At 41.3% G+C, this 115,379-nt stretch overlaps 7 protein-coding genes across 13 annotated transcripts; 5 read left to right on the forward strand and 2 right to left on the reverse strand.

The window, feature by feature from the left end:
• The first annotated feature begins 2,935 nt into the window (after positions 1 to 2,935).
• Positions 2,936 to 10,737, forward strand: LOC121615882 (acetylcholine receptor subunit alpha). The gene is made up of 9 exons (XM_041950375.1): positions 2,936 to 3,028; positions 4,227 to 4,369; positions 4,459 to 4,503; positions 5,124 to 5,233; positions 5,677 to 5,872; positions 6,809 to 7,046; positions 9,569 to 9,792; positions 9,997 to 10,233; positions 10,322 to 10,737. Exons 1-9 carry the CDS (start codon positions 2,986 to 2,988, stop codon positions 10,448 to 10,450), a joined length of 1,365 nt encoding a protein of 454 aa, XP_041806309.1. The 5' UTR covers positions 2,936 to 2,985; the 3' UTR covers positions 10,451 to 10,737.
• Positions 10,738 to 12,220: 1,483 nt separating this feature from the next.
• On the forward strand, positions 12,221 to 22,269 carry gpr155a (G protein-coupled receptor 155a). Of its 2 annotated transcripts, XM_041950589.1 has the most exons (17): positions 12,221 to 12,248; positions 12,349 to 12,460; positions 12,677 to 13,192; positions 14,345 to 14,744; positions 15,089 to 15,257; positions 15,368 to 15,523; positions 16,190 to 16,273; positions 16,372 to 16,492; positions 16,618 to 16,702; positions 17,221 to 17,311; positions 17,415 to 17,610; positions 18,466 to 18,555; positions 18,745 to 18,875; positions 19,331 to 19,426; positions 19,513 to 19,577; positions 19,741 to 19,878; positions 20,352 to 22,269. In XM_041950589.1, the coding sequence occupies exons 3-17, from the start codon at positions 12,766 to 12,768 to the stop codon at positions 20,545 to 20,547; spliced, it is 2,445 nt and encodes an 814-aa protein (XP_041806523.1). In that variant the 5' UTR covers positions 12,221 to 12,248; positions 12,349 to 12,460; positions 12,677 to 12,765; the 3' UTR covers positions 20,548 to 22,269. The 2 variants fall into 2 exon arrangements, with proteins under 2 accessions (XP_041806523.1, XP_041806522.1); XM_041950588.1 differs by lacking the exon at positions 12,221 to 12,248 and having other exon boundaries at positions 12,259 to 12,460.
• scrn3 (secernin 3) lies at positions 22,192 to 26,557 on the reverse strand. 2 transcript variants are annotated; one of them, XM_041950591.1, is made up of 8 exons: positions 26,467 to 26,544; positions 26,172 to 26,334; positions 25,864 to 26,045; positions 25,469 to 25,668; positions 23,308 to 23,520; positions 23,049 to 23,211; positions 22,769 to 22,949; positions 22,192 to 22,657 (listed from the first exon to the last, which is right to left on the reverse strand). In XM_041950591.1, the coding sequence occupies exons 2-8, from the start codon at positions 26,325 to 26,327 to the stop codon at positions 22,496 to 22,498; spliced, it is 1,257 nt and encodes a 418-aa protein (XP_041806525.1). In that variant the 5' UTR covers positions 26,328 to 26,334; positions 26,467 to 26,544; the 3' UTR covers positions 22,192 to 22,495. The 2 variants fall into 2 exon arrangements, with proteins under 2 accessions (XP_041806525.1, XP_041806524.1); XM_041950590.1 differs by having other exon boundaries at positions 22,193 to 22,657; positions 26,172 to 26,340; positions 26,467 to 26,557.
• Positions 26,558 to 27,632: 1,075 nt separating this feature from the next.
• cir1 (corepressor interacting with RBPJ, CIR1) lies at positions 27,633 to 33,571 on the forward strand. The gene is made up of 10 exons (XM_041950901.1): positions 27,633 to 27,777; positions 29,035 to 29,129; positions 29,326 to 29,399; positions 29,554 to 29,567; positions 29,676 to 29,728; positions 29,809 to 29,857; positions 30,289 to 30,409; positions 31,558 to 31,664; positions 31,964 to 32,049; positions 32,400 to 33,571. Exons 1-10 carry the CDS (start codon positions 27,706 to 27,708, stop codon positions 33,109 to 33,111), a joined length of 1,383 nt encoding a protein of 460 aa, XP_041806835.1. The 5' UTR covers positions 27,633 to 27,705; the 3' UTR covers positions 33,112 to 33,571.
• Positions 33,572 to 35,838: 2,267 nt separating this feature from the next.
• Positions 35,839 to 37,725, reverse strand: sp9 (sp9 transcription factor). The gene is made up of 2 exons (XM_041950500.1): positions 37,705 to 37,725; positions 35,839 to 37,142 (listed from the first exon to the last, which is right to left on the reverse strand). Exons 1-2 carry the CDS (start codon positions 37,723 to 37,725, stop codon positions 35,844 to 35,846), a joined length of 1,320 nt encoding a protein of 439 aa, XP_041806434.1. The 3' UTR covers positions 35,839 to 35,843.
• A 3,496-nt stretch (positions 37,726 to 41,221) lies between these two features.
• LOC121615956 (obg-like ATPase 1) lies at positions 41,222 to 81,806 on the forward strand. Of its 3 annotated transcripts, none has more exons than XM_041950501.1 (11): positions 41,222 to 41,236; positions 41,346 to 41,437; positions 46,821 to 46,964; positions 48,249 to 48,376; positions 59,771 to 59,946; positions 63,599 to 63,679; positions 64,050 to 64,147; positions 74,486 to 74,626; positions 75,180 to 75,276; positions 79,190 to 79,312; positions 81,466 to 81,806. In XM_041950501.1, exons 1-11 carry the CDS (start codon positions 41,222 to 41,224, stop codon positions 81,565 to 81,567), a joined length of 1,197 nt encoding a protein of 398 aa, XP_041806435.1. In that variant the 3' UTR covers positions 81,568 to 81,806. The 3 variants fall into 3 exon arrangements, with proteins under 3 accessions (XP_041806435.1, XP_041806436.1, XP_041806437.1); XM_041950502.1 differs by having other exon boundaries at positions 41,352 to 41,437; XM_041950503.1 differs by lacking the exon at positions 46,821 to 46,964 and having other exon boundaries at positions 41,352 to 41,437.
• A 5,611-nt stretch (positions 81,807 to 87,417) lies between these two features.
• sp3a (sp3a transcription factor) lies at positions 87,418 to 95,766 on the forward strand. 3 transcript variants are annotated; one of them, XM_041950323.1, is made up of 7 exons: positions 87,418 to 87,574; positions 87,990 to 88,087; positions 88,469 to 88,564; positions 89,870 to 91,118; positions 92,374 to 92,560; positions 92,670 to 92,866; positions 93,994 to 95,766. In XM_041950323.1, exons 1-7 carry the CDS (start codon positions 87,568 to 87,570, stop codon positions 94,284 to 94,286), a joined length of 2,127 nt encoding a protein of 708 aa, XP_041806257.1. In that variant the 5' UTR covers positions 87,418 to 87,567; the 3' UTR covers positions 94,287 to 95,766. The 3 variants fall into 3 exon arrangements, with proteins under 3 accessions (XP_041806257.1, XP_041806258.1, XP_041806259.1); XM_041950324.1 differs by having other exon boundaries at positions 88,478 to 88,564; XM_041950325.1 differs by lacking the exon at positions 88,469 to 88,564.
• Positions 95,767 to 115,379: the final 19,613 nt, after the last annotated feature.

The following is a 115,379-nucleotide window of genomic DNA, read 5'->3' on the forward strand; positions in this document are numbered from 1 at the left end:
AGCAATCACCGCTTGACATTTAATCACTTGGGTTTTGTGACCACATCACGTTGAGTTAATGTAAGCCGAATTCAGACTTGTCTCTGGTGATTGTGTGGCAAAATTGGATTTTCATCCAACCGTTTAGCCTCCCCCGCCATTATCAGCCATTTTAAATATATCATACCTTCATCTACACCAGGCATTGACTGTGAAAGGAGGTAAACCACACCAATAAAGCTATCGAGCTCTCCATCTCTCAGTCAGATGCTGTGATAACACCATGCTGGAGTAATGCCTGCAAATGTATTGTGCGGTGGATGTGCCTCATTCACAGTAATGAGACGAAATTTGAAAGGCTGTGATCCATGAGATCACTGACCTTTCTCTGTTGACTGGATGGTAATGCTTTCCTCCCTGCAAACGCCTGACCTGAATACATTTTCAAATCTTGAAAGAAATATTCGGTTCACCCATGTGAAGTATATAAAATGAAAATGTTCATCCTGCTAACTTGCCCGCTCTTTGATGTAATTGCTACTATTTCGCATTTTGACATAGAAGATGCATTAGAAAACCATATTAAAGGGTCAATCATGAACTTTATTATAATTAAATAGTGCTTTTAAGATTCCAAGGATTATTTGTTATACAATTCTTGTTTGATGTTCCTACACTTATTTATCTAATTTACTGTACACACCAGTCATTCTATCTATTGTACTTGCATCTTAACAACAAAGATACTTAAATATAAGTTAAAAAAAAGATAAGTATAAAAAGTATAAAAAAGTAAAAAAAAGATATTAATGGTGTGAAATAATAAAAAAATGGAATTTTCTCTGCTGTCCAGTGTTAGACATTTCTATATTCATGTTGGAACATCATGCACAGTCAAATATATCGCTCAAACATAATCTCTTTTGTGAAAACTGTAATCCTCTTCATCTTCATCCAGGCATAAACATCCAGTATGTTGTCCAGTTTTTATCCACCCCCTGCTGATATTACATGGACGCATTCATTCAGATTCAGTGAACATTTAATCACTTACAGAGCAGATATAAACACACAGCTCGTTGTGCTCTGGGGACTTCAGAGTGTTGTCATTAACGCTGGACAGAGCACTGAAAGTGTCCGCCTGTAGGACAGCAGGCCGGCTGAGCACAAACAATGCTGGCTGGTCCCGGGTGACATGACAGACTTAGAGAAAGCGGTGCTTACATGGTGTAAATTCAGGTGGCCTGAGTGATTGGAGAGAGAGCTGGGGGTGGGTTGAGACAAATCTCTCTTAATTCAGACATTGCCAAAATGGTCATTTGTCCCTAAGTGAGATGAATGAGGCGAGTGGTTGAGTGACTGGCTGATTGAACGGATTGGGGATGTGAGGAAATTGAGTTGCCCGACCCATCACGGGCCCGACACGGTGGGCTAGTGCAGAGCAAAAAGAGGGAGAGTTGGGTGAAACACCTGGCCTCTAGACTGGTTCAACATCTGAATTAAGATTATTATCTTATTTATTTTGAGGTGGAATTGGACCTGAGAAGCAATGTGAAAATAATTTCAAACTGAATAAAATAAAGCTTTTCAGTAGAACTCATACATAACAGACCGTATTTAAGCATTTAATAAATGGTTACATGTAGTTGCATGTATGTATGAATGACAATACAGTAAAACACAGTCAGAATAATATAAAATATGTCTATGATGGAGAGGTTATAATTGTTGACAAATGCTGGACGTTAAAAGTGTCCTTATAACTGCTTACAACTACATTACAGTGTGTCATAACACATTAATTAAATGTTTATATATTGCGCATAAATGCTACATAGGGGAACTTAGTGGTACCAATTGTCCTTATAGAATAATTTCTTAAGCACTGTAGACTTAGTTTTATATTGTATATTTAAACAAACTCAACAAAGACAAAAACAACAATGAAACAACAGACAGACCATAAATTACACAGCATCATTCAAAAAGAAATACAGCTACACAAAACACACTTTCCTTCCTCTCCCTGATGTTATCTCATACCCATCTAACTGACTATTGACCCGCACTAAAACTCTCACTAAATTTAGTCACATTTATTGGATTTGTCTCATGTCTAATGAATGATTAGATTTCTAATGTATTCAGTTTTGTTCTGGGGACTTTTGCCGTTAATCTTGCAGTGCTAGTTGAGCAGTATCTCAAATCTCAATATTCCAAGAGCCACTGGCATATACCAAACTTTTAATAACATAACAGGTCAAGCTGATGATAAGAGAACAAATGTAAACAGCATAAACAATTTGCACATGCATTGAAAAAAAATCAACAAAAAATGCATAATATAACAGAGCAACTGCAAAATGGACAATATGACCAGATTGTTTTGTCAACAACTGCTCCCAAGATCAGAAAGGACTTGATAAAGTTTTATTTTTGAGTTCTAGTTGACTACATGTCGCCCAACCTAAAAATGGTCCATCACACGCGTAGCTTTTTCCATGGAAGGAACAGGCACAGACATGCACGTCAAATCATTGTTCACTATGGAAACATCTTTTTGTTTTTCAGTGGGCTGCACATGCCCTTTACACGCATGTATAAATATATACACAGAAGTCAAGGCAGCATTAATAGCTAATCACCGATAGAAGAAAAACCGTAGAGCAGAGAGCATGTGTCCTGTCTTTGCACCTCGAGGTTGTGTGTGGCCAAGTTCACGATGGGATATTTCAGTGGTGGATTACTCTGGCACGTTGATCTTATAACAGATGACAAAGAATGTGGCCCTCTCAAATGACAAGCATTGGCAGCCAGTCAGTCACATCCGCTGTCGGACAATAACAGCGAGGCTCTGGGTGGAGAGCTTGGAGCTTGTTCACTGAGTTATTTGCCGGTGCTGAAAGAATGTTTTAGGTGGGTCAAACCTTTTTAGCTCTCAAGTGGCGAACGGGCAACGTGTTGAAGTTGGATCTTGCTTTTGGATGCCTGGGTTTATTGGCAAGAATGAATACTGTGTTTTCCATTTTTCATCTAGTCATTATAGCAGGTAAGAACTTCCTGAAAGCTAAATCAAATGTGTGTTGATCATCTGTGGAAATGAGTGTTTTTCTTACTTGATTGCTTTTAATGTTTCAAGTTTATAATGAAGTTTGAGAAAGTTGGAGTTTAAAAAAGCAATTATCAAACCATCTTTTCATTGCCTGTGTGTAGTCAAACTGCTCTCAGGTCAGTGTAAGCTGATCCTGTTCAAACAGCAAAACTAATGAGCAAATTTCTGTGCAAACAGGCTCTTTGATTGACAAGGCCATGTGCACTGTTTTCATTTTGCTTTTCAACCTTTTATCCGTCTGTCACCGCGTGAAGTCACCTGCGTAATTGCGTTCAGGAGGATTCCTCAGTTTCCTCAGCTGAATTTCTTGAGACTCATTCAACCATTCAAACAACATGTTGCTGTAAAACGACCTTGACTTCAAGGTCAGCTGAAAAAATGAAAGGGGATCCTGCTCTGGCTTGTGACGGATATGTAGAGGAAAGAGCTTAAGAACATCTCTATTAACAACCCCACAGTAGTGCCATCACATGTTTGAATGCAGTTTTGCCAAATTTAGACCCCAAATCCAACACATACAAGCAAATATGACATTATATCTACACTGCAGGCCCACAGGATTGAGAATATTTGCTTTAGTGTAATGTTTTCATGATTATATAGCCTGGGAACGTCAAAAACCTATTAATATATTTAATAGATCATTGATCATTGCTTATCTGCTTTTTAAGCCTTCTTTAAATGTTTTTTCACCTTTTCATCACCTTGCTATGGACTGCATGGCTAAACCTGGCACATTTACACGATAGACACAAGTGTTCATGTTAATTAATGTGCATTGTCCCTTCTTAAATAAAATAAACATGAATAAATAAATGAAAACATAAACTTTTTTTTATGTTTGTATACAATGCCCCCAAAAGCTTTGACACACTGTACACATACCTGCTTTAAAACACATCTTAGACCGAGAATAGGACACCTGTCACATCTATTTTCAACTCATATTAAATGTACTCATGTCAAGTATCGGATGTTCTTAAAGCAATATTCTGCTTTGGCAGAACATAACAGCTTTCCAGCACGCTCGAGGCATCTTGAAGAGTAGAGAACGTCAGATTTTACTGTCTAAAGGCTTTAAATGTAAGTTAGTAAAAATGAGCCTGTCTCCTGTGTGGTGTCTTTTTTATTGCAGGTGCTGTCTGGGCCTCCACTGACGAAACGCGTCTGGTCAAGACCCTCTTCACTGGCTACAATAAAGTTGTGCGTCCTGTCAGTCACTTCAAGGACCCGGTGGTTGTTACTGTGGGCCTTCAGCTCATCCAGCTCATCAGTGTGGTGAGGTCTCATGTCACACGCGATGTCATCCCATCTGTGTTAAGATTCACTGTCATCTACTGTCTAAACACATTTATCTGCATCTGCAGGATGAGGTCAACCAGATTGTCAGCAGCAATGTGAGACTGAAGCAGGTTTGATGCGTTCCTTCATTTTTGCAGTTGTGATATTAAAGAAAAGAAAGACTTTAGACACGGCGTCATGTTGCGGAGAGCCCTGATAATGACAATGAGCAAGAAAAAGATGGGAAAATACATCATCATGCTGCTAGCTACAAATTATAAAAGCACCAAATGTGGAAAAATAAGTTGTGATGCAAAAAAAATCAATAACAAATAGAACAAATATTTGATTTGGGAAATGCTGGACTTGTACTTCACACATATTGTTCACTTATTTCTGTAGTACCAGATGGATTTGTTGTTTGATTCAATGCACATATGCGGCTCTGTATAGGAAGAGTTTTGTTCCAAACACAAATATTTGACCACCCCTTCAAACAGAATTACATTAGGGTTCAGTGAAAAAATCAGGTGTTTCATTCTTCAGTGAGTCTGAAGCATTCTCTGATGAAATTGAGGAAGGACAATCGTGTAACAATTAGGGACAAAACACTTTGTAGAAAAATGTGCTTTGGAAATCACAGTCTGCATGATGCTTTCCGCTCAAAATATTTTTCAGAAAATGATTAAATGCTGGTTGCCATTATTGAAACGCTTCCCATTGTTCTGAGCGTGCTTGTGTATTTTTTCAGCAATGGAAAGATGTGAACTTGCAGTGGAATCCAGACGATTACGGCGGCATCAAAAAGATCAGAGTTCCCTCCACTGACATTTGGCGGCCGGATCTGGTCCTCTACAACAAGTATGTCATCTGGCTATATTTCATCCATGTTGTGTCCCTCGTTTTTTCTCAAACCTTTTTTTTCTCCCCCCTTATAATAGCCTTTATACAACCTTACGAATCCAAAACTCCAGAAACCATCAACACACCTGTCAGTGACGTTTTGAATCTCACTTTCAGACACTCCAGTATACAACGTGTGAAAGCTCAGATTTCATCAGGCTAAATCTGGACCCTGTATTGCGGGTCCTCCCTCCCCCCACCATATGCTGCATCTGACACACTGCTGTTTTTCCCTGACAACCAGCTCCGCCGCCACAACAACTTGTGGCAAGCTGAGCTCTGGTTGGCTGGGCTGTGCGACAGCAGCGCTGACCCATCCTCGGGCACTGATGTCCCCCTGCGTTAATATTTGACTTATTATCCCCCATGATGATGCTGCCAGTGTTTATCTGTGCCCACAGTGCTGACGGTGACTTTGCCATCGTTCACGAGACCAAAGTGCTGCTGGAGTACACAGGAATGATCACGTGGAACCCACCTGCCATCTTCAAGAGCTACTGTGAAATTATTGTGCTGCATTTCCCCTTTGACCTCCAAAACTGCAGTATGAAGCTGGGCACCTGGACCTACGATGGAAACTTGGTTGTCGTCAATCCTGTAATTCCATTCAGATCGTTTCTTTAAAGGAATGGTTTTTCGTTTTGGGAAATGCATTTATTTGCTTTCTTGCCAAGAATATCAATATGAGAATATCAGAAACAGGGGAAACAGCTAGCCTGGCCCTGTCAAAATAAATCTAAACCTCAATAACTAGCATGTTGTATATCGTTTGTTGAAGGAACCAAAAGTATAAAAATATATTAGGGTTTTTATGGGGGTTTTGTGCCAGACTATTTCCTGGCTGGGAGCAGTGATTTCCTGGAGTCCCATTAATCCACAACTTGTTTTTCTGTGAAGTTTGTTGTATATATTAAACAAAAGAGACACAATGTGCTAATTAGTGGGCGTGTGTGGTAATGCTTGGACTGAATCAGACTAGCTGCGTCCCCTTGGTTTCGGGCCTCATGCTACGCTAAGCTAAGCTAACTGGACATGATAGTATCATCATTCTACTCATCTAACTCTCAGCAAGAGAGATATTAAATGCATTTCTCAAGATCAAAGTCAAGAAGTCAAACCATTACTTTAACATTGCAAATGAAATGACTTTCATGATACTTGGCTAACAAAACATCACAGAGCAAACGCCAAAGGTCCTCTTGCACAACACTGCTAACATTTTAACCTCCTTATTATTGCTCAAGAGCTTGGATTCATCCAAAATAAACAATAGGCCTTCATCAGGAGTGCTATCCTCCTTTGTTATAGAGAATAAGCACCAATAAGCAAATGCTGCACTATAACATCAAAACCCTCTCTGACATCACAGCATCACGTAGAACACATAGCCTGAGTTTGAATGTAGGCAAACAACCTATAGAGTAACCATGAACATGAAAAACATGTGGAAAATTGTAAAAGTATAGTAACAGAATAAAGAATTTAATTGAAAAATCAACCTTTAATCACCTGTTTGATGCTTCTCCTCACCAGGACAGTGACCGCCCTGATCTGAGTAACTTTATGGAGAGCGGAGAGTGGGTGATGAAGGACTTCCGCGGCTGGAAGCACTGGGTGTACTACGCCTGCTGCCCGGACACCCCTTACCTGGACATCACCTACCACTTCCTCATGCTGCGGCTCCCACTGTACTTCATCGTGAACGTCATCATCCCCTGCATGCTCTTCTCCTTCCTGACGGGTCTCGTCTTCTACCTTCCTACAGACTCTGGTATGTCGACACAGCTTCCATCTGGTTTGTTTTCACACTAAGTATCGGTCAATAGTATAACGACACAGTTCAGAATCGCCATAATTAATTTTGACCATTGTAACTTGCTGGAGGGCATAAGATGGCATGTTCATATACAGCACTCCACCAGTCAGTTATCCATATCATAACACTCCTTTTTGCAAATCTAACAAGGTGCTGAAATTGCACATGTGTAGAAATAGTTAGACATTTTGGTAAATAAGCTTTCTTGCTGAAAGTTAGATAAGAAGATTGATACCACTCTCACTCTTATCTGTTAGTTAGTTTGCTAGTTTGCTTATTTTAGCACAAAGACTGGAAACAAGGGAAACAGCTAGCCTGTCAGTTAGGGTAACAAAATCTGCCTACCAGCACCTCACTGTGCAAGATAAGAAATAGTCTGCACTGAATCCTCTGTAAAACTGCAAATTGTTGATTTTATTCTCTTTTTTTTCTTTGATGGATTAAGCAAATTAAATATATAATCTTAATTGGTGATCTGAGGTGCTGGTAGGCCAATTTTGTTGTGTTTGGACAGAGCAAGACGCTGTTTCCCCTGTTTCCATTCTTTGTGCTAGGCTAGGCTAAGATAAGCTTGTTGTAATTTAATATTAGCAGTAGTTCACACTGGAGGTATATTGATCTTCTCATCTAACTCTAAGCAAGACAACAAACAAACTTAATTACCAAAATTTCCAACCATTCCTTTAAAATGACAGTAAATGGCAATCACTTCTAAAATGTAGAAATGTAAAAACGGTATATAATGTAAATTAATCCAGGTGTGTACAAAGACACCCTCACCTGAGAAGTACACACACACTGTAAACAGACTCAGAAGTAGCTATGTGCAAGTGTGCTATTTGTCAAAAATGAGTTAACTACAACATTCTTGCTCCATATGAAAACACAGATATGATAACTGATTTCATGTTGGACAAACCCTTGTTTCTAATTTTGCCTGTCAGTCGGAGGTGTCCCTACATCGGCTGCTACACTGCCTGTGTGCACATCTGGCCGTGTTCCCAGTGTGTGGGTCTGCCTCATTACCCAGGGTCCCTCTGTGCTGTCATGTCTGAAAGCAGGCCTTCGCTTTAATGTATAATACATCACTTGATCCCTGTTTCTGATACGGCTGCTGACAGGATAGTGTGGAGGAGAAGCTGGTGCCAAGAAGACGCTCTCCCTGGGATAACTGCTCTTACTGAGCAACAAAAACAACAAGCCTTGCATTTTATTTGTGAAGTGGTGTGCAGGTCTGTTTACTTGTGCTGTTGCTGGGTTTAGAAACTACAACAGAGAAGAAAATGCCTCTCACTCTTTAAATGTGGTTTGCTTGTATGGTTGAACAGTGCATTTATTGTGCTGGTGGACTCCGGTTGGATGGCTCCGAGAGGGAGGAATAGGACTCATTGAAATAGCTCTCCCTTGTGGCAGTGTAATAAGACTACATACTGTGGGTGTCATGACCCAACATACTGTTTCATGTTGCAAATCTGCATTTTTCTGTCTGGTTCCAGGGTTATTTCAATGTGTCTTATAAAGTGAAGTGTGTTTAAATAACGCAGAATGTACTGAAAATGTTTGTCCTGCAACCCCTGTTCCAAAACACCTGGGACGCTATGGAAAACAAACACAGAATGTGATCAGTTTTGAATCCTTTTTGACATATACTGAATTCAAAACAGTACAAAGACAATATATTTAATGTTTAACCTCATCAGCTTCATTCATTTTTGTAAATATGTGTTTATTCTGAATTTGACACGTTTCAAACAAGTTGGGACAGGAGCAACAAAAGACTGGGAAAGTTGTGGAATGCTCCAGAAACACCTGTTTGGAACATTCCACAGGTAAACAGGTAGATCATCTCTTCAGTGTGTGGGACAGAAATTATGGTCTAAAGTTAGGGTTCCCAACCTTTTTACCTTTTGAACAGTTCGTCTCAAGAGTTGATCATTTTGAATGACTTTTAGAGTCACATGGGTTGAGTTTCTAAGTTAATTTGTGACCTTGGAACAGCGCTTATAAAACAGTCTCACCTTAACATCCTTTCAGTAGCTGTTTCGACACTTATGATCATGTCATATGAGAAAAATCCATTTGCTGAAGAAGATCATGTGCAACTAAGTAGACCTTGAGGTAAGACTGCTTAGTCAAATGCCTTTTTTCTCCTTTTCTATCCTGTCACAACCCAGAGAAGGAGAAATGAGTCAAGGGCAACTGGACTCGGTTGTATAAACTTGAAATAGAAGTTCCAGTTGCCTTTGATTCAACCACCCTTTGATAACCATGACCTGGATAACTGAGAATCTTCAGTCATTTCACAACCCTTCAGATTTATTCAAACCTAATCTAATCTATCAGGTCCTGACCTGCAGACGAAAACACAGATCTAATTGTTGACTGATCACAAGTATTTCTTGCACAGCAGATATATAACGCATGGCCTGCCTGTGCCATCGGCAGGAGCAGTAAAGACAGTTTGTTGTGTCCCCCAGGTGAGAAGATGACTCTCAGCATCTCTGTCTTGCTCTCTCTGACTGTGTTCCTGCTGGTCATTGTGGAGCTGATTCCCTCTACCTCTAGCGCTGTACCGCTCATTGGGAAGTACATGCTCTTCACCATGGTCTTCGTCATTGCCTCCATCATCATCACCGTCATTGTCATCAACACCCACCACCGCTCCCCAAGCACTCACACAATGCCAGACTGGGTCCGCAAGGTGAGCTGGCTGCTATCATTTTGAATCAGTCCTTATTCCAAGCTTGCTGAGCTTTAGAGGACAATCCTTCATCTCTTTTTCCTCTGCGTTATATTGCCACCTAGTGGCAGCAGACAGAATATCTTCTTCTTTTTTTTTTAATTGCATCAGCTCTGATGTTGTACACTCCTTGACATAATGCATATCCTGTGTCTTTTATGGCAGGTTTTCATTGAAACCATTCCCAACATCATGTTCTTCTCAACAATGAAACGTCCAGGGAAGGAAAAGCAGAATAAGAGTATCTATGGTGGTGATTTTGACATCTCAGACATCTCTGGCAACCAGACTTCTACAGTTCACTACCAGTCGCCCATCACCAAGAATCCTGATGTCCGCAGTGCCATCGAAGGAGTCAAGTACATCGCAGAGACCATGAAATCAGATGAGGAGTCCAACAATGTAATCACACACAAAGTGTATGTTCTTTAATGAGTCTTTTGTCTTGTGTGTGTGTGTGTGTGACATGCTTTCCCTCCTCTCTCCCCAGGCTGCTGAAGAGTGGAAGTTTGTGGCCATGGTGCTGGATCACATTCTGCTGTGCGTGTTCATGGCTGTGTGTCTGATCGGCACATTAGGCGTGTTCGCAGGCCGTCTCATTGAGCTGAGCATGCTCTGAAGGCCTGTACCTCATGTTTTACCGGTTTGACTTTTCACAAGACCAGTTTGTTGTTCAATGTGAAACATACTACCTTTGTGTTTGAAGCTACTGTGTCCTGTATGGACTGTAACATCTCTATTTGTTTGCTTCTTGGTGTTTGTTTGTTTATGTACGATATCATGTTTTATTCAGTGTCTTCCTCATACTGTATGACAGAGCACTGTTTTGTTTTTGTTTTTTTTTTATGGAATATACTGTACGTGTGCAATTGAAATGTTTAATTATTTCAAAAGAAAACATTTTGCTCGACATATTTATACATACATATTTATAGGGAACAACTAAATAAAGGGTGACTGATTTAGAAGTGCAGTCTTGCTCAGCGTCCGTATGAAGTCTTTCTGATAATTGTGACTTTGGCAAACTGACAAGTTATGTTGCACATTTTCAAATATGCCATAAATCTAAAGGTGGGAAATGTGAAAGCAGGAATGTGAGTAGGTACAATACAGTCAGACATAAACTCTGACATGGTCTTCTGAACTTTGGATGATATTTCCGTGAAGATACTTTTACACTTTCCCCTTATTTGCAAGGACAGAAGCGATGTATTGGACAGGAGAAACATCAGCTTTCTGACACTTCTCCAATTATGCAACTTTCTTTATGGTATGTTTCGCACTGCAGTGTTTAGACAGTGTTGGAATGGAACAGTACATTTTCAAGTGTTCTTTATGGAGTATTTACATGTTATGCAACTTCGTATTTCTACTCCATGTCAGAGGTAAATATTGGACTTTTCACTCCACTACATTTGTCTGTCATCTTTAGTTAGTATAATCACTTTCCAGATTAAAATACTGCATAACCACCCTGCCCAGTGAAAAAACATGCATAATCAATTCAGGTAATTTTCTGGCAGACTCAAGAATAAAGTGTTCTTTTATGGGTTGGGAAAATTATCCCTCTTCTTAAGCTAAATAAACTCTTCAAAACCCCTCTTGGATTAGCTGGAAAATTGACTGCCACAAAGGTGAAAACAGAGCTGTTTTTCTGAGCTCATGAAAAGTTGTGGTTCTCACGGGACAGCGATGCTACAAACATATGATTATCCTATGATGCATTGCTGTAGATTAAACTACCCAACAGTATATAAAGTAGTTCAAATTAGCACAACTGTAAACATGGACAGCAGTAAAATGCAGCATACAAATGAACTCAACAATAACAATAATTCAAAAACACGTATATAACATTGATTACTAAAAGCCTGACTTGGACATAATGAGTACTTTGGATTGCAACATTTTGATGAGAATACTTAAAACTTTTACTGGAGTAAGGTTTTGGATGCAGTGGAGTGTTTTCACAGTGTGGTACTGATAATGTTACGCAATTAAAGATCTGAATATTTCTTCCCCCACTGTCTTTAGATGTGTAACTTTTTCTGTCAACCCTCTACTTAACATTCCAATACACACAGAGTGTCAGTGTCCCTTCATTATTAACTGTAACACATGTTTTCACCTCTGTTTCACAACTTTCGCAGGACTTAGAGCATAATATTGGTTATAACATAAACTCAGTGAGGCTAGTTGCTCTGCCAGCTGTGCTGTAGGGTATTAACTGATCTTGGCTGGTTACAAAATAATTAACATGTTCATGCTGATCACTGAAGAGGGACTCGGGGACAGGTTGGTAGGCTAAGTCCCGCCCCTCCTTCCCTCTTCAAAATGTGATTGGTTGCACTCGTTGTTGACAAAATGTGATTATGAAAGTTGGAGGGTGGGAAGTAGCTACTCTAGCTACACGAAATGTAAGCAGTACGGAGTTATGTCAGCAGTTATGTAACAGCGAACTTCACAAATGTTATGGTTTCGCCGCGCGGATAAATACCTTCTGTTTCTGATTTTCAGCGACACCGTCCTTCACGCCTCACCAGCGAAGCTAACCGGCTAACATTAATGGCTAACAACGCTGACGTTTGACTGACACATGGTGCATAAAAGGGCACAACTACACTCAGAGGTGAGACTAATCTTAAAAACTTTACTTTAAAAAAATGCGACCCTTGGTGGATATTTTAATCAACTTTACAGCCTCTCTTAACTGAGTAATTTCGGTTAAATGATGGTGTTTCGGTTCACTGTCTTAACGTAGTCAGCGCGTGCACCCTTACACGAGCCCCTTCAACGGTTGGGTAACTTCTTGCTCTCCTCCTCTGATCGTATCTCCCTCTGTTAGCGCCTGGCAGCACCGAGCAGCGACGGTAACAACATCAATATGACCGCTGACCAGGCGTGAGAGCTGACACTGTAGGAAGGATCGGCACGATGGAGGCACCCGGCACAACCATTAACTTTTCAAATGAGGAGGAGGACCCCGACTCATCCGCACTCCCGTCCACCATGTCTATTGACAAGCTCTTCCCGGCTCTCTTGGAGTGCTTCGGGATAATACTATGTGGATACATCGCAGGGAGGGCAAACATCATCACCTCCACCCAGGCCAAAGGATTGGGCAATTTCGTGTCAAAGTTTGCCCTCCCAGCGCTGCTCTTCAAGAACATGGTCCTGCTGGACTTTGGTAATGTCATCTGGCCATTTTTGTGGAGCATCCTCATCGCCAAAGTGTCTGTGTTTGTCATCGTGTGCGTCCTCACGCTCATAGTTGCCAGTCCTGACAGCCGCTTTAGCAAAGCCGGGCTCTTCTCAATATTTGCCACCCAAAGCAACGACTTTGCTTTGGGATATCCCATTGGTGAGTAAAATGCCTTTCAGCCTACCACCCACGGTGCTGTTCATTCACTGCGATCATGCTGTGCTAATGTTTGCCCACCCATCAAAACAAAAGCATAATTATCTATTTGTTATACCATTAAGTACCTTAGAAAACACATTTGGATATCACTGCTTTCATTGCCGTCCTTAATCAACATTACGTTCATGTAAAAACTGTTTCCCAATTGTGTGATCATTTTTGAACAAAGTGGGGTTCATTATTTTATACTCCCACACATGGATTTGCAGAAATATAAACACATCTCCGATCATGCGTATGCTCAGCTACCTGTGGTGTACATGAACAGGTCCAATTGCCCACTTTTTTTTAACGAAAAGGAAATATTGCTGTGCAGTAATAGTCTGTTTACATGTTTTCTTTACAGATACTTAGGCTTCTAATAGCATTATCAGGATGTTTCCTTAAATTAATAAACAAGCCCATTTAGACATGAATTAATAATTGACAATTAAGCATTTTCAAATAGAGTGGACATTACTTTCATCAGTTGTTCTTCAGTTTTAGTGAGGCAGGTAGTCCAGCAGTGACATTTCCAAAAAGTCCTTTGTCTGGATTTCACTTTAATTACGAAAGTTAACCTCAGTATTTGTTACGTTTCCGCAAACTTTCAAAGCTGAGCATTGTTCTGCTTCGTCTTGTAAGTCAGAAGAGACTCCAGCTCCTCCAGAGAGGTTTTTAAATGTCAACCTTTATTTGGTGCCAACATGGTACTAGCATTTCTTATGGTGCGGATTATTAGGGCAGATAAATGAACAATTGTGCATCACACAGACATGCTCAAATTTCAGATTTTCCCTTGAATGAGTGATTTTCCAAAGCTGTTAGTGCTCAGGCATGTGCTGTCATGCCTGCTCTCAGACATGACAACACAGAATGGCCCTTGTGTAAATGTTCGTTATACATGAAAAAGAGCATTAACCAAAATATTTCAGGGAGTCTGCATGTCTTTGTGTCTATGCAACATTTTAGTGTGAAATCTAGGTGAAGTTTTTATACACGAGGTCTCGGATATTTTCGTACTTGACTGCATTTGCTCTGCAACCCAACATGTCTTATATGCCAAATATTATAAGTATATTGAGTCATTTGTTGTCACTGCCTAATCCACAGTTGAGGCCCTGTACCAGAGCACATACCCAGAGTACCTCCAGTACATCTACCTGGTTGCACCTGTGTCCCTGATGCTTCTAAATCCCATTGGCTTTGCCTTCTGCGAGATCCAAAAGTGGAAGAATCAGGGAAACCACCAGCAGAGCAAACTCCGGATCATGGGACTCGTGGTTTTACAGGTCCTGAAGAACCCTATAGTGTTCATGGTTGTCATCGGTATCATTGCCCACTTTGCCCTGCACCAGACAGTCCCTGCCTTCATGGCTGAATTTGTGGATGGCTTGGCCAACTCTTTCGGGGGAGCAGCTCTATTCTACCTGGGTCTGTCCATGGTGGGCCAGTTGGGGAAATTAACCAGATCCACAGTCGTGACACTGATATTACTTACTACAGCAAAACTGTGAGTAGAAAAAATGTCATTATTGCACCTGATGTTTATTTTGTATAAGACATGATTTAGTGTTGTTGGACGACTTCTCTTTTAGAATGAGACGTGCACTAGGAGTGTAGAGAGTCAGCAGGTTAGAGCTTTGTAAAGTGCTCCCAACATGTTGTTTTGTGGTGATGGTTTGGGTGACTCAAGCCTTTCTCAGACCAGAAGCCTTTTACCAAACGGATGACTCGTTAAGAGGTCTGAGGAGTGCATGAAAATAACTTGTGCATGTAAATGTTTTAGTTGCACTGCATTTCTCAGCGTAGTGCTAACTAACCCCTCAATTAATGGTCTTCTGATGTGACTTTCAGGTTGCTAATGCCGCTGATTTGTAAGGACATGGTGGATCTGTTGGACAATAGCAACACCAGCGCCTTGAACCACTCAAGCCTGTCCAACTATGCCTTTCTTTATGGAGTGTTCCCCACTGCACCAAGTGTGGCCATCTATGCTGTCTATTACAATGCAGAGCTAGAAGTTGTGAGTTGTTTACATCTACCTTCCAACCTCCTACCTGCCATCCAGGCACTGTACTGTTTTTTTCATCTGTAGCTCACTATACATGATTTTTTTTTTCTGCTTCACAACAGGTAACTTCTGGGATGGTGATCAGCACTTGTCTCTCAGCTCCGATAATGTATGTTTCTGCGTGGCTACTCACAATGCACTGGATGGATCCTCGGCTTCTGATGAATTCGCTGCAGAACGTCAGCTTTAACATAAGCATAGTGAGCTTAGTTGCTCTGGTGAGTCACAACTACCCACTTCAGTGTGACATGTGTAAGCTTGTTGTTGGCTAACCGTTTATGACGGTTTATGACTTTTTATCAGCTGGTTTGGCTTCTTTAGTTTTATCTCGGGGTGTGGAAACCGAGGTCAAAGTGAAGCCAAACGAGCTTCGGAAAACATTTGTTATCACATGTTCCACTTCTTAACCGAAAGCACTTTGGCCTGCTGTGATTTAAGTAATTTATTTAAGTAATTTATTTCCCTGACAAAGCGCAACTCATTTTTGATATTACACATGTCCTATTCATGTGATGTTATTGTGTAGGGAAAATACAAAAATGGCTTCCTCTCAGATGCCTGAACCACTGTGGCAGGTTAACATGAAGAGGCTCAGTCATTTAGAGGATGTGTGAGAAAACAGATGCTTTACCGACTGATAGACTTACTTCCTCATTTATTCTCACTTTCAGCGTTTTTTAAGGAACCATGAACTTGTTTCTATAAACAGTGACAGTGTTTGCATTGATGACACATATTCACATTTGTGTTTGCGTTCTGCTGTGTCTTATACTTTGTTTTTCTACAGTGTTTCTGTTTCATTCTGTTCTTCTGTGCAGCTTCTGTGGAAGGTCTCTTTGTTGGTGAAAGTGAGTTGTTTGAAATCTGTGTATTTTCTCTGGCAGGTGTGGACAATTGGTGTCATGTTTTTAAGTAAGAAATTCAAGAGAATTCCTCACATTTTTACAGTCAACCTATTCTTAGCACAGGTGAGCACACTTGCACATACTCTCTAAATAGATTTTCTCATCTATTACTTAAACTGACTGACAGAGATCCACTGTATTTCTTATGTTGTGGTCTCTAGTTTCTAACATGTATTGGGATGATCGTGTGGAACTTTGTGGTGAAAGGAGACAACTTCATCGGGCAGGTCCTGACCTTCACATTGTTATGTACCTCGCTCTACAGCACTTATGTGTGGCCAGGTATGCTGTGTGGGCACACAACCATCCACGCACATTCACCTCACATTACCCTGCTTTGTTTTGTTTTTTTTGGCAAGCTCTGAAATTTGAAATTTGACAGCAAATTTTGTAATGTTTATTCTTAGGTTTGATAGCACTCTCTCTTGTGCTCATGAAAAGGTTTAAAGATGTGAAAGTTTCGCCAGGCATGTTCATTGTTGCAGGCTGGGGGTAAGTTACTTTATGGAAGAATAAAGAAATGAAACCAAGCCAGTTTGTATGGTGGAGCTTGGCAGAGAAAAAGTTAGAAAGACAACTCAAACACAGAGAACAAAAAGTGATTCAGACTCAAGTCTGGATTTTAAATGTTAAATGTTTGTTTAAATGTTAAATAGAAAGATTTTTAAGATCCAGCCTTTGGTCTGAATCTCTTTTTTCTTCTGTGTGCAAGTCCTCCATTGCTGCACTACCACTAAAATGTGGAGTCATAACCAGAGGAACTGCTCTAAAGTAGAATTCATGTGTTGAACAGTTTAGCTTCGATTTGTATATATGAACTGGTTCCAACCAAAACTAAGAGCAAGAGTACTGAGGTTGACTTTTCAGGAGTAATGATGCCTCACTTGAATATAAATGATTGGACAAAGCTGTTCAGCTCCTGAAAATGTAATTATTGTCACAAAGCTTCTTATTTTACATTTTGATACTGTGAGTGATTTTGTTTGTAAAATTTGTCTTGATATTAACAGGTTTCCAGCCCTAGCAACTGCTATATTGCTCATTTCTGGGGAAAAAATGTCTGACACAATTGACTCATCCTTCTTTTACGGCAAACAACAGGTAACAACATCAGTAAAATAATTTTCTTGCTTTCTGCTGTTTAAGAACTGTTTTTGAACCTGCAGAGATTTACCTAAAAGTCTGCATGTGTGCTTTTTGACAGATTATCTCCACCACAGTTGTAGTTGCCTTCAGTATAGTGCTTGGAGGGGGCGCTCTTGTGTGTCTCAGTAGAGGAAGCTGGGCCCAAAATGACCATGTCCAAGAGGGAAACTCTGCAAATGATCTTGTGACAGAAGTCGAACCAGGAGACCAGAGTCTGTTTGAGCCCATCACCCCATCAGGAAATCTCAACAGAGGTACTCTTTCTTATGGAGACCATTTATCTGAGCTTTTTAACCAATAATTCAGTATTTGTTTGGAGACGTCTGTTTAATGACACTGAATAAGGACTAGGCTGCTAAGTACAATAACAGTTTGGTGATTAAATCACAGCACATGATAGTCACTGGAGCACACAGAGGCCGTTCTTACATAAAAGATGATTTGTCAGTTTCCAAAGCCTAAATCTGAAAGGAAACCAAGAGCACAATCAATAATCCAAAGTCAAGACTACTCTTTATCTACAAATTGTCAACAGCAAACTGCAGCGTAGGCAATGCAACTTCCAGCCAATGTTCATCCCCCCACAGACGATAGTCAGTTACATGAGGGGGAAGTAAGTCTTGTTCCGACTTTTTGGTGTCATTATCTGGAGGAAACATGATAGGCCTTGTTCCCGATAAGCTTATTTGAAGTCTCTGAACACATCCATCACAAATGATACTGTATAAACACATGACTTTGACTAGTAATCAACCCTATTTGGCTGAAACAGAGGGTGGCTGGATTCACTGGTGTTCTATTACCTGCATGTAGCAACTGAATCATGGCTCACTGAAGATTCCGGTTTAAGTTTACTTAAATATTGTGCTCATAGTCATGATGGATGCAAACTGCAGCACTGCAAGTGTTGAAGAGAAACACATAGTGATTATGTTAGTGGGATTTGTCAGATACTGTGTAAACCAATGAAAATGTGAAGCTGCATGTACTAGTATAGCTGTCAGATCCGTCATGGTGTTACACCCTGTAGTGTGTTACTAGCTCTATGCGTGGGAACTGTATAGTAATACAATAAATAATCACCATCACTTTTATCACTTTGTTATCAGCGTGCCTCATATGTGACTGTGCACCGCCGCAGCCCATGCCCGACATGATCATCAGCACAAATATGAACAACACACCAACAACACTCACAGGTATCGTATTGGTCGGCAGAAGACATCCGTTTTCATTCTGCGAGAATTTAAAATGTATGAAATCCCAATCGGTAAAAGCTGTCAGTACAGAGCAGCATTAATGGTGGAACTGTTGTTTGAAGAATGTACAGCTTTTCTCCTAAAGTAATAAGATTCAGTATTTTAAGTCTGTTTTCCTGCCACCCTCAGGTCAGTGTGAGAACAGGTGTGAGTCCACAGACTGCCTGCTTGTCCAGGTGGAGGAGCTCCAGCAGGTTGCAGATAGACAAGTGGCGCGTCATTTGCTCTTATGTCTGCTTCTGATTGTCAGCTTGCTTGCTGTGAGTAAACCACCACCTTTCACTTTCACAGTGACATGAAGTCAGCCTTACTGCCTGCATTATTACATTTAGTGCATCACAAACCAAGTCAGATACACATGGCTGAGCTGTGTAATTTCCAGCTCCTGTGACTGTTGATGGAAGACATATTTAAAAACACCCATTCAAAAAACCCATTAGAAAATTATTATTTATTGGTCATAACAGATAAGACATATATTAAATAAGGCTAAATAATCAATACCAATAGTTGTTGTCTTTCTGTGAACCAAAAAATGTTGAATAAATTGTGAGTAGACACAGTTTCAAAGGCACATGCTTTTCAGTCACTGACATTTAGTGAGTTGTCGTAATGCAGTTAGATTCATTCAGCTTGTTCTACAAGCTGCCACTGTGAATGAGATTTGCTGTTTACATCTCAAACATAAAATCTCTCTTGATTGCTGTTATGACAGAACTTATCCAGCTGCTTGTGGTTGCTCTTCAACCGCGTTCCTGGTAGACTCTACTTGGAGCTGCAGTTCTTCTGTGCTGTGGCCAACTACGGACAGGTTGGTGCCTCAGATACTACAGTAGATTGTGAGTGTTCATTTTTCACACAGTCCCAGTGTCATGACATGTTTTTTTCTGTTACCAGGGTTTTCTCTCCTTTGCTCTGTTTGGGCTGGACAAGCATTTGATTATACTGCCATTTAAGAAAAGGTAAAGAACGGGTGTGTTATGAAACTTACTCCCACTCTAAAGCACATTTGAATTCTTTTATACACACAACATGCTGTATGTACTGTGTAAATAGTATACTATATGTACACAACACTAAACAGCATCCATGAGTTTAAGTTTTGTTTTTGTGAATGGTGTTTAGGTTATACAGTCTGTGGTCTGGAAAGAAGCAAGAAGAGCAGCCGCAGACTGATTTACCTGAGGATATCAGGATGACTTGCATCCAGTTCACCAAATACCACAAAGACCAGTGTTGTCATGACATCGTCAAAATGAGAAGGTGAGAGCACACAGTCTTACTCACTGCTGAGGTTGACAGGAAACGGCTTTGAGTAAACATCTTCTCTGATGTGTAGAGGAACAAATCCTGGTAGCTGTTCACATACCACAGTACTCTGGTGTGTAAACACAACATTCAAAGTTGGCCACTCGTTCCTGACTCAACAACTCCGCTTGGATCCTTTATGATCTGGCTCCTCTTTGCTATGTTTATGTTAGTTCCATAGTCCCATCTTTACAACCTGTATGCTGTTATTGGCTGGGGGCTACACACCCGCTGCCCAAAGGTTGATGGCCAGAAAAGTCCTGAACACAGCAAAATAAAATTGAGGTAGAGGCCAGGGTCTGCAGAAACAGACACTGTCACGCTCTTCTAGTGGGTCATGAGTGATTGAGAAGGAGTCAATCCTACTCATTCTGCTTTTAAAGAGAAGTCAGCACACCTTTGAGTGAAGGCATCTTTTGACTTTTCAGGTGTGGGAAGAGGACTATGGTGGACTGCTTTCTTGGCTGTGAACTTGTGGAGTGGCTCCAGCAGGTGGGCTTGGCTCAGGACCATGGTGAGGCAGTACTCTACGGAACACGGCTACAGCAGGGCGGTGTGCTCCAGCACATCAAGCAGGAATACGACTTCCAAGACAGTCGCCTTTATTACCGATTCATGATATGACATTTCTTTTTTGCCAAAGGTAAATTACATTTTAGTTCAGGAAAAAAATACTGCCAGATACATCTTTAGGTCAGGTAAGAGGAAGGACAATACTGACCTTTAGTTTGCACTACCATGCTGTCCACACGCTGTCCACCCTGCAGCACTGTGGATCTCAGTCGGGTGTTGGAACAGACCTGACTGTGATGTTGGGTGTGTTCAGAAGTGCAAAAGACTTGAAACTTCAAAACTAAAAAGGCCAGTGAATCATACATTATCTTGAGTTAGCGTAAAGGGAATTAGCACTGTATAGGTTAAAGGGTCTTTTTAACCACCTGTGTCTTATTTTGGTAGGGTGACATTTAACATTTCACTCACCAGGTTAATTGCAGAGATCTGGAGTTGCTGCAAGATTACTATAACAATCAGTTGGGACAGGGACATGAGCTGTCAGATGACCAGACATGTACAGTAAACCATTGAAACTATTTATTTTGAGGTAACAGTGACAGTGGGAGTATCTGAAATGGTAGTTATAACCCATTATTGTGTGGAAAGACTGCACGCATAGCTACCACTAAGTTCTGCAGATTAGGGTTCAGGAAGTCAGTCTTTAAATTCCACTTGAGGTCTACAGCAGACAGATCAGGCTATAATCTTAAGATTTTACAGTTTTTCTTGCAAGTGAATATGACACGCTGTTAGTTTATTTACATGTCAGATAGTCTGCGTTCCTTGCCTTGTTTGACTCAGTTGTGCTGCATCCTTAAATCTGCAGTGAAGCTGGTGAGTAAAACATTAACACAGAACTGATCAGACTGATGGACGTAACTGCAAAAAATACGAGCTAAGGTGTTTCCGTTTAACATGCTTTTTCAAGAATAACATAACTAACAGGTATAACTTAATTTAAAGAGTGAAACAAGACTTTGCTGCTTTTTAAGGACTATTTTTGCATAGGTGTTTATGCAGTCAATAATGGACTTTCATTTGTATTATTTTATGCTGAGTCGTTGTGTGAGTGACATTGCACAGAGTGAATGTGTCATTTCCTGCACTGGAACACTTGAGTGTAATATCACTCGTCTACCAAAGCCACTCGCCAAAGTAAAAAAGGGAAGATGTTTTTTACATTTTCATCCATTTTTCAGTTTGTCTGCAGTCACTTTAACTATATGATTAAGTTAGTTTCGCCAGTGAATGTAGCATGAAGCATGAGTAATGTAGCTTTGATAACATGTTGTTTAACATGACATGTTAATTACAACATGTTGGCTATATCTCAGTACAACAACCTGCCAGTTAAAAAACACATTTCCCTTCTGTCCATGGCCATGTTTAAACTTGTTTTTTTATTGCTTTTATAAAGTGGGAAACAAAAGAAAACCGGCACATTTGCATGGACTGGATACCTGACGGGACGAGTTTCAGAACTTAGGGAGTGTTAATGTAATGCATTTACTTGAAAGTGATCTTCACTTTGAAAAACATAACATCATCCTCCATAAAAACTTTGTGAACTTAAAGTTGGAAAAGTGCAAGCTACTGTAATTGAGTTTTTCTCTCAGGTGTATAATAAAAAGAGAATTAACCCTGCTAAATGAATCTTTTATGTGGCTTTAAGTCCAAAGGTTTGTGTTTCTTATTTAAAAAAGCATGTTCAGAAAATGGGTGTGAAAAAAATCTGTCTCAGGCTGCATATTTATGCTATGTTTTAAAATAAATTTTATTGCCCAACCATCATATCATGTATCACATAGTGACTTTGTTCTGTATTTCTGGTTAATGATTTGATGCACAAGTGAACATTTTTGTCCATATTATACAACATGGGATTCACAAATTTTGAGTATCATGGGCTGCTTAATTTAGTTTACTTAAACCTGACTAAAAGCTAATTTGCAGAGACTGCAGAGGCATATACTGTACTGCTGACCTGTTCTGTTGATTCCAACAAGAAGCAGGCCTATCAGCTTTTACTGTAAACAGCCACCTCCTCCTTAACAGAGTTGCAGAACAGATTCACCAAAAAGTCGGGTTCCTCAACGCCGCGCGAAAGGAGCTCCTCCATCTGTGTCATCTTTTCCTTCTCCAGCAACCTCATACTTTCTGTGATCTTCTTTCCTCTCTCCTGCAGACAAAAAAACAAATAAACGCACAATTTGTAAGGACACTTTCAGCACCGTGACCACAGCAAAGGACAACATTGGGTAAACTCCACACTTGAATTAAATAGTTAAACCTTGTGGGATTCAATGATGGCAGCCACCAGTTCGTGTTTGACAAACAGCTCATGTTTGCGGTCGGGCTTGCTCTGGAAGCGGGGCTTCTTCTTCACAGGATCATCTGGACCGTAACTGGGAGACGACGTCTCCTTCAGCAGCTTCAGGTTTTTCACAAAGATGAAAGGTTTGAATACAGACCTGTTGTGCGAAAGAGCAACTTATTAAATCACCAGCCACTGCCTTCAAGTGAATTTGAAGGATGCTCTTTGTCGGCTAAAGTGAGACCGAGCGCTGTACCTTTCAGGGTCTGGAGTTGCCGTAAAATAGTGAACCCCTGGCAGAGAGGGATCCCTGGGGATGACTGACACCATACTTCCTGTTGTCATGAACATGCCCTCCATGTTGATGCCGCTGTCTTTATCCCTCAGGATGTCCATCATCGTCTCAGCAGTTATGCGACCTTCAGTGAATAAAATCATGTGCATAAACAGCGCTGGAAGTCATGTAACTTTTTCCTGCTGTGCCAGCTTTCCACAGCGAAGTGCTCTTTACTAACCGTCGCTCATTTCCAGCAACTTCTTCCCCTCACAGTATCGGCTCCCAGCGGCTTCTATTCTGGCTGTAGTTATGAAGGAGTACACTGTGGCAAAGTTGAACTGAGTCTTTCCGTCCCACCAGCCCTTGCTTCTTGCATACTCCCTCATTTCTGGGTGTTCCTTGTCTATCTTAGTCGTTATGCCGTACTGGTTGGAGATATTGCGATAGCCATCTGGAGAAGTGTAACACATATAATGCTGTTATTCACCATTCATGCTTCATCATCTATGTATCGGCTACTTCAGGTTCATGCAAGGCCGTTTGAAGCTGACCTCGGTGGTCAACAGTAAAGGCGTTCCTTTACTGTAGAAAACTGAAAAAAATTAAAGGACGTGGCTGCAGACAGGACAGCAGACCACAATTACAATCACAGATATGTAACCATACAGTATATACTGTTTATGTCTGTGAACCACAATGGTGATTTCTTTAAAGAAAATTGGTGGCGCTTCACGGTTCTCATTAGACAACGTATGTGTAAGAGGAGGACAAGGAAGAGGAGAGCACTGGAGCTGTCTTCCTCCTGCTATTTAGATATTGCACTTGAAGTAGAAGAAGGAGAAAGAGGAGAAGAGGAAGAATAGGGCTGCACAATTAATCAAAATGTCACAGTATGGCTAAATAGCAGGAGCTGCAGTTTTCTGATGAAGGGTAAGTGTGTCTCCCTGACCACAGCGTGGACAATGAAGCTGCTGTTTGAGACTCAGCAGTCTGTTACACGAGCGTGTTAAACTATGTCACTGTTAGGTTAAAATACTCCACGAAGCTTCCCGCAGACAGAATGTGATGAGAGAGGCCATAAAAGTGTAAATATGTGAATACAGTGATATTATTTTACAGTCAAGAGATGTGAAAAAGAGCCAATTTTGCTTTGATTTTCCTGTTTCGGTGTTCTTAATGTTTCTCAATCATAATCCATGATTTCCTGTTTGTTGCTGAGTACAAAAAATGAACAGGTATTTAATAAGAAAACATTTCAATGAATTGTTACTGAGGTTAATATGACAACTGATCGTGCAGATTTCAGGTGATACTGACCAGGCCTTTCTTCTACAAACAGACCCAATGATCCGTGTGGGAGTAATTACACTAAGTGTTTGGCCTTGTGCTAATAAATGCTTGTGTTTTCAGCTCAAAGCTAAAAAGTCATGCTGGTGGGAGCAGGCTGTTAAAGGAATAAAATAAAAAGTTCAAATAACATGAGGCCTGGAGTGATATCTTTTTCTCACTCCAGAGAGCAGAGAGATAAAACTAGCCAGTGAAACCTTTACGCAGCTCAGCTGAGATAAGCTTTACATTGTGACACACCTTAATAGGAATTTTGATGTAGCTAATAATTTACACGGCTGCTTATTGTATGGTGTCGTCGTGTGACCTGCTGACGAGCAGGTTCAGCAGGAACGCTTGCAAAGATGTTTAATAGTGATCTGACTGCACTACGCTGCCAAAAGTAAGAAGACTCTCGTGTCCACATGCTTCAGTTCTTAAGTATGAGTTGAAAATTCAGGTGTTTTGAGTCTGGTAAACAATATTTTTACTTTTGTAAAACGTTCTGTTCACATTTGCAAACAAATGGAAATAGTAATGTTGAGTGACTTCCTGCGTACAGGTGACCATAGTTGTTGATGTCTACCACCTTGTCTGAAGCTGAATTGTTGGGCTACTCGGGGCTGCCACTATAGCCACACAGATACTGTATCTTTAACCCTGACATTACGTTAATGAGGCTTCCAACCAACATACAGCGTGTACTGTGGGCGCTCTCTTGTGGACAAACTCTATAATGGTGACTGTTTATGGAAGTGCCCCAAACATATCTTTGGCATTTTGTTCTGCAATTTCTTGACATTCCTGTTGACATAAATAAATAATATCCGCGAACGTTATTAATGTGGTGGGCTTTTCCTTATTTCTACAGACATGTGAGTGCCTTCCTAAATAAGTTATTTTCTCCCGTTTCTGCACTGAATGGCCCCTTCTTTTGTCTTTGTCTTTTCTGCGGTTTCCTTTTGGCTTTCACTTCTGACTGCTAATACTGCGGACTAAACAGTAAAGTGCTTTTTGAACTCAGCCCATCACCTTGTATCTCAAGTGGAAACCTGTGTTCTGTCTCTGATTACCTTCCACTCTCTCTGCTGCCCAGTACTTCCCTGCCGTTTCCAGCAGCCATGCCTCCGTCCTGTCTGAGATGAGGAAGCTGTTGTGGTAGGTGAAGCCACTCTCATCCTCCATGCAAGATCCTCCCTGGCCGTACTTCTCCAGCAGCTCAGTAATGACATCCACAGCCTTCTCAGCTGTGTCGGCTCTCTCGAGTGCAAGCCTGGAAAATTGCAGGGTCACAGATTCATGTCTTTCTTCGTCCATGTCTGGACTGACAAAGGTCAGCGGAAGGAGAAGTTACACTGAATTGTTTCTGGCTGCTGCTATGTCATTAAATTTCCATTTTCTCCCCAAGATGAGGCTGGAGGCTCAGAGGCTTAATAAATACAAACAACTGCTCTTTCATGGGCTTCACCTGACAAGATCCATGCCAAGGAGAGCCTCGTCACCATCAGCACTCTCTCTGCCCCACACTGCTTCATTTCCAACACACACTTGGTGCTCATTTGCGCCCATTTCTGCGCCCCACAGCCAGGCCGGTCTGCTCAACACCACCGCATATGTGTGAGCAGCCTGCTCGATCTCTATGTATGTACACTGTTGACAAGAGGAACAAGAGACAGGGGCAGAAGCTGTTAATGGTTATCGAATGGCACATTCACCGAGGAGGACTGTGGGAAATTGAAGGTTGGAGGGCAATAACAAGCTGTCTGTGTCACCTACCTCCACCTTCTCCTCTGCATTATAGTCCCTGGCAGGAAAATACACCACCTCCTGGACTTCATCACAGGGCCTGTCAGAGTTCTTCCCAAAAATGATGCGTTGTCCCTCAGTGGAGGGGGGCAGAGCCACGAAGGTGTCACAGGAGCAGGGCTGCATTTTCAATCTGGAACTTGCAGAGAGTAAAAAGAAAGATTGCAGGTTGCTTAAGTCACATTTATTGAACGGCCGGGCGAGCCCGCGCGCGGTGCCGCGTAATGCTGTGACCGCACTCATCACTGCAACAAGTTAACCTCACCTGTGTCAGTTGTCTCACCGAGCTCCGTCAGTTTCTGGTTTCATTTCTGTTTACAGACCTCTGGGTTCACCTCAGACTCCATGCGCGGAACAGTGCAGTCACGTGACCGACGTCACCGAAGTCAGTTTTATATTCGTAGTCAACCCGGCTGTGAAACGGCCTGCTTCACATTTTTACTTTATTTTTCACCATTATTTGTTTGTTTAAAGTGTATTTCTCATTCTAAGTTATTACGATAGCAGTTGGTGTTCCTCGAGCCTTGCATCATTTGATTTGATTTATTTTTTATTTGAATATTGCTAAAAGAGTTGTCATCAATAATATTTACTGTCTCGTTTCATCTAATTTCATTAGTTTCATTTAATTTAATGCAATCATTGAAATCTATATCTACTTAACGACATGAACAAAACCAATCAAATCATAGCTTTTGATTTTACTTTTTCAAATAAATGCTATATTTTAATTAATGCATATTGATGTGACATGGTGGTTTTTGGCATAATGATCTACGCATATATTCAGTTTAAATCTTAACCTTCGTAGTTCAACAGCGACCCACGCAACACCAATTTGAAACTTACTTCATGCAGACGAATTCGTTTACTGGATGGAAATGAGCTGATAGATAAATATGCAAAAAGAAATAAGCATGGTCGTAAAATACAGCAAGGTTAAGCTGAGGTTAAAGGTGTTATCAAAATAGAAATAAAAAGGAAGTGACAGGAGGAGTGCGACAGAATAGATAAGAGCCGATACAGCATTCAAAGAAAAGTGTGAGAGGAAACAATAGAAATAGAAAGGAGGAGAGTATATGAAGGATGAGGTTTGGTCACACCTGTCTGAACAGCACATTAAACATAATGAGTAAACATGCTACAGGTAGATGTGATCTGGAAGAGAGAGACAGACACTTAAACTTACACTCCAAAAGAATCACATTCACAGAAGAGTTTCATGAGAGTTCAGGTGATGTGGGGTACAGGTACATTTCTGCGATTTTTTAGAAAACACATGAATTAATAGGAGCATTTAATGAAATAATATAGTACCCGTTCTGATTCGCACTCCAGCCCAGAAGATGGCGGTAATGAACCTAAAAGCTGTTTGCCAACCGCCATTAAATTATAAAAGAGGAAGAAGAGCTTGTTTACATGTGACGGGAAGCTACGCTAGCAACTCCATTAGCTAAACTTAGTGCTACGTTCTCAACTCGGTTGGTGTAATAGGTTGTCAGCCATGGGGAAATCATTTGCTAATTTCATGTGCAAGAAGGATTTTCATCCCGCCTCTAAGTCAAACATCAAAAAGGTGAGAGCTGCGCTCAATACCTATTGTTTTACTAGCCCAGCTAGCTAATGTCCAGCAAGAGCTCCCATGATCCATTTTGATAATTAACGTTAGCTAACGTTACTTTAGCTAGCAGAAAATCTTGAACTTAGAGTGGACTGTTTATTCTGTATGATACACGAATGTAGACAAAACATTTAAACCACATAGTTTGTTTGTGCCGTTAAGTTAATTTATGGAGTTTGGCGTTAATTAAAGCTAGTGCTACGGTCAATCTTAGCTAATCTTATCCACGTACCGCTTTAACTGCAGCTTTCTTAAGTTCAGCTTTCTTGGCTCTGGTCTTCATATTGAGAGTCAGCCTTCATATTCTGAGCTATACGTCGGAGTTTTCAGTCACAAGTTGATTGATTGAAATCTCAAATATGTCAAATTAAAAGTTGATCAGCCATGGCCATATGCCGTGCTGTGCACAACTGCTTAATAAGAGTAAGAACATCCCATAATTTAATTTTGATGGGAATAGAAAATGAATGAATTTGCCGTGCGTTTTTATATTTTTGTACTATACATTAACCTTGGTTCGCTGTTAACATTTGCCAGTTGTCTGATTGAATGTAGTGTCGGTGCTTGATATTGATTGTCCTCCTTAGTGTATCTGTTTTAATTGCGTAATTGTGCACTACCAAGGGACTAGCTCCCAGCCACCTTTCGAAGAATATAGTAGCTGTCTTAAGAATCTTAAAAGGTAATGAAATGCATATTTGCACGTCTCGTTCATTAATATGCTTTATTACTGCAATTGACAGTGATCATATTTACTATTACTCTTCTATGAAGTATTAGAAAATACTGAAAATGCCCCTCACAGTTTCGAAGAGCCCAAGCTGATGTCCTCAGATGTTCACTGTACTATCACATTACTCTTACTAACACAAAGTCAAAGAAAAGCAGTGATCTCAAAATTTGAGAGACAGAAACAAACTAATGTTTGGCGTTTTTGCTTGAAAAATTATATAAATAATTGTGTGTGAGTGATTATCTGAATTGTTGCCAATCCATGATCTGTCAATCAACTATTTGATTATTCAACAAATGAATACAGGTCAGTAACTGCATGTAGCGCTGCACAGGAATTTAACTCGCATGTAGCCTTATAACTTAAGATGTATGTGTATGTCTGTCAGGCAAGTAAGCTGACCTCAAAACATTAATTTGAAATGCATAGCCAATAGAGAGAATGTGCGCTGTAATCATCCTTTTCTCTTGATCTTCCAGGTATGGATAGCAGAACAAAAACTGACTTTCGAGAAGAACAAGCAAGAAGAACTTATGCAGGCCTATCTGAAAGAGCAGGACACTTACAACAACAGGTTAGATGCATATTGCAGAGCAGGGCAACGGAATGAAAACCGTTCTCTTTTACAATACTGCTTTGTGATTAACAAATTTTTCATCCATTAAATTATATTTAGATTTTCATCAGAGTCCCGTGACCATTGTCTGACTTGATTCATTTTTGAGAGAAATGTTTTGTTCAAGTTCAACATATTGTTTTCTCACTTCTAGGTTGTTGATGGGGGATGATCGTGTTAAAAATGGCCTCAATTTTATGTACGAGGCTCCACCTGGAGCATCCAAAGGTAAATCATTCCAGTTGTCTGAGCTGAGCAGTTGTGATCCCTGCTGACTCCATATTTTTACCAACCTCAAACACCAGGTTTTTGGTTAGTAATGGTATATTTTAATACTTGTTCTTTTGTTTTTTCTTCTTCATATTTGTCTTCTGACCTGAAGAGGAAAAGAAAGAGGTAAAGTGGAGAAACTAGCAGACCTGTATGATTCCGCACTCAGTGTGTATTGAGAACAAGAAGTGTTTACTTACTAAACTTCATTCAGGAAATGTGTGTGTTTTTCAGGAGGGGGAAGAAGAGTACAAATTTGAGTGGCAGAAGGTGGCTCCTCGAGAAAAGTAAGAATTTCTTCTTAAACGCAATTCAATTTTCTTGCCATATTGTCCATTATTCTTAAATCCTCAATTTTCTCATACAGGTATGCAAAGGATGACATGAATATAAGAGATCAGCCATTTGGAATCCAGGTGTGTGATGATTTTATTCCAGTTCACACATATCTGTAATAAAAAAATGAAATGAATTGTTAACTATTATCATGTCCTCAGGTCCCTGAAAACCCTACAAATGAAACATAAAGGGAAAAGTCTTGCTTCGGTTGCAATTCTGGCAACGCGTCCCCACTCAAACCATATTCACGACTTGAGTTCTCATTTAGACAGTGGCTTTGTTTTAGGGGTCACAAGCTAAAAAGACTGAGAATCACTATATTATAAAATACACTATAAATGAATTATACATGACTAGCTTTCAAAAATCTAACCAGAGTCAGGCACATTAATGGAATGTGTTTTTTCTTATACTGAGGTGATGCCATTATTTAACGATACGTAGAGTGGTTTGGTTTAAATTATTATGCATACATAATTCAAAGTAATGTCTGTTGTTAACTTCCCAGGTGCGCAACGTGAGATGCATCAAATGTCACAAATGGGGCCATGTGAACACAGACAGAGAGTGTCCTCTCTATGGGCTGTCGGGAATCAATGCCAGCTCTGTGGCCTCGGAGGAGGCAGCAGGTAGAGTCCATACAATAATTGTCCAAAACAAACATCAGTTTTAACGTCTTCCCGTCCAGTGCGATTAAATGTTAATGTGGTGTACTGTGTGTAAACAGACCACTGCGATTTTATGTATACTGTGTGTGTGTGTATGTGTGTGTTTGTGTTTGTGTGTGTGTGTGTGTATAATATATATATATATATACACACGTAATTTTTATGTTATTGAATTTAACATTAATAATTAATTTAAATAAGCATCAGCAGATAAGCACATGTTAACATTATCATTTACATACTTCAGTCATTTACTTAATGATTATTACAACTTCAAAAAAAGCTGGGATGCTTTTTGAACAGACTGGGGAAAGTTGTGGAACGCTCCAAAAACACCTGTTTGGATCATTCCACAGGTAAACAGGTTGATTAGTAACAGGTGATAGCATCATGATTGGAAAGGAGCATCCTGGAAAGGCTCAGTCATTCACAAGCGAGGATGTAGCGAGGTTCACCATGTTGTGAAATACATGTTTGTACAAAGATATTACTACATGGACTCGGGAACACTTCATAAAACAGTTGTCTGTAAACACAGCAGGTTTGCAAATGACTGCATTCTGTTTTTATTTGCATTTTACACAGTGTCCCAAAATGGGTTGTTGTAATGGAAAAACTGACATAATCGTATATGGTACAACAAACAGGGAGTCAGAATATCTGTGCTGCTTGATATGTGTGGCTGGTGGGCTACAGTGGGTTAAGGGTCACACACTTTGCAGCAGGTACACCTACCGTATCTTTTGGTTTCAGCTGGAGCTCCCAGGCTTCAGCTGATTCTGAGTTCTGCAATCAGCGAGTTGAGTTGTAAAGTAATAATGTTTACCCTGGGAGAGTCCAGTCAGTGCATGGTGGTGTTGATGGTGGAGTGCTGTAATGGTCCCCCTCCTGTGCCGGGAGAAAAAATGTAATTATTGTGTATTCTGAATCCCCTAACTGCTGCTTTGGCAGAGAATGATATTGTATGATTTGCTCAGCCGGAAGTGGAGTGAGTTGATTTGATGTCCCATTCTGTTAACAAAGCCGCCCCTGAAATTCCCACTGTGGAGATAGTGGTTGGCAATGGTTTGACATCAATGGGACTCTGAGGCTGTGATTTGTGCTAACAGGTCCGTCGATGCACCCCTCGGAGTTAATGGCGGAGATGCGAAACAGTGGGTTTGCCTTGAAAAAATGTGTCCTTGGTAGGAATGCTACTGTTTGTGATCCATCGCAGGTAATTGTCTGTCTCGCACTCTCATCTCTGCACACATAGGACAATATATACGAACACTCACACCTACAGAGAGAAAAAGGCTAACTATATCTTTGGTATTTCCTGTATATAAATACTGCAAAGTGGTGAGTTATTGGGGCAACTTCAGTAAACGGATCTGATTTTTAAAAAAATCAATATCATTGTTTAAAGGTGTTTTGCTGAGGTACTCAAATATAAAGTTGCTCAGATTTGCCTTTGAGAGTCGTATTTATGTGCATGTTTCAATACAGATTTCAGCATGCTGTGCACTTTTACAGGAATATGTTGCCAGTGAAGAGGAGGATGATCCAGAGGTGGAATTTCTGAAGTCATTAACGACCAAGCAAAAACAGAAGCTCCTAAGGTATACATGCACAGTTTACAAATCTTAATGTATGAACGCTTTAAGGAGTGGATGTTCTCTTTGATTATTGAGCCCAATTTAAATTATTTTTAACATTGAATATTTTTATGATCGCGTAAGCTGAGGGGAAACTTCAGTAAATGATCTGATGAATTACTGATGTTTCCTTTTAAATTGATTTTGATTGAGGCTCTTTTTTTTAGGAGATTGTTGCATTGTTTTCCATTTTCATGGAGGCTTTTACCTTTACCTTAAGCGCTCTAATTCAACTTTGCTGTGATTCATAAACTTCAGTATGCTAAAGCCTCATTGAAGAATGTAAATTAAATGTTTGTGTTCCTGACTTACAGAAAACTCGATCGCCTGGAAAAGCAGAAGGCCAAGAAAAAGAAGGGCAAAAAGCAGAAGAAGAAAAGCAAAAGAAAACACAAGAAGAAGCATGAAAGCAGCGACAGCAGCTCGAGTGACTCCTCCAGCAGCAGCAGTAGCAGTAGTGACAGTGGCTCAGATTCAGACAGCCAGGGCAAGTTCAAGAGCCAAAAGAGAAAGAAGAACAAGAAGAAAGATTCCTGTCGGGATAACAGCTCGAAGAGCGAGCGGCGAGTCAAGAGTCAGAAAAAGGCCTCCTCTCATAGGAGCAGGTCACAGAGTCCTCGCACCAGACACAAGCGGCCTGAAGAGGAGTCCGGAGATTACAGACGAAAGGGGACAGAGAGGGGAAGGAGCAGGAGTCGACATCGCAGCCCGGAGGACCAGATCAAGCTGGAGGGAGGTCAAGAGAGAAAGAGACACAACAGCAGGGACAGGCAGAGGCCTCGCAGCTCCAAGTCTGGCTTGGACAGAAGCGTGAGCCGCGAGAAAGGCAGGGAGGACGGAGGTAAAGACCGGCGTCACAGCGGAGATGGTGAGAGGAACAGAAGTGGCACAGATGGAAGGCGAGGGAGAACAGCAGATGGGAGGAGCAGAAGCAGGGAAAGGAGGAAGGAAAGAGAGGGCAGGGGAAGAAGCAGGAGCAGGGAGAGGAGAGAGAGGAGCCAAGACCGAGGAAAAAGAAAGCGCTGACTTTCATTATGCCCCTCTTAGAATATTGGACAAAACATGAAAATGTTTTGAATGTTTGTTTTCTTTTCCTTTCAGACTGTCTTCATGATAATCAGTGTCCCTCTATGTAGAATAGCAGGCATGGCGCGTGGGTCTCATTTTCCTCCAGTAGAGGGAAGCAGTGGACAGAAAATGCGCGGCTGCAGCTCATCGCGCTCTTGTGTTGTCTTGTACTGTATGAAAGGGACTAAATTAATTGATTACCATTAGAGGCAATCTGCAGCTGTGATCTATTGATGGGAAAACGTTGGACTCATTTTAATGGTCAGTTGGCCACAAGAAAGACGATTTCTGTTGCTGCAGGGTTTTATCTCGCTTTCATTATTGTGTCTTGGAAACGTCGACATTGTGCGCTATGACGCTTACACGGCTGTTGATAAAAGCTGTTGACTTTTATTTTATGATTAAATTTTTAATCGTCTGAAATTAATGCTTTTATTTTTTATGATGGATGAATTGAGTGTGAGCGTCAGAAGTCTGATGAAAATGTTGATTGATTACCGTTAGTGTGTTCCCACTGAGTGCTAAATCGTCTTTAAGCTCTGGGCACCTGATACCAAATTATTCCACTTTTGCACATGCCAATCTTTGTTTTAAAGTAACCTTTATGCAATTTTCAGGCCGGTTTTCTTGAAGACATTGACACAATGTGCGTCGTCCCTAAAGCTGTGAAAAAACGCCCTGCTGGGTTTTTGCGGGCGTCAAACTCAAACAAAACAGATATGATTTTTGTCCAAATATCCAGCGAGTACATACTGCAGCGGAACAGGCCAGCTGCAGCCGCACACACATGTAGCCGCACTGCATATATATTTTTCTTATTAATGCAAATTTTATATTTTTATATGTGAAAACTGTAGAATTTAAATAATTATTATGCTTGAATCCATCTAAATTGGACATTTCTTTCCTCCTGTTGTTCACATTCGTTTTAGGCCTAAAATTACATATTTTATTTAACAATTTCAGTCTATAAAATATGGACTCGAAAAACATTTTTTTTATCTGAATTAAAAAAAAATCCCCCCAGTTAAATTTTTATCCTAAAAAACACATATACTCCAGTGGCTAAATGTGGCTTCTAACAGCTTGAATTTCGTCATTTTTATTAATATATAAATATATATATATATATTTTACTTTTGCGTTTTATATTTAGATGAAATTCAAATTGGCGATCTAATTTGGTAGTTTTCACTATCTGGCCGTTTCCTTGAAGCCGCTGTTGCACAAAAGGAAATGAAAATAATTTCCCTCTATTGCCTTCTGGTCAATTTAACATCCTCTTCAAAAAAAAGGAGAAAAAAAGAAAAGAGGGTGTCTGGATGAGATGCTTTCCCCTGACGTATTCCCAGTCCTGGACTCACGCTGTAATTATTCCCCGGCTTTTTCTTTTGAGAGTCGGACGCTGCACTGGGTAAACACAAAGAAGTCAGAGAGCATCCTTGAACCCTTTCAATACGGGCCCACTGATATTCAAATAACATGCAGACACCGTTTGACTGCGCTGAGCAAAGAGCATTTCAGATTCAGCATTTGCATGTGACTCTTTGCCCCTTCCCTTTTCTAAAGTTTAAAAAACTGTTCCCATAACATCTCTGCGCTTTCTGGCAAGGAGAAAGAGGCCGTATCCTCATTCGCGCTCCGTGGATTGGTATGCAAATGAAAGCAGTTAATTTGGACAATTAGAATAAATATTCAGGGACCTTTGTCATCAAACCCCCTTGGAAACCCCCCCGATAAAGTGAAACTGAACAAAAGATGTCTCCGAGATTAATTAGATATTTGATAAGACACGAATCCCTAATCGCAGTTACAAGACACATGGGGCTACGATGTGCTCCAAGTCATAATTAATACCATTTAACAAGATTTTCATTTGGGCATGAAATGTTTTTTTCCGGGGCATTAAACATTGATTTATTCCATAGGGGAAATAGTGAGAGTCGAGGTATTATAGGTGATCTAAAGAAAAATAGCCTATTAACAGCACTCACGCTTTAAAATAAAATTCTAAATTAAACAAAACTATTTTACAAAATTAAAACCTCACACAAATAATTAAACAAAAAGTATATATAAAATCTACATCACACAATTACAGCCTTTTTTAAGATGTTTTAATTACGATAAAATGAAAGTCTTATACGTGTGACTTTATACAGGTAAACATTTATATATAGATAATTTTTTTTTAAGCAAAGAAATAAAATGGTTAACCAAAAGTTGAAAAAGCTGTGTACATACATATCCACAAAGTGCGTCGAAAAGTAAACTCCCTGATTTCCAGGATACCAACACGAATAAAACAATCATAGCCTAACATTTACATGAAAATAACACATAGTTTTAGTCGTCAATATACAAGATGGAACTCACATTGTCCAACCAAAGTTCAACAGGTTTCGCGCACCTTCAGCAAACATCCATGTCTTTTTCAAGTTGCCCCTAAAAATTCCCAAAGGCCTACAGTGTATCCCTCTGCTTTCTTTTGGGTGGATTTACGAATGAAATACTCGCTACGCCTGCGGAGAATATATTTTTGAGACTTTTGCAATGGCTGCTTGGAATATTTTCTCCTGTATTGTCTGTCAAATAAGACCCGTTTTCAATGCTGTGCAGTTTTGAATGTGGTTTGATTTTTTTTTGGGGGGGGGGGTGGGGTGTGTGTGTGTGGGGGGGGTGACGCCTCACTAGGGCTCGTCGTGAGGAGACGGATCCTTTACAGCGATTCTGGGATTTACCCCCTCCAAAATAAGTTCTGGGGACTCGGACCTCGGGGTCTCCAGGTTGCTGGTGTCGGTGTCACTGTCGCTCCCCTTTTTGCCTCCGCCACCGGCCGTGTGCGTTTTGATGTGCTTGCTCAAATGGTCACTCCGCATAAAGCGCTTGTTGCACACCGGGCAAGCAAACCGTTTCTCGCCGGTGTGGGTGCGAAGGTGTCTCTGCAGCTCATCGGACCGAGTGAACCTTTTGCCACAGAAAAGCCAGTTGCAGACAAAAGGCCGCTCGCCGGTGTGCCATCTCAAATGCGCTTTGAGGTGAGACGTCTTTCCGTACACTTTACCGCAGCCGGGAATGTGGCAGCTGTGGAGTCCCTTTCTCCGTAGGCTGGCCCCGGCGGGTCCCAGCCGCTCAGCCTCCTGGCAGTTCGGACAGTCACACGTCGCTCTGCCGGAGTACCGCCTGGACGACCTCGACGAGCTACTTATTCCTGAACTGCCCCCAGAAATCATGGCGTTGGCGGCAGAAGCGTCTGTGTAAGTGGGGATGACCGTTTTGAAACCGTCCTGTGATAACAGGTGCTGACTGGTAGACAGTAGATGAGACGCGGACGGGCTGATTCCAGTGGAGCTGAACGCCGAGTGGGTCAGCGAGGAGAAGTCCGGGTTGTAGCCACTGAGCTGGGAGTGGATGGCTTGAGGCGTCCCGGAGTGCAGTGAGGTCTGGAGGGTGCTCGCGGGGTTCTGGACATCGAGCCACGACCCGGGGTTAGTGTGGACGTCCCACCACGAGGATGCGCCGTTGGCAACATCGCCAGAGATAGTCGAGTGGAAACCGGACTTGTACCACGACTCGTACGGGTGCGCCATCCCCACCCGCGGGTATAGAGTCTCTGCGGATGTGTGGACTTTGGAGATAAACGCCGACTGTCCAGACTCCTGGGATGTGACGCTCGCAGAGTTGGAAAACAGACCGCTGTACTCTGTGGAAAACGCAGACGAGGTCGGCGAGGTGGAGGCTAAGCAAAAGGCGCTGTTGCCCGTGCCACTGGTCGGTGTTAGTCCTGTCGACGCGCGGCTCGTCGCTACTGTGAAACCGGGCAGACTGGATCCCAAGTTGCAGCTGGAGGAGGATCTTTTCCACGGATGAAATCCACCCTTTGAGAAAGCGCTCGAGTCAGGTAAAGTTGTAAGGGGACTGGTGTTGCCAATTTTGTTGCAAGTTGCAGCCAGCATAGCTAGAGGTGTAGTTCCAAACCGTGGCTCTTCCTGAAACACACACACATACAGAGAGAGAGAGAAGTTGGACTTAAAACAGGCAGCTAAACATTTTACTGAAAGATTTTCTTTTCACTCGGATGACTTTGAAGCAGACTGACAACAAAGCAGGAATTCAACAAGTAAACCATAACAACCATTGGCTAATTATTAAGCGCATAATTTGAGCTGAGATTAATGTGTTTGGAGAGAGGGGAGAAACGTGTTTTAACAGGCGTTTAACATTAATAAAACAACATACAAGTAATCATGATCATTTTTTACAAACTTTCTCAGAATATAAACTGCGTCAGATATCTGATGTGAACATACAGCCAGCAAAAAATAGTCAAGTTCAAAGTTCAGTTCTGGTCTATCGGTATTTAACTGTTCACTTTTCACAATAAATAACAGCCAAAACAAGTTAATTAATGCTAAATAACACCGTAATGAACCAGAACTGCAAACTTGAAAGCAAGCTTGTCCATGAGGGCAGGAAGCTCTGCTGCAGAGGAAAGCTGGCTACACTAACTTTACGCACAACTTTTGCGCATAAACACAAAGCAGGACTCACCCCAAGTATAGACGTAGCCATATCCAGGGTCTGTGCTGTGATGAGAGTGTTCGCGATTTCTATGCTGTACGGCTCCAATTTGGTTCAGGCTCACCGTGTTTGACTCAGGTCACACGGTTTCTTTCTTGGCTCGCAGCTCCCAACACTACCTAGTTGTAGAGAGCGTGTTCTTTGAAGTACAGCTGGCTAGGACGCGCAGCCAATCTGATAGCCGCATTCGTGGCCGGGGATGAAGTCAGCCAATGAGAGAGCCGACCGCAGACAGAAACACCAAAAACCCCGCCGTCAATCATCTGCTGTGCAGCCTCCGCTCAGACTGTCATACAAGACACGATTTTTTTCCCCACTTTTTTTTTTTTTTTTTTAATGCATACAGTTATTTTTATGTATTCTCACACGGAGGTTCAATGTCTCCTTTCATTGCAGAATTGAGTCCACACGTCAGTTCTCCGAGAGGTAAGCTTTTCAGTCATTTTATAAAGCGTTTGTGGATTGTGGTGACACTGTGTACTTCCAGGTTTCCCTTCTGATTTTCCAATATCCAGATCATGCGCAACACGTCATTGAGAAATAGTTGCTATTTAAGCACATAGTGTCCTGAGCGGCGCGGGAGCCGCCGCTGTTCCTGAAGGCGTTATCACAGGTGTGTGGAGCATGCTGCCGTGCGTCATGGCACGGAGACAACTCGTGTTAAATACGCCGCGTGCTGAATCCCTAAAGTGCTGCCGTTCATCCTGGAAAATCACAGATGGGCGAAGTTCGGTGGAGTCCAGAAACAGGCCTGACAGCACATTGTTTCTGAATACACGAAGAAAAAACAAACCAGGATTCGTAATTGATCAACTAACCTACAGTTTGTTTACTTCCAGCAAAAAATCTACGCGCGTCTGCTCTCTTGCGTGTGCTCGTGTTCGCGCGCGGCCGTGTCGCGCGCGAACACCCCCCCTTACTTATTGGGGGGAGTGCAGGTGAGGGGTTAATTAAAAATGACAGCTTGCTTTATCAGCGCGTGGTGTAGATGTTTTTAAAAGACAAGTGTTTTCTAGGCGGAAAGAAAGTTTCAGCATCCACGGGATGCTACCTGCTGCAAGGCCGCCAGCCATCTCCATTAAACCGATGCAGCGGGGGCCACGGTGCCTGTCTCACAGCTGAGGAAGAAATGTAATGCCAACCTCATCGTTTGATTAAATCGTCGACAATTAAGAGGGCGTCGTATTTCAACAATTTTCCCTAAACTCGCGATTCTTCTTTTTTTTTTTTTTTTTCTTTTAATATCACAATTGAATAAGCCGGCACAGTCCATAGCTTGTTAAAACCGCCAGGGATAATGGCATAATGTAAAATTGACCTGCTCTGACGTGAATCATCATCCCTTTAAAAGTTAAAGCAATTTTCCAGAGAAAGGCTTGACCGAAAGATGTGCATTACAGTATTCAAAATGGACAAATAATGCTCCATTATAGATTATGAATGCTGCCAGTCAACACAGGCGCAATTTGTTCAAATACTCTTTTTGCTTTAAAGCCCCACCTTTGGAGGGGTGTATAAAAATCAGTCTCATCAAACACTGAGCGCTGCCAAGAAAATGGAATCATTTTTGCAATCATCACAATTTGGCAGAGTGCTGTTAACAGTATAACATTTCTGCTCTACATAAACAAAGTTGATTGTCGCTGCAGTAAGGCAAATTAATTCGAGCGTTAAATGAAACTGAACGCTGTATATTTCTTTTCATTATACTTTCGTAATAAAACAATTAGACAACAGACAGCCTTTAATTAACGTCACAATTATTATTATATTTTAAATAAAAAATAATAATCGCGTTTAGTCGCTCTTAATAATGGATAGATATCACAGCATTCTGTCCGTTTGTTCAAATGTAAATACTCTTGTGTACATGATTACTTGTATAGTATTATATCTTAATATGGAGCAGTGTGGCCGTTCACATTGGAAGTCCTAACAAAGAAATCTGCATAAGAATCACAGAGTCTTTTTGCACTAAAAATGTGCTTTTCTTTTTCTAAACCCTGCCTTAAATTTACATGGAGGGAAATTTATTTGTCACAATACTAATAAAATAAGTGATTTTTCAGATGATGTTTGCTTGGGACAGAAGGGGAGGACGTGATCTTGCCTTGTCATTCAAGTGAGAATTTTGAGTTGAATCTGTAATTCTGGACTCCATTCGGGTGCACTTCTCTGTGGCAATTAGGAGCCTATTACAAGCCATTAGATTGATCAATGTACCTTAAACAATGGGAATGATTTATTTGGTCGAACAAAACGCTCTGCGTCTATTGTGATGAGTCTAAGTGGGGGTGCATCCATCAACAAAAGATAAATGATTAATTCAGACCTATTCATTTAAATTCTTTCTACAAAGCCAGCCTCACTTGCCTCAAATCCAGATTATTAGAGTCTCATTTTCTGCATGTTAAACCAGACAGGCTGCTGGACTGGGCGATGGTTTTTGGTTGTGCCCCTGTGTGCTTTAATTTGTATTTCTGCTGAGGGAAGTTTATTTGAGGACATTTAACTAATTGTTGTAATTTCGTGTGCTCGCGTGGCTACACCTGTTTCTCTCAAAGGGGGCTGGTGGAAACCGAGCGCGAGGATGCTGTACTTATTTCTGTGGTGCTGAAACTGCACGCTGTTGTCGGATGATTCCACTTGTATCATTGTCGACCAGAGGATGCTCATTAAATAGAGAAAGTGGGCACAAGTATGAAGATTTTCTTGAGATGCTTTTACTTAGGAGGTCTTCCTTTTCTTACAGATATTTTTGGCTTGAAGAATGTTTCTGTTCCCCTTTAAAACTGCAAATATGATGATTAAAAAAACAATATTTATTCTTCATTTTTTAGCTTTAACTAACAATGTCTGTGTTTCATCCACTGTTTTCCATTAGCTTGTTTTATTGCTTGCACCTTAAGGTTTCCAGGTCATTGTTTATTTTGGTGGCAGGTAAATTGCATACATTTAAGTGCACTGTGAAATAAACTGCTTGACGATGAGGATTTATTGCTGTAGGAAGTCGATAAGCTATAAAACAAGGGGAAATGGCAAAATTGCTTGGACCTGTCAGTATAGAGACGCAACTTGTGGATGTCTTCAGTTAGGCGACTGTCAAGACAGAGGATTTAAATGCAAATAGAAAGCAGGCAGCTGCTGACAATACAGTCAAGCCCCTGATAAAGATTAACTGCACTTTCAATACACACTTTTCAACTAACAAATCCATGTAAGATTGATCTTACAGCAGCTCATCAACCTGCATCGATACTATCGACAGCTAAATTTGGAAGTACAGGTCATCTTGCCAGCTTGCAGTGTCAACTTTCATTTCCAGAGGCTGCAGGTTCTATTTTGAGCGTGGGGAGCGAGCCAGTCGAAGTGCAGTCGACTGGTTTCATTTCAGGACTCAGCTTAGCCCATTTTCTGTCAATGAATGTGTTTTTTTCTCTGACTTTGTGAGCTGTGGTGGAAGTCGGCAAAAAGTTCAGCGTGGGAAATGGCTCCAAAGAAGGTGCACTTCATAAGGAAGAGCTCCACATTCGATAATTGGCATGTGTTGGAGCTTATGTAATGGCAGGTGCTCGTTCTGACTGCAGACGTTTCCACATTGTCTTTATCAGGGAAAGGGAGATGATGCACCAAAGCCGCCACCGCTGATTGGAAGGTTTGGCACCTCATTGAAAATAGGAGTTGTTGGCCTGCCCAATGTTGGGTAAGTAGGGTTTATATTTACAGAGATAGTGTTGCCTTCTCAGTATTCACACTGCAGGCACCAGCATGTGCTCTGTCCACATTTTAACTATGTCTGCCTTCCATGATACCATAAATATAAATGCATGTAAGGCAGGATATAAGCTGGGTGCAGAATGCATGACCAAAGAGTGGAAGTTGCATTTAAAGAAACGTCGTAGATATACAGACAACTTCAGACTTCAGCAGCATTTTTGGCAGGAGTTGTTCAAGTTCCTACAAAATGTGCTCTTCACACCTCGTGCATAACAACACTTTATATTGAATCAAACCAAATGCAGCATGGTTTGTGGGATTTTAGCCAGAAAGGCCAAAAAAAAAAAAGAAAAAAAAAAGAGTTAGAGTGCTCGTGGAAAATATTTGAGCATTCCTTAACGGCCTGAGGAGTGTTCCTGAGGGTGTTAAGTGTCAGGAACCACGTGTTCCCCCCACCAGACAAGGCTCAAATCCCACAAGGCTGTTCCGTCCCCGCATCTTAACTTTCTCTCAGTCTGAGTAAAAGTGTGTCAAACCTGTCAAACACGACTTGTTTTCTGTGGTGTTTCAGCAGGTAAGTGTTACGATTGAGGGTAAACATATAGCTTCAAACAGTTGTAGTGCACCAAAAGACGTAGTTTTAATAAAGTAGTTAAAGTTCTGATCATTTTGGAATATATACTGTGAATTTATCAAAGTGAGTTTTACTGTTACAGCAGAGGGTTTTTAATCAGAGAAAACAGTTCATAATTCTAAGACATCTTATTGATGAGATTGTGCCATGATGCATCTACATTTGAATGAAACTGTACGACAGCGAGCAAAAATGAACCTACCACACTGCTCTGAAAGCAGAGGAGAATGCTACATGAATGAATAGTATTAACAAATATCTACTTATCACTCACCATGACATGTCAGGGAACATCCCAGACAGCCCTCCAGTCAGCAACAGGGAAAACGCACACACACAGTAGACAATCACACAGTCACAGATTCATATCTTGGCCAGTTTAGAGCCTCCAGTACGACACACCTGCATGTTTTTGAAGAGTGGGTAAAAAACTGGGACAACACAACTTTCTGCTTTACACTGTTTCACTCACATGCTATCACTTCACGTTTAGGAGGTCAACGTGGCCCATAGTTGTTTGAGACAATCAGTGCCTGTAGCGCTTTAATGAAAATATTTATTTAGCAGATTATTTGCAAATCAAGCAACCTTTCTGCTTTTTCAGATTAATCAAATTGTAAAACACAGAAAAAAAACACATGTTTAGAACCGGATGGCACTGATAAAAGGTTCAGCATCATAAAAGTACTCCATTGTGTCCTTGTGTATTCTTTTTCATTGAGCTCATCAGTCCTTTCAAACAGGAATAGTTCTAATGGAACTAAGAAATGCTTTGCTGTCTTGTAATTATGATGTAACCTTTTGTAGCTAACCTAAAACTCCTGCACAATGAGCAAAAGGAACGCAAGCCAAAACCTAGAGAGAGTGTACTAATCATTTCTTAATCATTTTTTAAGATGCGGGATGTTAAATGGAGTCCCTGAACTTGTCTCTTACTTCTACATATCAAATGATGCTGTTCTAAGAGGGGAGAGGAGGGTGCATGATGTCAGTAGTTCGGGTGTGTTTGAGGATATACTGAATACACTGATACTCATAGTGAATGAAGTTCACAATGGGCATTTAACAGTGAAATTAAAGAGACAGTACAGTGCAGGTTTTTTTTTTCTTTAACATATAATTGTGAAGTAAATGTTGATTGCACAATGTAACGGCTATAGAATAATGACACCATTTAGACTGGTTTCCTATAGCCTCGCATTCTTCTGGGAACAATCTTTTTTTCCTAGCATGGCAAAGTCATGACCCGCCCTCCTCTGACTCTGATTGGCTAGTACTCGTTGCCTATGTTGGTTGGGTTGGTTGGGTTGGTAGGTTTAGGCATGAGGAGTGAGACTGGTAAGGGTTATGGGTAGAATATCAGGGTAAGCCAATCAGAGGCAGAGTAGGGCGGGTCATGCCTTTGCCATCCTGGGAAAAAATATCTTCCCAGAAAAATGAGAGCTTGATTTACTGTTCAAAGTCAAGCTGACTGTATCAAATGAAAAATGTACAGTTAACTTTTATTAATGGATACTAATGAACTTCTATCTTCATTCATACCCCCATTAAAGACTAAATGAATTAATAAATTTACACTTTTCCGGCTCTAGTTACTTGTTTGTTATTACTCCATATAAAGTGATGACAGTTTCTTTCTTTAGCTTTATCTCTTCAGTGAACACGCCTCTTGGAAACAAATGCAGTATGTCCTGCATTGTTGGTAGTTGCTGGGCTCTGATGAAAACACAAAGCAATTGGTTAATACCGTTTGGAAACACTAGGGGAGCCGAGAGTAGCCTTTCTACACACCTGGGTGTTATGGAGGTCTGTAAACTGTAAACTCCTTTCTAAAGTCTTACTAGCCACTTTGATGAAGGATCGTGATGTAACTTTTCCCCTTCAAGAATAACCATCCACAAAATTTATAACCTTGCAATATGAACAACTGTCTGAAACACAAACCTGTTATGTGAGAAATGGACGGCTAAACAGTTCCTCAGTCTGCGAGGAATTTTTATCGGCGAGGTGGACAGTTTGAGAACCTGTGCTGGATGGCCGCAGTACATGTTAGGTGGCTGACACACTGTCTGCATGCCAGACCTGGTCAGACAAATCCACCATGTCTGTATCTTACCAAGACCTTCAGCTACATCAGTGACAGAGCATAATGATGGGGCAGACCCTGCGCGACTTTCCTGTAGCCCCCTTTGAGCCACAGTGACAGGTTGTCTTGTGCTCTGCTGACAGGTTCTCATCTTTTTGAAACTCCTTAAAATATTTTTTTTGACTCATTTTCACCAGAACTGTTGTTTTCGAGTAGCCTGGAAAGTTTTGTAAAAACCTGAAACCTGCAGGTTTTGAAGGGGCAGAAAGGTCCTTGATGCTGAGACATTATTCAGTTGCTGTACTGAATCAGAGCAATCGAAGCCACGCGTGTTGTTTCACTTAAGTTGTACACATGCTGCGGGTATTTTTCACAGGACTCATTTAATTATATGTTTGGATACTGGATATTGATAGTGGGGAATAAACACGCTGCATAGATTAAGTGAAAAGTTCTTCACATGTCGTGGTTCTTAAATGTTTTGCTAGATTTTGTAGCTTATTGCACAAAGATCCAACCGTCGAGTGACCAATGTTTTCATTTCTTACCCCAGTGAAAACCACAATTTCTTCCTGCTGTAAGAAGCTGAACTCACTGAGGTTGTGGCCTGCCATATAGCATTTGTGTCAAAGTGCAACTTGTCAACCCTCCTATGGTTCCTTCATGAATGAACCATGCTCATATGCCAGCCTGCTGTTAGTTGGGCATAGCTGGCCACACACATGGGAAACTTGAGAGTGTGATTTAGATCCAACCTTGCAGCTATTTCTACACTTACACCACAGCACATGTTCTATTTACTGCCCTGCTCTCCGCTCAAAGGCACGAAAAAGTTTAGTCTTAACCCCTTATTGGGACATACTGTAAAGTAAAGACAATATATGTTCTAAATGCCTCAAGCCATTCTTAAACCATCCTCCAGGTCACCTGGACTGAAATGGATTTAATAGGCACCTGCCTTTAGCCTAGCGCAACAGCTCAGTCTGCTCATGAAACTCCCCCGTCATGTGTCTGTATGCAGCAGATCTAAAGAAAGAAGCCAATGTGAACAATTAATCTCTACATAATTACTTCCTGCAACTTGTGAATCTCTATTAACTTGAATGTCCCATAAGCCCAATTTAATATGCTTAATAAGTTAATATGCCCACATTTGCACACAATATATATATATTTTTTACTTTTCATTCATTCAGTGTACAGATAATGAGAAATTATCTAATAGTGTCATTATGAAATTGAGTTAGAAAGCTTGTATTAGGATAACCAAGATAATTAAGATTAGCAAGTCATTCAGCCACTAAAACAAAGATTGTAGACTCTTCTGATATGAACTGTTGTAATATACAAACATCAACCGTAACAAGAGTCATGTACGTTGACTGTAGCTGACCCTGAGGGAATGCTTTTGATTACTGTGTGTGCACTGAGTGTGCACTTCTCTTCTTTCTCTTCCACCTTAACTTTGTACTGAGCTCTTAATTTGCCAAAGGAAAATGCTCTCTCGACCCCCCCACTCTCTGAGTAGAATTATTACTGACTATCGCCTATAGCTGCAGAGCTAATAAATCTTTATACGGAGAAAAAAAACTGACCTTAATTAAGACTAACTACTTGTTCCACTTCATATTCCATCAATCCTATAATTACAAATACTAGAAAGTCATTGCTACGTGTTTGTTTTTTTGGCCAAGACACACTGTATTTTCTTCCAGGTCACATGGGATGACGGAGCGACATACACCAATCAAAAAGATCCTTCTCAAATGATAGGACATGTCAGTAGACTTTGATCACCTGGGTTTTTAATTGAAAATTAAGCTTAGCTTATGCTAACTGGGGTCTGTTCAGCTGTATATATGTCATATGTCCTATAAGGAGTTTCCGCTACTCACGGGTGGAAAAACACACTAAAGTCTGGCTGGAAACTTCCTTAAAGACCAGCATATTACGCTCTAATTACACATGATTTGCATGTAATTGTTCAGATTATTAAAACAATTTTTACACCTGATGAGGGTCGTAGTGTTACTGTGGATTGTCTTTCCTTCTTTCCCCCAAGGTGACCCAAGAAAAGCCTTCAAGTACGTTAGACAAACAATCTAGCTTCATATACGGAATTAATGCCTGCCCTTTGGCAATCTTGGGCAATTTCATGCCTATAGGACTTAGCAAACAATCATTTCAATGTGAAGCACCGAGTGAGGGGATAAAGATGGAAAGTCCTGGATTATAGTTAACCGCCGTGCCGTTATTACTCTTAGACACTTGCCATTGTCTGTAGATTTTGAAGTACACTTGAGCTGCTTGTGCCATAGAAAATAAATCTCTCACTGATCACAACATGGGGCGGCGTTTGGCTGATCCCGTTCAACAGCTGTGATCTATCAGAAAATGTCATTTGCCCCTCGATTCCATGTACAATTGATCCATTATGGGATTATCTGACCTTGTAATTGGGCATAGTATTTTTGATTCAAGTGCTTAGATATTCAGTCTATTAGAATAACCTTTTTCCTTCTTGCTCAGAAAAAAAAAGCCAATCTTGCATAATTTACTGAAGTGTTTCAGGATCATACTATCGAACCATCGGGCTCTGCGCACCAGCCCTTTTAGATGGATTGGCCTCACTGCTGTTTTTATTTTCAGGAAGTCAACCTTTTTCAACGTGCTGACAAAGAGTCAGGCTGCAGCTGAAAATTTCCCCTTCTGCACCATTGACCCAAATGAAAGCAGAGTGCCCATTCCAGATGAACGCTATGATTTCCTCTGCCAATTCCACAAACCTGCCAGGTATGGGGTCTCATCGTTCACCTATTATTCACACTTCAGATCTGTAGTCTCTGACGTTCTTCTTGCTATTGGTATGAGAAAACATATAACAATGTTGTTGACATGTAGCTGCCAGGTCTGTATGATGTATGATTGCTGCTCCACTCCAAGGTTTTCTGTTAAGGAAAAGGCTGAAGCATCTGAACCTCCAACACCTGGTTATCATACGCATTTATAGAGGCTGTTAAAGCAGGTTGAATTCAGATTTGCTGTGCTATACTGACAAATTACTAGCGACATATCCTTCTTTGAATGACAAGAATTGATATGTTGAGCAGCACAGCACATTTCAGTGCATGAAATTTAGTCACAAGAACTGAGCTCCTGCTTTTCAAAGAGCGGTATGAATCTCAGCATCACGCTCGCACTCAGTCCTGTGCTGCGTTTGCTGTATGTGCCCTGTACTGTAACTAAAACACATGTAAAAACACATTCCACTGCTGTTAAAGAATAAATACACCACTACACATAAGAATAAAAACATTTGTGCAAGAAAATGCAATTTTGCAGCTCTACAGTGACCAGAAATGTTTCTCAGCAAGCTTTATTTTGAAATTCTAACCAGACTTTGCATATCATTATTATTATATTATTTATAGAATGAGAGCTGGAGCGGACGCGGTGGGAGAACAAAAGATATTTCCAAGTGAAATACATTAGTTTGAAAGTCGTGCTGAGGGTCAAAATGGAAAATTCGCATCCATGTACGCGAATTGTACACATACACTGACCTAATGCTGCAAATTCTAGAGCATCAAATGTGTTTTATGCTCGACTGAAAACAGTTTTCTAAAGCTACAGGGCCCAGCTGTTTCACAGAGCCTGTTTTTAAAGCTTTACATCCTCAGCCGGCTTGAAGCTGAGTACTGGAAGATCGACAATAACACAGGATTGGTTTTGTTTATTTTATGAGATTTGTTGACAGTACAAAAAATATAGAATAACACCAGCCTTATCTTTTAAGATGTCCCCTTTGCATTAAAACTGCTTCAGTTATTTTTCTGCTGATTAAACTCCACGACGGCATGTTTTGCGGCCTATAATTTGAGGTAGTTTTGTATTAGAATATGGGAGCAATCTGTTCAAAACACATTATATTCCAATGCAATCGACAGCAACAACAAAAACTAACACACAGCTTGGCACTTATCTGACCAAACAAAAAACAAATGGAGAACTTTTCGCAGGAGCTGTTGTATTGGATTGAATGAATGATGTTTTCTCCTCTTGCTTCCTGCGTTGCAGCAAAGTCCCAGCATTCCTTAATGTCGTTGACATCGCTGGCCTGGTGAAAGGTGCTCACGCTGGCCAAGGCCTGGGTAATGCCTTCCTGTCCCACATCAGCGCCTGTGACGGCATCTTCCACATGACACGTGAGTCACAGGTTGAGGTTTGCTTTCCGTTGTAGGATTTCCTCAACAAATCACAATAAACCTAAACGTGCACATCTACCTAAATACTGTAAAAGTACTCCAGCTGAAACCCAACTGCAAGAATACATGTTGGCACTGTATGATTCTGCAATCCACAGATATGTTGAAACTTTGGCTTGCTTTCATTCGAACGTTTCATTTCTTCTTTCACTTTTATGTTGTGACAGTGCTGTGGTTAGGGTCTGGTTAGGGTTAGGCTGAAAAACCACTTGGTTACGGTTCGGAAAAGATCATGCTTTGGCTCAAAATACCCGCTCTCCTCGCCATAAACATGGATGGAAAATGACCCGAGTCTGGTGCTGCAGTCGCCTAGCCCAGCTGTAAACTCAGCTCATGCACTCATAATCTGAACTATGGCAGTTTGATACCTATCGTAGAACCACTGACATGATGCATATGAAACATACAAATTTAACGTATCCACGGTTTGCAGAAATGTACAATCCCAACATTTTATTCTGCCCGACTGGGCTGTTAGCTAAGGCAGCTGCGCAGGCGGGATTTGGTAGCTCCAGCACCATCTTTCTGAAAGCAAAGACCTCAGCAGCGCTACATCTTTGCTACAGCGTTAGAGGAGCATCTTGTGCAGTGGGTGCCAAGATCAACATAACTGTCAGGACTGATGAAGTCAAACCAAACCTCACATTCCTACTGGGAGGCTCCCTAAACGAGAATCACAGAAGTGGGAAGTGAAAGGGTCTGCGCCTGGTTTAGGCTTCACACAATCAGTAGCACATTCTGAGGTTTGGAAACGTTACAGAAGAAGCAGCAAATGATACTATAATGTGAATTCTGATGCCACTTTTGATTAAGTTCGGGTACAGTGGAGGTAAGTAAGTTATTAATAAACATATTATGAGAACAAAGGCGTCCTTTTCTTTTACACCCTGCATCTTTCTAACACTAATAATGATTATAATGATAAATAGACATATTGCAGCGGCTAATAATACAATACTAGTCTTAATGATAATAAAAGTAATGTATATCTGGAATGATTTGAAATTCTGCCTTCTGTTATTTTGTGAGGTACAGATGTGATTATCTCAGGAAATTATTCCGAGTCTGCCCCCACCCCACGAGGCTTCACTTTCCAGGTCTCCCTTTGTCTCAAGTTCTCCTGAGTCTCTGACATGGTCTTTGTCTTACACAATTTAAACGTTACACGCTAGAATAATTCAAATTACAGCGACTGAAATGAATGCAGAGGGCCTTTGAGAAACAGCTGAATTTGTTTACTGATTGTATGCTGTTATTGACTTTCCCACTGTGTGAAAGGGGCTCTGATTAGAGAGTCAGTGGTGGCAGGCTTGGAACGGCCAAATAGAAAGGTTTAAGATTACGGCCATTTTCCTATATTGTTTCCCTTAGTTGTCTCTGTGCATCACCGACAAATGCATTACTTCTGTTCCAGCACAGTTTTCAAATAGCCTTTGACTCAGTAGTTTGTGAGAGGTGGAACTGGGAGACCACCCACTGTAAGACTTAAGTAATCATTTACAGAGTGGACAAGACATGTGAGGTGAGATAAATTGTTGTCAGCTCAGGTTTTTAAGGACTTTTGCTGCTATAAACGTTAAAGGATAAGGCTGGTGTTATTCTGTATTTTTCTGATCAACAAATCCCTTGAGAAGACCAAAGCCAACAGTGTTAGCACGTCTCTCAGTGCTTTCACACTTCGCTGTTCTGTTTGTGGCTTTCTGTTGTTTTTAAACAGGTCATAAATTTCTTTTCTTTTTTAAAAAGAAGGATAACCAGTTCCCTTTAACAGCTGGGAACTGTAGTTTTTAAACAAGCTACAGTCAGCAGAAGTAAATAGTGAATTTGTTGGGGACTATTTCCAGATGCGGATTAATACACATTCGGTGCACCAGTGAGTATTTACAGCAGCATGACAGTGTATGTGGGACTGATTCAAAGTGAACTATAGTGCTCATATTCATGTTAATGAAGGAGCGTGTCAACCAGTGCAAGACTGTGGCTGATTGATGTGTTTTTCATGGTTTTGGGGCAGCAACGGAGCTCTGTGGCAATAAGAGGAGTAAGATATATCAACACACAGTCAATACTTGTTAGCACAATAAATTCTTTTACAGTTTGGGTCTTTTCAGGAGATTTTTATTTGTAATTGAAATATATAATGTCGTCACATGCATTATGTATAAGGTTTAAAACACCCACATTTCCTTTGATATGGGCCAAATGTATATGACAGATCCTCACCCAAAACCAACTCTTTTGTTTCTGCTCACACAAAGAAGACAAACATCCCCAACAATCGGAAATAGTCCGATCGAGAGCTTCTTCTCTGTGTGTGTTTACATCTATCAGCTTTGGCATGCCATTGTTTCCACTCTCGCAAAGTCCTTGGAAACAATGTGGTGTGTTTCACAAGTTAACCATTAAACATAGCTGGTTTTGTTTTGTAATTATATCTATCTGGTGTCAGGCAGACTGCAATGCTGAAGCCACTGCTTTTATATAGCTTGATTATATGTTTGTGGGGGATCGCACTTTTTCATGTCTGGAGTGGTATGTTTTTGGGGTTTTTTTTTTTTGGTCTGGGAATTAGTAGAAGGGTTTATAAAGATACTACAGAGAGGCGCTCAGTGTTAGTAACATGAAACAGCTGAAAGTCATGTTAAGCTCAAAGAGGGCGGCTTTGATATTCTGCCAGTTCTGTCTAAGAAATGATCTTATGGTCTATTATTCCCTATGCTGGGTTGCAATTCTTTGTTTAGAAGTTGTGAAATTTAAGAAATAGTCAACATTTGCAAGGGCGTGAAAGTGGAAGAGGTTACCATGCAGCGTCTTCTATTTACATCTTTTGAAAATATTTTACTCTTTCCTGGGAGTAACTGGATTTTCCTGTGCAGGTCTCAAATTTCCCCCAGTCGTGTGCGCGTTAGGAACACTCGTCTACCTCTAATGGCTTTGAAAATCCTGTGCAAACAGCGGATTCGCTTTCAACGGCACCGTCCAAAAACTATTAAGGTGCACGATGACATCCTGAAAGCTGATTCTGTTGAATGACTGGTGTTCCCTGGTCTCACAACAAAACGGTCTGCAGGCAAGTGTTCCCAGTGCTTCTGCGGTGACTGGAACGCGGCTGGATCCTCGCTGTCTGAGACAACACACAGACATGTTCTACTTCATCTGCTCTTCTGTTCCCCGCTAGCAACTCTGCCAGCTCACCTGGCCTTATTCCCAGATGTTTGGTTTCCAGCAATTAGATGTGTCCCCCCCCCTCCCCGTCACTGTAGGAATGCTCTAGTTCACTTCTAATGAAGACTTATTTACGGTTGCACGACACTCAGTAAGGATCTAGCCTTAAGACACTGTGGTATAGCACGTTTAATCTGCAGGGCCTGGCTGTGGTTGTGGGCAGCCGGCTGGAAAGTAGCTGTTATTTTTGGTGTAGACTCTCCTCTCGCTGTGTGATTCATGCTTTCAGCACCTGAACTCCTGGTTAAGTTAAGACTCCTCCCTCTCCGTCTCTGCTGCCGGAGGTAGACACAAGAAAGGTCGTTTTATAAAATAATGGTTGTAGGGTTTAGGGAAATAAACCTGATCAACTACGATTTTAGCTGCAGAGCAGTGGAGACGTCACATTGTTGTATCCTTTATCCAGCTGAAATAGTTTTTGCTCGTCTCTCCTGCTCTAGTAAACTGTTTATTGTTGAGTTTCAGACTGTTCACACATTTGAAGACATCACCTTGCACATTGTGCACGATTGTGATGGACAGTCCCCTGATGTTTTATTGCCTGGGGGGAGTTGTTTCAAAGCGCGATTTGTATTATGACACTTGCACAACATCTAACAGACCAATAGCCAATGAGCTGCTTCTTTAATTAAGATGGTAATATTTACAGTTGCAGTCTTAGAAACCTGGAAAACTTTGGTTTCCGTTTGATTGGAAATGAAGATATAGGCCTCTTTATTATTCATGCCTAGGTCGTGCTTATTAACTCTGTTAACAGCTGAATCTGAGCTGCTGTGTGTTTCAGCCGAGTGGGACTAATGTGACCAAATCAAAGTGTGAGTCAACAACAAACTGACAACAGTTGCTCCTCAGCTCTAAAAATGTTGAGTATCAGACTCATGTCAGCCTGATGAATATCCAAATCTGAGGAGAAAGAGGGGTTTAACTTAGCCAGCCATCGCTTTGCTGAGTCTGGTAGGACACTTTATTTGTGTTTGGTTATTGCATCATTCAGACTTCAGCCCACACTCCACTAATCGCTTATAGTGAACAAATCAAACTGATTGTTTAGCTGCAGGCGTTCAGAACAAACTGGAAACTGGATAGACTATTCAGACGGAGATGATTTATGGCCAACCAGCCTCCCCACTGACGCCAGTAATGGCTGCTCTCCAGCAATTCTGCCTTATCACTCACCAACTCGCAAATTCTCAAACTTGACAAACATCCAGAACACCTCACCCAGGCCAGCGACGTCAGCCGCGTATGACTATCTAAACAGACAGGCAATGAATGAGTTTCTAAGTGAAACAGTTTCTGAATCACCTACTGTGTTGATGTATTCATTTACACCACCAACAGTAACTGGAATATAGTAATAATTCAGTGATTACAAGTCTGATTTTTGATGTTTTACAGATTGATCCAGAGATGGACTTTTTAGTTAAAGAGTGAGATGTGTCACACAATAACACATCTAACTAACCGATCATGTTAGCAGTAGACCAGGTTCTGCGAGGTAAAATTACTGCTTTTGTCAAAGGAGTCTGGCAGCTTTGGACAGAGCGATGAAACACCTGTTTCTGCTTACAAAAAGGATCATAGTCTTAGTCTAGGTCTTTCTCTGACCCCAAAATGTGTAAAGATATGGCATAAGTTTGAAGATACTGGTGTTACCCTTTAATACTTTCACTACTGAATACTTTCAGACTTCCCTACTCTTTGCACTGAAGACTTCAAACTTTAAAAACCACCTTTCCAGCGGTGTTACTATCAATTATGTAGGTGTAACACTTTTTCTTGAACAAAGATTTCACAACACACATAATGCTTTTCATTATAGTTAATCCATCGCGTTGTGTCTTTGAACAGTAATTCTGCTGCTATTTGCTATACCGCATATAATCATATATTAATATAGAACAAAGGGCTTTGAAAGCCTTCTGAGGCCCATATGAAGCATTGATTTCTGTTGAGGTGCCGTCAAGCCGACAGGGCCTCATCAAATTAATACTTCAGATGAAAATTAAATTACATTTTCAAAGAGGAAACAAAAGCCAAGGTGTTAGTCAACTGTAAAGAAAAATCTCATCAGTTATTTCTTATTTCATGATGAATTTGGTGCTTCTCCACTCTTACAGATATAGTGCATATACTGAGATTTACCCAACACTTCTGTGCTGTTGTAGCAAAGTTAACTGTTTCACAAGGAACAAGCGACCCACTTCCCACACCCTCCCTGAATAAAAGCCCACTGCGTCGTACGACAGCCTCGCCTGGGTCCTAGCACCTGCCTGACGTTTGTGTCTCGTTACGCTCGAGTAAAAATAGTAATGTTACATTACGCGTCAGTCTGAATAATAAGGTGCCCCGTGCCGTACGTGGTTCTTTGTTTATGTTAGTTGTTGTTCTAACCAATACTGCTATTCCAAATCTAGATCATTTAGCCGTGAGGATCATCCTCCTTTTGTGCGTTTCCGGGCTGTGTCGAGGAGCTGTCACAGCATTTAAATGAGCATTTTGCTTCGACGAGAATGAAGAGTTTTTGTCAGCCTCCACTCATCGTGGATGATTAGAGCAAAATGTCTACCCATCTTGACTGGAGATCGCCACAGCTCCAGATAACATGCTCGGTGATTGAAGGTCGCAATATTTTGAATTCTAATGGGGCTGCAAGATGAATTGCCTGAAATAGACTGTAGAATCTTCCTGCTTCCTCCTCATGCCCCCCTTGCCTGTCCGCTGTGAAAAGAACCACTGGGAATGGCAAGGCCCGATGATCATAGAATTATTGGATGGTGATTCTAAACCCTTCAAAGAGGAGTTGCTATGGAGATCTCGCTCCAAACTGTGAAATGATTCACCTTTGAAAGGCTGGAGGGCCTGAAAGCTGAACACATCATTGTTCAGGTGGCGGTTGGTTAGAAAATTGCCGGTGCCTGTGCAATCAGCAGCACTATAGTAGTTAAGGATCTAAAAAGGTTTGTTCTCTGAATGATGTGGGACAACAGTGGTGTGCATATGTCGGTTCCTTTCAATCAAGGCACTCTCATGCTCCGTGGTTTAACAAAATAAATTGAATGACAGAGGTTAAGCTAATGATAAGGGAATTAACACTGTTGTTTTCTGTCAGAGTTCATGGAAACCGGATCCTCCCCAGCACATTCACCTTTCAGCTGCGCACAGATCGCACTCGTCTGAATGGCCTGCGCGCAGGTTTTTTATTTTTCAGGCAGCGATATCAAACATGAAGGACAGATGCACCTTTAATACCTTTTTTTTATGAGACACTGCAGTTGACAGTAGATTACATAGGGATTGGCGACACCCTATGAGGTGCTGATATTCATACTATCGAGCTCTGTGATTTCGCTGTGATCTATTTTGAAAGATGGGATCATGTAGAAAACATGAGTGTATCCCTGAAGGGCTCAAACCCACCATTTTCTGGTGTCAAACTGCTTCTTAGCAGCCAATGTATTTGCCATAATTGACATAAGAAACAAGACTGAATATGCCACAAACTCTGTTACAGAAGCAGCGCACTACAAATTGCTGTCAATTTCATGTATCCTAAAATGAATGTCAAGACGATATTTCCTGAATGAACATAAATACCCTTGTGTGCATTGCCAGTGTTTTTTTTATGCTGGGAAGACATCCATAATGTGCTTTTCCTGACAGACTCATAAAATAGCTTTTACTGCTCTGAATACCAGGAGAATTGCGGCACTGAGTTTGCAACATTTTAAAAGCAGCGCGAGGAATGCAAGTTCTTTAGATGTGCTCTTACCCGTCTTGCATGTGAAAACATGCACAGGAAGTTAAAAGTCAATGAATACTGTAATTTAACTGAATTATGTTGACCACATATCCTCCCAGGTAGCAACATCAGAGGAAGCAGCTCAATCAGTATTGATCTTGACTTGACTCAGATGACTGCCTTGTCTGTGTACCCGACAGAAAAGTAATGATATAAGCTTGAGCTTCTTTTGGTGTTTTTAGGTATGTTTACTTGTGCAAACCGAAACTTTTATTTGTTTATACGGAAGTCTCTGTTCTTAAATGTATTGCAGTGAAATTTTCATGGTGAGGTTCATGTAAAAAAAAAACATGAACAAAGTCAAAAAAATGTTTTTGTTTTGTTTTGTTTTTTCCTCTCTTGTAAATGTCAGTTCATGGAGTTATATCTTCTCAGACTACACTGGCCTACAATGCTGCTGTAAGTCCATAATTTGACAGAGTTTAGCCTGATCCCTAATCAGGCCATTGAACACCACACACCCTCTGCAGACTAATCCTTTTGTTCTGTTAATAAAGGAGCACCTGTTAATAGTGTCTTCAAAACACACACCATTTGACATGAGGCAGTAAAATGTAAATTGTGGGACAGACCTGACTCCTGTAACTCGGCCTCTCCAACCTTCTGCTTTTTTTCTGTGTGTGTTTTTACTGTCTTGCGTGTGGCTTTGTGTGGCGCCGCGGCCTCATAAGAGCCGTCTTTGCAGAGCCCTACCCAGACCCAGTTGTTAAAGGACTAATTGTGGAGATTGCCCCCTCAGATTTCTCTCCTCTCCCTCACCTCGTGCATTTGTTCTCCAGCTCTGAGCCTTGAATGGGACGGCGGTAAAGTAGATGTGAATGTTAAATTAGGCAAAATTAATTAAAGCAAATTACTTTGGAATATGCAGCAGTCAGAGGAGAGTGTCAGCTGATGACTAAATAGTGAGTGATCAGCTGCTCCTGCTCTTTGAAAGCCTCTTTGAAATTTTGATTCATCAGCTTTTTATAAGGGCTGTAAAACAATAGTTAGAAATGAAGTCGCTTATTTAAGAAAGTAAGAAATGTGTTATGGAACGATTGTGCTTGCTTTGGCTGTTTTGAGCATTTATTAATAAACGGGTTGATGTAGTTTTTCCTCATGCTTTCAGTAACAGTGATTTATACCAATCATGAGGGGTTTTCTAACCATCTGAATCTGTTTTAAACCTCTTCACTCTGAATTAATATGTGTTAAATTGAACAACAGACTTGTATGCATTTTCCATTTGAAACTCAGTGTATCACAACTGTACATCATAATTGTTTGTAATGTATGTATATTCTTGCAGCTAACAAAATGATTACATTGCATTATATTTTCAGAGTTCATGCAGAGACAATAGCAAATTTTCATTCCAATCAGTGCTGAACAGGGAGCTGGTAAATTGGCGCAGCAAAACAATAATTCCACTGATTAGCCCCTTTCTGTGTGGCGTAAGTGAACTGTTTATACTGTGGAGTACCTCTGCAAGAGGAGAGGAACCAAAACAGCCTGATTAGGCAAAGAGTAATTGGATAAGTTCATTTCACCATGAGGACAACGCACAGGATGACAGCTTGCACAAAAGTCTACAGCTTCTGTTGGCTTGCATGAGTAATAAAGCCGCCGGTGTAGGATTTTTGGGCGGCTGTCATTTTGTTGTTGAGCTTGGATGTTTAGATGTGACTGATGAGTGGTGCTACATTGTAAAAACCCTGTAGTTTAGTGTCATGGAAAATCAGGTACTTATCCCTCCTTAACCCAGTAGAAGAAGAAGATAGGAAATGTGCTATGTGGAAGATCATTGTTTGGGGTTTCATATTGGTTCAGTTTACAGTGTAAGCTGCAGTGTCTCTTACAGTTTAAAAGCACAGCGCGGGAGGCACTTATCAATGAACAAGAGTCTACAGCTACAATACGCCGCTCTGCCAGGTTGTACTGAAGGATAGCTTATGTTGCTTTGAGCTGAATGCTAACATCATCATGCTCACAGCAACAATGCAAACATGCGGCTGTTTAGCATGTTTGCCATCTTAGCTTTGTTAGCACGCTAGTTTTTGAAGTTCCTGCTATGGGGAATGTGAATGTCTACAAAATCATCTGGCAAGCCATCCAATAGTTGAGACATTTCACTCGAAACCACAAATGTCAACCTCATGGGGGCGCTAGAGGAAAGTCAAGGCATCACCAGAATCACTGCAATTAATCCTCTGGCGACCACAAAATTTCATGGCAGTCCATCCGACAGTTGTTGAAATATTTCAGTCTGAACCAAAGTGGCAGACTGGCCGACAAAGTGACATTTCCATCCCGTGAACCACGCAGCTAAAAGCACCCACAGATGGTCCCAAGACCTCTGTTCCTAGTTAAAGAATGATCTGGTTTCATCTGTAGACATCCAGGACATTTATCTGATTGGTGGAATGGCAGGGGGGTAATCCACTATACAAACTTTTCAGTCTTTCCAGCGACCTGATGCAGTAACTGCAGGATTTGCCTGAATCTCAGGTGTGCTGTGACAACTGCGCACAGCCTTGAGTCATCAGTATTTCCTACGCGTATCGCTGTCAGAACTTGTTGAGAGATGGTCGTGACAGCTTCGCGATGAGTCGTGCGGATCACCTTGTGACGTTATTATCTCTCAGGGCCTCACCTGTCAACAGACCTTCACTTTTCAGGTGTGTAGACGTGAATATGGATTGTCAATAACATTAAGTCACTCCGCCATGCACATTCCAAACATAGTGTCCCTCAACACAGCCGTACTTAAAGCCAAGTCATCAGTCACCTGACATCCACTTCCCTGTTGAATGAGACGGCATTCCCATGATGCTCCAGTGTGACACTTCATGAGTCACTGTTATTGACTGATTTATGAAAGCATGTGCAGGCGTATTCCAACTTTACAATACTTCTATAAATCTAGCATGGCGGCGCTCCAGTGGTGGAACAAAACTGCGTTTTGAACTGCACTTTAGTACAAATTAGAGGCACTTGTATTTTACTTATTTTACTTGTATTTACGTTCCATACTACTTCATACCTCTACTCCACTATACCTCAGAGGGGCTTTTTATTCTACTTTACTATATTTATCTGACATGTTCTCTACAGAATGAGGATTTGCATACAAAACATATAAGCTCAAATAATATGGCTCATTGTTACATTTATTTATCTGAGTATATAAGATAGTTAGAAGCTACAGCAGCGAAATGCTTACATACATCAATAATAATAATACAATAATATAACAATAGTAGTCAAATAATAATTTAATAGTTTTAGCAGGCACAGGGGCCGTTCATGTGAATTCTGAGTGCTTTTGCTTTTGATACTTAAAACACATTTTGTTAATAATATGTACAAACTTTTTCTTTAATGACATTTTCAATGCAGGGCTTTTACTTGTAATGAAGTATTTTTATATTGCAGTATCGCTACTTTTACTGAAGTGACAGAACTGAATATTTCCTCCACTGCCGAGGTGCTCTGCCCCTTTTATTTGCAGAAGGAGTGATATTAGAAAACAAACTGTGTATGGGTTGTAAATTAAAGAACGTATTACAGTCCACTGCAGTTGCCAGATGTGACAGATGTACACCCCCCCCCCCCCCCCCCCCCCCCCACACACACACACACACACACACACACACACACCCCTGAGTTCTGCTGGAGAATCTGAAGGAGTCCCTAGAGCAGCTGCTGGCTAAATGGTCTGCTTCAGAGCCTCATTACCTAATCACCAGCACAGCCACGGCTAAGACACAAATGATTAGGACAAGACTGTCGTCTATGAATGTTGACATTTTTCTCTTAAATCATACTCAATGTTGTTCAGTTCTCATATTTCCTAACTTAATGGTTGATAGTTTTAAGACGGAGGGACACAAAATGCATGACCACACACTCCCACCTTCACCCTGAATGACAGACAAGCCTGTTTTGTTGCACTTAAAGCCAATTTTGGTGGAACTTACTTTGACACAGTAAGCTGGTTTCTCACAGTTCTGACATTTGCATGCTGGAAAGAAATATTAAACATATTCCTTAGTATTTTATTATATTTGTTATGACTTTCCTGTGACTCCCACTGTGCTTTTTCATCAGATATTTATTTTTCCCATATTCTCTGCAAAAGGCTAATGATTTTTTCTGGGATAAATCTAATCACTGCTTCACATTCGATCTGAAAAAGTCAATGTCATTGATTCTGCTGCTTGTACTATGTGTGTTCATGTAAAGGAGTGTTGTTGTTAGAGAAAAAAAAAAGGAAAAGATATTATACTGATGTGCTCTCTCTGTGTGTTTGTGTTGTATCGCTGCAGGTGCTTTTGAGGATGAGGATATCATCCATGTTGAGGGGACGGTGGACCCAGTGAGGGATATGGAGATCATCCACGAGGAGCTGAGGCTGAAGGATGAGGAGATGATCGGCCCTATTATTGACAAGCTGGAGAAGACGGCCATTAGAGGCGGTGACAAGAAACTCAAACCAGAATACGTGAGTCAATGTCCCAGCAGGCCCTTTGCTCCCCCTCACAGCAAGGCACAAATAATAACCCTCCCACACACATGGCCAGGGAGAAAAAAAGTATGTTTTTTTTAATCTCCCTCCAATAGGTCTCACCCCTCCCCCTGCCCTATTTTTTTTTTCCCTTTCTGAGATTGAAAGTGATCAGGGGTCAGGGGTTTTCTGCTGTAGAAATCATTAATAGAGAGTTACTTATTCAGCTGCTGACCCTGGGTCACAGCACTGGGCTAATGAAAGTGTTTCCACACAGCTCTTTTCATCTAAAGTAATACTCAAATCATGGCACAGCTCTTGCTCATGCTTATACACCTACAGCAGCTCAGGAAATTGTATAAGGCCATACAGTGGGTGACACATACGTCCATACCTTGCTATGAATACCGTAAATGTTTAGAATGTTCTTTGACAGAGGATTCCTCGGTTATATGCAGCGAGGTGCAGGGCAAAATGCAGGGTAAGATCAGAAAAAAAAACCTTTCCTGGGTGTCGGATCACAGCGTACGTGGATGCATGTGCATTCAGATGGTCATATTGTTAAGGTAATGAGGCTGAGTCACAAACATTAGCAATGATTTGGCTGTAAATGTCTCATGATGCACCTCCATCATCGGAGCAGGCTAGGATGGGCGAGGGGATCTGGCCTTTCCCTTGGAGCAGCATGCCCAATTTCAGGGCCCGACACACCGAGGCTCTGACCACTCATTACGCTAACGAGAGGGGCTTTTTCACCTGCTGCAGAGGCCCGGTGTTTAGTCGGTTCCCCTCAGACTAAATCCCCCCCCGCCCCCCCCCCCCCTCCCTTTTAGAGCCAACAGCACTTCCCCACACCCCTGTAGCCCCACAGACAGGAGCCATTCAGGCTAGGCAGGTGGCCGCTTACGCACATAATTGCTAACAATTTTAGGCAATGAATAAAAATGATACATTACTTGTCAAAGGTTGTGCACACGTCGGCAAGTGAAATCTATAGAAGACCTCTTTAGATGGCAAAGAATGGTGCTTATCAAAGGCTGCACCGAGCTTTTAGATGGGAGGGATTGTGTGATTGTCTCACAGGCTGAGTCTGGCGTTTGACACGCTCAGCTGTGCACAGACACATATACACATGTTTATGTCAGCATCTATATGCAGAACATGTGCATCAAGACTGCATCTAAAAATAGACAGTTTAAAAGAAACAATTGTACTTGTACTTTCTTTTGTAGAGCCGCAGGATGCAGTGAAATAAAAAGGGAAATTCTGTGCAACTCTTCACGTGGTGATTACTTCCTTAGATTTTCCTCTTTACTGAGTAATTTGGAAGACCTTTGAAATAAGATCTAATTTCCACTGGTGCTCCGAGCTCCATATGAGCACTACAGGTCTTTGTGGCCTGAAATTTCATGAGCAAGAACCGCTTTTAACCTGTTTGTTGCGGATTTAAAGAGTTATTTTAGTGGCAACTTATTTTACTGTTTAGATTGTTATCACATTAGTAAACCTTTATATGAGTCAAGATGGCATTCACACTTAGAGAGTTGGTTTAGTGGACACAGTAGTTTACAGTCAACTGCGTCCAAAAAAATCAATTTTTTTAACACACTTTCTTGCATTTTTTAAGTAAAACAATTAGTCATTTACTATATGAAAAAATATATTAAAATTATGTGAAATTCTGGAGTTTTATTTTTCAAAAATCACACAATTCTCTAAAACTCAAATACGCCTGATGAGAAAATCATTTATTTTTTGTGCATTGTTATTAGTCTATATGGTATGGAAACACTGTACCATACCATAATACCCTGAGAGACCACTCCTGTATATATTAATATGTACTATACCTATTCCAAATACTTTGCACATGCACTCCTAAAAGAATGACATTAATTATTTGTGAAACAAATGAAGCATCAAGTGTTTTTGAGGGCATCTTGCTTCTTTTTAAATGTACTTCATGCTGAAACAAGACACTGGGACAAGACAACACACGTAAGGGGATGATTAATATTGTAAACTAAAAAGGATATCAGTTAGGGAGAGGAATCTGTTTCATCTGATAGGTAGGGGGGCAGAATTAATGGAGAAAAAAAAACCTGTGAAGTTTTGATTGAGTTTTCATGCGCTTGCTGATGCAGCATGAGCTCACAGCTGAAGATAAGCTGTTTGAGAAAATGGGATTTTGAAAGAGCAAAAACGACCAAATCAGAAATTTGGAATTCTTTCTGAAAGAGCATATTATGGTTAAAAATCGCTGTCACAATGAAAAAGCCACTTAATATTTTATTGGGAGTTTAAGCTAAATGTATACGCATGCAGCAGCACAGCGCTCATATGTATGCGTTGTTGTAAAGATTTAAGTCCATTTCGCTGGTGCTGTGTTTACAAGAACAATGTTTCATTGCTTTTGTCCGAACGAATCCTCGAAATCCCTATCCTTAAAAAACAATAATAAGAAGTCGGCCCACCGGCGGCGCTTCATGGTGGCAGGCATATGTGTTTGACCCTTGTAGGACCTATATGCCTTTTATTAACACCTGCCTGTTAGAGGAGCGCTGCACGGCGGCTGCGAGCTGATGAGGGAAACCTGGAGCGGGTTCAGCCTGTGTCACTGGCCGTTTGCTGTTTCCATTTCACAGATGATTAATCTCTCTGTGAAGACTTGGGACGGCGCGGGCGGAGTGTATGCAGCTCTTCCTGCGCTCTCTCCCGCTGGCTGCACTCTGGCTGCCTGACTAAAAGGCCTTTAGAATTCCTGTGGAGAGAGATGTGCAGAGAGTGAATGCAGCTGGCTGGGGGTCAGTGTGTGGAGCTTTTTCTGCCATTGTGTAATTGAGGCTCTGGCAGGATTTTTTCCTCAGTTCTTTCAAAAGGGAGTGTGATTGTGAAGTGCTGCAAGGGTTTGGGGAGGGAAAAGGAGGTAGGGGGAGTGTTGCAGGGGGTGGAGGAGTTTTTATATGAAGGGGGAGGTCAAGTTGACAGGAACAAAAAGAATGTGTTCCGCTAATTTCTGTGGGGCTGGATCAACAATAATAGGCTCAATTTCTTTATTACAAATTTTATAACTACCTCCCTCCCATTTTCCCACCCTTTTCCGCTTCCAGATCCTGTCAAGACCCAGTCTTGCCTGTGGTCTCAACCCACAAGTACCTCAGTAATGAATGTGGCATACATAGCTGGAAATGCTCAATATTTTCTCCAGAAGAAACAGTGAATAATTAGTTCTGTACCTCACTAGTGCTTATTCAGTATGACTACATTCTGCAAAGTGCCTGAGGAAGGACCAATAATTTACACCTAACTAACCAACTTCCAATTAGTTCCCTGCTCTTTCCAATTTCATCTCCTCTATCTATCCTTTTCATTAAGCGGTCCCGATGGAATATTGATGTTCAGAACTGCGGCTCTAAGCGAGACACCCCAGAAGGCATTTTGTCATGATTTAAAGGAGGGAAGGGGGTCTTGTGCATGCCATCCCTGTCAAAGCCAGGCCACTCCTGCTTGAATGCGAGCACAGCCATTGTTCATTTTGGCATCAGGATGCCATGCATTTAGGAAATAATTACCCCATACCCTGCTGGGTTTATATTCTTTTTCATCTCCTTTAATGGCTTCTTGTTCATTCTCTTTTAACCCCAAACAGGACGTTATGTGCAAAATCAAGAGCTGGGTAGTGGATGAAAAGAAACACGTCCGCTACTATCACGATTGGAACGACAAGGAGGTAAGCCTTTGATGTTACAATCAGATTTATTAATGGGATTTATCTTGCTAATCTTTTCATCTGACCTAAAAGTACAACTGCTGTTTCCTCCTCGCTCTCTTTTTTTTTTTCTCTCGAGCAACACTTCTTTTGTGCAAATCACAAGTTAATATTATGCACAGCCTTTGTTGGTTGTATTTTGACATTACTTTTGTACAAGCTAATGACATCTGGCCGTGCAGATTTTGATTTAGAGGCTTTATAGTCGCGCCCCACAGTGCCTGTACACCAGACCCTAATTTGATTTGGCTCCACTTATCTCTGTCTGTGCTGTCCTCAAAGGCTACTTTGGAAAGTTTGTATTCTCACTACTTGTGTATCTTTGTCACAGATCGAAGTGTTGAACAAATACTTGTTTTTGACATCCAAACCGATGATTTACCTCGTTAACCTCTCTGAGAAAGACTACATCAGGAGAAAGAACAAATGGTAAGTGCTTTGAAGAAAGGCGGGCGCCGTCTCATTGCACTCATTAATCATCACCAAAGAGTTTTCCTTATAGTTATGTTCGGAGGTGCATTGATTTTTACTAACTTTCATTAAATCTGCATTTCAGAAATGAAAAGTCTGCATGCATGTGCCTGCATATGCCGGAGTGTGGGAAGTATGTCTGTGTGTGTGTGAGAGAGAGAGTTAGCCTCGCTGATCTACTGACTGTGGTCTCCTGCTGACAGAAACGGTCATATCTTTGTGAGAGGATCTGCCTGGAGGTGGCACTAAGTAAGCTCTAACACAACATCCAGCTCTGCAAAACCCCAACCAGCCTCCAGACTCTGCACTTTATTAAACACATACTGGCATATGGTCCCCATTTTCCACCGAAATGTGTCATTTCCATATGATATCAAAGAGAGCGGAGGCTTTAAATGCCAAAAAAACAAACATATGTACAATCAAAGCCAAACAAGTAATTCATAACATGTGGAAAGAGCCAATAAATCATACAGAAAACACTCTTTAAATATTATAATATCTGAAATAGTTTTGCTCCAAATGTTTGGTCCGCCCTCACATGTTGTTGCTTTACAAGCGTCACTTTACAGCCATGAAACTCCCACAGATCTCAGTGACAGCTGAGGCTCTCCTGACATACAGTGGTCTCAGGAAAAATGCACCTATGTTTTGCTTTTTAATGCTAACATACAGGGATTTGTGCTCTTTGCTTTGCAGGTGCAACGCCATTCATAATGTGAACTGACTGAGGAGGACCTTTAATGCACTAAATATACTTCTTCGCTGTGTTTCCAGCTCTACGGTGCGCTGCCATGTCAAAAAACACTTTTTATATTAATCTGGCCAAAGTGAGAGCAGACCTAGAAGGATGGTGTTAGACATCCATTATATCTGAAAGGGCTACTTTTCCACCCTACAGCCGTTTTGTCAGTGACACCAACTTGTGGATTGTTATCGCACTTTTCCAATTGCCCTCTAGGCTTGTGGTGTCACTTCTTACAAAATTTGTTTTAGTGCTTTACTTGGCAGCATTGTATTACAAGGGAAGTTGTTTACCTATGACTGTTTTGTAAAATGTTCCTGACACGAAAGTATGTCTGTCAGACGGAGGGAGGAGGAAGAGAACTCGTAAATCAAATGATTCATGGCATGTGGAACGCCCGTCATCAGTAGGAAGAGAAGGCGTGTGTGTGTGTGTGCGTGTGTATGTGTGTGTGTGTGTGTGTGTGTGTGTGTGTGTGTGTGCGTGCGTGCGTGTGTGTTTTAACTGTGTGAAATGCAATAAATCTTTGAGCGTTTTAAACAGGCAAACAGTAGTGCTCAGGTGTCCTGAGGGGCTCCGCGATGAACAATGCCGACATCAAAGTGTTGATGTTTGACAAGTGATGAGTCACTTCCCTTGTCCAGAGAGGGGCTCACACCTGTATGGAGATGATTACAGGTAGATCTAGCTGGCCCTAATTGTACAATAAATGCTGCTCTCAGCCCTAATGGCAGCTAGTCTGCAGCAGAGACGCCAGACTGCCATTTGGCTGTCGCCATGCCCCCGTGTTTTTCCAGCAGCACAGTTGAGATGATGATATGGTTAAGGACTATTCAAAGCAAACAGCTAGACAAATTGCAATCTCAGCTTTAATGTGTGGAGGGAAAGCAGGCGAATCCTAGAATGAGGCAAATAAGCCAGTCTTATCTGTGTCTCTCAGGACACCCATTCAGGCCATTTCACAGGTTCACTTCCCTGTGTTTTGTCAAGCTCTGTTCTATATTTTAGCTGTCTAGTGCAGCACATGCTCCCACTCTGGCTTTAGGTTAAAGCTACTAGTTTTAGCAGCATGCTCAACCAAACATTATTAAATTTTTTCAATGTATGCAAGTTAATTGAGTTCATTATTACAGACACTCGGCTGCACGTTGTAGAGACAGTTACGAGAGCGCAATCGATTGTTGCGGCAGCAAGTAGTTTTATCAGACTTTTTGAGCCTCCAAAAACAGTCCGTTGTTAACCAAGATCATCCTGTTTGGAGTATGGGAACCACATACCAAGCTGCCCTTGTTTAGAAAGAATACACAGTATTAGCTTTAGCAAGCCATCATTAATGGAGGGATCAGACGAGGAGCAGGGCCTCCTTTCATCCCCAGGTTCTCTGCTGGAGACAGTACATCATTTACTGTTGAGAGGAGCACATGGCTCCAATCCTATACAGTGTATGTGTACGTGTATGAGAATGCGTACATGTGAATGTTTGAAGTCTGTTTCAGAGGCGACTCCATGCTCATTTGGATGCTGGCGTAATTGCGGTGTGGAGATCAAAGGATCGCTGGCCGAGTGATGTTCCAGAGGAGACTTTACCACACAGCCCTCTCCTCTGTGCAGAGGGGGCCGCCTGCTGCTCGCCGCTCCCCTCTCCCCTCTAACCATGCACTGCCCCCTGCACATCCCCGCTCGTAAAAAATGATTAAGGCCGCATTTGTCATGTGTTTATGACTGAGAGGCATTGCGTGATAGGGAATGGCATCTACAAGAGTCTATCAAGAGGGTTTCTCCTCTTCCCCCGGCGTCACTGAGCTGCCTGGAAGACTTTTTCTCTGTGCCACATACCATAGTTTGTGTGTTAGAGAGGGTCATTAGAGCACTGTTGATGATGTGGGAGCTGCAGCCTGCCCAGTGTTAGCGTGTTTTCACTTGTCAGTTAAGTTATTGCTTATTTTATGGGCTTGTGGCCTTGCCATCTTTATCAGTCTTTATTTCTTTTAATAGGTTTGCTATCAGATATTTATGTAATCCTCCTCAGAGAAATAGGAGCAGTCACATTTTGTAATGCTAAAAGACACAGTTGAGAATACTCCAGATATGCTGTGGTGTTTTTTTTTCTTTCTTGTCATTTTTTCTTTTCTCCTTCTTTTGGACAATGTGCATTAAAGTAAATTGGTCCCTCTTAAGTAGATGAGTTGACCTTTAAGGAAACTAGCAAGCGTGACCTGTCTGTGAGTGCCTCTGCAATGTGTGTTTTCCTGGTGAGTGTAAGAACTGCAGGGTACCACTGCTTGGAGCTTTTATTCATATATGCGTGTGTGTGCGTGTCTTTGTCTGGCCGTCTGTATGCAAGTGTATGTGTGTGTGTTTATAAGTACGGGCATGTGTACTTCTCTCTTTAGTCTGTATAGGAGTTCCTTGAGTCTTGTTATTATGCCCATTCAAACATATTTATTACTTCATCTCTTCGAACATTATTTGCTCCCAATGTGTGTCACACTACATTCTGCTTTATGTCAGGAAACCACAGCTGAAATAGTCACACCCCACAGCTGCTCTTCCAGTTGACCTTTTTAATCTGCTTTTTTTCCCCCTGCCACAGCGGCATAAATTGATAATTTCATAATTAATCACCCCCCATGCAACATCGAACGCCATGCTTGTATTCTAATCAGCCATTTCTGACCACTTCAGGAGAATCGTGTTCAACAAGTCCAAAGGCCTTGTGTCCTTAAGCAAGACACAGACTCTCAATTCTCTATCTACTTTATTCATTAATTAGTCAACAGATGCAGTTGGAGATATTCTATATTTTTCTCATTGTCAGCAAATCTCATGAAAAGATAGAGCCTGATATATCTCATCCCTGTGCACCATAGAGCTGCACTGTTGTCCAAGAACTATTAAAAAAGGTACCGAGCCACACTGTTGCAGTGGGTGGCATTTTTCTTTATCACAATGAACATGGACACTGTAAACACTCACCAGCAGACAATATATGTATCAATCAGCAGCTGAAAATAGTCCCCAACAATTATATTCTTTACCCCTGCTTGAGTACTGTTTGCTGTTGTAATGTCACCTGTTTTAAAAGATGTATGTGTTCAGCAGGAACAGGCGGGCTCAGATCTGAGTGCCACAGACAGGGAGAGAGATCAGGAAATACTGAGACACTTTTAATAGGATTTTTTTGACAGTAAGAAAAAATTAGCGTCTTCTAGTAGAGGCTAGCGCAGTGAAAACATGAGCAGCTTTGGCGTTAAAAGTAAAAGAAATGCAACCACAGTTAAAGAAGGAGCAGAGCAGCAAGAAAGTGTCTCTGCTGTGACTGATGCTCTCGTTGGCCTGTAGGAGGAGCTTTGACAATTAAAGTGAAGGAAGCCATGAGAGGAGGTGCAGCACTTCAGCTGTGGACCTTCTGTCTTCGGAGCTTGTACCTATTTTCCTCCAGACAGATCATATGGCAAACAGCTCCTTCATCAGTTGACTTGTATTTTGTTCGATGCGTTTTTTGGTTTTGAAGAAGCCCAGTAATAAGTTAAACATGCATTTCCCTTTGCTGTGATCATTTTGACAAACGCCCAGCCATTTCTGAGTACCCGTCGAGATTTAGAGACAGAGGAAAAACTGAGACCGGGTGTGGGGGGGGGGGGGGGGGGGGGGGGGGGCTATTATGATTCACTGAAAGCCACTCCATGAAAACAGTCACTGCAGCCCACTTCAGCTACTCCAAACCATAATTCCCATAAACACAACTGAAACTTTATTGAGTGCAAAACCACTGGCTCCATCCAAGTTTTTAGGAACTACTATCTGGGGAGTTGGAGTTCACTTTTCAAAGCCATGAGGAAGATATACGATCACATGCCCCTTTTTATTTTGTGCACAGTCGTCCACTCTCTCCTCGTGCAGTGTGGGATCCTGAGAAACACTTTCCCATGGTAAGATGTGTACCCTACTGCCCACAGTCGGTCCTAATGCATGCCTTCAGCTAGCTTTCAATGAGAGAAAACAACAGGAGAGGCTGTATAGTAAAACTGAAACAGATGGTGCTAATAAAGTCCTGTCGTTCCAGTTAGCCCGGTTATTGACTGTCCCTAGTCCAGGTAATGAAAGGACATGTCACATGTCACCCCGTTGTCTTTGTTGTGTCCTGGTGGTGAGGACACAGTGCCGTTGTTGTAACTAATGAGACGGACCCTAAACTTGAGACTAACGGAGACTTTTTCCTCTTCCTGTTTGTTCTTTAATGACCCAGCGAGGAATCAGTTTGCTCTCCAAAACCCAATACAGATTGTCACTTCTCCCTCATTTATCAGGCCCAAACTCGAGGACGCTAACGCTGAGTGAGTCTCCTGCCGTTCATAATGTATGTAGACACCAGCACAACATGCTTGCTCTCTTCTGAAGGCACCCTGGGAATTGTTCCCCTGTAAAGCCTGCAGTTTGGCAGTGCAGACATAAAAAAGAAATGTCTGCGAGTTTCAAGTCTAATGATACATTTTGATAGCTTTGGCTTTGTTGAGCTGCGCTCTTTATTATGTTGGTGATAAGGTTAAGACCGAACGCACATGCCACAGATAGTAGCCCGCAGCCTCGGCAGCTCTAATGAGACAAATAAATGAATTTAGTGTTGCCACATACAGCTCCTGGACGCTTATTATCAGGATTATTGTTGAACAGTTATGAATGGGGGGAAAGAGAGAGAGAGAGAAAAAAAAGAAGAGATGCCGGATTGGAAGGGGGCATGATTGGCTGATGTTACATATGTCCTTGATTACCTTCCTTCTGCTTTTATTCTAATAAGTGGCATTCTTTGTACTCCCTAGGACAGCTAGACAGTCTGACACACGATGAGAATAAATATTGCATGTGGTAGACATTAAGCTGTCATCCTGGGAAAAAAAAAGAAGAGATGGAGAAATCCGTGTGGTGTTCTTCGGCGCTACACTTTGCCTGCTCTTGTCACAATTGTCACATCTTGATGACTCCCCCCACTCTACCCCAGCCCCCTTATTTTCTCTCGCCCAGTCAACTGCCATGAATGACAGCATGGATACCCCATATAGAGAATTATTTTGGGTGATGTAGAATGTACTCCTCTGGGTTAGTGTTTGAATTTCTGATGTTTGCCTCCCTCACAAATAGCCTTAAACAAGGACATATTGATAACGTGTTCTCAACGACATTTATAAAGCCGCAACTGGGCACGATGGTTTTATCTAACATGTGTGACAATTTACAGTCGAAACATTTGTGTTTAAAAATGTAATGGGTGTCGCTATCACGGAAAAGAAAGTTGTTTGAAAAAAAAACAAAAAAGCTTGTTACCGGCACACCCTCGAGGTACGATGTGAGATGATGCTCTTAATTAAAGCTGCTCCCATTGTGCCTGTGCTGGCTTCTGTTTCCTCCAGCCCATGATTGCTTTGAAGGCTGAAAGAAGTTGACAATATTCGAGATAGTGTGTGTGTGCGTGTGTGTGTGTCAGATCTCCTTCCTTCTCAGGGACTGATGTGTAATGCCTTTCCATCCAGCCATGGCCACAGGGAGCAGAGAGCATCTGCACTCTAGTCGCTCAGGAGCTCACCACTGGGAAGATGAAAAGCTTCCCACAGAGCCCCCGACTTCCCAGCCTCAAAAAGCCACCATGAGCTCATACCTCTCATTTCTGTCTCCCCTCACAGGGGAAGGGAAGAGGAGGGGGTAAGGATACGCTGTGTGCCGCAGCATCCTAACCCCTTAAGTTGCTCGTCCCTGCAACTTGGGACCGGCAAAACAGAGCGGGGACCCCGGGTTCATTACTTGATGAGTCTGTGCCTGGCATGCAAGACGGTAACACGAACGGCTGGCTATACACAGGCTCAGGTGCTGGGCCATCCGCCTGTGGGTGTGTCAGTGATGAAGCTGTGGTGGATGCAGGTAGTGGATTACTCTTCAGGTCTGTCGGCATTCAATTTCATCTGAAAGGAGCACTCAAACTGGAGGTGCTGGCCTGCCTTTTAGAGGCTTAACTGGCTAAGCACTCCTAATAAAGCCAACCTGTATGAATGTATGTCAGACACAGGCCCAGGTCATTGTCTCAGGTAGCTGCCTCTGTACTTTAGAAACTCCCATTGTTTTCCCCTCCTGAGCCATTTAAGCAGATCAAAGCTCTGACAAAGCCCAGGGAAGCCCCAGGCATGCGGAAACACAGGAATTACCACCCCCCCAGGATTCCCACACAAAAAGACAAATAGACTAGCCCCAGAGGGTGGCCCCCTATGGGACATCTCCTTTCAGAGCCAACCTGTTATGGAGGCTCCAATTGTTTTTGTGATTTCACAATATATTGTGCTTTAAATTAGACGTATTATAAATACAACAGGCATCAAATTTAAAGCTTAGTGCACATGACACGACATGTTTCTCTAGATGTGAGATAAACAGATATTGATTCTTAATGAATTGTTCTCATCTGTGAGCGTGAACAATGAAAATAAATAAATTCATATCATGTTTTGTAAAGTTTGATAAGTGCGCGCATAAGACACCTATTTTCCTCCTTGATGTGAGAGCAGCAGGAAAAGCACAAACATGGCTCGGTCCTTAGCTTTGTTTGAGCCTTCAAGCTGGTGAATGATTAGCAGAAATAATGTCCCTGTCACCCTTAATCACATTAAAACGTGGTTAACATTTAATTTTTCCCACTTGATATGCAAAAATTTCCACTTGATTTGCAGCAAAGGCCATTGGAATTCCATTATAAAAAGAATAAAAATTTCAGGCATCATTTGTTCAGAGAGGGATATCAAGACCAGAAAGTGCTGAATCTTTCTATTAACTGAGCAGTGAGAGATGGCACTCAGTGCTGGGACATAATGGGAGACTGACAAGACACACACACACACACACACACAAAATCGTTCTCATTGGATTGTGTGTGTGTGTGTGTGTGTGTGTGTGTGTGTGTAGCTCAGACTTGTAAAACCCTTTTTTAAAGACGATCTTCACCAGGACGAGGACATGAACAAATATTTTCTATTTTATTTCTATAACAGAAGTTCACAAATCCACATAGAATATTTTTGGTTTTCTCTTCAAAGATGTGGACGATAAGCAGCAGAGCCATTAGCTGAAAAACCCTGCATTGAAAAAATAAGGCACTTTCTTATGTCACAGAAAGAGAGGAGAGACGGACACCGTGCCACTGCGCAGACTTCACCGTAAACAGTCCCTGATGTACAGAAAACACGGTTCTTATGAACACTTTATATTTCCATGAATACCTTTTGTAATTTAGAATTTCATGAATGACTGAAAGATGAGAATAAAACCCCCCACTCCAAAAAAAAAAAAAAAATCCAAAAAATCAAAAGCATGTTTTACATAAATATTTTCCCCAATTTACACATCGGCGTAAAATTTCACACAAATAATTGGAACGGACATAAATACAAATTGCAAAGAGGCATGGGTAGACAGCGGTGAAGTTGACAGAATTGGTTTTGGGAGTCATGTTGACGGAGCATCAAAGCTCTTAATTGACAGTGCTTTGTTTCTGGAGTTGAGGGAAGGGGGTGTTTCATGTTCCTGTGGCAAGGTGTTTGTCTGGTCCTGTGTCACTCAGTGCAAGGACCCAGAGACCCCCGCGCTCATTTGCAGCTCACGTTCTCCGTCTCGGCTTCACATTATTAAAATCATCCCTCAGCCTTCTACCAAGAGCCTCTTTGTTACTTGGCTGGCTTGGCTCAGCTCTGTCAAGTCTTCACCAATTACAGTCTCAGGTACAATGGTCTATTCAAAGGATCACAGCCCTTGACTGGTGTGGAGAGAGTGATTTGTGAATCATTATTCAGCCGCCTGTAGAGTACGCAATACCTGAGGAATGCAAATAATGTGCCACCAAATAGACAGCTGTGCTGCTAAAAGTGAGAAACTACAGCTGTTATTATCTCAGATTGGATTTTTTCCCCTCTTGGAGCACCCGCCATCTCCTATGTTTTCAGCTTTTTTGGCTTTGACTAAATGTGTTTATTTTTCTGTCCTTTATTGGTGAGACATTGCGACTACCTTATTTCGGTGGCAGTCAAACGTCAGCGCCGCATCCATAGTGCGGACAGAAAGGGGAAATATTAGGTTACGGCTCCTAATAGATGTGCATCTGAACAGACAGACAAACTGGCATACGATGCATTTCAAATTTACCCTGCAGTGTTATTCTAGCTTGTTGGGAAAAACATCCAATCAAAGCAAAACTGTGCTCTTCCCTCGGCCGTTACCCTGTCATATATTGTATATTGATAATCATTGGGTTGGAGCAGCGATATGGTGCTGTAGGTGATAAAGCGGTGACATTGTTATTGGAATAGATGTGGTATTGAGGTGGTCGGGTCCCTCCCAGTCTTTGATTCTTATGGGCTTTAAACAGGAAACTAGGATTACAGATAATGACGGGGACCCCTCAGAATCAATCCAGCCTAGGAGCTCTGTCAGGGCCGCCGTGTGAAAATGGATTTGTGTGATGCTGTTCTTTGAGACCTGTCCAATCCCGGCCTGAGAGCATGTGGGGCTAATCTCATAATTGCCCTAACCCCCTGATATTGTTCTGACTGAGAGTTACCATTAAGGGTGAGGATATCTTTGTCCTGCAATGTCAGGTGTCCTGCTGGACTGGAAGACAAAAAGAGAAAACAAAAGTTCAGGTCAGCCAAGAACGACAAAGACATTTATGAGGAAACACTTGAGTTTCTGCTCCTTCCTGGCTTTGTGGTGCAGGTTTAGCTGGAACTCTATTTGTCTGTTATAGGAAAAATTAAGCAAAAGACCAAAAGCTTTGTGTGTGTTATCAGCTGGATGGAAAACAACTACGTACAATTACAAAACTTAAATACAATTCTGAGGTACTTGTTCTTTTGATATTTCCATTTTGTGCTACTTGATATTTCCACTACATTTTCAGAGGAAGACACTGTACTTTTTCTCCACTTCATTTATATTACAGCTACTTTGCTGATTATGTTTCGTACAAAATATATGGTCAGCTTCTAAAACACGATGTCTTGTCCTCTTACAAGTCATTTTAATCTGCAATTAAGTCCTTTCAATCTAAAATCACGTCTCATGATTTGTAATAGTGCAGCGATCTGCCTTATTGTTTCTCGTTTCAAGGTACAAGCACTTCTTTCTTCAACAATTTTTAAACAAGCTGATGTAAATTAAAAACAGATTGAAATACCTTTAGTGCACAGACAAGATTTTTTTTTCACTTCTCTTCAGAAAAAGATTTTAAGACTCAATTATAGTCAGAAATGGCTTTAAAGGGTTGCTTTTTAAATCTTTGTGAGTTTATGTTTTGTCGTATGAGCACACATCAAGTCGAATTTTTTAGTTGCAAACTGTTCATGGAAACAAAGTCAAACTCTGTGAAAGAAATGACCACCTTTGGAGTGCGGTCTCCTGCAAACACTCACATGTTCGCTCAGCTGCCGTCATGAATATGCATGCACCGGATGCAGATTACAAATGCTCTCATGTAAATCACGTCCTCCAACTAGTTCTGTGGCTGCTGATTTTGCCAGGTTGGTGAAAATCAAGGAGTGGGTGGACAGTCACGACCCCGGGGCCTTGGTCATCCCCTTCAGCGGCAGCCTGGAGAACCAGATACAGGACAAGAGTGAAGAGGAGAGGCAGAAGTACTGCACAGAGCACAAGACGCAGAGGTTAATTAGCATTCAGTCTCCCCACACTTTATTATCAGCTGTGTCCTCCATGCACTCCTTTAATTGCATGTGCTGATAGAATAATAAATGGCAGAGTAATTACCATTATAAAGCAAAGGATCCCTCTTCTTATTGAACAACTCAGTCAAAGGGTTTTCCTCTAAATTAAGTTTTTAACTGTCATCTGTCATCTGTAGGTATAATTATAACTTGGGCATTTTGGGTTTATTGTTCTCATGTGAAAACCTCTATGGAGAGAAAAATTGTGACAGCAGATTTTTTTTTTTTTTTCCTCTTGGTGCAGAATGAGGCATCGGGTTGAATTCTTAAAAATGCTAAATGAGTCTACAAGCTTTGTAATTAATCAAAGAAACCATTGGAGAGTTGAATGTCTTCTGTGAAACGAAGTGACCCATCTTATTCACTTAATGAGTTTATATTGGAATAAATGGGGCCTTGCCACTGAAGTGAACTTTGTCTGGGCAGCAGCGGCAATAAATAATACTCAAGCAGTTCAGACCCCTCGATTCAAACTGAAATTTCTCTCCGCCAGTGCCCTGAGCAAGATCATCAAGGCCGGCTACGCAGCCCTGCAGCTGGAGTACTTCTTCACTGCTGGACCAGATGAGGTCCGCGCGTGGACCGTTCGGGTAAGAGCCAGCCTCCCGCTGTGCACATACATGTGAGCGTGAGGGTGTGTACCACACACATGCACACACACACTCACACACAAACGAATACACACAGTGTCCCGCGTTCCACCCTGCTGGCACCCTCACTGATATCACACTCTTTCAACTTTGTCATGGTTGTGCTTTAGCCAGTCATTACAGGCCAAGGATAACTTCAATTACTGGTGAGCTGCTGAACAGTGAAAGTGGGGGCTACATTGATTGAGGAGGGCAACAATTGATTTTGCCCATTACGTCCATGAGAATGTTTCCATCCTGTGCAGATCTGCCTGCCCTCCTCCTGCCACTGGAGATAAGGAGCCTGTGCATTGTGCCTGCCTAATCTGTGTGACGGAGGTTGTCTGTGCCAAAATTGATGTCGCTTTTCATTCGACTGTTTGTGGGCCTTGCTGGGGGCTCCTCCTTCCTGTGTGTCTCAGTTTACTGAGCCCGGGCCACCGAGAGCTTTTTGCAATGGGATTGCAGGTTTTACAACAATACAGATGTTGGCTTTGCATGCTGGTATTGTGTAGAATTCTTGTTTATTTTTTTCTTGAGTAAATGAAAGGATTGAGTGCAGATGTAATAAAGTATTTGACCAGTCAGGACTTACATATTATAAATTCATGCAGGTGGTTTCAAAATTCAGCAAAGTAAGTTTTTGAGAAACTTTTTGAAAACCAAAGATTTGGGTTATATCCTGTCATACTCGATCATATCCATTCTTCCATCCCATCAGATATTTCCAAGGACTGCAATTTTAAATCACACTTTTACGATGCAGAATGTTTTAAATCCCCTAAACAAAACTTAGACAACCGTTTTCAAAAAGCATTGCAATGTGTCACAAAGAACTTGCCTCCAAGCAGACAGTTAAGGTTCTGGTCCCTGAATATGAGCAACCTCAGATTTCACATTGTAATAACAAATAATCAGGAAATTCACCTGTTTGTTCAGTATCTTTGCTGAATAGGTTGCTGTAAATTGTGTTTATTTGGAAGCAATAATGATATAGAGTGTGTTACAGTTTTGACCATCATTGCAGATAATGTTTTAAAATTCTTTAAATCCGAATTATTCATTTACAGGTCATAGAAGCTGTGTTTGTGTTGAGCATCATATATCTTTGACTGGACCCAACAATGTCTTCAAGAAGTTAGAAAAAGCTTTTAGATCCTTTGAAGGTCTCAACCTGTTTTCTTGTCATTCTCTTGAAAAGTTAAGAACTTTTAAGAACAAGTGTCAGCCTGCAAAATATCTATGTGTGAATTTGAGTGCTCTTAGTTCGCTAAAAATCAGTGTTTAAAAAGCCAGAATGTGCATGACTCGCGTGACTCATCTGTTATTTGAAATGAGATGACAAAATATTTCAGTTTCTATTCAATAACAAATAATTGACTCTGAAAGAAAAAAAATCCACACATTTTTCACACAAAATCAGTAAAATTAAAATTTCAATCGTATTCAGAGACATCCACAACCATTTGATGCTGCTGTCAGGATTTTCTTCACATTTTAAGCTTTGCTTTGGGATTTTAGTACCAGATGAAATGAATGAGTGAACCATGGTTCAGGACTGTCCAGGCAGGCACTGACGTTTTGTGCAGCTACATACTGATAACAATTCACCAACACATAAGTGTATGAAGGACGTGGGTTGACAACACGAGCTGGAATATGAGCTCTCAGTCTGAACACACACAATAGATCCATGGATTTCTCCCAAAAACAAAGCAATAGTGAAAAATGTTTCTTCCAGATAAATCCCACATGTGGTAAACTGCATATAAAGCTTAACCAGTTACTCATAGGAGGACATCTGCAGCCTTGTGGTGAACATACAGTATGCTGCCAAATGTGCCCTTAAAGTCACAATATGCACTAATAAGACAGGAAGTCACAACAACATTTGATATTTTGGTATTATATTGCACAGTCTAAGGACATTCAGACTCAGTAACCCACGCTGCGCAGTCTTTTTAAAGAATATTTCAGGGTGCTGCTTTTATTAGACATCAAGTCTAAGTTTATTATATCACAAACTGTGTCTCCAAGGGCTGTACGGAAAACACAACAATAATGACCAACACCGGCAAAGATGCAGATGGCTGACAAAGAAGAGAAACAGGAAGCTGAGAAAGCGAGAGAAAGCGGGGGATGACATGCAAGAAACCCTCCTGGTCAGTCATACAGTATGAGCCTCAGACCGCCTGCCAAGAGGACGCCCCATGCTGCTACTTCACACACATAGGCACTTTTTGATCAGAAATGCTAATTTTATGTCTGTGCGGTGACACAGTTTGCAACTAATTTAATGCTGTACTTGAGCATTAAACTATGAGAGGAACAGCCGCTTTTAAAACAGGCTAATTTAAATATGATTCAACACTAATGTTGCACATGTTGCAACACAGAAGAAGTTTGTTAACTTTTGGTAAACATTTTCATGATGGCTTCTCAGACAGGCCAGAGGGGTAGGTGAGCTCACTTCCTTTTTTTTTTTTAACACAGGACACATTACATTTTAGTCAGATGACATCACCGTGTTTAGGCGCACGCTAGTCTCAGCGTGACTGATGTCCTCGCCATTTACAAAAAAACTCCCGAAACACTTCAAAGGCATCCTCGAAAACACGTTCGTCCTCCTCGACATAACTGATTACAGCCAGCCTTGATTGTGTGTGAGGGGCATTTAGTCAGGTAAGCATCAGTGAGTAACTATATTAAGCCAATACATCTTGCATTGTAAAAACTACACTCAGTAATGTCGTGTTCCTAAGCCCTTTAACATGCTTTATTAGGCAGCCTCGAGGTGACCATTATCTATCAGCCTGCTCTGCATAGCTCTTAACTAGGACAATGTGGATCCCTTGTAATGCTCCGTATGAAAAAAATCCCTCCCTTAATCTATTTTTCTCCAGATAGACAAACCTTGATTCTGATTAATGGTAGTTAAACTCACAAGTACTCCGTCAATGAGATTGCAAAGAGATGGTAATGTATTAGAGTCATTAAATACGCATCATTCTTTTGGCATGAAATATGTTGACCCCAACCTGATTATATACATAATTAAAACTGCTCAACAGTTCCTGAGCACAGAGCTGCAGAGCAAAGAGGGAGAGAGAGCGAGCAGGTCGACAGGCAGGAGTCATAATGATACACAGCAGACACGTCACTTATTTGGGTCATTTGTCATTTCCGCCCAGCATTATTTCAGCGCATATAAATTGCACATTTTATCAATCACCAGTTGTGTCGTAGAGTTTTAAAGAGATTTCAAGGCACAAAGAATTTCTGAAACTATTAAATTGCTATTTTGTGTTTTGTAAATTGGCAGTAACTTTAGGGGCACGTCTAAATGTATGTTTTCGAAATACAATCATTCATGTCAAAGTCCATTTAAATACATCAAAAACATTCTCCTGCAGGTCTGCATCTACCACAGCGAATATTGTTGAAGGTTTGACGTGAATTTGAATGACCAAACTCTGGTGTGCCAAAATAGTGAGGCCTAATGCAGTGAGGGCTCTACAAGCACGGCCTCTCACTGCAACACTGGGTCTTCTTGCTGTCATGACCAGAGAGCCGAGCAGCGACCCACAATGAGGCAAGATTGCTTGGACAGAAATCAATACCACCACGGAATGGGAATCAGAAGGCATTGATAGCGGTGCTGGGTCCTTATCGGTGTCCAGGCTGCCCTAGCAGGGCACAGCCGAGTGGAAAGCTATCCAGAAATCAGGACTGAGGCAAGAATACCCCCAACTGAAAACACCCCTGAGTGATGCTCGCGACGCTATCACCCTATCAAACACCATGTCGCTCGTATGCTGTAATCCATCTTCTCCAAAACAATTCATTTGTCCTCTCTTTCCCTTCCCTGTCACAGAAAGGAACTAAGGCTCCACAGGCTGCGGGGAAGATCCACACAGACTTTGAGAAGGGCTTCATTATGGCGGAAGTAATGAAATTCCAGGATTTTAAAGAGGAAGGCAGCGAGAGCGCTGTCAAGGTGAGCAGTCAGGGTGCCAGAGGATGAGGGGAAGTCTCCTGTGATCAGTGGAGCTGACAGTCACCACGCAGCTCCTACTGCAAACTGCTCTTCACCTTTACTCAGGGGAAGAAATTACTGCACACACTCCGGCACCACTCCTGACAAGCCAACTGATTCGGGCTCTAAACACTGCCATTCTGCTCCAGCTGTGCATATCTTTATCACAATGTGTCTTAACTGGCTGATGGTAGCTCTTGCTCGTGGCTCAGCGCAGTCGCTCAGAGGTAGCACTTCTCCACCTCACCAGGCATTTATCAGATCTATAGAGTGCGCTGTTAGCTTAGAGCGCTCTGTTGCCAAATCCCCGAGCCACTGTAGGCATGTGACAGTGATACAAGGCGGCAAGTTAAATAAAGTGTGAAATTCCTTAAATAAGGGCCGCTTCATGGACGGCTGGCGCAGAAATGTGACTTGCATGTCTTATTTTTACGATGGCCGGTGTTTGTTTTGAACTTTTAACTGGGGTGTGTGCGTGTGTGTGTGTTGTTCATGTGCACGTTCCTGTCACATGCAATAACTGATTTCATGGTGAACTTGTGAAGACAATAACTGGGCGCCAACTGCAGCAAGTTCTTTGCAAAAATGCCTCAAGACGCTTTACTTTTCCTACCACCAGTGTTTTAAGGTTTGGAATTTATTTTCACATGGGCAAACTGTAATTTAGTAATTGAAGGTACAGAGTTAATAATCAGTTAATCAACGCTGTAGGATGCCTTTCATATCAAAGATGCTCTTTTTTTATGATTTAATTTCTGTATGGACACATTTTAAAATTTCAGTCTCAGTTAATTAACTTAAAGCAGAAGTGATTTTAACCTTGCTGTGTGTGACAGTTGTGAGCAGCAGCTGTAAGCCATGCTGTTACAATCCCACTATCGCCACCATCAACTCTATGTGCCCACTTACAGACTCAACTAATGTAATTATGGTGACACACAGGGACCCGCGGGGACCAGTGCGGAAAGAAAGCGCTATGAAAACATTTAAATCTCTTTACTATTCAAGCCTTTTTTAATAAGTATTTAATGCAGCGGCAGTGTATTGTCCACACCCTTCATAAGCTGCAGACAGAGGGTGAAATGTGTGGGTCTCTGGGGAGTTTCACCATTGTTATCCGAGGTTGAGATCTGAGTGTCAGGTCCTTACTGCATGCTCTCTTACTAATCCCTTTTTGGGCCTCATAAGAACATGGAGCGTTTCTGACTGTGGCATTAAGGTCCATGCTATTTAATGCCAGTTGTGGGAATAGGCTGTCTGAATAGGGCCAGTGTATGGGGATATCACATTATTAGTAATCATATCTTCTTAAGCCAAGCTTGCTGCTCCAGATGGCTGCTTTCAAGTGCAAATGAACCAGTTAGACGTGTCTGGTTTAATACATACTCAGGAATCACAAATAGCCATTGATTTTTTTTTTCCTGTCTCCCTCTCCATCCAGTGTTTCTGGTGGTATTGAGCTTGGATTAAATGGTCTCCTGAGCCTTTAAAGGGACATTGATTCTTCTAATTAATTGTGCGCTGTGCAGAAACAGAATGCATAAACCTGTCCGTATTAGCACTTCAAGTCAATTATTTTGAGTTTGCCGGGAAGGAGAACAAACACTTACTGTATACAAAAGAAATGTTAGAACTTATTTTGTTTCCTTGAGAAGTTTGATAGTGCTGTAATCAAAGACTTATTAACATTTTGTGCTTGAGCACATGAAACTGAAATGAGCAGAGGAGAGGATTATTCACTCAGTGGGAATTCAGGCAACCGTTGAACAAAACATGGACGCAAGTGGGTGTGTGTGTGTGCACACGCACCTTTGTGCATGTGCACGTGCGTGTGTGCGTGTGCGTGTGCGTGTGTGTGTGTGTTGTGGGGGCGCAGAGAGGGAGAGAATATGACATTTGCAATTGGAGTCAAGTTATGGTAGGTGATAAAATAGTTTGGGTTTTCCATTATTATTTACAGTGTACACTATTATTATGTGCTCTATATAGTCAATTATACCAATAAGAGTCAGTTAATTTATGTAACAGTCTATAATATAATATATGTTGTTCATCATACAATAATTTGATCATATTTTTTAATTTTAATTCATTTTTTCTTTGTTATCTCACAGGCAGCAGGGAAATACAGACAACAGGGAAGAAACTACATTGTTGAAGATGGAGACATCATCTTTTTCAAATTTAACGCACCAAATGCGCCAAAGAAAAAGTGACACGAGAACAATCTGTTTGTTTACATAACTGTGCTTGTTAGCCTGGTTTCTTCCTCTCTTTGGCCTGACACCCACGCTCACTTTCTGTTTTCCGTCCTGTAGAATCAAATCCCCCCTCTGTGCCAAAGCACAGGTTCAGTAAACTCTGACAGCTTTGCTATTTAAGATCAGGATCGGCCCCCCACTCCAAATTGTAGCAGCATCTGAAGGAGCATATTACTCTCCAGATACTTCATTAATCTCCATCACGGGTGCCAGCACTGACACAGCTGACAGCGGGGACAATGCCACCTGCTCCTCTCCCCCTTCACCAGATAATGCATGTTTTACAGTAGCCCAGATGTCTACACTCAATAAAACATTTGACAAAACCAGTCTGTGTGTGTTTTGGGATGTCTGTATTGAGTGGGAAGCTGCATGGTGATGGTGATAGCGGTCCTGCCGACCACTGATTAGAGAATTAAAAGACACAGCTGACATTGACTGTAGCGGAGAGGGGGCAATTATAATTAAATCTGTTAAGTGATGCTGATTTTAGAAGGGCACATGCACGATGCAGGTGTCTCGGCCAAAAGGACTGGTCAGTTTAAAGGATTATTTGTACAGTGATTGAGTTAACCTTTCATTTCCAGTTTTTATTTCATTTATGATTGATGAATATGTGAGTCCTCTCCTTCACTGTTACTATAATACTCCTACAATCCTCAAATACTGACAAAAAATGGTATGTTTGTTATGTTTACAGTTTCTTCCTCTAGTTCCTGAACAATGAGGGCAAATACACAACTTCAAAATAAAAGAAATATTCATTCAAATCATATTTTCCCCAAAAAAAGTCCAGATTTTATGATATTCTGTATAGTATGAAAATAGAGGTTGACACAATCCTTGAGCACAACCAGAAAACGATTCCTTTTGTCTGAAGTAGTGTTTTTCTCACCCCTATACTTTGTGTGTAAGTGTTTGTGAAGCGTTTATGCTGATGGAATTGTATGGCTGCAGCCGCAGTGCTCCAAAGTAAGATTGTGTTCTCCGTGGGAGTCCGAACAAAGAGCTGTAGATCAACAGTGCTTTGCTGAATGTCTTGTAACCATTAAGACTGCAGAGAACAAAATGGCTTTTTGATGGGAACAAACAGATTGAATAAAAATGGTCATTTTACAGAGATAGTATTGCATATCCAAGTTTTAGATAGGATGTTTTACGGAGCCGAGCCTATGCTAGCACTACAAAGCACAGTGTTTGTCATGGAAATAAGGTGGATTATAGTCTTTAAGGTTTAAGATCAGTGGCAAAATATAGGATAGTGTTTATTGTGGTTACATGGAATGAAAGACAGATGACAACATGTGTATGAAATAACATTAAGCCTGGCTTGGAAGCTCTAGCATTAACCACTGATTTTAATCACATGCAGCAGGCCAAAGAAGCCGTTGCTACCAACATTTACAGCTTTCATATACTGTCCTCTATACAACAACAAGCTGTTTTGGGCGCACAGTTTTCTAAGTGAAACCATACAAATCCTCTGGAGAGCACAATGGGGGCTTGAGACAAAACTGTTTTTGCATTCCTCTCGGAGTGGTGGTGGTGTTGGCCAACCTAAACCCCACACAGAAGATTATTCATCTGCTGTAGAGTTGAGGCTCAGCGATTGACGAGTTGTTCCCAGTGGTCTGGGCCGTGGAGTATTTTGTTTTTCATAAAGTGACCATAAATCCTTTCAGAGCGAGTAATAAAGCTATTTAGAATCATGCAGATTTGTATAGGAACAAAACACCATAACAAAGCCGCTTGTTCTGGAAGGTCGTCCCCAACAGGCTGCCTCGAGGTTTGATACCAACAATTTTGTTGTCACAGTAGAACAAGAATTAATGAATTATAAACTCATTGGGTGTCCTTTCTGTCCTGACACCATGAAGCACATTTCGTGCACACAAAACCACAAGTTATTCATAAACATTATCAGTTGACGTAGGCGTACTGTAGAAGCAGCCCAACTGATACAAGCTCGAAGAAATGAAAACAAGTCCAGAAATGTGACAGATTTTCTGCTGGTACAAATGTTCTGTCAGCGCAATCAATCAAGCGGTGCCACTCTGGCCCGAGGCAAACCGCAATGGCATCAAACCAAGGAGGGCACAGAGTGGAAAGCTGGCTTTAAAACACACACCCAAGAAAACAGACCACGGCCTACTGCTGTAAATCACATGCGCACCAAAGACCTTTGAAGAATTAAAAAAAAGGAATGTATGAGTTATGCACAAATAAACATATAAATAACTTGAGCATTTTTCGGAGCAGTCACTATGCACAAGGGATTGTGTTGGTGAATTCAATGGTTATTATAAACGTATCGTGTCATTACAGAGAGGAGATTATCTCTATTTTGGATGACAATAAAAGAGTTGCCATGTTGTAATTATTGCTATTGTGTGACTTCTCTGTCTGACACATGCACTATATACTGTACACAAAACAGGCATGAAATCAATATAGAATCAGGATTTGACTAAAATAACACTTCATGTTCATTTATGAGAGTTTATGCAACAGCTTCCTCTCACTCATGTTGTGCTATCATGATACAACGTGATGCTCTGATTTATTTCTCTCTCTGTCCCTGAGTGATGAAAGTGCCAGTCAGGGAAAAGAATGCCATTAACAGCACGGTGGAATCTCAGCAAGGAGTGTTTAAATCATGAGGTTGACAAATTTAATTTCTCGTTTGCATCTGCACTGATTATTGCATGTGTCTAAACTACAAAAAATATTTTTAATGGTCACCAGAACCATTACCAATGTCTTTGAACAAAAAAATGCAGCAAAATATGATTTAAGGAAACACATTTCTTCCCATGTTACACGCATGAATGATTAAATCAGCCATACGATGTCTGAAAACATCTCTGAGGGTAGTAACCTGTGGCTGTGCATTCAATGGCCACTTACTACAATTCAAAGCAGCAGTTCAGTCATAAATTCCACCTATACAAAGCTGATCATTACCACTAACTATGACCTCAACCCTAGAAAACTGAATTAACACCTCTATGAAAGTATCCAAAAAAAGAGCAGGCATCATAAACATTTGGCCGGCTGTGGCTCAGGAGGCAGAGCAGGTTGTCGGTCGCCTCCTCCCGTCTGCATGCTGAAGCGTCATTTAGGCGAGATACTGAACCCTGAATTGATCCTGATGGCCATGCAGTATGGGAATGGGTGCACACGTGTTGTAAAGTGTATAAAAGTTGACTTCATAGCAGAACAGTTGTACTGGATTGTACAGGTGTGCCTAATAATGTGGCCACTGAGCCTAAGACATACATCATCCACATCTGTGCATAGAGATGCTTATTATACGCCATATTAATATATGTTCTTGTAATGCACCTCACCAACCAGACCTCAACCCCCATTTGCACATTACTCAGAAACAGTTATTTTATATACAGATACTGTATTTTTGGTGTCTAATTGTTGTTTATTGACATACATATTTTCACACCTCTTACCTGCATGTAAAAGCTATATGTTTGTCTCCTTAGCTTTGCTTAACCTTGTTGTCTTTGTTTGGTTTTGTATAGCATGAGAGCTACAGAAAACCGGAGTCACGTTCCTTTTATGTGCCAATAAAGTTGATTCTGATGCTCAAAGCATCTGGGAAATGCATCCATGCACTGTATGTTACAAAAAAATATTGAACTTCCACAGTAAAAAGTACACTTGTATTTAAAACATTTGCCTTTGACAGTTAATTCTCAGTTCCTCAGACAAAGACCAGCATGATTGTTCCTTTCTTCAGAATCGTCTATGACACATATTTGATATTCCATCCACATGTCTCCATGCTGCACCAGTTTCAATTCTCTCTCTCAGGTCCCATTTACAGTGTCCCACGAGGTGCCTCCAGCAGGGCAGTTTCTCTCCGTGGGGTCACTCTCTCTTGGACTGGCCTTTCATGAAAACAACTGTCAATATGTTAATATGAAACACCCAGAGCCATTGTGGACTCACTCAGTTACTCCTCTTATCCTTCACAATTCTGCACTGCGCATCAACAACAATGTCCACTCCCAGAAGATGGTGAGGAGAGGCTCTGGCAAGATGATTTGTTAAAAAATGAATGCAGTCTAATTTGTATCATATTTCCCCACAACAATATAAGAAAGCTAGAAGCTCTGACTATATGCAGTGAGAAGGTCATGGCGCCTGTATTAACATTTATATATATCACGCTGAATCCTTATGGATGTGCTCAAACTCCCACTGGGTAATTGCTCTACTGACAGATTTCTCCTATGAGGTGAATACGAGGTCCGTCAATTCAATCTCATTCCCTTTGTTTGCAGCAACACTCACGTGTCTAAAGACAGACACTGTGGCAGTTATGTGTCTCATGTAGGCCACTGTGTCCACCAGGGTGTTGCATTTGTGCTGCTTTTAAGATATTTGACTTTTCCCTTTAACTTGGAGGTCTTTGTAGAAATTGTTGATACGTTTCCAAGGACTCCTAGAGTAAGACAGACATAGCTGCAAGGTTTTTCTAAAGCTGTTTCCATTGGCCTGTGTTTACCTGACACTTGGATTGACAGCAGAGTGATTGGAAATATCCACCATTCACTGCCGTGAGCTCCTGAGTGCACGGAAAGTGCTTTTGTAGTCTGGCTGTAATGGGCCAAGTTTGAATTGAAGGTTGAGAGAAATAGCCTCACTGCGGTCGCGCACTGTGAGGAACTGACACACCACAAATAATACTCAGAAGTGGGCTCCTGATAGCATCACAGGCACAGAGCAGGTACAATAGCATGCAGGCTCTCATTTCAATGCACTTTCACAGTGTTGCACCGTGCACAATCAGATGGAGGGGAAGAAATCCAGTCAAATACAACCTTAGATTGTGTCTCGATTGTGCCCCCCCCCCCCCACCCCAAGTAATCAACACAAAAGTCCTAAAACTCAACTGCTGATCAGTTTCCTATTCACGAGTAAAAAGGTGCCACTATTAGTTTATGAAGGCAAACCTGTTCTGATAAATGGAATCAAGGCAGAATCCAGATTCGTTGATCAGCGCCATAAATTGAGTAAATCTGGTTTGTAGACTTAAAAACAGGAATACACTCAACTGATCTGATCTGCCATGACTGTACCAGTCAACACTGAATACTGTTTGCTTGTCACGATCGTTACAAAATTCAATCTTTCCTCTTTCAGCTACATTCATTGGTGCACTAAATCTAGAATTAATTTTTGTGCTTGGCATTTAGACTTCCTGGTTTTGTGTTCTCATGTTCAATCAAAACACATGATACATACATCTGCAAAATGAGTGATGCTAAACACTTCCAACATCAGCATTTTGGAGTCATTTGAAGCTGTGTGCACAATTTTATTGATCAATAGAAAAGTGTATTTTAAAGACATACACAAATTGCAATATGTTGTGGACAATGCTGCGGGACTTTAGTTCGGATGAGTTAAACGCATAAGATGAATAAGATATTTGACAAGTAATGTGATTGCAGTTCTGTGTTTGTATCTCATATCTATATGGTCTCTACTTGCGATTTTGCACAATGTAACAGGCTACGTTATAAAAGCGGCAGTCTCACTGGTAACAACAATGTAACTGAACGCGTACAATGTAACTACAATCTTCATTGCCGTCAATACCAATACTGTAAAACTGAAAATGCATAATAAACAGGAAAAGAATCCAACAAAGGATGAATGACATGCCGACTGACAAATAACAACACGTTGTGCAAAACGAGTAACCAATCACCTTTATGAAGGACGGCGGGATTTCCTGTATGTGACGCAAATACTCCCAGTCAACACTGGAGGCCCCACCCTTTGTGTTACCTACCGCCCGTCAATCAAAATATAAAAAAATTCTGACAGTTATCATCTATTTCTACGCGTGTACAATCAATTTAATGTGCTGATCATGTCCGGTGGCTTGTGACCATCAGGACTCTCCGCTTCACGACAAGTCACGCAATGACTGGTATGTAATATCTATCCTTTTCACCTACGTAAGCTAACAAGCTACCACAGGCATCCTCTGGCTAAATTAGCTCGCTAGTAGGCTAGCAGGGATGCTTGATGGTGATATTGCTAATCATCGAAGGCTAAGTTAGCAGTAGTAGCTAACGCTGCGCTCGTTAGCTTAGCTAACTAGGTTAGCTTGTTGAGGAGCCATAGCTAGTCAGCCCTCCTCAAACTAATTATTGCTACGTCGCTATTTTCTTTGTGGACTTAAGGACAGTTTGTCGCGGTGGTTGTGATTTTATTATTAGCTAGTCAACTGACGTTATAGTAACGTTACAAATGTTAGTCCTCAGTGTGAATATCAGGTTTGTTTAGCTAACGTTAGCTTGGGCTGCTCCCACTCTGAGCTGTATATGCTTGTTACTACACAGCCCCAGAACAGCCGATGAAACCAGACGATATGGCTGCCTTGGACGTTGACAGCAGTCAAAGCGGCTTCCTGCAGCAGGAGGAAGGCAAGAGCAATCAGGTAAGAGTTCGCTCCTGGGATTATGACCCTCATTATACGTCGTTGCTGCGTTTCCAGTACCTGAGTGGTGCTTACTGAAGTTCACATATTTCAAACTTGGAGGGGGGTATTGTACCCTGATTTGAACCTCTCAGGCAACACTTCCTCTCAGGCTGCTTATAAATCCCTCCTCACTAACTAGGATTGAAGTGACAGACTTCAAATTCCAGCCAGACTTAAACATTACCTGGGTGTTATCCCAGGTGCTGCCTGGGGGGATCAACGCAGTCCTTTAACCTCCAAACTTCAGACTTTGCTCTTTGGCAATGAGTCACACTTTTTATGTGGCCCAGACTAATGGCCACCCACTTTCTTCCCTTTAAACTCACCCGATGTGGGTAGGACACTCAGCCGTCACCCCTCGACCTGCTAGCAACCACCTGCACTAAGGTCGGGTCACCGTCATCAGAGGTGGACAGAGGTGCTGCCGCTGACGTGGTAAGTCAGCACCTCTGCTAGATCTGTCACAGCTACAGCAGAAGTCAATCACAGCTGAGCAAAATTGGTGGTGGGAGCGTAGCTAAGGTTGTACTTGCTTTCATAAAATTATAGCTAGTGCATTTTCGCATAAAAGCAGGAGTATATCTCATTTCTACAAATGGAATGATTTTATCAGTTTAGCTACTGAACAGATTCAGTAATGGTCACATCCGTATGGTCATGTGCCAGGTCCTTGAATAGACTACATTTACAGCATATAAACCCAGTGGCCCTGTGACAGATTAAATGAAAATGCAGTTAATAATGGAAGTACATAGTCCATATTTGATGAAGTTTACATAGTTGGCAACTCATTCTAATGCTTCAAGCTTAAACTGTTATGTGCTCTGATACAACAGCCACATCAATCATAAACCACAAATGCATCATGGCAAATAAAGCTCTTTAACAACTCAAGATAAGTTATTGTGGGTCAGGAAGGCTTTGCATTTGTGCTGATGAGATTGTTTTTCAGCAACTGTGTAGATTTATGTTCTAGTTTGTGCTCAAAAAGTGAACTGGATCTTGCCTCAAGCTACCCCAAATTTTTGCTGACAAGATGTTCATTACACCATTATCGGGATGCATATTAGTGTATATGTGTACTTCATGACGTAATATATTCTGGCCAGTATGCTGTAGTTGGTAATTTTTATATTTCAGTGGTGAGAAGTTTTAATTATAATGAAAAATGCAAAATAGTGTGCATTGTATTTCATGTTGCTTAATTGTATTTTATTCTGGATGAGTAAGGTTGAAGCCTGGATCACATTCAAGCTGTGGTGTGAGGAAAAAAAAATGTAGTTCATATATTCTGCTAGCAAAACTTTTTTTTTTTTTTCACAAGAGACAGTCTGCAGTATTTTGGTTTCATTTCCAATTGGTTTCATTTAATTGATATATTTAAACTGTGTTAGTTAGTTTTGCTTTATATTGCTCAATGTTTCCATCAAAATCAAATGACGAAAGACATGTAACAAGGCACTCATCTGTTGGCTGTAACTTTTCCTTCATGAGTCAGTGTAGCACTGACGATGCAGGATGATGGGCCCCTGACATTGTGTAATGGATGAGTTACCTGTCAGACGCCAGGGTTACAACAGCTGCAATGTCGTAATTCTTAATAAATCACTGTAAATAATTTTTCTGTAAGTTTTAAGCAGGTTATAACTAGACTTCTGACTGAATGCTTTGCATTACTTAAGATAATTCATTAACAATAGGCGTCTAATCATTTTTTATGTCAATAATTTCTTTTCTCAGACATCAGATCCATCTACTCAACTTACTGGGACTGATAAATGGGAAGTGTTAACCCCCACATCTGTAAAGGATGAATCTGGAATGATACAGATCCAAAGTCAAGGAATATTAACATCAAATGGACAGTATGTTCTTCCTCTGCAGAACTTACAGAGTCAGCCAATCTTTGTGACGTCGGGAACGGACGCCTCTTCTGCCAATTCAGTGCCTAACATTCAGTACCAAGTAATTCCTCAGATTCAGACAGCAGATGGACAACTGAGCTTCTCCACATCCAGCGTGGAGGGCGCGACTCTGACTCAGGATGCCACAGGACAGATTCAGATCTTGCCTGATGGTAGCCAGAGTCTCAGTGTGACATCGACTGCAAACATCCTTAATAACAACCAGAACCTCATATCACAGACTGGTAATGTCCAGCAGATCCAGGGGGTTTCTATTGGCAGCTCCACCTTCAACAACCAGGGTCAGGTTGTTACTAATGTGCCTGTGGGTTTGCCTGGGAACATTACTTTTGTTCCTATTAACAGTGTGGACTTGGACTCCCTTGGCCTGTCGGGTGCTCAGACTATTGCAACAGGGGTCACTGCTGATGGCCAGCTAATTATGGCAAGTCAGCATGTGGATGGCTCTGAGAGTCTGGCAAAGACAGATAATCACCTCTCACAGACACTACCAATAAATGACTCAAATACAAATCCTGAGATATATGTGCCAACGTCTTCCTCTCAGCTACACATTCCAGCAAACGAATCAGGTCTGCTGACACAAGAGACTTCATTGTCATCAGTGGCTACAGAGCAAGCTGATTCGAGTTCTGGTCTCCAGGAGGGCTTCATTCAACAGAATCAGGAGCAGAGTGTCCAGGTGTCCGCAGCTCAGCCCATCATCCAGCTGCAGCAGGTACCCATTCAGACCACCAACGGTCAGGTAGTCCAGTCAGTGGCAACCGGCGGGCAGGGCCTGCAAAATGTGCAGCTGATCAACCCAGGAACCTTCATCATTCAAGCCCAGACAGTCACGCCGTCGGGTCAGATACAGTGGCAGACCTTTCAGGTGCAGGGGGTGCAGAACCTGCAGAACCTCCAGCTGCCCACAACACCACCCCAGCAGATAACACTGGCTCCAGTCCAGACCCTGTCACTGGGCTCCAATCCAGTCAGCATCACTGCGGGACAGATCCCCAACCTGCAGACAGTGACGGTCAACTCAGTGGCCCAAAATGAAGGAGACACAGACAACCCTGGAGGTACAGTTGCTCCTTTATTATCACAGTAAACATAATGTTGGTAAATCCACGTGGATGATTTCACTTTGTTGCCCAAGTGGACCTTTTCTCAGGATTCTGTGGGCGTGTACAGACATAGTTTATTGACATAGATAAATAGATAGATACTTTATTCATCTCCAAAGAGGTTAGGTTGGTTGAATCTTTTCGGCAAATTAGACCTGTATTGTTTTTATTAGTACATATATTTTGGTAATCTTATACAATCCCACTATAGTACCTTCTACCTATGACCTGAGCAGAGGTCTGGTCTGCCAGAATAACTCACAACACCTGTGAGCGTTCAAAGTCGAACCCAGTTTGCTTGATTATTGAACATACCATCATGATGTACTTAAATTTTACTTTGTTGCATTTATCTTTAAAAATTCTACCCAGTTGGCTTAACTACTATATTTATTACACTATTACAATAAAAGTAAACAGAAGTTTGTTTGTGGTTCTCACAGCAGACAGGTAATTATTTCTGTGTAAAAATCGTCAGTAGTGATGTAACTGACATTTTCAGAATGAAAATGTTTGACTTGTCACAATAGGAAAAGCAGAGGTGTAAATGATAGAATTAATGATGACTGAATTCCGTTTAGCAGCGCCAGTTTCAGGGTCCTGGTATTTGTGCATGTCACACTGTCATGACTTACTGGGACTCTTGAGAAAGACAGTGACACCTGTGGTTTTTCTACTGTGACAAGTCGAAATGTCTGCTGTGAAAATGGTCTATATTTTGCCTGTCCAGCAGTCAAAAAACAGAATTTCTGAATTTACAATTTTATCAACTATAAAAAGCCCTCATATTTTAGAAGCTGTATGCATGAATGTATGATTTTTTAATTAATTTTCTTTACATTCAGTGTGTGAACAGAATACTTTTTTGTGTTTCTTTATAGCCACTTTGTGTTGACGTTTTATGTAATTATAGCTATCAAAACATTGTGATGAAGTTGTTGACTGTAGCAAAGTCCTTCCATCCATTTTCTGCCACTCATGTGGGCCAAAAAGTCAACAGGGTACGTTTAATTAATTATCAGAATTGTCATTGATGCATTTTCTGCCAATCAACAAGTTATTTTATCACTGTGCTTAATATGGAGTTTTACTCGTGACATTTGCTGCCATGCTGTCAGTCACATGCAATAATAAAGCGGCTCTCACTGTGCAGGCTTTTTGGGAAGTCTAGCAGAGCTTGTGTTGAAATTAATGTACACATTCATTACAGACATTCGGATAAAGGAAGAGCCAGACTCTGGAGACTGGCAGCTGAGCACCGACTCCACCCTGAACACAAGCGATTTGTCCCACCTTCGTGTCAGGTTGGTGGATGAGGAGGATCAGCTGGGTCAGGAGGGCAAGAGGCTGCGCAGAGTGGCTTGTACTTGCCCCAACTGTAAAGAGTCAGGTGGGAGGTGAGTAAGCCTGACTGGTGCTTTTCTCTCTGAATCATCACACTTTATACGCCTCTGCATAAGAAATAAACATATCAGGACCCTAACTCTCCATGCCTGTGTTTCTCAGAGGATCCAGCACAGGGAAGAAGAAGCAGCACATCTGCCACATTGCAGGCTGTGGGAAAGTATATGGAAAGACATCGCACCTGCGAGCACACCTGCGCTGGCATTCAGGAGAGCGACCTTTTGTTTGCAGCTGGATGTTCTGTGGGAAGAGGTTCACACGCAGCGACGAGCTGCAGAGACACAGGAGAACACACACAGGTGCCCTTTTTCTGTTCCCTCAGTGTTTGCACATCAGGAAAACATCAGGAAAATCAGTAAAATGTGTTAATTTGTGCCCTGCAAAGCGTGAGTCATGTAAGAAATGACAGCGTTTATAACCCCTTTGGATTTACATGTAAAATGTCAGGTGAGGAATTGAAGACCATCGTGATAAATATATCCAGATTTCATGGTGGTATCTTCCAGTTCAGACTGGGGTTTGAACAGTTTGTCCTCTAGTCTAATTTGCAGGATCTGTTAACATCAGGTTATATAACAAAAACGTGACAAGAGATTCTAGCGGTTTTATTTTTATCCCATGATTCTCATTTGAATCTGAACACACTTGTATCAGCTCACCTAATCTGTTTTTAATTTTGCAGAATATGCCATTTGTCATCATTGGATAAAAATTCACAGCTCAACAGAATATGCTCTTAAGCAGGAATGCATGAAGTAGTAGCCTACTCCTGAAAAATCCAGTCAAACATACGAGTACAACATAATCATATGCAGTGTCTGATGACATTTACTGCCAGGATAGACCTTTGAAAGAGATATGACCACTCAGTCGTGCTGTTGTTGAGTTTATAAACCCTCTCATTGGCTGAGTGAGGCCTCTGACAGTAGGGGCTAAAGTAGCATGTCATTATGCTGTCAGCTTCAAGCTCAGATATTAACGGTTAGTGTTCACAGTTAACTTTACAAGTGGATGTTCAGTCATTCTATCTTTGTAATTTCTGAGAATTTTAACCAGTCATGTAGTATCAATGTGTCATTAATTTATTTGTTGTTTTTGTTGGTGACAGGTTGGCATTCAGCCGCTAATTCAATGATTTAATGTTGGCCCTGAGTCATACAGCCTTCAGCAACAGCACAAAATACAAATCCATTTAAGACGAATTTAGATTGCAGTGAAAGTTCTGCCATTCATTACTTAATGTTGCATATTAATTTTCTTTGTGATATTATTCACAAAGCAAGCAAATTGAACTGGCCCACCACTTTCTTAAGCTCATCTCCTCACCTATGAAACATATCCTCCAGATAGATGCCGTGTGTGACCCTCCCCAAATGTATTCAGCATCAAACTCTTTATCTTTCAAACTGTATTTTCTCTGTGGCAGGAGAGAAGAAGTTTGTCTGCCCCGAATGTTCCAAGCGCTTCATGCGGAGCGACCACCTGGCGAAGCACATTAAAACTCATCAGAACAAAAAAGGCGTGAACTCTGGCAGCGCTGTGGTGGCCTCGATGGAATCCGCAGGGTCCTCAGACAGTATCATCACCACGGCAGGCGGGACCACCCTCATCCTCACCAACATCCAGCAGGGTTCCAGCAACGCCCAGGACATCCTGGCCAACGCAGAGATCCCTCTGCAGCTTGTCACCACGGTAGCGGCCAGCGAAGTCATGGAGTGATTTACACTCCACTTAGGAACTTCTACAACCTTTCATACTGTATACTCCTACCTGCATTTTTATTCAAGTTTTGAAGAAAAGCTAAAAAATTATATATATATATATATATATATATATATATATATATATATATATATATAAACACAGAAATAGTCTGTGTCCGTCCTCAGTTTTCACTGAGGAAAAAATAGTTGGGAAGACTAAAAGAAGGTAAAGATGGAAAAAAGACATTGCAGTAAACACACAAGGAAATGCCTTATTTTGTATGATATTGTGTTGTTGGAAAGGTAGGATGCCATTTTACTTTGAATCTACTTTTTTTTTGTTATTTGTTTTTCACAAGAAATTATTGGTAAGTTGAGCAATTATCTCATCGTTTTTTTTTTAAATGGCATATTCTTATGATGTCAATGGTAAACAAGGTTTGTTCCATATTCCTTTGAGCAAAGACTAAATCTCACAACAGAGCTAATTTTATCCAGCTTAAGTAATGCTATTGCATACGTCCATGCAAATGTATTCATGTCATGTGATTTGTTTTTAAATATTATGCATCCTTTTTTTTTTTTCAGTGTCCTCCTTGCAGTCAGTCTGCTTGCAAATAAGGGAGCCCTCCTTCCTCCACTTTTTAAAAACTTTGCTCACACCAACTACATTTTGCAGGTGAAAATTAAAACAATCAAAATTTTGTATTGTAAATCCTCTTGGACATATACTGTTGATATGATACACATTATTTGCTTATTAAATATTTTGACTGAACAGCTATTTATATTGGGCTTTACATGGAAAATGCATTTGTGATATGAGAAGTCCAAAATATTTCAAATGGCTTCATTATATGTAATTCAGTGTGTTTTGTAAAACCCTTTTTGAAGGACTTCAAAACAACAACAACAACAACAAAACATGCATTGTGATATGAAGAGAAAAAAGCCTTTTTTTTGGGAGGTAATTGCCAAATTTGACTAAACTCAGGGTGACTTGTGACTGTGTGATATAAGTAGAGTAAATCACCCCTGTAGCTTCTCGGGCCATGGTGGGGTGTTGTGAAGACATGTTATTTGATGGACCAAAAGCTGAGGTGAATTAAGCTGTCACCATGTTACCTATGCTGGTTGAATCCTACCATCTCTCTCTCTCTCTCTCTCTCTCTCTCTCTCTCTCTCTCTCTCTCTCTCTCTCTCTCTCTCTCTCTCTCTCTCTCTCTCTCTCTCTCTCTCTCTCTCTCTCTCTCTCTTAATGATAAGGACGACCCCCGTTCATGTTATGGAAACAGCTTTGCAGAGTCCTTCACCTCCATCAGTCCTATCATGCGTTTGAAAAATCAGTGTGTTACTGAAAGCGGTACTCTTTTTAACAGCACTGTCCTCATCACGTTCATCTTGTTGTTAATCCTTTTGTATGAAAAAATGTTTTGTATACTTCCCAAGAAACTGTCCTTTATATTCATTGTCAGTAAATGTACAATGTTTCTGTCTGTGTTGATACTTTTTTTCTTTAGCTGTATGTTGCATTTTCCTGTTCCATGTTATTATGTGTTTTTTTATTTTGTCTCTCAACACCAACTGTTGAATTGTTAAATTTAACACACACACACACACACACTGAACAGTGAACTATAATGGCATATTTGATTTGATGATACTTTACCCTCTGAGTCAGATAGCAAGGTGCTGTTGGAATATTCAAAGAGCATCTTTATATTATGTACTAAACACTGAAGGTTTATTCTCACTCAGAAATCCTCTGTATAAATGTCAATATTAACATCAATATAAACCTTTCGGTTACACTTGAATTCCCTTTCTTTTTTGCTTTCTTTTATTTTATTGTGTTTGTGCATCAAGGTCCCGAGGGCAGAGTGATGACTAAACGTCAGGCAACTTTGAATTTTTCCTTTGGCTTGAAACCTTCTGTTCTGTGTCTTTTCGAAGACTTGACATCCAGCCGGGAGATTCGTTCTCCCCCTTCGGCCTACACTCTGGGTTAGTAGTCCAGTAGATGTCACTACAGCCAAGGGAGCAGGACAAGAGGTATGTTTGACCCCTTGACCTTCCCCATGTAGCGCCGCTAAGATGAAGGCAGAAGTCACTGAGGCCAACAGGAGGTGTGGGCCCTCAATTAACCACAAGATAATGTCACGCCGAAATGTCAGGAACATATTCTGCTGTTGGAGAACAAAGTACTGTCTCATGACTTTGAACAAACCCTACAGAGACGTGAGAGGTAACAGCCTCTGGCTTTTTGACCTGGATTCATGTATATTTCAGTGAATTATCAGGAAAGCATTTTTAATAAGCTGCTCTGTCTTTTTTCTGACTAACATGTACACACGGTTTCCTGTCAGGATCATTTACCAAAAATAATGATAATCTGTTAATATTTTGACATTAACCTGATATTAGCAGCCCACACATGCTGCATCACCCTGCAGCTCTTAAATGGGACATTTTACTAATTAGGTACTGCTGCTATTTTTTCTTTAATACGAGGCTCAGGACAGCAGCATAAGGGAGCTAAAATTGTATTATAGCCTACCTGGTTTTAGTGCCTGTGAGCATAATTAACATGGCAGTCTATGAAAAGCTTTATCTGGTAAATCAGAGTGAAGAGCACATGCTTTTTGAGTCTTAGTCAATTTGCTGAAAACGAGTCAGAAAATGTGGTCTGTAATGTTAAGAAGGACTCGTCCGTTCCTTTCATTTGCATAATTTAATGAATCCAATTCATTGTAATGCAATGCCAAGTGCACCAGGAACATAGAATGACAGTTTGAGTTAATGAAATGTGTTAACGGTATCATCATTTACTTGTATGTTAATTAGTCCAATTAATTTCCCCTGCTCGGTAATCTGAATATTGTAATAATCTTTGCTCCCCTGCAGGAATGAAATCTGTGATACACAGACCTCTGGGACAATCTGAGTTGAGAATTGTGGTTTTTCCAGTTGGAACATGTAGATTTTTTATGTCTGAGATTCAGAAATATTGCTACCATTTTGGGGGGGGGACTTATGATCGGTTGTGTATGGGCCGCATTCAGCTTTTATGATGCAAATCACAACCCGTAGTTGGAAATGTATTGAGAAACGGAGGGCGATTGTCTGCTGCCAGATCCAGGATAACTTTGCCTTGCCTGACAAAGTGCCATTTCCTTGTACCAGGAAGAGGCACGGTTCTTCTGGCCGCTGCAGATAAAAGCTGCCATCAGTGGGGGCCATCCTCCCCGACAGGTTAGAGGAAGGCAGAGAGATCGTGTGGCAGCTGAGCGTGACGCTGTCCACACGCCTGTCATTTCAACTGACCACCTGGATTAGAGGCTAACTTTGTCAACACACTGCTCCAGCTCTCCTTTTATTGTTCTTACATGAGTGTGTCAGCATTGGCCTCAGAGCGTTCAACAGCTTTCAGGCCATTAAGCAAATTAAAACACGTAGGACAAGTAAAGCCTCTTGTGGCTTTGATTTGTTGAGGCAAACATGTCTTTTCTGCACACACTCAGTTCCTCAATGTTACTGATGTAGCCTGAACATTATGCGCAGCGAATTTTTGCAAGAGAACACAATCCAGCTCGAGTCTTATTTCGGAGAGTAAAAGGAAAAGCTTTCTCAACAATCAGTGTAGTGTTTTTGTGACAGGCAGGTATCGTTTCAACCGGTGCTTACAGCACAAGTTGTTTGTGTGTTTTTATCATAGCAAATAGCTTTTGGTTCCTCTAGCTCCGTTTGAATAGCTGGGTAATTGTACGTGGTGCTCAACTTCTCTTCCAATTCATGTGCAAAATGCATAAATACAATAACTATGCAGAGGGAGAGAAACACTGTTATCATGCAATAACATTTCCAACTGTATGTGTGATAGAATTCAAAATACTATTGGGATTATGGTTCTTAACCGTTGGGAGGTAATGTGAACTGTTGGCAGAAATTACTTATTTCATTATACCGTCCCAAATATACAAAATGCTTCAGCGAGATGGCAGCTTCTTTCCTATCCCTGCCCAATTTGAACTGTTTTCTCAGAGTTGTTGAAGGATAGGCCTGCAATTTTGCAAAGTGACTATTATTTGCCTTTCTCAAGGAATCAAAAACTTGAAAGTACAGTGCAATGAATTGTTGGGGCTCTGCAGCTGCATGTATTTACAATATGTCTCCTCTGTGAAACATCTCACAGAATTTAGAGCATAAAGCTTTTATTTAATTTCCTCCTGGATATGAATTCCTGGTAAGTGAAAAGCACTCACCATCCTGCTTAATATTTTGTTTGCAGCGGGGTTGTAATGGTGTTTTTTATCCTCTCATAATCCATCAGGACATTTGAAACGACATAGAAAAGTGTCCTGTGTTTCTGCATTCCTGACACATTCTTGCCCTTGATCAACTGCAGAAGGCAGACAATAGTGCAGATCGTTTTCCCCGGGCAGGGAAACACAGCATGGATCAACTCAATAACCTGATATTCCCTGTCTACTGAATGTGGCCAATTTAGCAGAAGGTCAGCGCCTTTTTTTTTTATTCCAGAGACAATTTGGTGACCTCCCTCTGAAGCCCCAGCAGGACCAGCGGAGACAAACAGAATGGTCGAGCCAGAGAGTGCTTGTGTTGACATTGCGTTTAGGTGTGGACTTCTCAAGGTGAACAGCTACCTGGTGTGGGACAGGGGGGCTATTATGCAAACCCGATCACCACGGGCGGAAGTGGCATTGCTTGTGGATTTATTTTATGTTTTTTTGGCAATTATTTACGGTGTCAGGGTGGGTGTTTAAATTTAAAGATGTGCACTGGGTAGAAAAGTATGGTGTATGTGTGTGTTGCTGTGGCTGCAAATCATCTTCCATCATCCTTTTATATGCAGAGGTGCCATTCACCGCCGCAAATTAAACACTCTTGTTTCAGGGAAATTATGGTCTGACTCTATGTTCTGTTTCAGGGGGGTGGAATTCAGATTTGATCAGTCTTTGCTATCTTTATTGTAAAATTTCTCTCTCCTGCTGGCTAGCATTTGCTGTATGTATGTTTTTTTTCCCAGATCCAACTGTGAAAATTGAATTGGCAACAATGAGACACCTCCATCAAAATTTCCACATTATGTTGTTTTTTTGTGCTCGTACACAGTGTGTGTCCGTTTTTAGTGAAGCAACAATTGCATAAGATGATCTATGAGAAGATTAGGAGGGATGCTTTTTTTTAACTGTTCCTCACAGCAGTCATATAGTTTTCACACTGTACGAAATAACTCTGTTTTTACTGTGCACCTCAAGGTCAGAAGTGACAACGGCTTCAACTTCCTCAGACTGGAGGAAAAAAAGGCAAGTGTGTGCTCAGTATTGTCTTTTGGTGACAAGAGCTGGCCTTCGCTGTTATTCAGCCCATTGCAGAACGATTTCAGATAAGAAAGGAGACGTTTTGTGTCTGAAAATGTTCATTAAACGGTGTCAACAACATCCCAGAGGTCAGAGTGGAGTCCCCATGGAGACTGAATCTGGCTGCTGCGCTCGAAGACTCGACACCCCCCTGAGTGGCGGCTCCGTGATGGCTCTCAGTTTCTCTCGTCATGTCCCTGGCAGCTTTGACACAGGTAATATGCATGCAGGCTGACAGTGCCTGGGATGTGCGGCAGAGACAATGATGTACATATCATTTTCCTCCCTGACTGATTGAAGACTGTAATCTGTGCTGGACTTTCTCTCTGATTACACACGTCTCAGGGAGCAAAACAAGGACTCTGAGCTGCCACTGGGCACTGGACTCATCCAGGGCTTTCAGCCTTCAAGAGGACTGAAGTCCGCCTCTAAGGTGAGCTCAATTTTCGTCCCATTTACACTATTGTTACAAGTGTCGGATAGAATGCATCTGGTAGATAGTGGTCAAACAGTGGCTGTCTGAATATGACACAGGAACAGAGCTGTATCTGGCACCCAAGGTCATCCCATTCCCATCTGCGGCACTGTCACAAACGTTTAGAGCTCCCGTAAAGGCACTCACAAAGCGAGAAACAATATCATGAATTTTACATTCTCGGGCATTGTCTCCGCGCCTCCGCAATGCAAAGTGTCTCCTACAGCTCAACAGGCCAATACTGCATCCATCCAACAAGACCAACCATGAAATCAAGCCTGAGAATATGTTGCTCTGCTATAATACTCTAGTGTCCTCTGCACAAAGAAAGTGAGTATTTGAAGCGTTTTTTTTTCTTGCATAATATGTCGTGTTTGCACACAGCGCACTCCGATATCCAGCGCACCCTTAACCCGCCTGCGTAACCTTGTGAGGTACACTTGTGTCTTCATGTAAAAACCTGAGAGATTTCTCTGTTGACAATAGGTCAATCCGTTGCAGAAGTTACCTAGCACATTACAAGGTTGGTCTCGGGGGAGAAGTAATGGGTTCTGGGCAATTGACCAACCTGCCATGCTTTACTGCACCTGCACTGAGTTAGAGCTGTCATCATTACCACTTCCTCTAACGTTCCCCCACAGCAACCCAGACACTCCCACTTGCAGCGATATTTCACTTTGGTGGAACATTTTCACTTTTTATCATGCATCCCTCCGTAGACGAGTGGAGGCAGTCTAGCTTTAAGGTCTGAAGCAGTCAGGTAACCTCTAACGGGCCTTTGGGGTCCGCACTAAAACATAATGTCTCCAAAATAGCTCCCAATCACCAGCAATGATTCGGACTTTTCAGATTGAGAACCATGCTCGTCAAAAAGAAGAATCTTGAAGATAAAAGGGTGTAGAAGGTGTCTATGTCCATATTCCCCCTGTGTCAAAATATGAAGAATATGAGGTTAGTCATTTGAATGGCATTTATCCTCTATTTTAGTTGAGTTGGTCATAATAATTACAAAATTGTACAGTCTGAAAATAATCATCAGGCAGGTCTGTAAAGAAAAAAAGCCTTTTGAATGGTTCATTAAAATAAATCAGCAAAGGAGCAAGTTTCCACAGTTTAGTTAGTTAATCAAGACAAGCTGTTCAGAAGCGTAATGTCTTCAACGTAATGTCTAGTTTTTCGTTTTTCTTTTTATGAGAGCGGCATGCAGGTCAGGAGGTCGCGCACAAACAGCTCTCTGATAACAAAGCTGCCTGAAATCTGAACATTTGCAACAAACAGTTTGTGCTTTAACAGTTGTTTCAATACTGTATTAAGGACACAAACAGTTGAGGAGAGCACATCCACCTTCCTATAACAGCAACTTCCGTTTAATAGCTTCGTACGATCAGCAGATGGAGTTTGCACAGTTGTCACAGAATTGTTGGTGTTTTCCGAGCTCGTCACAATGTCTGACATCCACTAATGTCACAAAGAATACAGGAAGATAAATCTGTATTCTGAATAGTAATTCATGCATATTATATCCTGTATTTCACTCAGAAAGTACTCCTTCACTCCACATGTAACAGCCAGTCTCTAATAGAAACCAACAAACGACAGTATTGCAATAAAAACGTTGCACATTCAGGCTTTTTAAAGGACAAATACCAGCGATGATCAAGGCCTCGGCGTGGCGAGCCTGCAACTTCGCTCTGACTTGCAGATGTTTTTGCCTCAGTTTTCACTTCCTCCTCCCACACATGTCTTATATCAGTATTTGCCGGATCCAAAACGACCATCTTTGAAAATGAAGGAGAGGAACTTTACATTGTGCCAGAAAAAGGAATGGAAATTACGGGCAGTGTCAGATAATTGAGCTTGTCGTAGGAGACATGTTAATAACAGACGGAGATGCAGAAGACTTGTCACTCCGTACCCTGGGTGACAGACTCTCTCTGCTGTTGATGAGCTGTTTTAGAGGGGAAATTGTTCCACGCAAACACCATCGTTATTACAAGCTGGCAAGCTGCTCGCTTGTGTACCCAATTCTGCTTGAACTGACAGAATCCAATTGACCGGCACATATTCATGCACTTTATTTTCTTTATTCTCACCAACAATGCAGATAATTACTGCACCAAGTAAAACTGAAAATAGAATTTCACTGTGTCCCAGAAAACAATGCCAGAGCTGTCTCAGCAACACGTCTGCTGAAATTGCTGTGACTGGGAGACCTACTGTAAGACAAGCAGCAATCCAATATTACTTGTCAACTTAAAACCTGCTGAAGCCATATTGGCATTCTCCTCTTTTCTAAAATAAATAACTTTCACGTTGCCTTCTCTGCAGCAAAGCAAGGCCGCATGCAGACCTTTATTCAACAAAGCACTCGGTTTTATCAGCGTACTTTCTGTTGTGTTATGACCTCTGTGTATCCTGTCGTGGGTAAAAGCATCCATTTACTGTTGCTCGGTTTAGAAGTTATATGTTTCTGTGCGTCGACACACACCTGGAAGTAACAGCATCACCTTCTGAACTGAAGAATTATGTATTATAAATAGGCCACAAGCTGGAAAGTGTATGTTCAGAACGTGGCAGCGTTCTGCGGGTGATCTACGCATGAATAATTCACTATTTTCACAGCTATTCGTTCGTCTTGGACGTTAATGTAAGCAAGGCTTATTCTCAGAGGAATACAGGCATATTTTAATAAAAACAAGCCATATTTAGGTGCCGAAATCACATTTTAATGCCAGACATTATTTTCCCTGTAAAATCATCTCCTGATTAAGCTCACAAGCCTGTTTTACTTTAAATTGCATCAATTTGCATCACTAAAATCAGGCTACAAGGCGTCTTTACCGCTGATGAAATTGTAATTTACTACTTTATGTTTTAATCCCGAATTGTTTGTTGGTTAATTTACTGTTCATAACCGGCCTTTCCGTGGAGCATTTTTCAAAAGCCGCGGCTGAACCGCCAAAAGGGTCACCCCAGAAAATAATAACCTTGTTTTTGTCGTCTGTCTCTGTGAAATTCACAGCTAGCGGGTGTTTATAGTGGTGCATGTTACAGCTGAGTAAAGAGCAGGTTTCAGAGGGCTGTAAAATGTATATGGACATTACCCTGATAAGCTTAACTACTAAATGGGCTCATTCATCTAAAAATGATCTATATAGATTTTGGTGTGGTTAAAAGGCACATTTACCCCAAATTTCATGTCTGTGTTCTTATCATTAATCCCCATGGGAGTCAACGCGATCAGCAGAGTAGCAAATGGGACGTTGCCTCTGATGCTTGTGCTTTCAGAGGATAGCGCCCATGGCGGGACGGTAGAGTGTCTCCCAGGGACCAGACCACATCTGTTGAGGTCACGTTCCTCTGCCGCCTCTAACACAGCTCATTAATAAGGATCTGTTAGCGAGGCCATGTCGGTGTGGCATGTATTTTTTTGAACTTTAACTTTCTCGTGAGTCCCACTGTGTGGGGGGTGTGCGGCTGTCATACTAATGTACAGGGACACTCTAGTGCCGCTGTCCAACAAGTCGTCCGTTATCTGAGGGAAATGTGTCCGTCCAGAGGTGAGGGCGGCTTTGTGCTCTCAACCAGGCCACCTCTCAGCCTTTGTGCCAGTAACAAGCTCAGCTCAGGCTCCAACGAAGCGAGAAATTGTAAACTCTCCGGAGAGGCCCAGTGGAGAGATAAGGGCTTAGTGTTTGCTGGCAATGTGCATGGGGATGAATCTGATACGGCCGAGTCCCACGCCAGAATGGGAGTGATGATACCTCCCCTTCTATGGAGAGTTATGTTTAATCCCCTTTGCCAGTGTATTCACTTGCAAATATTCCTGTCACCATTAATATGTATTAACATCCTTCACACACTGTTCAATACAGATTTATCAGACTCTATTTTTCCTCTTGTGCTCGCCACCATCTCCCTGCTGCTCTTGAACCACAGCTTTTATTTGAAGAGTAGACCTGAATGTGCTGCTGATGTTCAAGCAGCAAACCTTTGCTTGCAGATCCTGCAGGGTTCAGTATAGGCTCCAGCGCACCGACGAGACAAAACCCACCATACTTTGTGTTCATATATAATTAATTTGTGAGCATTTTCTCAATATTTTTCCCACTAACTTCCGCACTGGAACGTTTCATGGCGTGGCCCTAAGTTGTTTGAGTAGTGTGAGTAGCATTAGCAGAAATTGACTAAATGTACCATTTGAATTAGAGTGTAATTAATGTGTGCTTTATATTAAGTTGAATGCACAGTGATGTGCATTCCTACAAATCTCCATATGTCCTAAATTCACAAAAAAACAAAAGAAATCCCTCAATTTTCTTATATTTGAACGAATTTCAGCACAAACCTTTTACTAGAATTTGTATGTTTTTTACTTTTGTCCAAAAAATATCTGTTATTTTCACATTAAAATCAGACATGTATATGTCTTTTAAAGCCCAATTAACTAATTTATATGTTTACATTGACGTACAGAACTTTTATTCCTGCCTGCTATCCATTTCTGTTTCAGTGCTGCAGAAAATCATATGAAACACTCCTGCATGATTTGCCTGAAATTTCTTTAGATTTAGTAATAAAAAGGCTTTAAAATGATTAAATCTTTCTTCTGTTATCAACAGACACCTTGTGTAAGGCTGGACTTAACACCTCCTGTCATCACAGTTTATTTAGATTCAAATGTAAAAAAATGTCACTGCTGGTATTTGACATCCACTGTTTGTTTTTAATTTGAATGTAATTCTGAATTGCAGTACATGATATAATCTAACAAGATAAAGAACGTTGGATGGGATTTGTGTGAGATTTTGTCTGTGTTTGCTGGTCTAATCCAGACAAAGCCCTGAGAAGCTCATTACAGCCTGGTGAGGCCTTAAGCCTGTGCTGCCTGCATTAAAACAGCCAAGAACTGTCTGTCAGCTTCCTGGCAGAGCCCAAATCAAGCTGTCAATTACTGGACGTGTTTATGGAAATTACATGTTTGTTAACATGCTGGAAAAATGTGCTCTCGGCTCAAGCAGCATGTGTTCGGAGAAACAATTTTGCTCGGAAATCACCTTTCAAATGGATGAAGGTGATCCTCATCAGATCACAGACACGAGAGGCATTTTAACTCTCCCTGTCCTGATACTTGTGAAGAAAAGCCCAGACAGAAAGAGCCACATCTAACAATCAAAGGTGGAGTCTGTGTATGATGCTATACTATTGTTTATTAAGTCGTTTCACGCAGTCTTGGCTGGCGTTCAGCCCCCTTTGTTACTCTTAAAGATGCGAAAGCACGAATTGGTAACGAATGCAGCAGCGAAAAGAGAAGCTTGTTTGAGCTGAAACTGTAACTTCACATCATAAATATTACGTTAAACAAATTTAATTAAATATCTAAAAGGTGAATTAGCCACTAGAGGGAGCAACATCCTCTGATTTCTAATCAAGAACGTCAGATTAATCATTTATGTACCGTATTTCCATTTCCACCTACCGTGTGCCGCGCTGACGCCTCGCAGTGTCAAACACTTTAACAGTTTCCACCTGAAGGACGGTTCTTTTAGAGTACACCTTCACTTTGAATAGATTCGCAACAATGCAGTGTAAAAATGAAGCTCCCTCTACCATTCAGTGTAATGTCCCCGATGAGATGTTTATGTCAATTTCCCCGTTGATTTTCACTCACATAAAGGCCTTGATTTCAGCCTCCCAATGATCATGAAATTGAGCCAATCGACATGCATGTCTCAGATGTCTGTTCGAGCTCATCTTAGACAAGGTAATTTTGTCAGAGCAATTACCATTGTAATGTATTCCAAAGTCAGGGCATTTTCTGCTGCTTAGGTGAGCCGCTGACAGCATGTTTTGATTTTTAAGCAATTGTGCTTTTCACTCCGAGATCACGCCAAGGTCTGCATTTCTCCCTATGTAACAACCCGCCATGATTCCATTATTTCACATTAACATCTAATTACCTCACTCAGACCCGCAGCTATATTGAAAAGGCACAGCGAGTTCTGGGGTTTGACAAAGCTGTAAGTAAAGATGGGTTGGGGGGGTGGTGGTGGTGGTGGTGGTGGTGGGTGGGGTTGGGGGGTTGGTGCATGTTTATGAAGAAGAAACTCCAACTGTAAGACATACCCAATTCTCAGTGGACCCGTATTACCTGTCAGGGATGATGACAATGCCCTGGAGAATGTCACTGTGCAGTGAAACTGTCATCACACAATTACTCTCACCATTACTGGCCCTACATCTCCATGTAATGGCTGTGACACACTTTACAATTCAGATTGTATTCTCAGTCATTGGCACTTAAATGCTGCACTCCGTTTTATGAAAAGATAAAGATCTCTGTAATCTGCCAGAGCTCAACCATCCCTTGAAAGCTTGTCAGGCGGCATTTTGTCGTTCACAAGAAGTTGTCATACCCTGTAGCATCTCCCTTTGTCGGGCTGGTGAAAGTGTCTTTTTGAGTGCACTATTGTGTGCTTGTTGATATGTGGTTGCCTATAGAGTCAGACTGTGTTTTGGTCCAGTTATCTATTTGAGTCATCACAAGAGAAGCGTGCAGCGTGGTGCATTGTGTAGAGTTCAGCTGCGACTACAGCTCGGCACAGAGCATCAGAAGATCCCTTAGTCACGGATCACCAAATTAGGAATCAAACGCGGTGCCTGTCTTGTTGTGTTTTTGCTGCCATGTTGAAGTATGCTCCTGTTCAGATTTCCACTTTCAGCCTTGATACTTGCAGCTTAAACAGTAAGGCTGGAGATATTCTGTACTTTCTGGCTGCTCCAGGCTGTCTGTGGCTCTTTTGCCCAATCCAGTTTGTTACTTCTGAACATGTAAATATTCAAAAATGGGTCATAAGTATGTTATTTCATTAAAAAAAATGCTAAATAAATTCCTAAAGCAGCAGGGCACTGTGCACTATTACCCAAACAAGTGCAATAAGTGTATTTTGGGGGAACTATTTTCAGTCGTGGATTAATACACACCTGCAGGACAGTGTCTGCAGGGCCCATGTCCACCATAATGAAGCACTATAGTGCGGCTCACTGATGTGTTTTTAATAGTCTTCAGACTAGATCAACAGAGGTCTGTGATACTATATCAGACTTTATATCATACTTCAGACTTTAATTGCACAGGTTATACTTGATAGCCCTACTTAATTGTCCCACTAGAGGAAATTATTTTTGTTGTGAGGCAGCAAAAGAACATATTAACATAATTTGAACACAATAAGACAACTGAAAACATTGGAAAGTGCAAGTATGCTTCATGCAGTCTGGAATATAAAAAAAGCTTAATGTGATAAAAGCAGGGAAAACCTGCAGCAATCACAACACAGATTATATCAATAGAGAAAGTGTCACTCACCTTATGATACTGCACTATATTCAGATTTAGAACACTTATTGCATATGAGATATATGACAATTTGAATGAGTTGCACCTATTTTGCTAGATTGTGTTCGGTTGTGTTTAGCTGTGATTTGCAGGCTGAAAATGCATAACACATAACGCTGCATAACGTATCATATCTACCGACATTAAAAACATTGCCCTTTCTTGTGTAGTGGCATCAACTCATTGTTCGTTTTGCTCTTTTTTTGCTCTTTTCGTTGGGTTTTGCTGATAATGAGAAAAACATACATCATTACCAGACTTCTCCCTTAAGTTTCAGCTGTTAGCAGGTCTGGGAACAGTCTAGCTGCACCACCAACTGCAAAAAGCCAAACTGCCAGCCTGTGTGCGATAGCAGATTGAGTTTAACAAGCCAGATGGGTTGTAATTGTCTGATCAATCCAATGTTTGTGAGCTTTTATGCCTTTTATTATGGTTTGTTTTCCCTACATGCTGTTTCCTCTGCTGATTTGCCTTCCCTTGGGGAGGGTCTGTGTCAAAAACACTTTAGCTGCCTGACCAGCGTTGCTTCTCTCCGGATGTGTGGTGCGCTGTCTGAGTTGGGCAGCGCCTCCCATGAAAGTGACTGGAGCAGCATTATCTTCCCCGCCTGTCGGCCATGCCGCTGCAGTTTTACTGTTCACCTTTTCGGAGCGGTTGTCTGGCAAAGCGCTATATGATTAAGGCTGCCCTGCTTTCCACTGCGCAGAGGTTAGGGAAGGCTTTCTTCTCCACAGTTCTAAAGAGTGAAAAATTAATTTAGACATTTGGAAATGTCATTTTGCGCCTGCTAAACCGTTTGAATTCTATTAGCTTTTTAAAACTGGCAGGGATCAACCTTTGCTGCTTTTCCTCACTTTACATTAAGATATTCATGTACCTGAATCATCAAACTGCTTTTCTCCAGATTTTTTAAATAACACACAGACATAAGACCCGCGGGTGTGTTTGACTCCTGAGGCTGGGTCTTATATCGCAGGCATTGTTATTTTCATGCCACATGTAACAGCAGGCCCTCTTTCCAATCATAACTTAATAGCTGGACCCTGTACAGATGTGAAGAGGTTAACCCTTCACTTTTGGAAGCCGTTTTCTTGCCTCTCCTTTACTTTATCACAGTAATCGAAACTCTTTCGCGGCACTTCTGTTTCCTTCCCTCGATTTATAATGTCCTGGATAGATCCTCAACATGCTCAATCACAGAGAACTAATTTGACTGTATTGTTTGACAAGTGTTCCTTACAGCTTGGTGTGAGTGAGATGCAATTTGAGAACAATTATGCCATTTTCTGAAAACAGTATGGGGCATGTAAGAATCATTTGAGATTTTCACAGGTTGAATGTAATGACCACTCTAAGTGCTGAATTTCAGAGTTTATGGGGAGTTTTTATATTCAGCCCTGGCTGCTTTTGCTCAGGATGAGAAAAGAAGGTGGAAATCTTGGCATCATGTATATGTATTTGTATATATAGGTGTAATGCTCGTGTCCTCACCACTCCTTGCGTTTTGTCCTTGCTTCTTCTTTAAAAGCTGCAGAATCTGTGACTGTCGGCCACACGAGAAGAGGATCCAGTCATTTTCATATATGGTGAGGACTTAATTCTAATTCTGCAGCACATCAGGTACCTAATCTTAAAAAATGGTAGGTAAAAGACCCTGAAGGTGCACTGGCATTTCGGAGGTAGTGAAGTAAAAGAGCTCAAGGTTGCAAAGGACTGAAACCCATCTGAGTCACGTCTTTGAAGCCCCTGTTGGACCTTTACATTTTTATCACTCCTGATATTTGTTCTCGATGGCAAATTAACAGCCTTCCTTGTGCCATTCAGTTTCCTTTCTGAAGACAAGCCTTAAATTTTGTCTAACTGCCTGAATTTACTACTCTTCTATTTTTCACACGACGGAATCAATACCAGGACAGAAGAAGAGAGGATAAAAATTTATGGTATCTTGCAATTTAATGGTTGAAAAGATGCAATTTGAAAGATCATAAATTGTGAAGGAGCTTATGCTTCATTGCACTTGATTCAGTGCTTGCTGTTAGAACTTGATTTGCGAGTGTCTGCAAAGTGTGATTAACGAGGCGATCAATGTGCAGTGCAGCACAGTATGGCACTCCTAATGCTCTTCATTAGAATAAATAAAATAAATTGACTGCAGCTCTATGAAAACTCTGTAATGGTTAAAAATCAAAGAATGTCATCCCCCAGCCACGATTTAGCTTCTCTCAGCCTGCATCCACCTTGATCACATTACCCTGACAGCCTTGTCTCTGAACCTGCAGGGGCCCTGAGACGAGCTCGCGGTGAGGGAAGGAAAAGGAAGTGGTGTGTCGGCGGGGGCCACAGGCTATTGCTTAGTTGACTGGTAATCATAAATCGGAGGGCTTTTGTACTGAAAGTGTTGGGGGGAATGCAGTTTGTGGAGTATTAATGCATGAAATAGCATTTCAAGCTGATAAACGGTTCGCAGAATGGTCAGTCTGCGCAGATTGCTCTTCCCTCTTTCCTTTTCATGAAAGCATATTGTTTGTAATAACATTTACCAGGAGAATTTATTCCACTTCATCTCATGTTTTCTTGCCAGACAGCTTGGTATTGCTGTGGTGGAGGGAGGTGGGGTGTCAAGCTCAGCCGTAATATTCACTCCTCCTGCCTGTCCTCCCTGGATTATTGTCTTTTCAGATTAGTATATGTGGAATTGGCCACAATATGAGCTGTCACGCAGTCACTTAACTTGGCCCTTCAATTGATTTCTTGCTACATCTCCCATGTGGTTGTTAAAATCAATTAAGTATAAGTAACTGGGCAACAAAACCCATTTGTAAATGAGCTGGTATTGATATTTTCATCTTTCTCCATTAAAAGCAAAGTCTCGACTCGAAGGTTTATGTTATGTGTCATGTTGTCTCTTTGTCTACACTGTTGCTGGGAAAACATGAACGGCGCAGCTGCAGATCCATACAGCTGATGAACATCCAGCGTGATACGCAACACCAACAGTCATACTGTAAGTGGCAGCTGAAGCAAATATCACATCCATAACATCAGGACAGCAAAAAGGAAGTTTGAATCATCCAAGTGTTCAGAAAGCTAATATATTTACATTTTCATATTGCTGCTGTCTGCACGCCTGGATATGAGCTGTTTATTCGGCATAACACTCTCAACCTGCCGATGTGATTTCTGCACAGTGAGACGAGATTCATATTTCAGCTTGTGCGCACTTACAGGCTTGCAGCTGCTGATGAGGCGACAGGGTGCCTGCCCGAGTCTGCACGGCAACCAGAGGCCCTCGCTGCTCTTGTCTTGGGGACACCTTTGGGCCGCTCCTGTAGGGTGAGTCACCTCTCCTCCAGCTCAGCCCGGCCTTTATTAGCTCCCTGCCCATTAAACATGACCTGAGTGCTCATTTTGCATGGAGACATTTAATTGCGTGCTGCTGAGGCACTAGCCCTAATAGCCTAAGTGCTGGCTCCTACGGTGACTACATGCGCTGTATATGAACTGCCAAACTTACCTTCTTCCTGCAACCCCCCACCCATCCATCACACACTATTTTATCAGATTAGAAACCACACCTTCTGATCTGAACATGCTACATTGGCGTGTATTTACAGATAAATTCACAAATAGATTCATTAGGTTATGTTTAATGGTTTACAATCAGTAATATTTAATTTCAGTTAAATCAACAATTAAAGAATCCTCCTGCAGAGTCTAATCACTGGGGAAATTATTGAAAGTCATGTTCTATCATTTGTGAAACAAGATATATTTCCAGTAAAAGTGCTATAAGTTCAAGCTGAAATGCACTCAGGTGTATTTGAAGACGATAAGAAGGAAATATTCTACTGTATATTACAGTCCTGGTGAGCTCAGTATGGTGCTACCATTGCCAAAATGTGTGCTTCAGTTCCTGCAGCGTGCATTCATGTTAAGGTGACCAGGCCTCGTGGTTATATACTGCGCTTTGGATTGAAGTTTCCACCAAATGTTCCTGCAGGTCTGATAGTCCAGCAGACTCAACAGGAGACGCACAATGGCCATTTAAAGTTGTGCCAACATGCAGCACATCGACTTTAAAATATCGCTCTGAACACTTTCATTCAAAGAGTTAAGTAAGAGTGGTGTTCACACTAAAGTTGGTTGTAGGTTAATAACCTAAGGTTATAGCCAGTAAGAGAATATTAAACAAACTGATTTTACACTCTTTAACCCCGAGACAACATTACTGATTTGTTTTTCATTTTTCATACATGATCAAAAATAACATTTGTTTTAATTTGTACTTTCACTAATAAAGAAAATCCATCCAATCCGGTGGGTTTCCAGGTTCTTAGCAGATGCTTCCTCATTATCCTCAAACGTTCTGCATGATGTAGAGTCGTCCTCAACTGCTGTTAGTTAGACAGAATGCATTCAATTTTCTTTAACAGAATACAGCTGACAGCGAGTCTTGTGGTCACTGTCCAGGCGGTCAGTTTGTGCAGGTTTTCTTATCCAGGGACTGTTTTAGCCATCCATAATGGGAGGCTCATTTCTTGGCCCTTGTTTGCTTGAGATTTCTGCAGCAACTGTGGGTCAAAGCCCAGACATGGTGGCCACTGATATATTCCATGAGAGAGTACCGGATACCCTAAAGTAATTATTGCAGCATCCTGAATTTTTGTTTTTTTTGTTCTCTTGATGATTTCCCTGGGTATCCCTTTTCAAATGGAGGACAATGTGTGCAATCATTTCTATATTTTTGTTTTCCACCATCAGCCAGAATACTGCTAATAATCCATGAAGGCTTTTTTTCTGGAAGGTAAACTGTAACCGAGCGCAGCCAAATGGGAAGGGTCAGCGGCGAGACAAAACAGATCAAGTTTGTCTGTTTTGAAACTGTGTTTATGGTCGGCTTCATGTCGTGCCGCGTGTGTCCATGAATAATAGACAGCACAATTTATTTCCTGAGATTGCTTCAAGACCACGCTGAAGTGCTCGGATGAGATAAACAGATGTTGACTGCATGTGGAAAACCTTGTTTTTGTTTTCTTACTACCACATGTTGTAATGAAGTTTATGTTACGACGTTTTCATTTCACTCGCAACGAGATGTGCGCTGCTCAGTGTGAGGTACAGCAAACTGGAAAACAATTGCATCCGCTGGCTGTCGGGATGTGGAATTTATTAACCCGCACTATTTTAAAATGGGCTGCGGGCCAGAGTGAAAGATATATGATGTGAAGTGTACAACAAACACAAAAGATGAGTTTGTTCTGTTGGTTCAAGAACAATGTAACATTGCTATTCAGGTTTATTCTCATAAACTTTGTTGAGAACTCATTTATTAATGACTTACCTTCGATATCACTGCACAAGCAGCAGTGGAAGAAAGATCCAGAGTCTAAGTAAAAGAAGTCATATTGTAGAAATACCATTATACGTCCAATGCAGATGCTTTATCACAGTGTAGTTGCAGATTGCTTCATTTCAGAGTTATATTATTAGAGATGCAGTATTTTACCATTGGATTATTATTACAGATGCATTAACATGTCAGCAGCATGTTAACAGTGTAGCCAGTCTAGGTAGAAATCATTTAAACTACAGGTTCTTTACATACTGATGGTGGCTTAATCAGCAGTTTGACAAATAATCATATGTATTAGAGGCTGGTCACATGTTTCGGCTAACACACAACTTTGCAGGAACATTCCCGGAATGTTCCTGACAGGTTTCTGTTTGGTAACTTTCCCAAAATGTTCCAAGAATGTTGTGCAAATGTTTTTGGTCAAAGCAACATTCCTAAAACGTTCTAACAACCACATGAAGTAACGTTCTTTGGAGGTAATTTTAACAACGGTCCCTGAAGGTTCCCTGCTGGTAGCCTTTAAAGTAATCGTCCCACAATGCACTAGGAATGTTTTGCTAATGTGCTTGTTGAGTGTAAAATTCCTGAAACGTTCCCACGACTAAACAATAATGTTCCCAGAATGTTTCGAGAACCAAATTTTGCTAGCTGGGTTTATGTTAAAACATGCACAACGGCTGACAAATAAATGTGAAAACAATGATCATATTTCCCTCTGAAGTGTAATAAAGTAGAAGGATAAAGTTGCATCAAAATAAAAAATACTCAAGACAAGTAAGTGCCTCCAAACTGTACTCAGCGTTGGCGTTATGGACGGACCGAAGGGGGCCGGACTCGTCCAGGTGGCTGACTGTGCCCTGGCAAAATCTGAAATGCTTTGAGGGTTATAAGTCTAATTAAATCATAATATAATGATAATGGAGACTAAACACTTACTTTACTTACTTTAAATAACAACCCAGCCAATTAAAAGCAATTAGTACAACAAGGACACTCAGTACTTCAGTAAATGTACTTTACACAATTCGATGCTGTTTTTCTTGAGTCTTCATTAACTTTCCTCTACCTGATAATGTTTAGTTAGCTCTGAGCCTGTGCACGGTTTGTATTTAGTGTGTTCTTTGCAGTTTCTGGTGTGTCTTTTAGTTCCCCCGTCCTCCTCCAGGCTGAGGACAGAACCGGTGCTTTACTTCCTGCTACATAACAGAGGGGTGAATATCATTGTGTGAAATTATTGCTTTAAAACTTTAAAAACACACTCCTCATCACATCGGAGCATAAGGAGCTGGGAGGGGGCCACAGGGCAGCCGAGCTGTGAATAGGCCTCATCAGTGAGGGTGAGGGTTCAGATCCTTATATTAGTTATACAGGAGTCACCCTCGCCGACCTAAGGCAAATAAGCCACTTAACGCAATTATTTGCAATCACTAAATGTGGTATTCATTACAAAAGATTTTTTTTTTCTTGCCTGGGCATAATTTCCTATTGTTCATGTGAAAATGGCAACCAAAAGAGCATTTTAAGTGTTACTGCGGAGAGAAGGGCATCTTTATTTAAAAGACTGCTTTGAAGTCTGAATAAACTTTCAAATGGTGAGATGAAACTGAGCCTTATTGTGTGTGGAAGCCCTCTGAGGGAGAAAATGGCAGACTTAAGGAGCACATTGTATTGGGCTGATTTGTAAATATAAGTTCTGAGATGCAGCACAATGCTCCATCATGAATATTTCAGCCGCTGCACATTTCCTGCTATTGTAATACTTGAGCTCTTTTTATGAACCTCACCAGCAGGTATTGTGGTCGGAGATGCGTCGTCGCAGTCGTACGCACTTTAATCTGATACCTGCCGGTGCCTATAGATGTGAAATCACAAAGAGGAAAGTGTTTATATAAGCTCATCTCTCGCAGAGGAAGAACATCAGAGAGTGCAGATGAACAATTACCCCAAACTTTCCCTCTAGTGTTTATCTGTACATCTGTCTTTGTTTGATTACAGTTTCAAGAACAGAAGCCTCACTCTCTTTAGCCTGCTATCAGCGCGGGGCATAATATGCTATTTGGTAATGCAAACCAAATATCTGACTAATTAGCAGTTGCCTCACGTTGCTATACGTTTTTTCGCTCTGCATATTTCTGCCTTCCAGATAGTAATGCAATTAAGCACAACACTTTTTTCCCCCCCCTCGACAAAATTGCTTAAGTAGATGTAATTAGGGAGTGAATGTTTTGATGAGGAGAACAGAACTTATGGAATATATCCATAAACCTTCACTCCTGAACAGCATACTGCAGCTATAGGAAGTATGCGTTTGTAACTTTGTGTAGTGTCTCTCGTTTAAAGGATGACGTTCGCATTTTAAAAGTCTATTCAAACAAACGCTCGCATGCACGTGAGTAGATTAGAAGCTTTATTGTTTGCTGCTATTGTTCCTCCTCTGAATAAGTTACTGATTTCTCAAAAAAAAAATGCATCAGCCGAAGCTAATGCGGTCAATCAAATCA

This window comes from Chelmon rostratus, chromosome 13 (genome assembly GCF_017976325.1).
Source record: "Chelmon rostratus isolate fCheRos1 chromosome 13, fCheRos1.pri, whole genome shotgun sequence".
Lineage (NCBI taxonomy): Eukaryota > Metazoa > Chordata > Actinopteri > Chaetodontiformes > Chaetodontidae > Chelmon > Chelmon rostratus.

Bases quoted from the DNA above. Each gene is read 5' to 3' on its own strand.
- cir1 (XM_041950901.1), top strand. From the start codon at position 27,706: ATGGGGAAATCATTTGCTAATTTCATGTGCAAGAAGGATTTTCATCCC. The intron at 27,778-29,034 runs GTGAGAGCTGCG...TTGATCTTCCAG, and splicing joins CTAAGTCAAACATCAAAAAG to GTATGGATAGCAGAACAAAA. The intron at 30,410-31,557 runs GTAGAGTCCATA...TTGTGCTAACAG, and splicing joins GGCCTCGGAGGAGGCAGCAG to GTCCGTCGATGCACCCCTCG.
- scrn3 (XM_041950591.1), bottom strand. From the start codon at position 26,327: ATGCAGCCCTGCTCCTGTGACACCTTCGTGGCTCTGCCCCCCTCCACT. The intron at 26,046-26,171 runs GTAGGTGACACA...TCTTGTCAACAG, and splicing joins ATGCAGAGGAGAAGGTGGAG to TGTACATACATAGAGATCGA. The intron at 22,950-23,048 runs GTACAGCGCTCG...TTCGCACAACAG, and splicing joins GCAACTCCAGACCCTGAAAG to GTCTGTATTCAAACCTTTCA.
- LOC121615882 (XM_041950375.1), top strand. From the start codon at position 2,986: ATGAATACTGTGTTTTCCATTTTTCATCTAGTCATTATAGCAG. The intron at 5,234-5,676 runs GTATGTCATCTG...CTGTGCCCACAG, and splicing joins GATCTGGTCCTCTACAACAA to TGCTGACGGTGACTTTGCCA. The intron at 10,234-10,321 runs GTAATCACACAC...CTCTCTCCCCAG, and splicing joins CAGATGAGGAGTCCAACAAT to GCTGCTGAAGAGTGGAAGTT.
- gpr155a (XM_041950589.1), top strand. From the start codon at position 12,766: ATGGAGGCACCCGGCACAACCATTAACTTTTCAAATGAGGAGGAGGAC. The intron at 16,274-16,371 runs GTGAGCACACTT...TGTGGTCTCTAG, and splicing joins TCAACCTATTCTTAGCACAG to TTTCTAACATGTATTGGGAT. The intron at 17,312-17,414 runs GTAACAACATCA...GCTTTTTGACAG, and splicing joins TCTTTTACGGCAAACAACAG to ATTATCTCCACCACAGTTGT.
- LOC121615956 (XM_041950501.1), top strand. The intron at 59,947-63,598 runs GTGAGTCAATGT...AACCCCAAACAG, and splicing joins AGAAACTCAAACCAGAATAC to GACGTTATGTGCAAAATCAA. The intron at 63,680-64,049 runs GTAAGCCTTTGA...TCTTTGTCACAG, and splicing joins ACGATTGGAACGACAAGGAG to ATCGAAGTGTTGAACAAATA.
- sp3a (XM_041950323.1), top strand. The intron at 88,565-89,869 runs GTAAGTCAGCAC...TTCTTTTCTCAG, and splicing joins GAGGTGCTGCCGCTGACGTG to ACATCAGATCCATCTACTCA. The intron at 92,561-92,669 runs GTGAGTAAGCCT...TGTGTTTCTCAG, and splicing joins TGTAAAGAGTCAGGTGGGAG to AGGATCCAGCACAGGGAAGA.
- sp9 (XM_041950500.1), bottom strand. From the start codon at position 37,725: ATGGCTACGTCTATACTTGGG. The intron at 37,143-37,704 runs GTGAGTCCTGCT...TGTGTGTTTCAG, and splicing joins TGGCTACGTCTATACTTGGG to GAAGAGCCACGGTTTGGAAC.